This window comes from Hyla sarda, chromosome 8 (assembly GCF_029499605.1).
Source record: "Hyla sarda isolate aHylSar1 chromosome 8, aHylSar1.hap1, whole genome shotgun sequence".
Classification (NCBI taxonomy): Eukaryota; Metazoa; Chordata; class Amphibia; order Anura; family Hylidae; genus Hyla; species Hyla sarda.
In genome coordinates, this window is record NC_079196.1 from 60,405,243 (window position 1) to 60,549,421 (window position 144,179).

At 44.7% G+C, this 144,179-nt stretch overlaps 2 protein-coding genes and 1 long non-coding RNA gene across 5 annotated transcripts; 2 read left to right on the forward strand and 1 right to left on the reverse strand.

Annotated features, from left to right (window-relative positions):
- The first annotated feature begins 16,003 nt into the window (after window positions 1-16,003).
- HNRNPA3 (heterogeneous nuclear ribonucleoprotein A3) lies at window positions 16,004-26,334 on the forward strand. 2 transcript variants are annotated; one of them, XM_056536506.1, is made up of 12 exons: window positions 16,004-16,170; window positions 20,506-20,532; window positions 21,010-21,132; window positions 22,408-22,554; window positions 22,644-22,854; window positions 23,219-23,308; window positions 23,386-23,517; window positions 24,049-24,129; window positions 24,797-24,952; window positions 25,104-25,232; window positions 25,319-25,409; window positions 25,505-26,334. In XM_056536506.1, exons 1-11 carry the CDS (start codon window positions 16,150-16,152, stop codon window positions 25,390-25,392), a joined length of 1,191 nt encoding a protein of 396 aa, XP_056392481.1. In that variant the 5' UTR covers window positions 16,004-16,149; the 3' UTR covers window positions 25,393-25,409; window positions 25,505-26,334. The 2 variants fall into 2 exon arrangements, with proteins under 2 accessions (XP_056392481.1, XP_056392483.1); XM_056536508.1 differs by lacking the exon at window positions 23,386-23,517 and having other exon boundaries at window positions 16,008-16,170; window positions 25,505-26,333.
- Window positions 26,335-27,620: 1,286 nt separating this feature from the next.
- LOC130285189 (uncharacterized) lies at window positions 27,621-42,572 on the forward strand. Its single transcript, XR_008847276.1, has 4 exons — window positions 27,621-37,492; window positions 37,574-37,646; window positions 41,428-41,512; window positions 42,443-42,572. It is a non-coding gene; the product is annotated as an uncharacterized LOC130285189 (long non-coding RNA).
- Window positions 42,573-68,569: 25,997 nt separating this feature from the next.
- Window positions 68,570-100,042, reverse strand: NFE2L2 (NFE2 like bZIP transcription factor 2). 2 transcript variants are annotated; one of them, XM_056535299.1, is made up of 5 exons: window positions 99,792-100,042; window positions 73,815-74,087; window positions 73,655-73,729; window positions 72,363-72,545; window positions 68,570-70,955 (listed from the first exon to the last, which is right to left on the reverse strand). In XM_056535299.1, exons 1-5 carry the CDS (start codon window positions 99,831-99,833, stop codon window positions 69,768-69,770), a joined length of 1,761 nt encoding a protein of 586 aa, XP_056391274.1. In that variant the 5' UTR covers window positions 99,834-100,042; the 3' UTR covers window positions 68,570-69,767. The 2 variants fall into 2 exon arrangements, with proteins under 2 accessions (XP_056391274.1, XP_056391273.1); XM_056535298.1 differs by having other exon boundaries at window positions 68,570-70,958; window positions 99,792-100,040.
- Window positions 100,043-144,179: the final 44,137 nt, after the last annotated feature.

Genomic DNA, 144,179 nt, shown 5'->3' on the forward strand with positions numbered 1-144,179 from the left:
ATTACGATTTTTTAATAGAAGTAATTTACAAATCTGTTTAACTTTCCGGAGCCAGTTGATATATATAAAAAAAGGTTTTGCCTGGAATACCCCTTTAAACCTGCTCCAGCATGGTCTGACATTTCGGCGTACTTTCAGCCGATGCGACTTGTAGCTGAAAAGACGCTTTTGATAAAAACAGAACCAATGCATTTTTCCATCTAAAATAGACTAGAATGCATCATGTTCTAAAAATCCTCTAAAGCAAAAGTGGCAAAAAAGTCGCACATATTTAGACTGCGACTTACTGTGCGACAAATTTAGACAGGAAAAAACAGTCTAAATCCTTTGATAAAATCTCCCCCAATGTCTCTAGCCCTGTAGATATTGTTCTAGGAATACATTTGTGTACACAGATTAATTTCATAGATAGCTGCATAGGTGCCAGTTACAGTGCCTTATTTTTTGATGAAAAACTGCACCACTAAAACGTAAAATTGTTGTGTGTCAACTAAAATTCCAATAGTAACTAAACAAAGTGATCATCTACTAAGTATTTAGCGTGCCTAGTGGGAGAAATAGGAACTATTTATTTAGGCAGATAATTAACTGGTTAATGCTGAAAGGTAAACAGAACCAGGAAGGCAAAAAGCATCTATGCACAGAATTATGACAACTGCCAATCTGATATTTTATCTTTAACACTGGTTAAATATAGGCCTTACTTTATTCATCTTGGCTGAGTATTAAGGTTTGCATTAACTACAGGCTCACTGCATATCAGAGGTAGTAGATGTCGATGGACTAGAGCAGCTGCCATACGTGCCCATGGCGTCTGTGAAAGCAGCATTACACTCAGTTACCCGCAGTGTATGTACCATGGGCAGACCCTGGCACTTTTCAGAAGAAATTATTGGCAAAATTGCAGGTGTGAGGGAATTGGTTGATGCCAATTAGAGATGAGCGAACTTACAGTAAATTCGATTCGTCAGGAACTTCTCGGCTCGGCGGTTGCTGACTTTTCCTGCATAAATTAGTTCAGCTTTCAGGTGCTCCCGTGGGCTGGAAAAGGTGGATACAGTCCTAGGAGACTCTTTCCTAGGAATGTATCCACCTTTTACAGCCCACCGGAGCACCGGAAAGCTGAACTAATTTATGCAGGAAAAGTCAGCAACCGCCGAGCCGAGAAGTTCGTGACGAATCGAATTTACTGTAAGTTCGCTCATCTCTAATGCCAATGAACACCTACTGTAATTTGCTTATAGTTTAATATGTCTTTTTCAGTAAGCGTGTGCAGAAAATATCTCAGGACTAAAGATTTTGGAACACTGTTGTTGGGTGTAATCTGCATTGCATTAAGTAGCTATTGTTACATTATGCCAGTGATCCCCAAACTGTGTCCCTCCAGATGTTGCAAAACTACAATTCCCAGCATGCCTGGACAGCCGTTGGCTGTCCAGGCATGCTGGGAGTTGTAGTTTTGCGACATCTGGAGGGCCACAGTTTGAGGACCACTGCATTATGCGCTCCGGCTGCACACGCTGGCTGTGAGCGCATGGTCCCGTTACCTGCTGCTGCCGCCGACGGGGCTGGGATTCGCATCGCGGGATGCTCCCGCATGCGAATCCCAGTCCATCACTCACTAGGTGCTTCCCCTGCCCCCGCCTCTGCGCTCCAGCGCGTGTGTCCCCATACCCAAGGACCAGTGCGCCCATTAGTGTAGGACACCTGGGGCTCATTGATAAATTCCTCCTCCTCCCACAATTCCTGTCTTCTGAAACGTGAGTGTTACAGCTATTATATGTGCCTTACTATATGGACATATTGTGGTGGCCACAGGAGTAGTAGTGCAGAGCCAACTGGGTTGGGTAGTAGTCCACCTAGCAGAGTTTATGGTATCAGGGTAGCTTTGATGGTCTACCTGGACCGTCTTCATCTTTCTGTGGTTACAGCAAAGGGGGGTCTGTACATGTCAGTAATGTCAGTTTTCCACCCTAGGGTACTCTGACATAGTGTCTGGGTGCTGGTGTGCTCGTAATGTTAGGTGGAAATTACTTGAACCAGAAACAGGTGTAAACTTAAAACAACTTTACTTGAAGAATGCTCTGTGCACCCCAATATACAGGGTGGGCCATTTATATGGATACACCTAAATAAAATGGGAATGGTTGGTGATATTAACTTCCTGTTTGTGGCACATTAGTATATGTGAGGGGGGAAATTTTTCAAGATGGGTGGTGACCATGGTGGCCATTTTGAAGTTGGCCATTTTGAATCCAACTTTTGTTTTTTCAATAGGAAGAGGGTCATGTGACACATCAAACTTATTGGTAATTTCACAAGAAAAACAATGATGTTCTTGGTTTTATTGTAACTTTATTCTTTCATGAGTTATTTACAAGTTTCTGACCACTTATAAAATGTGTTCAATGTGCTGCCCATTGTGTTGGATTGTCAATGCAACCCTCTTCTCCCACTCTTCACACACTGATAGCAACACCGCAGGAGAAATGCTAGCACAGGCTTCCAGTATCCGTAGTTTCAGGCGCTGCAGAATGGGCAAAACAAAAATTGGAACAGGACCCTCAGTTTACACAGAAGATTTTGTTCAGTGATGAGGAAACTTTTATGTGAATGGTGAAGTTAACAAACAAAACCACCGCTATTGGTCTGATACTAACCCACATTGGATAGATCCCTCCAAGACTGTGGGAACACAAAAATTGATGGTATGGTGTGGTATATGGGGTACAAAGATAGTGGGGCCATTCTTCATCAATGGAAACCTCAAGGCCACTGGATATGAGAAATTGCTACATGATGATGTGTTTCCCTCTTTATGCACTGAAGCTGGCACGTTCCCTGAGTTTTTCTGGCAAGATGGTGCACCACCACATTATGGGTGTCAGGTCCGAGCATTCCTAGATGAACAGTTTCCTGGAAAGTGGATTGGTCATCGTGGGCCAGTTGAATGGCCCCCAAGGTCTCCCGACCTGACCCCCTTAGACTTTTATCTTTGGGGTCATGTGAAGGCAATTGTCAATGCTGTGAAGATATGAGATGTGCAGCACCTGAAACTACAGATACTGGAAGCCTGTGCTAGCATTTCTCCTGCGGTGTTGCTATCAGTGTTTGAAGAGTGGGAGAAGAGGGTTGCATTGACAATCCAACACAATGGGCAGCACATTGAACACAAGTGGTCAGAAACTTGTAAATAACTCATGAAAGAATAAAGTTACGTTAAAACCAAGCACATCATTGTTTTTCCTGTGAAATTCCCAAAAAGTTTGATGTGTCACATGACCCTCTTCCTATTGAAAAAACTAAAGTTGGATTCAAAATGGCCGACTTCAAAATGGCCACCATGGTCAACACCCATCTTGAAAAGTTTCCCCCCTCACATATACTAATGTGCCACAAACAGGAAGTTAATATCACCAACCATTCCCATTTTATTAAGGTGTATTCATGTAAATGGCCCACCCTGTAGTATGCATTCTCCTTACAGGTGATGACAAGTTCACATAGTTTTTAGCTGTAATGTATGAGGTATAGGAAATCCCTTTAGTAGCTTTCTTCCTAGATCTAATTATGTAAATCTTTATTATCACTTTAAGCTCCTTAAGTGATGCTTTAAAATACACAGTCTGGGTTATGTCTACTGAGAGAGGACTTTACATCTAGGCTCAATGTGGTGAATATGTAGAAAATGTTACTCATGGTTAGTTGCATTACTGTTACGCCGAGCGCTCCGGGTCCCTGCTCCTCCCCGGAGCGCTCACGGCGTCTCTCTCCCTGCAGCGCCCCGGTCAGACCCGCTGACCGGGAGCGCTGCACTGACATTGCCGGCGGGGATGTGATTCGCACAGCGGGACGCGCCCGCTCGCGAATCGCATCCCAAGTCACTTACCCGTCCCGGTCCCCAGCTGTCCTGTGCTGGCGCGCGCGGCTCCGCTCTCTAGGGCGCGCGTGCGCCAGCTCTCTGAGACTTAAAAGGCCAGTGCACCAATGATTGGTGCCTGGCCCAATTAGCTTGATTAGCTTCCACCTGCTCCCTGGCTATATCACATCACTTCCCCTGCACTCCCTTGCCGGATCTTGTTGCCTTGTGCCAGTGAAAGCGTTTAGTGTTGTCCAAGCCTGTGTTACCTGATCTCCTGCTATCCATATTGACTACGAACCTTGCCGCCTGCCCCGACCTTCTGCTACGTCTGACCTTGCCTCTGCCTAGTCCTTCTGTCCCACGCCTTCTCAGCAGTCAGCGAGGTTGAGCAGTTGCTAGTGGATACGACCTGGTTGCTACTGCCGCAGCAAGACCATCCCGCTTTGCGGCGGGCTCTGGTGAACACCAGTAGCCTCTTAGAACCGGTCCACCAGCACGGTCCACGCCAATCCCTCGCTGACACAGTGGATCCACAACCTGTAAGCCGAATCGTGACAGTAGATCCGGCCATGGATCCCGCTGAGGTGCCGCTGCCAAGTCTCGCTGACCTTACCACGGTGGTCGCTCAGCAATCGCAGCAAATTGCCCAACAATGACAGCAGCTGTCGCAGTTGACCGCCACGTTACAGCAACTTCTGCCTCTGCTACAGCAGCAACCATCTCCTCCGCCAGCTCCTGCACCTCCTCCGCAGCGAGTGGCCGCTCCTAGCCTCCGCTTGTCCCTGCCGGACAAATTTGATGGGGACTCTAGACTCTGCCGTGGATTTTTGTCTCAATGTTCCCTGCATATGGAGATGTTGTCGGACTTGTTTCCTACAGAACGGTCTAAGGTGGCGTTCGTAGTGAGCCTTCTTTCAGGAAAGGCCTTGTCTTGGGCCACACCGCTCTGGGACCGCAATGATCCTGCCACAGCCACAGTCCAGTCCTTCTTCGCTGAAGTCCGTAGTGTCTTCGAGGATCCAGCCCGAGCTTCTTCTGCCGAGACTGCCCTGCTGAACCTGGTCCAGGGTAATTCTTCAGTAGGCGAGTACGCCATCCAATTTCGTACTCTTGCTTCCGAATTATCTTGGAATAACGAGGCTCTCTGCGTGACCTTTAAAAAAGGCCTATCCAGTAGCATCAAGGATGTGCTGGCCACACGAGAGATTCCTGCCAACCTGCAAGAACTTATCCATTTGGCCACCCGCATTGACATGCGTTTTTCTGAGAGACATCAGGAGCTCCGCCAGGAAAAAGACTTAGATCTCTGGGCACCTCTCCCACAGTATCCTTTGCAATCTACGCCTGGGCCTCCCGCCGAGGAGGCCATGCAAGTGGATCGGTCTCGCCTGACCCAGGAAGAGAGGAATCGCCGTAGGGAAGAAAATCTTTGTCTGTACTGTGCCAGTACCGAGCATTTCTTGGTGGATTGCCCTATTTGTCCTCCACGTCTAGGAAACGCACGCACCCAGCTCACGTGGGTGTGGCGTCTCTTGGTTCAAAGTCTGCTTCTCCACGTCTCACGGTGCCCATGCGGATTTCTCCTTCTGCCAACTCCTCCCTCTCAGCTGTGGCCTGCTTGGACTCTGGTGCCTCTGGGAATTTTATTTTGGATTCTTTGGTGAATAAATTCTGCATCCCGGTGACCCGTCTCGTCAAGCCGCTCTACATTTTCACGGTCAACGGAGTTAGATTGGATTGCACCGTGCGTTAACGCACAAAACCTCTCTTAATGTGCATTGGACCCCATCACGAATTGATTGAATTTTTTGTCCTTCCCAACTGCACTTCTGAGGTCCTCCTCGGTCTGCCATGGCTCCAGCTTCATTCTCCCACCCTTGACTGGACCACCGGGGAGATCAAGAACTGGGACTCTGCTTGCCATAAGAAATGCCTCTCCCCCCCTCCCAGTCCCGTCAGGCAAGCCTCAGTGCCTCCTCCTACACCTGGTCTCCCCAAGGCTTATAAGGACTGTACCTTGCCTCCTCATGGCCCCCGTCCTGGTGACACCCTGCCCCGTGCAAAGCTTCACCCTCTGCCCTCCCTCCACATTCCCACTCCTGCTGTACTGCCTGCCTTTGAGGAAACCCTACAGTCACTCCCGGTGTCCTCGTCCCATGTGAAGCAGCTGCCGGACAAAAAAAAGGGGGAGACCTAAGGGGGGGGTACTGTTACGCCGAGCGCTCCGGGTCCCTGCTCCTCCCCGGAGCGCTCACGGCGACCCGCTGACCGGGAGCGCTGCACTGACATTGCCGGCGGGGATGCGATTCGCACAGCGGGACGCGCCCGCTCGCGAATCGCATCCCAAGTCACTTACCCGTCCCGGTCCCCAGCTGTCATGTGCTGGCGCGCGCGGCTCCGCTCTCTAGGGCGCGCGCGCGCCAGCTCTCTGAGACTTAAAGGGCCAGTGCACCAATGATTGGTGCCTGGCCCAATTAGCTTGATTAGCTTCCACCTGCTCCCTGGCTATATCACATCACTTCCCCTGCACTCCCTTGCCGGATCTTGTTGCCTTGTGCCAGTGAAAGCGTTTAGTGTTGTCCAAGCCTGTGTTACCTGATCTCCTGCTATCCATATTGACTACGAACCTTGCCGCCTGCCCCGACCTTCTGCTACGTCTGACCTTGCCTCTGCCTAGTCCTTCTGTCCCACGCCTTCTCAGCAGTCAGCAAGGTTGAGCCGTTGCTAGTGGATACGACCTGGTTGCTACTGCCGCAGCAAGACCATCCCGCTTTGCGGCGGGCTCTGGTGAACACCAGTAGCCTCTTAGAACCGGTCCACCAGCACAGTCCACGCCAATCCCTCGCTGACACAGTGGATCCACAACCTGTAAGCCGAATCGTGACAATTACAATTCCCTAATGCAAGGCATATGAAAAAAAGTAGTTAGACTTATGGCTTTGACTTTGGCCCTAAGCCTACAAAGAGTCCAGTGGTAGCAGAAGAGCCTGTGTACAGCTCACATCTCTTCTGGCTTGGAAAGATTCTCCTTTTTGAAGTAGACATAGAAATGTAGAAGTAGATACCCAGTGTGGACTGGAGAAGGTTCTTAGGTAAAATGCCCTTCTTTTTTACTCAATAAGGTGCCGTGGTACACTGCGATTGACAAAGAGGTGACTTGAGTTAAAAAAAAATATCTTGAACAGAGCTAGCTAGACTTACTAACAGGGAGCAACTCACACCAGCAGCTTCAAACTACAGCTGCACTACAACCTATATAGTTCATCCGTTTGTGATGGGCACTTGGGCCCTGCAATATTATACTGTTTATGGCACTTTTCCCCAATACTAGAAGCAATTTTAGTAGATAATTAAAAGTAAACATTTCTCCCTGTGACCAATTTGAGTGCCAAAACATGTCAGTTAAATAGAAAGTTACTAAGACGAGGTTTAGGATAGATATTTCAGATAAAGATGATTTATTTTAAAAGGCTGACTGTCATTTATACTTTAAGAGTGTTTCTACTTTAAAGATATGTTCACACATGCATATTTTGCTGTATTTTGACTTCAATGGGTAGCAAAATCTGCTGTGGAAAATCTGCAGCAAAATATGCATGTGTGAAGATAACCCTAGAGTACATTCACATGCAAGCAGAATTTCTGTTGTGGAAAATCTGCAAGAGGATCTGCTGCAAACCCTTTGAAGTCAATGGGTAGCAACATAATGGGGGAGATTTATCAAAACCTGTGCAGAGGAAAAGTTGCCCAGTTGCCCATAGCAACCAATCAGATCGCTTCTTTCTGTGCGACATGTAATGAGTTAATTTCAATTACAGTAACACTTTAGATACTTACACAAGACACAGACTCAGCACTAAAATACATTTTACTAAATCAATAAAGACTTGTAACCCTAAACAAGATAGCTGTGTTGTACTTTTGTTCTTGAAACCTGTTGGCCGTCTGGTGTCAGCATTAACATAAGCCTCCTGCAGAGCATTTTTCCTGTAATGTGAGCCATGTTTACATGAAACCAGGAGCATTGTTATAATCTGGATACACCCAGGGCACTGCACAATGGGGCAGTCAGCCAATGCCAGTGCTTTTTTTGGTCTAGCCCTTTCTTTGCCATGTTTCAGAAACTACTGTTCTTAAACATTAATACATCAAACAAAAACATTTTAAAAAGTACTTTTGTAGGTACTGTGAATAGGTGGTCCTAATATACTATATATTTCCATATTACACGTACAAAAAAATGTGCACAATAGTTTTTTTTCTAAATCACTTAGGGGAGATTTGTCATTGCTTTTAGAGCATTTTTTTTTTTGCCTTGTTTTGGCGCAGTTCAGGCACAAGCAGCATATTTTGAGACTTTTATGTGTCTTTTGATACAGATAGTTTTATTCTTTTTGCCTACCCGTAGAACTTTTTCTTTTTGACCATGCAGTGGTCACGTATTTATCATTTGCGTCTTTTGTCAAAAGTCGCTATTTTTTGCGCAAAGGTACCAGTAGGGATGAGAATAATTTCTACCTTCCACAATTCAACCTTTAACCTCTTGTGGACGACAGCGTTCCACTCCCCTTCTATGACACGTGCTCAGGAGCTGAGTGTGGGTCATAGCTGGTGGGTCCTGGTGGCTATCTGCCACCAGGACCCATCTCTAATGCCAGACATCCCCGATCACGGTGATTCATGGCTTTAACCCCTTAGAAACCGCAATCAAATTTGATTGTAGCATCTAAAATGCAAGTAAAAATGTCATGGCAGCTCTGTGAAAGTAATTAAAAACACCTAACCTGCCAAATTCAGGACACAGGAAAGTGTCTACTTCTTTTCCTTACAAGCGTCTAGAAGAAGTGTATGTGGTAGAGCTTTTCCCACCACAGCAGAGCTGCGCAAAATTCATCATCCTGCTGCACTTTCTTGATAAATAAGATGCACGCTAGTCAAACCCACCACCCAAATAGACGTGGGAAAATAGCTCTACCGTAGACAGTTTTTGATAAATCTGGGCCTTAGATTTTTAATTTGGAGCTGAAATAATTTCTTAGCACCCATTCTCCACATCCCCATTAAATATCACTATGCATTATGAGACTTTATTTCTATAGCACCCATCTCCAGCATGAGACCCAGTGTAATGTGATTCTGTGGTTCTGGGTCTTGTCCTGGAGACGGGTGCTATAGAGATGGTGCAGGAACCCTCATTTTATAACGCAACCAGGGAGCTGGGAGAATGGGCACTCAGAAAGCTATTCCGACACCAAATTTAAAACCAAAATGATTTTAAAAGATGACAATTGTGCAAAGTGCTGCGCTATAGTCATTTTTCATAAGCATTGTGCACGTTGTAATAATAATACTGCCATATATAGAGGCATGACTTGAAGATGGCGTCACCAATGCAAATGCTTCATTAATAGTGCAGGTCTCCTCATATAGGAACGAGAGAGCTAATGGCCTAGTGCAGGCATAGGCAACCTTTGGCACAGATGTTTTGGACTACATCTTCCATGATCCGTTGGCAGCATTTTGGCTGAAAGAGCATCATGGAAGATGTAGTCCAAAACATCTGCACTGCCGAAGGTTGCCTATACCTGGCCTAGAGCCTGGGTGTAACCACACCTCCTTTAGTTACGCCATACCGCAAAAAAAATGGTGCTATACAGGGCTCATATAAAAGCATCAAAGTGTATCCATGTCATACTGCATCTGTATGATATGTTTTTACAGCATTTATATAATACTGTCATAATCAATATGTATATGCAATTACAGTAGCCGGCTGTAAACTACTCATGTTTGGGATTTTGTGCTATAAATTTTTCTACATGTAATCATAGAAAGGAATAAGCAAGAAAATGTGTATTTATTTTTAGCATATACACTATATATATAACATCAAATGATAGGAAACTGTATACAGTGACCCCCCCCCCCCCCCCGACCTACGATGGCCCCGACATACGATCATTTCAACATACGATGGCCTCTCAGAGGCCATCCCATGTTGAAGGCAGCATCAACATACAATGCTTTTGTATGTCGGGGCCATCGCATAAACGGCTACCCGGCAGCACAGACTCCTTCACCTGCCACCGGATAGCCGTTTACGATGCCCCGTGAGCTCCGGTGATGGTCACTCACCTGTCCTCGGGGCTCCGGCGCGTCCTCTTTGGGATCCCCTGCATCGTCGGCGCTCTCCATCATCGTCATCACGTCGCTGCGAACGCCGTCCCGTCATCCAATAGGAGCGGCGTGCGTAGAGACGTGATGGTGGCGACGGAGAGCGAGGATGGCGGGGAAGCAGAGGCCTCGCCGGAACGTCGGGGACACCCCGGGGACTTGGCGACAGCGATGGATGGCGACATCCAGAGCAGCGGTGACTGTCCAGAGCAGCGGGAACACGTGAGTACAACTTCCTATACCAGTGATCTTCAACCTGCGGACCTCCAGAAGTTGCAAAACTACAACTCCCAGCATGCCCGGACAGCCGTTGGCTGTCCGGGCATGCTGGGTGTTGTCGTTTTGCAACATCTGGAGGTCTGCCGGTTGTAGACCACTGTCCTATACTTTACATTGCACGGATCCCTCAACATACGATGGTTTCAACAAACGATGGTCCATTTGGAACGGATTACCATCGTATGTTGAGGGACCACTGTATTGTCCAGCCTCCCAGCGATTGCTGCCCAAAGCATCCAAAGCATCATAGTAGATTAGACAGTTCCACCTGAATATATTGTTTTTAGCTTCAATGCTCTCTTCTGTTAAAAGGTACCTGAATTTTGATCAGTCTGTCTAAAAGCCTGTTTACATGGGCCGACCATTGGGTGAATAAGCGTTCTGAGGAGTGCTCGTTCCCGATAATAGGCCCATGTAAAAGAGACTGGACATTTGTTCTTTTGTGCAGCTTTTAAAACTGTTACTGGCTGCACATTGCTTTGTGTAAACAGGGGATGTGCGTCCGACAATGACGAACTTGTACGCATAAACGTACTAGGGATCGTATGCGCAGCCCGCAGCACTATTAGTGGAGCCGTGTCAACACTCAGTAGTGGCTGAGCATCAGATGTATACCTCTGCTGGAAGGCTGCAATTTATACAACATTATTCACACAAGAAAAATTGAGTAAAAATAAAAACTACTTAAAAACTCTTTAATAATAATACAATTTAAATCATGTACTATATAGGAGTCCAAAAAAAACCACAAAGTTTGCTGAGGAACACACCATACTTAAAGGGGTATTCCAGAAAAACTTTTTTTTATATATCAACTGGCTCATGAAAGTTAAACAGATTTGTAAATTACTTCTATTAAAAAAAATCTTAATCCTTTCAGTACTTATGAGCTTCTGAAGCTAAGGTTGTTCTTTTCTGTCTAAGTGCTCTCTGATGACACGTGTCTCGGGAACCACCCAGTTTAGAAGAGGTTTGCTATGAGGATTTGCTTCTAAACTGGGCGGTTCTCGAGACACGTGTCATCAGAGAGCACTTAGACAGAAAAAGAACAACTCAACTTCAGAAGCTCATAAGTACTGAAAGGATTAAGATTTTTTAATAGAAGTCATTTACAAATCTGTTTAACTTTCTGGAGCCAGTTGATATATATATATAAAAAAGTTTTTCCCTGGATAACCCCTTTAACAGGTCCAGTAACAATACGTTTACACCCACTAGATAAACAAAATTTAACATTTTGTATAAAAAAAGAGTATTTTTGGTAAACATATTTTCCATGTTCCCATTTATAGAAAATATGTATATACACAGTCAGGTCATAATAACGTTTCAGAAATCCACCCGTAATACACTAGTGAGAGTCCGTTTTCCTCCACAAAATATAAATGTATTGCCCAGGTATAATGAAGCTTATACAGATAAAATAGAAGAGACTAAGGGCCCATCCACACTAGAGAATATCCACCCCAGGAAAATTAAAATTGGACACTGCGGCTCTGCCTGAATCAGTCGGTGCTAGGACCGCTTGAACATTCACCGTCTCCATTGACAGCAATGCATTTCCTAGAGGATTCTAGCTAAATAGTGCAGATTTAGAATTTCTGCCACAGAAACTCTGCAGCATGCAGGGTGCAGCAGAATCCTATTGAAAACCATAGGAAGCTGCTGCTTCGAAATTTTCGAGCAGGAAATTCTCTAGTGTGCATGGGCCCAAAATCAGGCCGACGTTAACTGAAGAGGCCGAGAAGAACACATAAGACACTAAAATATAATGGCTTAAAGGGGTACTCCGGTGCTTAGACATCTTATCCCCCTATCCAAAGGATAGGGGATAAGATGCTTGATCGCGGGAGTCCCGCTGCTGGGGACCCCCGTGATCTTGCACGCGGCACTCCGTTTGTAATCAGTCCGGGACTGATTACCGGCGACTACAGGGCGGCGTGTGAGGTCACGCCCCCGTGTTATGTCACGCTCCGCCCCTCAATGCAAGCCACCGAGAGGGGGCGTGACAGCTATCACGCCCCCTCCCGTAGGCTTGCATTGAGGGGCAGAGCGTGACATCACACGGGGGTGGGGGCGTGACCTCACACGCCGCCCGCCCTGTAGTCGCCGGTAATCAGTCCCGGAGCGAACACGGGGTTCAGCGTGCAAGATCACGGGGGTCCCCAGTGGCGGGACTCCCGCGAACAGGCATCTTATCCCCTATCCTTTGGATAGGGGATAAGATGTCTAAGCACCGGAGAACCCCTTCAAGAATCAATGCATAATAAACATACCCATGTGGATACAGTAGTCTGTTACCTCACCCCAAAGCACATTTAGGGTATGTTCACACTACGGATATGTAGCTGAATCTCCACTTGCGGAATTCTGCAAGAATTCCGCAGTGTGAACATACCCGTAGCGTACTTTCTCAGGGGGGAGCTGTCTGCGCTCCTGTTCATACTGACCACTCTCGAGTTTAAACAAGGGTGTTTTTGGAATACTTTACAATGGTATTTTATCCTCATAGAACAGTAGGCGGCCATGTGGAACTTTTTGTTATAATCTATGTGAGATGTTTGACAGATGTAAAATTGCATCCATACATAAACTACAAAAAGTTTCTACATGCATTTATGCTAGTTTAAGTTGACGCTGCCATTGTGACACTAAAAAGCGTGGACTCCCACAAAATGAACACATACCTTTGGTAAAGTTCACCAGTTTACTACATTTATCCCATTAAATCAATGGGTCCAATGTCAGTACACTGCGGTATCATTTCTTTATTTACAGGTCTCCGAGGTATATCCGAAAAATATGGGGGGAAACCTAATGTCAACCTATCTTAAAGGGGTACTCCGGCGCTAAGATATCTTATCCCCTATCCAAAGGCTCCGCCCCCATGTGACATCACAATACTCTGGCCCCGTGATCTCCAGTCATCAGACCCGGAGCGAACATGCTCCGGGAGCTGATGGTAACGGGGTGCCGCGTGAAAGATCACGGGGGTCCCCAGCGGCGGGACCCCCGCGATCAGGCATCTTATCCCCTATCCTTTGGATAGGGGATAAGATGTCTTAGCGCCAGAGTACCCCTTTAAGGGTAGGATAATGCTATTATATTGCTCCCGTTAGGCCCCTTTCACACTACAGGTATCATCCTGCTTTTTTACTGCTGTTATTTTACAATAACCGATGAAAAAAAAACGGATGCAATAACTGGTAATAACGGATGTTAACTGATGACCATAATCCGTTATGTTTTTTTTCTTATAAAACCTGGTGTTGTTCATCCGTTATCATCCATTATTACCAGATACCGTTTTTTTTTTTTTAATCGGGTTTTTAACCCTTTTTTTGTAAAGCTGTACTGAGCATGCTCAGTACAAAAAACGGATGTTAAAAAACCTGACAATAACTGATGATAATGGATGTTTTTTTTGAACATCCGGTTCCTCTAGACTTCAATATTAAATTTTAACGTCAAGTTTTTGACCATTTTTTTTACCCCGGACCATAAATTAGTGCATGCACCGTCTTTTGTGCCGGCAAAAGTAACAGACATTAGTAAAAACGGACATGCCTGATGCAAAAGGATGTTCAAAAAATCCCATTGACATGAATGGGATTTTTTGACGGCCGTTTTCAGGACTTTTTGCCGGGAGTAGTAGTAGTAGTTGACAGGATGATACCTGTAGTGTGAAAGGTGCCTTAGTCGTATCTGGCAGCATCCGTACGGCCATAAGAAGCAATGGGGTCTGCTGCTCCCGTTTACAGTATACGTTGGCATCCTGTTTTCAGCGGAATGCTGACAGATCGGACTAACAGGAGCAGTGTGGTAGTACGAACCCACCCTAATGCATGTATTTGCTAAGAATTTCTGCCTTGTAATATACGTATTATTCTACTTCAATTTTACACTGTGTGTAAGGGCTTCCGACGAAAACGTAATGCTGACGTATACTGTAACGAGGGCAACAGGTTCCATTCATTTCAATGGTCCGATGAAGTCAACTTTCAAGCCATATGCGCTATTTTCAGTGTACAGGATAACACAGCAGACCACACTGTTCAATCAGCTGAAAATAGGGCATACAACCCAAACGTTTACATCATTCAGGCCATTGATATAAACGACATCCGTTGCCCTCCATCTATATATACATATATATGTGTATATATATATATATATATATATAAAGAGAAAGCCTGACTCACTGACTCATCAACGCCCAGCCTAAACCCTTGGACCTAGAAAGCTGAATTTTTTCACAGGTGTTCTTTTTAAGATGTAGACAAGGAATAAGAAAGGATTTTTCGCGAATTCAACCCTAAGGGTACGTTCACGCGAGCGGATTTTCGCAGCGGATTTCGCTGTGGATCCGCTGAAGGCCTGCTCTATGCTTTACATGTGTCTGCTCATAGCGGCAATACGCCGCTACGAGCAGACACACTGCGATATGCGAGTCGCAGTATACTCGCACATTCCGGGAGCTCTCAGCCTAGCTCAGAGCAGGGAGAGCAGCCGCAATGTGCGAATACGCCGCGCACATCACTGCAGGGTGTCTGCTCGTCACGGTGTATTGCTGCTACGAGTAGGCACTTGTAAAGACAGCATAGAGCGGGCCTTCACCAGCGGATCCGCAGCGTAAAATCCGCTGTAAATCCGCTCGTGTGAACGTACCCTTAAGGGGGGTGACAAAGGGGGTTGAAAGTTTGTATTTTAGTCCGTCATTTTTGAAGCTTGAAACGTTGTTTTTAGGCTAACAATTAGAGATAAAGAAACACGTGTTTTAAAGTTTTCTAAAATTCCACTCCTGAAGGGGTGAAACAGGGGTTCAAAGTTTGTATGAATTAACCCCTTGCTGCAGAATGCCGGGTATACCAGGCGCTGTGGCACGTGATGGTTATGAAGCGAGCTCAGGAGCTGTGCTTGCATCATACCCGCACGGTCCCGGCTGCTATCTGCAGTCAGGACCTGTGGCTAATGCCGGACATCGCCGTTCCGGCAGATGTCCGGCATTAACTCTTTACAAGTGGTGATCAAAGTTGAAAGAATTCGGGCTGTTTGGATGCCCGTAGACTTTACCCAGAGCGGCCTCATTACTATAGGATCGTAAAAAAAGTAGATCTATGTTACCCCAAATTTAACGCGAGCGAAGCTGCGGGCAAAAGCTACTTACAATATACATTGGCATCCCGTTTTTTGCAACAGCCCTAATACAGTGTGAACATCACCTTAGGTCAGTGTTTCCCAAGCAGGGCGCCTCCAGCTGTTGCAAAACTACAACTCCCAGCATGCCTGGACAGCCTTCGGCTGTCCGGGCATGCTGGGAGTTGTAGTTTTGCAACAGCTGTAGGCACCCTGCTTTGGAAAACACTGCCTCAGGTCAATGTTCCCCACCTGAGGATTTCCAGCTGTTACAAAATTATATTTCCCGCTCTGTACGCGATGGGAGTTGTAGTTTTTCAATAGATGGGACAGCCACAGGGAGACATAATATCCTATGTGTATACGCCCCATACGTGCGGTATTACCATGCTCACATATTATTTCCGAAAATACTGTATATATCATTATTTTTAATATGATTTATTTTTTTTATCATTAACATTAGGTCACGAAACGGGACACATATTCTTTTTTTCCCGCCCTCATGAATACACAAAATGGCGGCGACCGCCTCGAGCGGTCACGAGGCGCCGTGCTGTGAGTGGGCGGAGCTAGCGCGGCAGCGAGGCTGTGGGCGGGGTTGGCGCCTCGTACGCGAGTAACGTCACTGTGCGCATGCTCGTGCTCCCTCTCTTCTTCTGGGCGGCCGTGGGTGCTAGAGCTGCACGCTTGTCAACATGCCTCGACCAGGAATGGAGGTAAGTGGGGATACGGGCGCCGGGTTTGCACTAGCCCAGTCTTGTACGGTTACTATGGGCTGTAGGTAGTTCTCCGCTGCGTCTCTAGAGGTTACATGGCCTAGCGGTGGTTGTTGCTTTCTTTTGCGCGGCGTTGCTCTATTCAGGTCCCGCACTGATAGTATAGGCCTAAGCCCGATAGGATTTGTAGTTCCGTAAAACAACTTAGTATACATAATCGGGCCGTTTGGAACTACAAATCCCATAGTGCCCTGCACCCAGCGGTTCGGTAGCGCCGCAACATCCGTAGCTTTCAGTGTTTTGTATAGTCTCCTCCCGCCTTCATTGCTGCTGCGGCCTGCAAATGGCGGCCGTCTGTACGCGAGCGGATGCTAAAATGGGAGCCGGGCTTCTACGTCAGGCCGAGTCACGTGGGACTGGAGACAAAGCTAGAAGAGGCTGAGGGGGGCGGGGACAGTGCAGGTCACGTGGTGACGGCCGCTGGTTTCGTGTAACGTTCCGACGATATCTCGGTGGTTCTGGATTATGTGGTGACCCCCCACACTGCGCTTATGGCGGGAATGGGAGTACAAGCCTGGTATCTGGTGGTGGTGGTCCCCAGGGAGTGGGTGCACATCTGCTTTAGATCAGGATGCCTCCAGCTATTGTAAAACTACAACTCCCAGCATGCCCGGACAGCCGGAGGCTGTCCGGGCATGCTGGGAGTTGTAGTTTTACAATAGCTGGCGGCAGCCAGGTTGGGAAACACTACAGGGAGGATGTGACCAGACAGAAAAACACTGCTTTGTTTACACTTGCTGTGCAAATAAATCCTTAGGCCCACCAGCCTCTCAGGCCCTGTTCCCACTCACACAGAATTTCCTCATGCATCAGTCTAATTGGAAACGAAACTTTACTGCCTGATGCTGGTCGAACATGTTCAATCTACAATGTAATTCCTTGTTGTTGTCCTAGGCAACAAAATCCCATTTAGATCAATGGTCAGAATTCCTGGCGGCCATTCCTTGCAGATTCCTCCTCTGTAATCCGTATTGTAAACCTTAGATCCGCCATGTAAAAAGTATGTGGACAGAGCGAGCTTCACTGCATACTTGATTCTTAAAGATTCCAACTTTATTGATCATGATAAAAATAAATCCAGATATAGGCACAACCCCCCACCCAGCCATGTGCTTCTCAGAACGAGTTAAAGTAGTAGTCCAGTGGTGACTCAGTGGTGAGCAACTTATCCCCTATCCTAAGGATAGGGGATAAGTTGCAGATTGCGGGGGGTCCGACCGTTGGGGCCCCCCGAGATCTCCTGTATGGAGCCCCAACAGCCGGCGGGAAGGGGGCGTGTCGACCTCCGCACGAGGCGGCGGCCGACACGCCCCCCTCAATACAACTCTATGGCAGAGCCGAAGCGCTGCCTTCGGCAATCTCCGGCTCTGCCATAGAGATGTATTGAGGGGGCGTGTCGGCCGCCGCTTCGTGCGGGGATCGACACCCGCTATCTCGGCGGAGAGCCGGGGCCCCGTACAGAGAGATCGCAGGGGGCCCCAGCGGTCGGACCCCCCGCGATCTCAAACTTATCCCCTATCCTTAGGATAGGGGATAAGTTTTTCACCACTGGACTACCCCTTTAAGGGTAGGGTTACATGTACGGCATGTGCAGCATTTTTTTTGTTGTCGATTTCCCATTAGGACACGTTCAAACGTCGGAATTCAAGAGGAATTTACTCGAGCAATTCCTCTTGAATTCTCAGCTCCAAAAGAATTGCCATCTCCTCTGCCCATTGACTTCAATGTAATTTCCGCTGTCCTGTTCACACAGCGTAAATTCCGACGCCGATTTCCGTTCCGCTTGAAGGAGCATGTTCATTCTTCAAGCGGAATCCGCTAGCAGAATTCAATTGAAGTCAATGGGTAAAAAAAAATTTTACGTCCGAGATCGTTTCCGCGCGGAATTTGCGTGGAAAAATGTAGAAGAGACAGCCCATGGAAAAAAGATGACACCCATTCTCCACCCCACACTCCATCCTTTTTTTTTTTACTGTTTGGCCACATCAACTTGTAATTTGTTTATAAAAAAAATTTGACATTTTGGGGCTTATATAACACTTGCAGCTCTAATTTCTGACTAGCGCAATCATAAAATGGCCGATTTGGCCCTCACACAAATCCTCCCCCCTCGCATTTCCGCGTGAATTTCGATTTTTCAGACGTAATTTTTCTGCTCGAATTCCGACGTGTGAACGCACCCTTAGTCATGGGTAGGATAACCGGCAGAAAACTTACTGCAAATGCCATGTAACCCTACCCTTTGGTGGAAAACCCCTTTAAGTTCACCTCCGGCCTAATGGTTAAGGTTTTTTTTTTTTTTTTTTTAACGTCAGCACAGTGAGGATAAGCAGCTGCCTTACATTTTTCTCTGGCTAGGTTCACACTACCCTAGATCCATGAAACGGACTGGTCTTATCCATCCCACATCCCCCCCCACCACCACCAAGATACTGGACACTCAAACCCCAATCTAATCAAATGGACCTGGAGGGGTCAAAGCACGATGAGTGTTAACCAAGACTAAGACTGGGTTCCCATTACGTTATCCCCTGTATGTAATTCATTTCAATGAGCCGACCGCAGTGAAATGTTCAGTCCGGTCGGCTCACTATTGCCCCCGTATGCGCTTTTACAACCGGACCTAAACCCGTGGGGCAAAAATGAGCCAACCGAACGTTTCACTGCGATCGGCTCACTTAAATTAATTAACATACGGGAGCGCACGTTTTTAGCTTTCCCCTGCCGTTTGCGCTCCCATATGGGGGAAAACTTAATGGGAACCCTTGGTGTCTGCATTTTCGGAGATGTTCTGGTCCCCACTGCTTTTAAAGATAACCAGATACACCGGGTTATAGTGTGGGTTAACAGGAGACTGGTTCAGGGTTTCTGACCTACAGATGTGCCTGAAGTCCGGCACCCAGTCCCTCTTAGGTTTGGCTTCTTCCAGCACTGAATTGTGTGCTGGACCCGCCTGCTGGATTTGAATATTCAATGTCGCTGGTCAAGTGAACACTCAGTAGGCACAAGCACTCACATGACCAGCACCAATGAATATTTTTATAAGCTGACGGGTCCGACTCGGCGCACAATTCAGTGCTGGAAGAAGCTGAGCTTCAGAGAGACTGGGCACCAGACTTCAGGTAGGTAAAAATACAATCAGAAAATAGAATATTAATACAGCGCTTACTGCTTGAGACTCACATTGAGCATCTTGGTTGCATGGAGTGAGCAGTGGTCTGTAACCTAGACTACAAGCTGCCAACACAAAGGAGAGCAAGAATATTGAGGGAGGCAAACTTGCCTTATGAATATTTGAGGAGAAAATGTAATCTGGTGTCCTACAAGTTTATTGAATAGGTTAAAGGAGAACTCCAGAATATGAAAATCATCCATATACCGGCAGTAAGAAATAAAACGGGTACATGCCTTCCTTCGCTTCCCCGGTAACCGGCCTCTGCCGCGATCCTCTTCCTGGTTGGAGAGTCATACTGCACAAAGCCAATCACTGTCTGCAGCGAAGTCCCAACTCGGCCAGTGATAGGCTGAGCGACAGTATGCTGTTTTCGGCCCCGGCAGCAGGTGCCAGGGTAGCGAATTGTGTCTTGAAGCGTTCTCACACTGCCGCTCAGCCTATCGCCAGCTGAGTCGGGACTTTGCTGCGGCCGGTGATTGGCTGAGTGCAGTATGAGTCGTCGGCAACCAGGAAAAGGATCACGGTGGACACCGGAGCTGGTACCGGAGGCATCGGGGGAGCGAAGGAAGGTATGTGTTTTTTTTTTTTTTTTTTTTCCCTGCCAGCAGTATAGACTATGATTTTGCTATTCCAGAGTTCTCCTTTAAGATGGGAATACCCCTCACAGTCCTGTGTAGAGGCTTAAAGGAGTAGTCCGGCGCGCGCTTCTCTTATTTTGCAGGCCAGACGGGATAAAATGAGAAAACAAACTTTCTCTTACCTGCCAACGAGCCCCCGTAGCTCCGGTACAGGTGTTCGGACCCCGGGCTGTTTGCTTCTTACTTCTTGTTAGCCCGGCACGTCACACAGAGCTTCAGCCTATCACCGGCCGCAGCGATGTCCCGCCTCGGCTAGTGATAGGCTGAAGCTCTGTGTGATGTTGGAGAAATTTGGTCATGTTAAATCCATTATTCCTGATCCTTTTTCTGAGATCTGTTTTTGTGGGTGATTCAGGTTTGACTGTTTAATATGCCTTTATTTGGCTTATGGCAAATACTTTGAGGTTTAGTGGATCATGTCTGTCCTAATATAATATAATAAATTTTATTATTTTTTTATAGGAACATTGGGGTTCATCAGATGATGCAGTAAGTATCCACGGTTTTCATAGCATTTGCTTAAAGGAACATTTCTACCATGATCGCTTATGGCATATCCACAAGTGTTTAAGATGTTGTATAAGTAATTTTCCCTCTAAGTGATGGAATATTGCTATGAGATTACCACAGGTCAGGCCCCCATAATCACTTATTACCTATCCTGTGGATCCCCTTTCAGTTCTTTCTTCACTATAAATATTCTGGATTGGTGAAGCATGTGGGCTGCAAGTGCATTGGCTTTTTTATTATTATACTCACAATTTCATAAAATCATTTGCCATTAGTCATTACCTCTGTCAGGTTGTCTCCAGTGGATGCATCTTATGGCCACTTATGTTTATGCACCAAGGCCTTACATTTAGTATAGTTTTGCACTCACGGGGGACTGTTGATCAGTCACCTATATGGTTTGATACATGTTTGTGAAAAGATCAACACACTTAATTTTTATTTTTCTTCAAACAGGGACACGAACCTAAAGAACCTGAACAGTTACGGAAGTTGTTCATTGGAGGCTTAAGCTTTGAGACCACCGATGACAGCCTGAGGGAACACTTTGAACAATGGGGAAAGCTCACAGACTGTGTGGTAAGTTATCTTATGTGTTGAAGGTTTTACCCATTGTGTAGCTGCTCTGTACAGTTAAATAACTGCAGTTCTCTAATGTAAGGGCCCTATTACAGAGTAACTATGGGATACCTGTGTAATGGTGCCAGCAAACACCTGCAAAAATGTAGCAGGGTGACCGTTCATGTGATCCTCAAGCATTGTAATGGTCTTTAATGAACAAGCACCAATCTCAGAAGCTCTTATCGCACTTATTTTAACTTGATCATGATGTAAGCAGCCGTTTAGGACCATTGAATGCTGTATAGTCTTAGTTTGTTGTTTAGACTACAGGTTACCTTTTAATAATGGTCCGACTTCTTTGCTGTTGTCCAAGAGAAAGTACCACATCTCTCAATTTACATGTGGTATTTCAGTACAGTTCCATTGAAGTAAATGGTGCCAAGTTGTAATATCTTAAAGGAAACCAATCATCAGATTTTACCCTATATAACACTTGGCAAAACATTAGAGATGAGCGAACTTCTCGGCTTGGCGGTTTCTTACTTTAGCCTGCATAAATTAGTTCAGCTTTCAGGTGCTCTGGTGGACTGGAAAAGGTGGATAAAGTCTCCTAGGAATGTATCCACCTTTTCCAGCCCACCGTAGCACCTGAAAGCTGAACTAATTTATGCAGGATAAAGTAAGCAATCGCCGAGAAGTTTGTGATGAATTGAATCACTAAGTTCGCTCATCTGTAGTTTATATATGGTAAAATCTTTATCCTCACCATCCCTGGGGGATGTTCCTGTCTGTGGGGATGGGGAGTATATGAACTTATAAACTAGTCACTGAAGCAGTCCCCTGGGCAGGGAGCACTTCAATTTAGTCCCTCGTCTTTGGCCGCGCCCCCCTCGGCTTGATTGACGGGCTGCATCATCACTCTGCTCAGTTCAGTGAGCAGAGTGATAACACGGCCCATCAATCAAGCGGAGGGGGTGTATACCAGCCGAAGACACGGGACTAGGTGAGAGGAGCTCCCCGTCCAGGGGACTACTTACGGGGCCAGCAGGGACTAGTTTAGAAGTTCATATCCTCACCATCCTTGAGGACAGGAGTGTCCCCTGGGGATGGTGAGGATAAAGATTTTACCATATATCTCTTTGCCAAGCGTTTATATAGGGTAAAATCTGATTTGGTTCCCTTTTTAAGATAACTAGATTCTTGAGTCATATGTATCAGAACCAAACTTGTGTTCTTCTCTGAATCTTGATGGCATTATGAATGTTTCTGATAACCTAACTCTGGTTTATTTAGGTTATGAGAGACCCACAGACAAAGCGCTCCAGGGGCTTTGGTTTTGTTACTTACTCATGTGTGGAAGAAGTTGATGCCGCCATGTCAGCTCGGCCTCATAAAGTAGATGGCCGTGTTGTTGAACCCAAAAGGGCAGTTTCCAGAGAAGTATGTATTTTAATTTGGTTTCTCCTTACCATCCTTTGTCATTTCTTTTTGTTCTCATCTGAGTAACATTTCATTATTTTTTTACTTAGGATTCTGTCAGGCCTGGAGCACATCTTACTGTAAAAAAGATATTTGTGGGTGGCATAAAAGAAGACACAGAGGAATACCACTTACGAGACTATTTTGAGACCTATGGCAAGATTGAAACAATTGAAGTTATGGAAGATCGGCAGAGTGGGAAGAAGCGTGGTTTTGCTTTTGTTACATTTGATGACCACGACACAGTTGATAAGATTGTTGGTAAGTAAAGTGGTGGAAAAATGATGAAGTCTTATTCCTTAGATACATACACTAAAGTCAGTATTTTGCATCCCTCCCTAATAGAGATGAGTGAAGTTAATGATTCGATTCGTCACAAACTTCTTGTCTGTTGCTTACTTAAGCCTGCATAAATTAGTTCAGCGCTTCGGTGGGCTACAAAAGGATACGGTCCTAAGAGATCCTCCTAGGACTGTATCCACATTTTACAGTCCACCAGAGCACCTGAAAGCTGAACTAATTTGGTCAGCAACTACAGAGCAGAGAAGTTCGTATTGAATCACTAACTTCGCTCATCTCTTGCATAACATATGGCATTTTATAACTTCAATTTTGTTTTTTCTAGTCCAGAAATATCACACCATCAATGGCCACAACTGTGAAGTGAAAAAGGCTCTATCAAAGCAGGAGATGCAAACAGCCAGTACCCAAAGAGGTAAGTTCTTAGCTTTTTTTTTTATTAGTTTACTTTCTTGAACTCTGTAGAAAGTAGTTCATACTGTTTTGTCGTAGGCCGTGGAGGTGGAGGAGGAAGCAATTTCATGGGTAGAGGTGGTGGTGGTGGTGGTGGAAATTATGGCAGTGGAGGAGGAAACTTTGGAAGAGGAGGCGGCGGTGGTGGCGGCGGCGGCTTTGGAAACAGAGGTACAGTAACTTTTGAAAGTCTTCATACCCTTTTACATTTTATGTTGAGTTCCCGTGCTTAAATAGAATTTCTTTTTCCCATTCTGCATTAAATACACTGAGAATGTGAAAACGGAACAATAAATATTTAAGTGAAAACAAAACTCAAATTCCACATGGACATGACTAGTCCTACTCTGACACTTGAACTTTATCTTTGAGGTCCTCACATTCCTTTATTTTAATATTCAGCAAATGTACAGAAATACCAGACAAGAGGTGCAGCTAAGTTTGCAAACCTGGCACTCAGACAAGAAAATATATATTCTTAATCTCAGTGTAGGACAAACCTCCATGAGGCATCGGGTTAAGTTTTAGGGCATCAGTCTCTTGCAAAGGACTGAAGGCCCTCTCATTCCTCTTGATCATCTTGGAGAGGATTTTACACCTTGATTTGTCCACCTATGGTTAATTAAATTGATGTTAAACCACTGATAAATTCCCTGCTTTCAAGGAAGGCTAGACTAATCTTATTTCCTCTTCTGTTTGCAGGTGGATATGGTGGGGGTGGTAGCGGCGGCAGAGGTGGTTATGGTGGTGGAGGAGATGGATACAATGGATTTGGTGGAGATGGTAAGTGCATGACCTATTTTTCCCATACAGTGAAATCCATATTGTGTTAGCTCATGAGACCTTTGGACTTCTCAAGATCTGAGTTTTGAGAGCAAGTAACTAACTTAATAATCTGGGAAGTATCAGATTTGACAAATTTTGAAACTTTTCCCTATTAGACTAACACACCAGAGACTGTCATACCAGTAATTGCGGCCAGTCTCCCCGGCAGGAATAGAAAGATTTACTGACCACATGCAGATAAACTCTGCATAAACATCTAGTATTAAAATCAGAATGGTGAACAAATTCTATATACACCTGCTCCCACAGTCTTTAACACCAGATTGTGTAGACTGATACTCCACTGCCTTTGTCTTATTTCCCCATATAGTCCCTTAGGAGGCTGCTTTGTTTACTGCTTGATTTCTTTTCTAAGATTTTTTGCCACATAACTCCCCATGTTGTTACATGACAGGAAAGAATGGTACATAATCCTGTTATGTTCTTTATGTAGAATGGTTCTACATTACATAATACTGTTGTCTCCCTTCCCTGTGGCCCCCTTGTTTGGACAGTGAAATGTTCTTTAGATAATTTAAATATACTTCAGGTTATTAGAAAACTAGACACATGCCTTCCAGATAACTTCTTCACGATGAATTTTTTATTCTGCCTTATAAATCAGGTGGCAGCAGTTATGGTGGTGGCGGCCCTGGCTATGGTGGCAGAGGTTACGGTGGTAGCCCAGGTTATGGAACCCAAGGCGGCGGTGGTGGTGGAGGATATGGCGGTGGCAGCGGGGGAGGATACGATAGCTACAATGAAGGCGGAAACTTTGGTGGTAAGTAGACCCTCAATTTTACCTTGCCTTATACATATGTGTATATATTTATATATATATTTACACCTGACTGCAAAACTGTATAAATACTCTGGAATATAAGAAACTTGAAAGCTACATACGTTCATTGGCTTAACACTGTTAATTCCAGGTAACTATAATGACTTTGGAAACTACGGTGGCCAACAACAATCCAGTTATGGTCCCATGAAGGGAGGTGGTGGCGGCGGTGGCAGCTTCAGTGGAAGAAGCTCTGGAAGTGGCAGTGGCCCCTATGGTGGTGTGTAGTCTGAACCAATTGTACCCAGCTATGCTGTCAATGTGTTGTTGTAATGCGTACATAAGCTAACCTTTTTATTTCTTTAGGTGGCTATGGATCTGGCGGTGGTGGTGGTGGAGGAAGTGGTGGAGGAGGAAGCTACGGAAGCAGAAGGTTTTGAGTCTACAACAGAAAAAGGTAACGTGTAATGGCTGTCTTGTCATGTGCTAATGAATCACATTGGCTGAAGAAACATTTGAATAATAATCTTCTTGTCCTATATCATTCAACAGGCTACAGTTCTTAGCAAGAGAGCGAGGAGTTGTCAGGAAAGCTGCAGGTTACTTTCAGACAGTCGTCCATGTGCATTAGAGGAACTTTAAAATCTACTACAGGAGCAGCGATGATCCATAGTCAGAAAAGTTACTGCAGCTTATACAGGAGGCATTTCTTGTTGAGGACTGTAATAGCCTCAGTTTGTAAGCAGTGCAGCTGATGATTAATGCAATGTAGTGTTGATTTAGATGTACATTCCTGAGGTCTTTTTATCTGTTGTAGTTTGTCTCCCGTTATCCCATTACATCAGGTATACTGCCCTGTAAATTGTGCTAGTGATAGCAGGAATAAAGAATTAAGACATTTTTAACTTAAAGAAAATCATGTAGTTCAGTGTTTCCTCGCTTAACAGGGCAAAAAGTATTGCTCAAACGAAATAAACATGCGTTTTTTTTTTATCAAGAGTTAATGTCAGATTATTAACAAATCAGAGTTCTGTACCTGAAAACCCAAAATGGTGCAAGCTTAATACTAAAATCAGTTGCCTATTGATACTGGTACTTGAGGTGTTAAAATGGTAATTTCATCAGCAAGATTTTGTTTTGAGACAAAGACTAAAGGTGGTAGGTCTGTTTTTAACATCAGATACCACTTGTCTACTTATCAGGTTTCTAGGTCTATATATTTTTTGGCACAGTGACCTATAGCCTTATACATTTTTTATTTTATTTTTTTTCCGATAAATCTAATACTTTTAAAAACAATCTGCTGTAAGATAATTTAATGGGGTACTCCTGTGAAAACCTTTTTTCTTTTAAATCAACTGGTGGCAGAAAGTTAAAGATATTTGTAAATTACTTTTATTAAAAAATCTTAATCCTTCCAGTACTTATTAGCTGCTGAATGCTACAGATGAAATTCCTTTCTCTTTGAAACACTGATGACATCATGAGCACAGTGACATCTGCTGACATCTGTCCATTTTAGCAACCATGCATAGCAGATGTATGCTAAGGGCAGCATGGCTGCTTAGTGTTTAGCACTGCTGCCTTGCAGTGCTGGGGACTTGGGTTCAAATCCCACTAAGGACAACAATAAATAAAGCATTATTATAACAGCAGAGAGAACTGTGCTCTTGATGTAATTAGAGAGCATTCCAAAAAGAATTTCTTCTGTAGTATTCAGCAGCTAATAAGTACAGGAAGGATTAAGATTTTTTTAATGGAAGTAATTTACAAATAGGTTTAACTTTCTGCCACCAGTTGATTTAAGAGGGTTTTCACCAGAGTACCCCTTTAAGATACAGCATCAAAATGACTGTTGCTGGGAGCAGCATGAATTGTCACTACAATAGACTTGTGGACAAAAGTATATAATGTGAACTGGGATCAGATAATTTCAGTCTCTCCTTTTTTTTTTGTTTTTGTAACTTGCCAAGGCTATATAAACTTTATAGTATTGGACAGGTAGTTCTATTTGTATAAGCGAGCTCATTTGTGTTGACCTTCTCTACCAGCTTGAGACTTCATGTATGTTTTCTAATAAAACCGGCTTGTATCTGTAAGCTTGCCTTAATTATTTAGCACAGCATTCTTCCATTGAGGACCAGTGTTTTCTCTGGACAACTGAAAGGCTGTTGTGCTTTTTGGAACATTTAATCCCAAAGCTACCAATATGGTTCTAAGCACATGTGCCACCACAAATAACAGCTATTTGAAGTTTGTAGCTCTTAGTTATAACTGGCCTTTTTCCACTATTATGACCTTCTTTTCAGAAGTGTTAGAAGCCCATATTAAGCCACGTTTAGACAATATGCTGCTTGTAAAGGACCCCGCTTAATGTGGTGGTATGAATGACTGCAAATATTCCTTAAAATAAGCATAAACAAAGCTTTGTGGTTTCTCATAGAGATGAGCGAACTTACAGTAAATTCGATTCGTCACGAACTTCTCGGCTCGGCAGTTGATGACTTATCCTGCGTAAATTAGTTCAGCTTTCAGGTGCTCCGGTGGGCTGGAAAAGGTGGATACAGTCCTAGGAAAGATTCTCCTAGGACTGTATCCACATTTTCCAGCCCACCGGAGCACCTGAAAGCTGAACTAATTTACGCAGGATAAGTCAGCAACCGCCGAGCCGAGAAGTTCGTGACGAATCGAATTTACTGAAAGTTCGCTCATCTCTAGTTTCTCATCCAAAGTTTCCACTGAAACTAGACTATGCTGTATCTCCCATATTGTTTAATAAGTACCTGTCACTTACAAAAAAATTGAAATGTCAAGTTTTTAAATCCTGTCTGGGAGTTCTGGTCCCACGATCTATAGGGGGGTGGGGGACTGCACTGCTTCTCCCTGTGAAAGGCCCATAAGCTAGGCATAGCAGTCATCTTAGTCACACGAAGCTGGGAGAGTGTTTTTAGCCAGCACTTCGTGTGACCTCAACACCCAGAACCCAACCAATAAAACTTGACATGTCAATGCTTTTGCAATTGCTAGTGCCAATTTAATACCTATTGGGTCTTATCTTTCAGCATAGTGCTTTCTTGAATTTGCTCTTTCCTGCTAATCGCTATCTCAGTTGCTCTTATTTTTGGTGGTGCTGCTTGCAAGATGCCAAAATGGAAGCCTTAAATTTGCATTTTGTGGAAAGCTTTTAGATGACATTTAGACAGGTGGCCATGTGCAAATAAATTCCAGGACACCTGATTCTCTTCCAGCATACCCTGTGATTTTAACATAGGATGTATGTCCTGGTACTTATGGGACAGGACATACACTTACATCCTCCTATACATGATGCGAGCACCAGAACAGTATTGGCAGCAAGGGACCTGCCGGTAATGGTGGAAGTCGGCTATCATGCTATCTGCCATTAACCCCCTCAGATGCCATGATCAGTAAAGATCACGGCGTCTGATGCAATGCAGGCGCTAAAATGGATGATCGGATCGACCGCTCATGATCGGATCATCCATAATGGCGGGCAGAGGTCCCCTCAACTGCCTCTGTCCTGCTCTGCTGTCAGACCAGAAGACCCCTGGAGACTGCCAATAACACTGATCAGTGCTATGCCCTATGAATAGCACTGAACAGTAAGGGCAATCAAATGATTGCTATAAATAGTCCCCTGTGGGGAAATAGTGAAGAGAAAAATTTTATGTGAAAAAACCCTCCCTTAATAAAGTAAATCACTTCACATTTTGCCCCCAAAAAGCGTAAAAATAAACATCAAAATGATCCCGTATGGTGAACAGCGTAAACGTAAAATAAAGTGCTGTCTTTTGTCAAATTTAAAAGAGAAACTTATCACATATGCAAACGTGGTACAGATAAAAACTACAGATCATGGCGCAAAAAGCCCTCACCGTATATGAAAAGTAATGGGTGGTCAAAATAGGGCAAATGTAAACATACTTTTTTAACCCCTTTAACGACCAAGGACGGATATTTACGTCCTTGGCCAGCTCCCGCGATATAACGTGGGGTCATGCAGTGACCCCGTGTCATATGGGTTCGGTCCCGTCATGTATCTGAAGCCGGGGCTAATAACGCGCAGTAGCTATCACGGTACTGCACGCTATAAACACCTTTAGACGTGGCGTTCAAAGGTGAACGCTGCGTCTAAAACGAAAGTGAAACCTTCCTGGTTGATCGGAGTGCAGTGGAAATGCGGTGTCCCGATCAGCTGGGACGCGAGCGGATGTCCTCTTGCCTTCCTCCGGCGATTGATTGCTCCAAGTCTGAGATGCAGGCTTGAGCAATCGACTGCCGATAACACTGATCAATGCAAAGCTATTGCTTTGCGGTGAACAGTGTATAAGATTAGTGTGCAGTGTTAGCCCCCTATGGGAGCTATAATACCGCAAAAAAAAGCAAATAAATGCCATTTAACCCTTTACCTAAAGTCTAAATCACCGCCTTTTCCCATTAAAAAAAACATGTAAATAAAAATATAAACATGTGGTATCACCGTGTGCATAAATGTCTGAACGATAAAATATATAATTAAACTGCACGGTCAATGGCGTATTGCTAAAGAAGTCCAAATCAATACAAAAATGGTACCACTAGAGACCAGACCACAGCGCAAAAAGATGAGCCCTCATAACTCTCCGTACGCGGTAAAATAAAGTTATAGGGGTCGGAAAATGACAATTTTAAACATAAATTTTCCTGCATGTGTGTTTTTATTTTTATTCCTCCCCCCCCCCCCGGAAGTATGACAAAATCAAACCTATATAAGTAGGGTATTTTAATCGTATGGACCTACAGAATAAACATAAGGTGTCAATTTTTACTGAAATGTACTGCTTAGAAACGGAATCCCCCAAAAGTTACAAAATGGCGGGGGTTTTTTTCCTTCAATTTCGTCACACAATTTTTTTTTTTTTTTATTTCGCTGTAGATTTTTGGGTAAAAAAACTGATGTCACTACAAAGTAGAATTGGTGGTGCAAAAAATAAGCCATAATATGGAATTTTAGGTGCAAAATTGGAAGGGTTATGATTTTAAAGTGAGGAAAAACAAGTGGGAAAAACCCTTGGTCATTAAGGGGTTACGTTTTTAAAAGCAGTACAATAGTGTGTAATCATGGGTATCATTTTAATGGTATAGACCCAGAGTTAAGAAAACGTCATTTTTAGCCAGCAGTGTACAGTGTAAAAACAAAACCCTCCAATGACGGGATGTAAATGTAGGTCTTCATTTATAATTTTCTCCCACAAATATTTGTTTGCACAAATTTTATGGTAAAACTAAAAGGGTCATTACAAAGTACAGGAAAAGGTCATGCAAAAAATAAGCCCTCATGGGTCTGTGGATGGAAATAAGTTATGATTTTTAGAATGCAAGGAGGAAACAAAAATGCAAAAAAAAATTCCTGTCCTTAACCCCTTAGGGAAACAGCCCATTTTGGACCTAAAGCAGGAGTCACACATGGCAGTTTTGAATATCTGCTCAAGTAGCTGGCTCTTATCAGTCTATTTTTGGAATGTATACTAGCCCAATGTGCACAGGATAAGTAGCTGATCGTGGAGTTCTGACCGCTGCCCCATCCCACCCCCAAATTGTTTGAATGGGATCCTGTCCTGCTCAGTCAGGAGTGCGTGTCATTTAACTCTTGACAGCACGTGCCCCATTGAAATGGATTGCGTTCCGTCTCTAGAGGTAGATGACATGTGCTTCTGACTGAGTCCAGTTTAGGAGATTGCGGGGGACCCCCTGTTATCAGCTACTTGTCCTATCCTGTGGATAGGGGTAAGTTAATTCTAGCTGCAGTAACCTTTTAGACAGCTGTCCATTCAAATGAATGGGGTTGTGACCTCCTTTTACAGGGATGCTGAACTGTGAGTTATTCCTATTCTCATCTATATACTGGTGTCTAGAGAGGAGTAAAGTTAGTGATTCGATTCGTCACAAACTTCTCGGCTCGGCGGTTGATGACTTTAGCCTGCATAAATTAGTTCAGCTTTCAGGTGCTCTGGTGAGTTGGAAAAGGTGGATACAGTCTTAGGAGACTCTCTCATAGGACCTTTTCCAGCCCACCTGAACGCTGAACTAATTTATGCAGACTAAAGTAAGCAACGGCCGAGAAGTTGGTATTGAATCACTGTAATGTCGCTCATCTCTACTGTTGTCTCCTTAGTGATGTATACGAATACTATACAGATCACTTTCCAGCAGACTGAACAGTCTCAGCTTAGTTTTAGACTTGGTAAGAATGAATACTGCAAGGTTTCAGTTATTTATAATATAGATTGTTAAATGGAAAATTATTTAAAAAAAACAGGTAATTTTTTTTGACTCTGCACAGGCTAGAGAGCCACTGAATGGATGTGCCATATAAACAAGTGCTGTATTAATACCCTGTTTTTCTGTTTTCAGGAGCAAAGTATACCTTAATGCTGACTATCTTAACTTGTACAGAATGCAATCGGTGCTGTCTTGTGTAAAGATTGGCCCTGATTTACTATTGTAAACCTGGCATGTCTGCGCTAGAATTGAGAACCTAATTCTCCATTTTATGGAGAACCCAAAAAAGGGGTGTGTCCCTGACACTTTCACAAAAACCCAACATATTTACTAAGGTTTCCCACAGCAAATGTGGTGGATTTGAGCTGAGGCAAACCTGACAGATCAGAACATGTGTAAAAATAAAAAAAAACCTTAGTAAATTCTATGACTGACAAAAATGACACTTCAGTGTAAAGTAGCTAAACAAAAAAATTCACAAAAATTCCCTTTATTATAAACCACATAGAAACCCTATTACACAAATGTCCAAAAATATAAAATCTACAGGTGGTGACATCCTACTGAATAAACATTATTCTCTTCATAGACACCCTTTAAGTCCTAATGTGTTTCCCCGTGTATCTGATACATGGGTTCATCAGGGGGATCACAGAATAACAGTAGTGGGAAATCCACATACAGAAAGGCATACATGTAATCAATGCATACGAATAGAGATGAGCGAACTTACAGTAAATTCGATTCGTCACGAACTTCTCGGCAGTTGATGACTTATCCTGCATAAACTAGTTCAGCCTTCAGGTGCTCCGGTGGGCTGGAAAAGGTGGATACAGTTCATATCGTGCAGGGAAAAATTTCGGTATGACCCGGTATACCTCCCAGCCCTAAGTTCATTTCTTAGGTGGAGGGGAACTTCACACCACCATCATGCCTTCATTCAAAATCTGAAATCGAATGCAGTATCCATCTTGTTGGACAATGTAAAGCTGTTCTCCACTGACTTCAAATGGGTACCATCGTGCTGTCCATTGTTTTGAAGGAAGACTAGTATTGCATACTATGCTCTTTCTTACCATCAAATCTGACAACTACCGATCGCGTTACTTTCAATACCCTGTTAGTGCATTCTTCTTAATAGTTGAGAGGGCAAAGTCTTTCCAGAAGAGTTGCCTTATTCATTTTGTCTTGTCCATTGACAATCATATAATGCATCACTTCCCTATGGTGGTCTGCAGAGCATTGAACACTGAAATGTCCAGCACAACAGACATCCTAGGATCACTTGAATCCAGCATGCTGATGTCAAGTAAGCAAACTATGGATATTTCAGCCCTGTTTTAACCCCTTCTAAAAACAACTTTCAATTTTTCCACCTGCAGACCAATGTCTGTTTTTTGTGCCACCAATCTCCCTTTGTAATGACATCCATCATTTCACCACTAAATCTATGGCAAAACCAGGGGATAAAAAAACTGTTAGGGCAAATTTGAAAAGAGAAGCCATTTTGTAACTTTTTAGGGCTTTCAATTCCACACAGTTCACTTTTTAAGACACTTTATTCTGTAGGTCCATATAATTAAATGTTACCTAACTTATAACTTTTTGTATGAAAAATAGCATGTTTAAATGTCCTTTCCCTTTAAAACTTTTTTTTATTTTTCTGTATACAGGGATGTATGAGGGCCCATTCTTTTTTTGCGCCGTGTTTTCCTATTTTTCCCCCCCAGGAAAATTGTTTTGATGGGACTTTTTTTTATTTTATTTATTTTATAAAATATATATTATAAATTAAACAAAGTGACCCAAAATATGCAATTCTGGACTTTGGTATTGACCGTACAGTTAAAGTAATTTTACATCTTTATAGTTCAGACATTTAGTGGCGATACCACATGCGTTTTTTTTTTTTTTTCCTTCTAATACATGCCACAGCATAGAATTGATCAGTGTTATCAGTGCTTTGCTGCTCCAGCCTGCCACTGACTGGAGTTTGGGATTATTGATCTGACAGCGAGGAGGCAGGTAAGGGCCCTCCCGCCGTCCTCCCAGCTGATCAGGATATGGTGGTTTTACTGCGGTTGTCCCAATCAGCACCACTAAGTAGCTGGGAAGTCCATTTTTAACATTTTAGATCAAAGTTGATGTCCGGCATTAGACGCGGCACTATGATCAGTTCCGGAGAGTGCGTCCTAGAAGGGGAGCAGGACAAGGGTGTACAGGAATGCTTTTAGTCCTCAAGAGGTTAATCAATAGATTGCTCTAAAAATGCTTGTTAGTTTGGACAGGACAAGCGGGGCTCTGCAGGATTCTGACTTGTCATTCATCCTCATGTGTGAGCTGGGGGCACTTCAGAGCCTTACTGTACATAGCCCTGCTTGTCCTCAGTGCGCAGAGCCCTGCTTGTCCACCCTCCCTTCCTGTACTTGGACTCCTCATAGAGACACACAGGCAATAGCTGCAGGGACAAAAATACACACATTTATACCAATGTATATTACAAATATACATATGGTATTATCTACGTTATAACTTTTTTTGTTAATGACAGGTACACTTTAGGAGTACCCTACTCCATAGACACAGCTTGAGATAATAGGTTGGTGTGAGTATTTGGATAGATAAAATACCCTTTTATAGCTCTTCCCCATGTGTTGGCAGTAGTCATCCCTTAGAGCAATTGCCTTAAATCATGACTAGGGATTATCATCCAAACCAGAATCTCCTGCAGACCAACTCCGCGCAGGGTGTTTGTCATCTAGAAGAGAGGCCTCTGACTTGATCTGACTGATCTGCTTGCCAGTCCCCATCCACCTCCCCCACCTTTGACCAATAGTGAGAAGATGCATTTATTTAACCCCCACAAGCAAGAATTTTTTTTCAAAGTAGACTAAATTTTTATGCAGTAACTTTTCTTATCCCTATTACAGAATATGAAGAAGCAGCTGTATCAGAACAGTGTAGCTTATAGATGAACGCCTTTAAATAGTAATGTGAATTGTGATACATAGAATAACGCTGAATTGTAAATAACTTGTTAATTTTTTTACAGTTCTGCCTGAGCCCTCATATGAAAGGGAATCTGCCAGCTGTATTTGCTAAGGGTTGTAGACTGTAACTTTTACGGCATAAACTTAAACTGTACCTTTCCTGGAGCTGATGGTGGTTGCTAGACTCCTTTTTATATCTTATCAGAGTGTCAAAGAGGTGGTGCCAAGTTGCTGCTTTGCCACGGCCTGGCACAGCACTTTGCTTCTCTTCATCACTTAATCCTACTTTGATTGTAATTCCAGCCCTGCACATCAGTCACAGGTTAGGAGGTGCCAGGCTGTAGCACTTTAGCACCTTGGCTCCACCTCTTTGACACTTGACTGAAAAAAAAGGCGACTTTATAAGTTTGGCAACTCCAGGAACGATTGTTGTGGTTTAACAACTTGCCAAAGCGGACTACAAGTACTGCTGACCGATTCCCTTTTAAGCTCTAAAGAAAAAAGATTGATACCTTTTTTTTATGTTTAGTATGCAGAAAAACTTCTCAACAATCCTCATATATTTCCCTTTAAAGGGTCCACTAACTTTGCAGCCAAGTATTTAGATTGATGTTTCAGTGTTCTTTGTGCGGGACGTCTGAGTACAAAAAATGATCGTGAAGTGCAACAAATCTGAACTGTATAAGATGGTAGTAATGGTAGCTTATCATGCAGAGCCTCGATTTACAAAAGTGCAGGGTTTTATATAAATTGAGGAAATCCGGAATAGCAGATTACAACATTGCTAAACATAAGAAATAGAGAACTGAAGTGAGTTCTTTGACTTGGTTTAGATTAGTTAATTTGAGTTTTTATTACACATGTAATAAAACAGATTGCACTTTAGTAAATCTAGGTTGGACAGTCCAGATGCCACAGCCTTAAAGGGGTACTCCGGTGGAAAACTTTAATATTTATAAATAAATAAAAATTTTAAATCAACTGGTGCCAGAAAGTTAAACAGATTTTGTAAATTACTTCTATTAAAAAATCTGAATCCTTCCTGTACTCATTAGCTGCTGAACACTACAGAGGAAATTCTTTTCCTTTTGGAACACAGAGCTCTCTGCTGAATCACGAGCACAGTGCTCTCTGGACAGTTCCTAAAAAGGACAGATGTCAGCAGAGTAGGAGAAAATCCCTATAGCAAACATGCTGTCCTAAAATGGACCAAGATGTCAGCAGAGAGCTCTGTGTTCCAAAAAGAAAAGAATTTCCTCTAGTATTCAGCAGCGAAGTACGAAGATTTTTTTTTTTTTTTTTTTTTAATAGAAGTAATTTACAAATCTGTTTAACTTTCTGGCACCAGTTGATTTAAAAAATAAAAATTCCACCGGAGTACCCCTTTAAAGGGGTACTCCGCTGCTCAGCGTTTGGAAAAAATGTGCCCGAACGCTGGAGCTGGCGTCGGGAGATCGTGACGTCATTGCCCAGCCCCCCTCATGATGTCACGCACCACCCCCTCAATGAAAGTCTATGGGAGGGGCGTGACGCCCCTCCCATAGACTTGCATTGAGGGGGCGTGTCTATGACGTCACGATCTCCCGGCTCCAGCGTTCGGATTAGTTTGTTCCAAAAGCTGAGCAGGGGAGTACCCCTTTTAACTTTTAGGGTTTTTCTGTACTAAGATTGATGGCCCGTCCTTAGGCTTGGCCATTGCTCTTTCATCTGTGGTGGTCTGACACTCGCCATTTTAGCCCTATGAGGGGACTTTGGTATGTTTATGATAGCAAAGTCCTCTATAAAGTACTGCGATTCCTCTGTTGCCTTCTGCTCCTTAGTCCTGTGACTAGTACTAAGCTGCAGTACCAGACACTACCACTGGTGAGCCCACTGTCAGGAAACCATTGATGAACTATACTAAGGATAGGCCAAGTTCTGGAAAACCCTATTGTTGTATTCCAATATACTTCAAAGTGTACCTTCGATTGGTCAGTTTTCAGCAGTAAACATGCTGCACTGTGCACAATAGTATTTTTCTCTAAATGACATTGTCCCTGATTTCATCAAAATGTGAGGAAAAAACTAGAGCTTATTCAAATCTCAACCAATCATAGCTCAGCTTTCAGTTCTTAACCCATTCTGATAAAGTGAAAGCTGAGCTGTGATAGGTTGCTGTGGATTTTTCTCAGATTTTAAATTAGGCACCCAAATGTCTGACCATGGTGCTATTCTCCCTGTATATAAATATGCAATAGGAAATTAAGCTTACTGTTCAGTCTCTGCAGTATCCGTCTCCAGCGTGAGACCCCGCGTGCTGTAGAATCATAACATTTGTGTTGCAGACGGAGCAGAAAACTTAATTTCCTGTTCCATAATGACACATGACAGGGAGAATGGTGCCCCGTTTTGACAAGAGAATTTTATGGAATTTAGGAAAACTGCTGTAGTGCACAAGAGAAGGAAAGCATCGGGGGTACCATTTAAAGGAGTTATCCAAGAAAAACTTTTTTTTATATATATCAACTGGCTCCAGAAAGTTAGATTTGTAAATAACTTCTATTAAAAAATCTTAATCCTTTCAACAATTATCAGCTGCTGAAGTTGAGTTGTTGTCGTTTTCTGTCTAGCAACAGTGCTCTCTGCTGACATCTCTGCTTGTCTCTGGAACAGCACAGAGTAGAAGAGGTTTGCTATGGGGATTTGCTTCTAAACTGGGCGGTACCCGAGACACGTGTCATCAGAGAGCACTTAGACAGAAAAGAACAACTCAACTTCAGCAGCTCATAAGTACTGAAAGGATTAAGATTTTTTTAATAGAAGTAATTTACAAATCTGTTTAACTTTCTGGAGCCAGTTGAGATAGAAAACAAAATTTCCTGGATAACCCCTTTAAAGAGGCCACAATATATATTAGTGTACTGTTTGGAGTTAAGCGTTATCTTCTTTACTAGACAATGCTAAGCTGTCCTGCCTTATAGACCAGTGGATTACATGAGACCTTTCTAGCACAGCACCTCTATCGCCATTACGGTATGGACTCAGTCAGCATTATTAAAGGAGTTACAGCAGGAACAAGAACTGCAAGTTTCCAAGAAGTGAATGCAGGATTTACTATGCTGATAGTGAGGAGCTGCCCCAAGACTAGTTACAGCTGAAATACGAAGACAGTCTAGGAAGAGTTCAACATCATTTGGAGCCTACTAGAATGATAGCTACTGTACTACAGGTGTGACAGAAAGCCAATAGGTCTAGCAGTGAGACCTGAAAGCAAGGGCCATAAGAATAGGTAAGGTGTGCTTTTATTCTCTTCCCTATAGACCGCAGCTCAGATTTCTAAGTTGTAGTAACATCCTCTTTTACTTCACAGGAGGCATGGAATAGATTGGTGAATCATGGACACCAGGAAAAGTCCTGGCTTCTCTGGGCTCCATCCATTAGGAGTAAGTTGTGTGTGTGTTTTTGTGTAAACCTGCGTTTGCTGAAAGCTATGCTTATGGGGCAGTAAGAAAAATACTCAGTGCGTTTATATACTAGAACTCTGCAGGCAAAACTCATTTTGAAGGGAAAGGGTGAGACACAAGGATTCTGTTCAGTGTTTGTTGCTACATTCAAAGTACATAATATTGTCAAGTTTGTCTGAAGTGTTCCTTTTTTGTGGGGGGTGGTTGTTCCACCAGAGCTGTCCTCAGAATAGACCAGTGGTCAGCTGTGAACCCCTGTTCCACTTATTGTGTACGGGAGTCCCATAGAAAATGAATGGAATTGGTACAAATGTGACCATTGCTCTGATCGAAGTTTGAGGTCCTTGTTGATCATAGAGCTGGGCGGTATGACCAAATATGTGTATCACGGTATTTTTGTAACTTATGGCGGTTCCACGGTATATAACGGTATTTCTTTCACACACACACCCCAATCATGTTACCCGCCAGCGCTGTTCTGCTCCAACCAATTATCAGCCCAGCGGGGTACTACACACATGTCACCCGCAAGCCCTTCCCCCCCCCCCCCCCCCCCCCCTCCTCTTTGTTGCGGGCCGCCAGCGCTGGAACTCTATACTGTACACCAGAGCCGGGCATACTGGGTGTTTTGCAACAGCTGGAGGTCCGCAGGTTTGAGACCACTGCTGTACGCTGTATCCCTATGACCGGGCTGCAAAAGATAAACAAAATAAACTAAGGAAGTTATGGTGGGACAACCCCTGTAGATTCTGCCTCTTCAGTGGCTAGAATTTTGGTTTCTGAAAACTCCAATGGGAGTTGATTTCCTGACCACATACTCTTCTACTGAATAGGAATGATTGAGAAGTCCAGCACAAGTTAAAACATAAATGAGATTTATCATCTTCGAAAAAAGATTACTTCTATGTTGACTATGAAGCGCTGCTGTGGCTTGAAGCACGTTGTTTATGGGAACCACCACATGGTGAGGTGTTAATGAATTAAGAGAAACCTAGAAACGTTATCTGGTGCTGGACCCTCATCTACTCCTCTATTTATTTGTCATCCAAAGTGACAACAGCACCTGCCTTTCCACACTGTATTACCGAGCAATGTTGGGAGTTGTAGTTTTGCAACATCTGAAGGTCCACATTTTGGAGACCACTTCACATTTTACTCAGTGTATGTGTCAGATTGAGGCTGTGCTGAGCATAATCTAGCGCAGACATACTCCATTTTAAAGGGGTGGTCTGGTGTTATGTTGCAGAAATATTGCCAGTCTATGAAAAAAAATATTCTAGTTTTAACTCCCCTTCCTCTGCTCCCTTAGCTTTTTACAAATCTGTTTATCCTTCCAGTACTTAATAGTGGCTCTATATTAGAGTTCCTTCCCCCCCCCCCCTCTCTCTCTCTCTCTCTCTTCTGACCACAGTGCTCTCTGCTAACACCTCTGTCCGTATCAGGAACTGTCAAGCAGGAGCAAATCTTCATAGCAAACCTATGCTGCTCTGGACAGAGGTGTCAGCAGAGAGCACTGTGGATAAAAAAAATTCCAAAAAGAACTGTCTCTGTAACATACAGACACTAATGAGTACTGGAAGGATAAATATTTTGTAATAGAAGTAATTTACAAATCTGTTTTTACTTTCTGGCACCAGATGATAAAAAAAATAGTTTTCCACCGGAGTACCCCCTTAACGACGCAAATGTACGTCCTGGTGCAGTGGTACTTAACGCACCAGGACATACATTTACATCCTATACATGACTGCGAGCATCGGAGCGATCCTGTGGTCATGCGCGGCAGGTCCCAGCTGCTGAGCAGCCAGGGACCAGCCGGTAATAGCAGACATGCGTGATCGCGCAGATGTCCGCCATTAACACCTCAGATGTCATCAATACAGATCACTGCATCTACACTTAAATGGATGATCGGATCGCCCACAGCACTGCCACGGAGATCAGATCTTCCAGAACGGCAGACAAAGGTCCCCTCACCTGCCTCTGCTGTCTTCCATGGGTCCTCTGCTCTGGTCTGAGATCGAAACGCCCTATGCATAGCACTGAACAGTATTAGCAATCAAATGATTGCTATAAATAGTCCTATTAAAGTGTCTAAAAGGAAAAAAAAAAGTGAAAAATCCCCTCCCCCCAATAAAAATGTAAATTGCCCCATTTTCCCCATTTCACCAAAAAAAAAAGTGTAAAAAATAAATAAATTAAATAAAAATGTAATAAACATATTTGGTATTGATGCCTGCGTAAATATCTGAACTATTAAAATATAATGTTAATGATACCATACGGTGAACGTAAAAGTCCAAAATTGCTGCTTTTTAGAACATTTATTCCCCCAAAAATTGATAAATGTATTTAAGTTTTAAATAGGCAAATATGGTATCAATAAAAAGTACAGATCACAGCGCAAAAAATGAGCCCTCATACTGCCGCTTATATGGAAAAATGAAAGTTATAGGTCTTCAAAATAGGGGGATTTTAAACGTACTAATTTATATAAAAAGTTAGTGATTTTTTTTTTTTTTTTAAGCGCAACAGTAATAGAAAAGTGTGTTATCATGGGTATCCTTTTAATCATATTCACCCAAAGAATAAAGAACACATGTAATTTTTACCCTAAATTGTACGACGTGAAACCGAAACCTTCCAAAATTTGCTAAATTGTGGTCGTCTTCTTAATTTCCCCACACACATACTATTTTTTTGCTTGCGCCATACATTTAATGGTAGAGTAATTATATTACAACGGACAACTGGTCGCGCAAAAAAAAACCAATTCCTCATACTAGTCTGTGGATGAAAATATAAGACTAGGAGGAAAAAACGAACGTAAAAATAAAATTGAGTCCTTAAAATGGGCTGAGTCCTTAAGGGGTTAAAGGAATACTGTCAGCCCATTCACCCACACTAAACCCAATACACTGGGTTATAGTGTGAATGAACAGTGTTGCTGACGAGTTTTCGTCCCGTAATTCACCCCCTTTAGATGCGCTCATCAGGCGTGTGTCCCATGCCGGCAGTCATACTTGGGGTCCCAGAGGAAGGTGCCTAAGCCCTCCCCCATAGTCTCATATGCATTTTTCTTCAACTCCATGTACTAGTGATGTGGCGTCGAATGCCCCCTGAGCGCTGCACTCTATGCACTTGAGTGCAGGCACTGAAGATTTTATGCAGCGGTCACGTCCTGATGACGTGAGAGCTGTGCGTCCCTGGAGAGCGCTCTGTGCAGTGTAACTGCGCATGCGCAGGGCCTTTGCTACTCCCAACTTCTCTAGCAAGGGCTCGGCGCATGTGCAATTACATTGCGCAGAGCACTCTCTGGGAACGCACAGCTCTCACGTCATCAGGATGTGACCACTGCATAAAATGTTCAGCACCTGCGCTCTGCATAGAGCGCAGCACTCGGGGGCGTGTGACTCCACGGAGAGTTGAAGGAAATGCATATGCGATTAAGGGGGGGAGGGCTTAGGCACCTTTCTCTGGGACCCAAAGTATGACTGCCGGCGGGGGGACACGCCAGTGGCAACCTAACAAAAAATGTAAGTGACCCCTGTATGGACTCCTGTTCACCATACTATAGCCCAGTGTATTGGATTTAGTGTGGGTGAACTTGCTGACAGCTTTCCTTTAATCACTCTGGGTAACTGATACAGGTGGAAATGATACTCTGTTCATATCTATCATTACTAAATTATGTAAAATACCTGTGGTGCTGGTAATTTTTAGACTAGTTTGCAACTACAGCAATTGTTTTCTGTTCTAGAAATTCTAAGGATACTGTATACTTAGAAATGTCCCCCGAGAAGATCTGTGAAAGAGCGCTTGGATGTCTTCAGATTAATACTGTGGTGAGTGTAAAAGATCAATCACAGCAGCTGACAATAGGTAACCAGATCCAGTACAGTATGTACATGCATCGGTCGGTGTCCATGATCACATTACAGAAATCCCATCTTGTCCCGCTGCCTTTTGATCTAAATGTAATCTTGCTGTTCTGCCCTGTCACCAAATGCCAAACCTAGATTCTGTGCATAGTTAGTATCTTAAAAGCAGTTTTACCTTAAGGTGACTGTCCAGTAAAAAGATCAAACCTCTGCACCCACTACAAGTGGAATCATTTCCAGTGACTGTAATGTAAGTCTGTGCCTTCTGCTTGCCTTGCCTGCAGCTTCTCAGTCTGCTGCTTTGAACAGTGATCTGTGGCTACATTAAAGGTGTTTTACAGTATTAATAAGCTTATCACGAGGGGGGGGGGGGGGGAGAGACTGCTGGGACCCCAACCAAAACTCCAAGCTGGCTATGCACTTCAAATATTATTTGCGATTACCTTGTTCAGCTTGTCTCCCTTTAATACAAATACAACACACTTAATGCTCGTCCGACGTCAGTCATCTTTTCCCTCCGTTACTTGCTAAAAAGTACCAGAGGGAAACTGATGCTAGAACTGATCGCATTCATTTGAATGGGACAGTTAACGTTCATCCGGCATTCATAAACGATGGATGTTGAATGCTACGCAACTGATGCATGTGGTTGTCGGTTATGGCATTAGTTGCATAGAAATTTAGGATGAGTTCACCTATGCCAGACATGTGAAGCCAGCCTAATTCTTAGAAAATGTATTTCATAACTGTTTAAAGCCTTAATATTCAGATGTATTGTTTAAATTGTACATTGGACCTCAGATGGACAGATGTCTGCACCTCACACTGCATGTCTTAGAGGAAAATTGTTCTTTTGATTTGTATATTGCTAAATATGCTGCATTTTACCTATAGGTCTAAGAAGCTGGACTTGACTTAAAAGAACAGGAAGAAAGAAGAAACCTAATTTGTTGCTGTATTTGGAAATCAGTTTTTTTTTTTTCTCTGCCATTTTTAAATCAGAAATAAATTTTGATATAAAGTATTACTGTGTCTTTTTCTCTTTTTAATGTTTATCTATTATGTACCCTTGTACAAGCATACTTTCTGTGAGAATAGTAATGTACAAAATGTGCACAATTACTTCTCTGTAAGCTCCCCACATTTTTAGTCTGTTTTCTGCGGGTGAACTACAATGCTCAGAAGAGAAGGAGCGCCATTGAGCTATTAGAGAGAACATTTGTCTGGAATTGAAGGCCATGTGTGTTTACAAAACCCCCATAGTGCCAGAACAGTAGACTCCCCACATTTGACCCCATTTTGGAAACTACAGCCCTCACGGAATGTAATAAGGGGTGCAGTGAGCATTTACGCCCTACAGGTGTCTGACAGATCTTTGGAGCAGTGGGCTGTGCAAATGAAAAATTACATTTTTCATTTTCACGGACCACTATTCCAAAAATCTGTCAGACTCCATTGGGGTGTAAATACTCACTGCACCCCTTATTAAAGGGGTACTCCGGTGGAAAACTTTTTTTTTTTTTTTTAAATAAACTGGTGCCAGAAAGTTGAACAGATTTATATAACTGCAAAATGAATCACATCGTATACTGTATGTTTTGTGACACTGGTCGCTACTACATTGGTAACGCCACGAGGTCACTAAACATCAGATTCAGAGAACACCTTTACTCGGTTTGTTCAGGAAAAGGGTGTCCACGAGTACTCGAACATCTGAAGGTTGCCCATAACAACGATCCTTCTGCCCTCAGATTTTTTGGGATAAAAAGAATGCCAAAAGAGGGTATTGATAAAAAAAAATTATTGTTACGTGCAGAGGCAGAGCTTCTCTTGCTCACGGATGCCCAGGGCAACCTCTGTCTCAATGACAAGTTGGATTTTAGTGTTTTTCTATAAAAAAAAAAAAGTACTTGTTTGTCTAAAGGAATCATTAAGAGTGCAAAGATGTGGTGTTTTTAACATTCCTATGGTTTTTAAGTTGCGTACCTGTATGTGTACGCCCTTCTGCTGACGTGAACGCAGGTGTGGATATAACCTGTGACGCGACATCAGAGGGCGGAGTCTGACGAAGCGGGCTGAGTTCCCGTGAAACAGCTGTAACTACACCTTGTGTTCCTTGGCATACCTGCCGACTGTCTGTCTTGTGTTCTCCGTTGATGTTCCACGGAATAAAGATACTAGTGCACGATGTACGGGTGAGTGCGGTTCTTTCTACATTGTTAGATTTATAAATGACTTCTATTAAAAAAATCTTAATCCTTCCCAAAAGGAAATTTCCTCTGTAGTATTCAGCAGCTAATACTGGAACACAGTGCTCTCTGCTGACATCACTGTCCATTTTAGGAACTGTCCAGAGCAGCATATCTTTGCTGTGGGGATTTTCTCCTACTCTGGACAGTTCTTAAAATGGACAGATGTCATCAGAGAGCTCTGTGTTCCAAAAATAAAAGAATTTCTTATGTAGTATTCAGCAGCTAATAAGTATTGGAAGGATTAAGATTTTTTAATAAAGTCATTTACAAATCTTTTTAACTTTCTGGCACCAGTTGATAAAAAATTTTTTTTCCACCGGAGTACCCTTTTTAAATTCTGTGAGGGGTGTAGTTTCCAAAGTGGGGTCACATGTGGGGGGGTCCACTGTTCTGGCTTCAAGGTGGGCTTTGGAAGGGAAGTCAGGGGCCATGAGCATTTACAAACAAATTCTCTCTCCAAAAGCCCAATGGCACAATAGCGCTCCTTCTCTTCTGAGCATTGTAGTGCAGCAGCAGTGCACTTGACATCCACACATGGGGTACTTCCATACTCAGAAGAAATGGGGTTACGAATTTTGTGGGGCAGTTTTTCCTATTACCCCTTGTAAAAATAAAAATTTTAGGGAAAAAGTCGACAAACACCTGTGGAGTGTTAAGGCTCACTGTACTCCTTGTTACATTCCTCGAGAGGTGTAGCTTCCAAAATAGTATGCCATAGGGGCTTCCTAAATGCAACATGCCCCCCAAAAAGCATTTCAGCAAAATTTGCTTTCCAAAAGCCAAATGTGACATTTTGTAAAATTGAGAAATTTGGGGGGAGATTTTTTTTTCATTTACACATCAGACTTTAACGAAAAGTCATCAAGCACCTGTGGGGTGTTAAGGCTCACTGGACCTTCTTACATTTCTTGAGGGGTGTAGTTTCCAAAATAGTATGCCGTGTTTTTTTGTTTTTGCTGTTTCGGCACCATAGGGGCTTCCTAAATGCGACATGCCCCCCAAAAACCATTTCAGCAAAACTCACTTGCCAAAATCCTATTGTCGCTCCCTTCCTTCTGAGCCCTCTAGTGCACCAACAGAGCGCTTTACATCCACATATGAGGTATTTCCTTACTCGAGAGAAATGGGGTTACAAATTTTGGGAGATTTCTCTTTTACCTCTTGTAAAAATTCTAAAAATGGCTCTGCAAGAACATGCAAGTGTAAAAAAAAAAAATACAATTTAGAATTTTCTTCATATAGCTGCTATTCCTGTGAAACACCTAAAGGGTTAACAAACTTACTGAATGTCATTTTAAATACTTTGAGGGGTGCAGTTTGTATAATGGGTTAATTTATGGGGTATTTCTAACATGAAGGCCCACAAATCCACTTCCAAACTGAACTGGTCCCTGAAAAAGTAAAATTTTGACATTTTCGTGAAAATTGTTGCTGAATTTTGAAGCCCTCTGATGTCTTCCAGAAGTAAAAACATGTCAACTTTATGATGCCAACATAATATATTGTATATGTGAATCAATATATAATTTATTTGGAATATCCATTTTCCTTACAAGCAGAAATTTCAAAGTTTGAAAAATGCTAAATTTTCATGAAATTTGGGGATTTTTCACCAAGAAAGAATGCAAGTAATGACAAAAATTTACCACTATGTTAATGTAGAATGTCTCGAAAAAAACAATATCTGAATCAGAATAATCGGTAAAAGCATCCCAGAGTTATTAATGCATAAAGTGACAGTGGTCAGAATTGCAAAAAAGGGTTCAGTCCTTAACCCCTTAACGACGCAGGACGTATATTTACGTCCTGCGCCGGCTCCCGCGATATGAAGCGGGATCGCGCCGCGATCCTGCATCATATCGCTTCGGTCCCAGCGCTCATCAACGGCCGGGACCCGCAGCTAATACCACACATCGCCGATCGCGGCGATGTGCGGTATTAACCCTTTAGAAGCGGTGGTCAAAGCTGACCGCCGCTTCTAAATTGAAACTGAAAGTGACCCGGCTGCTCAGTCGGGCTGTTCGGGACCGCCGCGGTGAAATCGCGGCGTCCCGAACAGCTGATCGGACACCGGGAGGGCCCTTACCTGCCTCCCCGGTGTCCGATCGACGAATGACTGCTCCGTGCCTGAGATCCAGGCAGGAGCAGTCAAGCGCCGATAATGCTGATCACAGGCGTGTTAATACACGCCAGTGATCAGCATAGGAGATCAGTGTGTGCAGTGTTATAGGTGTTATAGGTCATTTTAACCCCGTCCCTAATAAAAGTTTGAATCACCCCCCTTTTCCCATAAAAAAAAATAAAACTGTGTAAAAAAATAAATAAACATATGTGGTATCGTCGCGTGCGTAAATGTCCGAACTATAAAAATATATCATTAATTAAACCGCACGGTCAATGGCGTACACGCAAAAAAATTCCAAAGTCCAAAAAAGCGTATTTTGGTCACTTTTTACACCATTAAAAAAATGAATAAAAAGTGATCAAAAAGTCCGATCAAAACAAAAATCATACCGATAAAAACTTCAGATCACGGCGCAAAAAATTAGTCCTCATACCGCCCTGTACATGGAAAAATAAAAGTTATAGGGATCAGAAGATGACATTTTTAAACGTATAAATTTTCCTGCATGTAGTTATGATTTTTTCCAGAAGTACCACAAAATCAAACCTATATAAGTAGGGTATCATTTTAACTGTATGGACCTACAGAATAATAAGGTGTAATTTTTACCGAAATATGCACTGCGTAGAAACGGAAGCCCCCAAAATTTACAAAATGGCTTTTTTTTTTTCAAATTTTGTCGCACAATGATTTTTTTTCCGTTTCGCCGTGCATTTTTGGGTAAAATGACTAATGTCACTGCAAAGTAGAATTGGCGACGCAAAAAATAAGCCATGATATGGATTTTTAGGTGGAAAATTGAAAGGGTTATGATTTTTAAAAGGTAAGGAGGAAAAAACGAAAGTGCAAAAACGGAAAAACCCTGAGTCCTTAAGGGGTTAAATCCTGTGCATCAAATATTTAGCAGGATACTGTACATGTGAATACACCCTTAAAGGGGTACTCCGGGAAACAACCCATAGCCCATCCTTTCCCTCTCACCAACCTATGTATTTGTCTAAATATCATTCATTAGCTTTATAGAGCAGTTTGCCTCTTTTAGATGTCACTTACATGCAGCAAATAAGAGACAAATGTCATTTTCAGATCCACTTTGTCTCCTCATAAAATAATTTAGGAGGCATCAGGGGCCAAAGAAGTTGCAAAAAACACATGGATAACTACAGAGGACACAGAGTAGGTTTTTTATGTTTCCTAACATCCCTGGAGTACCCTTTTTAAGGTTTATCGGTTGTAGGCCAAGTTCACACAGCAGTCTGACTACTACATTCAGCGCAGAGTCTTACAAGGGGTTGTCAGTTTAAAAAAAATGTATTTATTTCCTCTATACTCTTGGGTGGTTCTAGGGCAGTGATGGCGAACCTTTTTGAGCATGCATGCCAACTTTTTTGCCCTCAAAGTGCCAGCATAGCAATTAAATCAGAATACACATTAGGGTTGGCAGTATAGTCCCCCCCCACATTAGGGTTGGCAGTATAGTTCCCCACATGGGGTTGGCAGTATAGTTCCCCACATTAGGTTGGCACTGTTCCCCCACATTAGGTAGGCAGTATAGTTCCCCCACAGACATACAGCCTCCAGCCATATACAGTGTATGGCTGGAGGCTGTATGTCTGGGTACTGCCCCACTTCAGTGTCCTGACCACCGCTCCTCCGGTCTTGCCATAGAAGTAGGTCCCGAGAGCGGGGGAGCGGTGGTCGGAAAACCAAAGATGATGTCCCGCTGGTCACTAACCATGCGCGCGTCATCCTTGGTGGTCCTCCTTCTCCTCGATGCTCTGCTTTGCTTTAGGGCGTATGCACGATCATTATATGTGAGGGGCACATAATGGGGGGCATTATATATGTGAGGGGCACATGACGGGGGGCATTATAAGTCAGGAGCACATGTCAGGGGGGAGCATTATATGTGGGGGGCACATGTCAGGGGGGCATTATATGTGGTGGGCACATGAGGGCAACTGTCATGTGCTCCTCACATATAATGCCCCCCTAACATAGGCTCCTAACTTATATTGTGCTGCTAACTTAAAATCCCCCTCGTTATTTGCCCTTTTCTGTGCATTCCCACCCGAGCAGCTCTCTCTGTTTTTACCTTTATCACAGGCAGCTCTATTCTTGCAGAGTGTGCGCCGCGGGGACGAGATCTCCGGGTGCCGGCCTTCCGTGGATGGCGTCCCAGCGGCGCACACTCTGCAAGAATAGAGCACCTACTCACCGCTGCTGGTAAGACCTGACCCCGGGCACATTGTGCGGGTGGCTCCCCCGCTCCTTTCGCCCCGAGTTCGGGAGGAGCATAACGGAAGTTCACGGAAGTCTAGCGCGGCGGAGCGCATCAAATGGCAACCATGGCCGCGTGCCCACAGAGGAGGCTTGGCGTGCCACAGGTTTGCCATCACTGTTCTAGGGTAACAATGTCCTCTCTGCAGGCTTCTCTTGGCTACAATGAAGTACAGTTGCAAACAGTGTCCTGTTCTGGAGAACCTGCCATTGCTTTGGGTGGGCAGATATAACTACTGCAGCTATTAAGACAGAGTGCTGGGGGTTATAGCACGGGGGTTTAGTTTACTCTCAAGGGACTTTTTTTTGTTGTAAAAACTTGCGATTAAACATTTTTTTTGTCCTAGAAGAAATCCTGCAGTGTTTCCACATGATTTGTCAGGTCTGATCCCATTTATTGGTTGGGTACTGTAGTCCTTACCGATCCTTGTAATGAACAGGTGCCAAACTACAACAAATGCTGCCAGATAAAAAAAAAAAAACTGAACTCTCCCCAATTCACATAATTGCAGTTGAGATGCAATATGTAACCTGTAGAAAGGTGTGGTGGATTTTTGGCAGAAAGGTCTCTCAAATGTAAATAACGTGATTGTATAAAATTGTCAACAATGGTCAAACAGTGCCGCAGATTTGAAGCTGTGCTAAGTCATTTAGTTTACATTGATATCTGCAGGAGAAAATCCTACGCATCAAATCTGCGTACGTGTGAACCTACCCTAAAGGGTTATCTGGTTAAAATTATCTCCCCAATCCACAGGAGTTATCACTAAGACATATCAAAAGTTTTGATCAATCAGGGTCCCAGGGCTGAGACCCCCACTGATTAGTAGTAAGAGAGAAGCATGCGCTTAAAGGGGTATTCCAGCTAAAAGGGTTTTCCTTAAATATGCTGATACTAAAAAAATATGTACACCTGGTCTTTGCCATACTCCATTTCTTTGTGCTAGCCACAGTGGATTCCTGCCCCAGTAAGTGTAGTTATTTTCAGTATGACCAGTGCTCTCTGCTGACACCTCTGTCCATGTCAGGAACTGTCCAGAGCAGGAACAAATCCCCATAGTAAACCTTTCCTGCTCCGGACAGTTCCTGACATGGACAGAGGTGTCAGGAGAGAGCACTGTGGTCAGACTGGAAAGAACTGCACAACTTCCTCTGGAGCATACAGCAGCTAAAAAGTACTGGAAGGGTCAAGATATTTTTATAATTTACATATCTGTTAAACTTTGTGGCACCAGTTGACTAGGAAAAAAAAAATGTTTTCCACCGTAGTAGTCCTTTAAAGGGTACCTCTCATCAAAAAAAACTTTTGATATATTATAGATAAATGTATGCAGAATAACTTTGCAATTGCATGTTATTAAAAAATATGCTTCTTTCTATGTAATTTTCCACTTTGAAGAAATGACCACTAGGGGTCTCCCTACCAGTGCAGCAAGCATTTCAGACTCATGCTGGAGTCCTAAACACTACGAGCTGCCAGTCTGCTTTGTTCACAAAGGAGAACACTCAGAGCTGCCAGCCTGCTTTGTTCACAGCCTGTTTGGCTGTGAACAAAGCAGGCTGGCAGCTCTGAGTGTTTAGGACTCCAGCATGAGTCAGAAATGCTTGCTGACAGGACTGATCGGGAAAAATACAATAGAAAGAAGCATATTTTTCATTAACATGCTATTGGAAAGTTATTCAACATTCATTAATCTAAAATATATCAAAAGTTTATTTGATGAGAGGTACCCTTTAAACACTGTTCTACAGGCTGTGCACTCACTACACTGTAGTAGTGTGTCACAGTGTTGTCACATACAAAAATGTGTGGAGTGGGCTAATTTACGAGGTACTGTGTGTGTGTATGTGTATATATATATATATATATATATATATATATATACACATACACTATATATATTTTTTAATAAACCTTTTGCCGGAGTATCCCTTTAAATGGGCTCTGTCAGATTCAAAAGCTTACGTTGTACATCTTGGTTAATCATTAAACTTTCTAATATACTTCATAAGGAAATTTTATTTCCTGTTTATAAAAATCATGGCTTACAAATAAATAAACTCTCCACACCATCCAGAACACAATCCTGTCTGGCTGCTGCATCATCTTAGTCCATGCCTGGGCTTCAGCTGGGACAAAGTCCAGTAGGTGAGGGTGGGATTAGGACTCCTTTGTGCTCACTCCTGTCCTATGAGACTGCAGCATGCAAAAAAGGGAGAAAGGGGTTACAGAGCAGCCTGCAGTGATTGGACAAAGAGACCCAGTACTTCGGGAGGAAGATGTAATTCAGAGTGGGGATACGCTCCCTCCAGAGCACAGTATGACCAAACTAAAGTTTGAACACAACTGTGCAAAATAGGTGAGCCTTAAAGGGGTACTCCGCTGCTCAGCGTTTGGAACAAACTTCCGAATTCAGGAGCTGGGGATGTCATAGCCCTGCCCCAAATTTTAAGTATATGGGAGGGGTGTCACGCCCCTTCCCATAGACTTGCATAGAGGGGGCGGGGCTATGATGTCACAAGCTCCCGGCTCCAGCATTTGAAACAGTTTGTTCCAAATGCTGAGCAACGGAGTACCCCTTTAGTAGTGCTACGTAGTGATACCATAACCATTAAAATAAAAAAGGACTGTCCATTGGGACCACACACAGGCGCATTGGTGCTGTTGTACTATTTTCCAAACAGGCAATGACTGGTACTGTGTCACCATTAACAGTACCAAATAACATGCATTATTTACATACTCCAGCAAAATAACTTAAAGGAGTGAAGTGTGCGGGGAGCGGGTGTACTGTCCCGCTCTCATACTCAGTATACCCGCTCCCTGTACAAGCAGGTAACCGCTCTGTCAGACCCAGCGTTGTAACCAGCGGCACATGCTATAACCATCAGCGAGATCTGACGGGACCTGGATATACCGCACGCCCGGGGAGAAGGGGTCACTACTCCTTTCCCTAATGTACATATTTATTTATTTCCACTGGAATCTGGAATTAATATGCTGATTTAGTTAAACGTGTACTTTTTAAACACCCATTGTGTTAGTTGATAAGAGGTTCTATACTGCATCCTAAACCTCTCGTCTACTATATACACCTAGCATTCACTTTACAATCACCACCCTGATGACCTCACCCTTGTAAAGGGGTGACAGAAATGCGTCGGAAGTGAAATTTGAGGTGTCTTTTCTGAATCTGATATTCAGCAAGTAATTTTTCTGGAGTGATGTAAATAATGTATATTATTTGGTACTGTTGATGGTAACAGGTGACACAGTACCAGTCATTGCCTGTTTGGAAAATAGTACAACAGTGCCAATGCGCTTGTGTGTGGTCCCAATGGACAGTCCTTTTTGATTTTAATGGTTATGGTACCACTATGTAGCACTACTTTTGGGAACATTCCTGTTTTTAGTGCAAGTAAATATGTTATGTATTAAGGCTCACCTATTTTGCACGGTTGTGTTCAAATTTTAGTTCTGTAATAATGCCTCAGGTTAATGTGCGGTAGCAAGGGCTACATGTGGCCTATATATCGTGCTCATGTAAATCTTTTGTTGTTCACAGTATGACAAAGCAATGAAGCAACAGATAGAAGGTATTTGTGAGAGAGATATAGATGCTGACGGGTATGCTTTAAGTACTTCACTCCTTGACTTGCAGCAATCTTTGTCCAGCTTCTCTGGACTGCATCATGTCTATGGGGCCATCTAAAGAACCTGGACAGAGATTGCTGTGAGCCAAGGAGTGAAGAGCGTAAGGATAGGTTCACTTCACAATTCGTGCCTTTGAGGCACAGTGTAAATTACATGCCGATGTACCTGTGCTCAGACGAGCAGGGGTCCTATTTGTTTCAATGGCCCGAACATAGTGAGTGACTAAGTTTGAGTAAGTTTTGTCTTGGACTAAGAATTGCTGCAAGCCGTGTTTCTCAGTCTGAGCCAAAACTTGTACAGTAGCGGACACTCCGCTATTGAGAGATGTCCTCTATTGGGGAAAAAAAAGGCTCAAAAATCTTTCTAAATGACCAAATACTGTCCTGTACTCACAGCAGAGTGTAATCTATATATATAATAGCCCTGATTTACTAAGAATGGAGTGTTTATCTTGGAGTGGTTTCAGGTTTACTCCTTGATTTACTAATCTGTCGCCCATCTCTATTTTTTTTTCTGTTGCAGGGAAGTTATCTGTCACCCTTATCACCGAGTTATTAAGCAGGGGAGCGGCCGGCCTTCTCCTCCCCAGCTATATACAGTGTACTTTTACTTTTATTTTTTTTCAAATAGAAGAGCTGTGGTGGGGAAAGATATATAGAATCGCTGGGGGTTTTGTATATGTCTGGCTCCCCACAGCTTCTATATATCTTGCCCCCTGCTGCGCTATATGTCTTGTCCCCTGCCGCAGTGCATATATATATATATATATATATATAAAAATATGCCCCCCGCATAGCGCAATCATATGCCCCCAGCAGCGCATGTTTGTACAATGGCACCCTCTTTAGCTGTGCACCCCTCCCCCTTTCTCACAGGTGGTGTTTTAAATTGTTTATGGATCCAGCATGTCACCAAGTCAGAGGCTATATGCCCAGCAGAGGTGAGTGGATATTTGAGTGTTAGGCTCAAAATTTGTGCTAGGGTCCCATCCTAAAGAGGCCACCTCCCCGTGGTGGATGGGGGACACGTTTTGATCAAAAGGTGTGCTAAGAGCCTACATTTTTTGACCAATGTGTGCTGCTGCAATCCTCTTTTTTGTATACTGTGTATATATATATATATATATATATATATATATATATATATGCCCCCCGCACAGCGCAATCATATGCCCCCAGCAGCGCATGTATATATATATATTTTTTTATATATATATATGCCCCCCGCAGAGCGCAGTCATAAGCTCCCGGTAGCGCTATCATTGACAAGCATTCTATTAGTAGAGCATCTGGCCAGGAAGCCGGCTACCCGATGCTCTGCTAATGCTCTGCTTGTCAATGATAGCACTTCAGAGGCATATGTGTATAGATGCGCTCTGGGGACCAGATAACGCTATATGTCTGGTCCCCACTTCGCTTCTATACACATATGCCTCAAGCGCTATCAATGTATTCTTTTAGCAGTGCATTGGGTAGCCGGCTTCCCGGCCAGATGCTCTGCTAATGCTCTGCTTGTCATTGATAGCGCTTGAGGCATATGTGTATAGAAGCGAAGTGGGGACCAGACATATAGCGTTATCTGGTCCCCAGAGCGCATCTATACACATATGCCTCTGAAGCGCTATCATTGACAAGCAGAGCATTAGCAGAGCATTGGGTAGCCGGCTTCCTGGCCAGATACTCTGCTAATAGAATGCTTGTCAATGATAGCGCTACAGGGAGCTTATAACTGCGCTGTGCAGGGGGCATATATACATATATCTACATGCACTGCCGGGAGCTTATGATTGCGCTGTGCGGGGGGCATATATACATATATCTACATGCACTGCCGGGAGCTTATGCTTGCGCTGTGCGGGGGGCATATATACATATATCTACATCCGCTGCCAGGAGCTTATGCTTGCGCTGTGCAGGGGGCATATATACATATATCTACATCCGCTGCCAGGAGCTTATGATTGCGCTGTGCAGGGGGCATATATACATATATCTACATGCACTGCTGGGAGCTTATGATTGCGCTGTGCAGGGGGCATATATACATATATCTACATGCACTGCCGGGAGCTTATGATTGCGCTGTGCAGGGGGCATATATACATATATCTACATGCACTGCCGGGAGCTTATGCTTGCGCTGTGCAGGGGGCATATATACATATATCTACATCCGCTGCCAGGAGCTTATGATTGCGCTGTGCGGGGGGCATATATACATATATCTACATCCGCTGCCAGGAACTTATGATTGCGCTGTGCGGGGGGCATATATACATATATCTACATGCACTGCTGGGAGCTTATGATTGCGCTGTGGGGGGGGCATATATATATATATATATATATATATATATATATATACACACATATACATGCGCTGCGGGGGGGGGGGGGGGGGAAAGATATATAGAAGCTGTGGGAGCCAGACATATACAAAACCCCCAGCGATTCTATATATCTTTCCCCACCGCAGCTCGCAGGGATCCCTGAATGACTCCTCAGTACGGGCCATTCAGGGATCCTGGCCGGGAATTTGAAAATGAAAGTAAAACACATGATACATTGCTGGGGAGCGGACCATGCCGCCCGCTCCCCTGCTTAATAACTTTTGATCGGATCGGGTCTCAGAAGTGAGACCCGATGCGATCAATCCCCTGTACTACTCCTACCCACAACATGGAACAGACCCTGTTCCATGATGGGGGTAGGATTCACTCGGTTTTCAGTAATTTCCCGACAGCTCAGAGCTGTCGGGTTTTGTTCACAAGCAAAAATGCTAGAAAAGCTTTCACAGGTTTTCCTGTGAGTTTTTCATCATACTCCGAGTGTTTTTTCTTTTTTGTCAGGAACACACCCCTTTTTGGGATAACCACGCCCATTTTGACGGGTTTAAAAAACACTCGGAGTGCTGATATCTTTTGTCGGGTTGTGCGACCAAATTTGTGTCACATGGGCTATGCGACACAAATTTGATTGCACAACCCGACAAAAAGAGTCGGGTTGAAATTAGTAAATCAGGGCTAATGTGTGTGTGTGTATATTTGTGTGTGTATGTTCCAGCATCATGTCCAAACAGCTAAAGATATTAACATGAAACTTGGCCACATGTTACTTATATGTCAACAACAAACATAGGATAGGTGATTTAACCCTTACTCACCCCATTTGCCAGGGGCGGGGTTTTTGTTTAAAGTCCCATACAAGTCTATAGGAAATATATGTTACTGTATAACTTCCAAACAGCTGGAGATATTTTGATAATACTTGGTCACATGTTACTTATATGTCCACTTAAAATATAGGATAGTTAATTTAACCCTTAACTACCCCCATTTGTGAGGGTCTGGGTTTTTGTTTAAAGTCCCATGCAAATCAATGGGAAATGTACTGTATGTTCTCACATAACTTCCGTACGGCTGGAGATATTTCAATACCTGGTACATATATTACAGGTTGGGATAGGAGGTCGAGATAGGAGGTTGAGTTAGGAGGTCGAGATAGGAGGACGAGATAGGAGGACAGCATAGGAGGTCGAGATAGGAGGATGGGATAGGAAGACGGGATATGAAGTCAAAAGCTTCCTCCTTTGTTGATTTTCCTCCCCAACAATGATAAAGAAGGAAAAACCGGGCAACGCCGGGTACTCAGCTAGTTACCTATAAAACATGATAAAAAGCAATACTACAGTAGAATCTCCCAGTTACGTTTAATTCCCCCTCTTGATCCCTCCAATGCCACTTCATCCCCCCCCCCTTTAAGCCTTCTCTGCCATTTCATCCCCCCTTTATACCCTGTGCCACTATATTTCCCCTGTGCCAAATCATCCCTTACCCCCCCTGTACCACATAATTTCCCCTTGATCCCCCCCTGTGCCATATCAATCCCCCTTTATTACCCTCTGTGCAAATTAATCACTCCCTCTTTACCACCCCCTGTGTCATTTCTTCTCCCTTTGTGCCATTTCATTCCCCCCTTTATCCCCCAGTGCCACTTTATTCCCCATGTGCCCTGTGCCAAATCATCCCCCTCTTACCCATGCCACGTCACTTTTCCCCATCCCTCCTCCCCCTGTTGTTGTTGTTCTTACCTGGCCAGCAGGGGCTTTCAGCGGATTTGACGTTCTTGTGACGTCCTCTGCACTGCAACATCAGTGGCTGCGGAAACTGACGTGTGATGTCAGGAGCGTCACTCGTCAGTGCCCGTAACCGCCACTGCTCACAGCCTCTCAGGGAGTGCAGGGCAGAGGACATCAGGAGAACTTCATACCCACCTAGAGCCCCTGCACCTGAGCCTGCTGGCTGAGTAAGAAGAACAATAGGGGGAGGAGAGAAGGAGAAGTGATTTGGCACAAGGGGTGGGGGGGTGATTTGGCACAGGGGGAATAAAGTGGCAGATGGGGGATAAAGGGGGATGAAATGGCACATGTGGGATAAAGGGGGAAAAGAAATGACACGGGTGGTAAAGAGGGGGTGATGAATTTACACAAAAGGGGAATGAAATAGCATAGGGGGGGATCAAGGGGTAATTATGTGGCACAAATATAAAGGGGGGGATGATGTGGCTGATGGACATAGAGAAGCAGGAGACCACTGTTAAAACAGCGGTCTTCTGTGCTGGGGAGCCTGGGGCCCTTACTGAGTTATTGGCTGTACCCCCCTGACGGCAGCCCTGTGTACAAGGTATGGCCAGCACATAAGCCTGGTGTCCTCCTATTAGGAGTGTTTTGTCCCCTGTTGGGTATTTTGTCCTCTATTAGGTGTGTCCTCGTCCACTATTTGAAATGTCCCCTATTATTTTTTTTTATTTTTTTTTGTAAGAATGTGACAAAAGAAGCAATTTTGGACTCTTTACGTTTACGCTGTTCACTGTACAGGATCTTTTACATTATATTTTGATAGTTCAGACATTTACGCACACGGAGATGCCCTTTTATGTAAAAAAAATTCTCACGCCTTTTTGGGATAAAATTGAAAAAAGGGGCAATTAAAATTTTTATTGGGGGAGGGGCTTTTTCACTTTTTTTTAATTTTATTTTTACATTTTCATAGTCCCCATAAGAAACTATTTATAGCAATCTTTAGATTGCATATACTGGACTGTGCTATACATAGCGGATAATACTGATCAGGGCTATACCTATCTTCTTCTCTGGTCTGCTTGATGTCAGACCAGAGGAGAAGACCCCCAGAGAGCGTCCATTTTGCATGATTGGATCCCTGCAGACGACCTGATCATTTAAATGCCTGCATTGCCGCAGATGCTGTGATCTGTATTGATCACGGCATCTGAGGGATTAATGAAAGACATCAGTGCGATCGCTGATGTCTACCATTACCGGTGGGTCCCTGGCTGCTGATAGAAGCCAGGACCTGCCGTGCAAGATGCGAGCACAGGTCCAGTGCTGGCGTCCTGTACATGACGTAAATGTACGTCCTGGTGCGTTAAGTACCAACGCATCAGGACGTACATTTATGTCCATTGTCCTTTAGGGGTTAACAGACATGCATGTGACAGCATGAGGCAAAATGTGTACATGCCCTACTGAAGCTTCCAGAGAGTTGCATAGTACTTCCACAAAGGCAATTATTTTTTTCTTTTATTTTTTTTAAACAAAAACCAGGAGTGAAACAAACGCCAAGTAAACTCATTCTCCAAAAAAAAAAAAAAAAATGCCCAGATTGAGATGTCCGATTACTGAAAAACTCGGCATGCAGATGTGTAAATGATTACAGGTGTCTGATTAGACCGGCATCAGAATCGGATGTATTTGTTCTATTTAAAAAAAAAAAAAAAAAGCTCTTGAATGTTACTTTTGTGTAGTGTACATTTTGGTGAGAGATCGTAGACTGCTAGACGTGCCTGTATGATACAGTCCAAGACATTTTGCCCAGTTGACACACATACAAGGGGCATATCTTTGGACTGGGAAAAGCAGTTTGATTTTGCTGCCACCTAGGCTGAGATAACAAAGCTGTGAGGTAGTCTTGGGAGCAGTGGTTACATGAGGGCACACAGCAAATAGGCTCTATACACACCAGTGAAGATGTATATTTGATCCGCCAACAAGTATGAGCAGTTTCCACTTTCTTATTCCACCGTCCAATGCACATTATTCCAGGTTGTGTGCAATCGGGCAATGGTCATGTTGGATTATGGAGGCCTTGTGTTGAGCCCTTTAACCCGGCCTTTGCTGTGGAGCAACACACTGCCCTCTGGTGAGATGATCTGGGGAGCCATCAAATACAACAGGCAGTCACCCCTTGTAGTAATATGAGGGACCTACACCTTAGTGATATGGGCAGGACATCCTGGGGCCACATGTGTTGCCTATCATGGCTTTTGGCATTTTTCAGCACAATAAAGCTCACCTACCCACTGCAAGGGTTTTCCTGGAATGTTTCCAGATTGCAAAATTTCCTTGGCCTGCTGGGTTGCCAGATTTATCACCAATTGAGCATTTACAGTGAGTCCGCTTTGACAACCCAAGTGTGCAGGATCCACATGCCTAGCTAAATCATCTGTGGACAAAATGTGCCCCAGGATGCTATAAGTAAATATAATAAACAAAAAAGGAACCACACAAGGCGCCCCTAGTGTGTTACCCCAAACATATAATGATTAAAACATTGTATTATGCTCACCCAGAGTGCAATACATATGCACATATCATCCAAACTCAGTGGGTACAAAGGTATGGTGAAAGTCCGGGAGTGTTGCGATGCCGTAGGGATGTGAAGACAGACCCAGGTCTGTCCACGAGATATAACAGCAAAGAAACAAGAGGATCCCTCTGTAGTCGCTACTTCTCCAAAACAGAATCACACTTGCGATCGAATGATGTAAAATAGATTTTTTATTTACCAATGACGTGTTTCAGGTAGAAAAGACTGGCCGCTGAAGAAGGGTTTCTACCCGAAACGCATCATTGGTAAATAAGAAATCTACTTTACATCATTCCATCGCAATTGTGATTCTGTTTTGGAGAAGTAGCACCTACAGAGGGATCCTCATGTTTCTTTGCTCCAGGATGCTATAAGGCAGCTCCATACCCAACCAAATCTCAACTTGTATGGAGCCTAGAGTTGTCCAACAGGGCACTAGAGCCTCCATTTAGTTGTACGGTTATCCTTAACAGACTTATCCTTTCATTCTAATATTGTAATCCATATGATCACCTTCACATAGTCATTTAATTCCAACAAGATCATCTTAGTGCGTTATTTTATTTTAGTGAGTGTACATGTGAACCCAGCCTTTGCCTTTCAATTTTGAAAAGTTGCCTATACTGATATGTAAAGGTTGAATATAGCTCATGTGATGTGTGTACTCCACAAATCGTGCTCAAGTTGAGGAGTAGACGTTCTACACCACATTTTATGAGTTCTAGAGATCAGCGGAGGTCCAAGATCAGTGATTCTTCTGATGTATTCTACTATTTATAGTGTTTAAATATCATATACAGCATTAGTGTCCAAAGTGTTTATTCAATGCAATAATGTATCATACACCTTATCTTTCACTGCCCAATGCAAAGGCACCTCTGTAAAACAGAAAGCACAAAAACATCGTACCGTAGCAGCAAACCCACCGACCTGGTAATTCACATATACCTTGGGGCACATGCCCATATGGGAATTCCATAGGCAGTGCAGGAGTGCTAAAGTTTCTCTGCCCTATTCTGGTAGGTCTCCCCACAGATCTGCATGGTTTGGCTTACAAAGGATGTTAAAACACAAGAGCTATGCAAAGCAGCCCTCCTCCAGGAGGAAAAGTGCTTGTTCTTTGGTGCCAGCTATAGGAGGTGCTTGTCAGGGCATGGCTACTATAAAAGAGTCTTAAAGGGGTACTCAGGCCCTGAGACATGAGATTGCGGGGGTCCCCAACGGTGGGACCCCGTGATCAGACATCTTATTTCCTATCCTTTGGACAGGGGTTAAGATGTCTTAGGGCCGGAGTACCCCTTTAAAACACATCTAGGAATTGTTAGCCAAACTAGTTTCTGCTTCAAACATATTTGCCCACATGCAGACAATGCTGACACAGTTTTTGTCCCTCATTAGTTGGGACAAGGGACAAACCCCCAAAACAGCTGCCTACTGATAGGGGTAGCTTTCTTTTGGTAGAGAATGTATCTTGCCTAAAAATCTCCAGACACATTTTAACTCCTTAAGGACCAGGCCATTTTACACCTTAGGACCGGAGCGTTTTTTTTAAATCTGACCACTGTCACTTTAAACATTAATAACTCTGGAATGCTTTAACCTATCATTCTGATTCCCATATTGTTTTTTCGTGACATATTCTACTTTATGTTATTGGTAAAATTTTGTCGATACTTGCATCGTTTCTTAGTGAAAAATTCCCAAATTTGCTGAAAATTTGCTGAAAATTTAGCATTTTTCTAACTTTGAAGCTCTCTGCTTGTAAGGAAAATGGATATTCCAAATAAAAAAAAATTTATTCACAAATACAATATGTCTACTTTATGTTTGCATCATAAAATTGACGTGTTTTTACTTTTGGAAGACACCAGAGGGCTTCAAAGTTCAGCAGCAATTTTCCAATTTTTCTCAAAATTTTCAAACTCACTATTTTTCAGGGACCAGTTCCGGTTTGAAGTGGATTTGAAGGGTCTTCATATTAGAAATACCCCACAAATGACCCCATTATAAAAACTGCACCCCCAAAAGTATTCAAAATGACATTCAGTCAGCATTTTAACCCTTTAGGTGTTTCACAGGAATAGCAGCAAAGTGAAGGAGAAAATTCACCATCTTCATTTTTTACACTCGCATGTTCTTGTAGACCCAATTTTTGAATTTTTACAAGGGGTAAAAGGAGAAAATTTATACTTATATTTGTAGCCAAATTTCTCTCGAGTAAGGACATACCTCATATGTGTATGTCAAGTGTTCGGCGGGTGCAGTAGAGGGCTCAGAAGCGAAGGAGCGACAAGGGGATTTTGGAGAGTACGTTTTTCTGAAATGGTTTTTGGGGGGCATGTTGCATTTAGGAAGCCCCTATGGTACCAGAACAGCAAAAAATCCCCACATGGCATACCATTTTGGAAACTAGACCCCTTGGGGAACGTAACAAGGGGTAAAGTGAACCTTAATACCCCACAGGTGTTTCACGACTTTTGCATATGTAAAAAAAAAAAAAAAAATGTTTTCACTAAAATGTGTTTCCCCCCAAATTTCACATTTTTGCAAGGGTTAATAGCAGAAAATCCCCACCAAAATTTGTAACCCCATCTCTTCTGAGTATGAAGGTACCCCATAAGTGGACCTGAAGTGCACTACGGGCGAACTACAATGCTCAGAAGAGAAGGAGTCATATTTGGCTTTTGGAGAGCAAATTTTGGTCGGGGGGCATGTCGCATTTAGGAAGCCCCTATGGTGCCACAACAGCAAAAAAAAAACTCACATGGCATACCATTTTGGAAACTAGACCCCTTGAGGAACGTAACAAGGAATAAAGTGAGCCTTAATACCCCACAGGGGTTTCACAACTTTTGCATATGTAAAAAAAATATACCGTATATACTCGAGTATAAGCCGACCCGAGTATAAGCCGAGACCCCTAATTTCAACCCAAAATCCCAGGAAAAGTTATTGACTCGAGTATAAGCCTAGGGTGGGAAATACATCATCCCCCCCTGTCATCATCCAGACCCGTCATTAACATCCTCATCATCACCGCCTGTCATCATCCAGACCCTCATCATCATCACCTGTCATCATCCCCTTGTCATCATCCCCACCCCCCTTCATCATCCCCTTGTCATCAACCCCACCCCCTTCATAATCCCCTTGTCATCATCCCCACCCCCCTTCATCATCCCCTTGTCATCATCCCACACCCCCCCTTCATCATCCCCTTGTCATCATCCCCACCCCTCTTCATCATCCCACACCCCCCTTCATCATCCTCTTGTCATCATCCCACACCCCCCCCTTCATCATCCTCTTCTCATCATCCGCCCTCAGTGGTCTTCAACCTGCTGACCTCCAGAGGTTTCAAAACTACAACTCCCAGCAAGCCCGGGCAGCCATCGGCTGTCCGGGCTTGCTGGGAGTTGTAGTTTTGAAACCTCCAGAGGTCCGCAGGTTGAAGACCACTGCGGCCTTCGACATCATCCAGGCCCCTCTCACCCCCCTTTAGTTCTGTACAGTACTCACCTCCGCTCAGCGCTGGTCCGCTGCTGCAGGGCTGTCCGGTGAGGAGGTCGTCCGGTGGGATAGTGGTTCCGGGCTGCTATCTTCACCAGGGGCGCCTCTTCTCCACGCTTCCGGCCCGGAATAGAGGCGTTGCCTTGACAATGACGCAGAAGTACGTTGGCAATGAACGTACCTCTGCATCGTTGTCAAGGCAACGTGACTATTCTGGGGCCGGGCCCGAAGCGCTTAGAAGAGGCCTCCCCGGTGAAGATAGCAGCCCGGAACCACTATCCCACCGGACCACCTCCTCTCCGGACAGTCCTGCAGCACCGGACCAGCGCCGAGCGGAGGTGAGTACTGTACAGAACTAAAGGGGGGTGAGAGGGGGCTGGATGATGTCGAAGGCCGCAGTGGTCTTCAACCTGCGGACCTCCGGAGGTTTCAAAACTACAACTCCCAGCAAGCCCGGACAGCCGATGGCTGCCCGGGCTTGGTGGGAGTTGTAGTTTTGAAACCTCTGGAGGTCCGCAGGTTGAAGACCACTGCGGGTGGAGAGTTCACTCGAGTATAAGCCGAGGGGGGTGTTTTCAGCACGAAAAATCGTGCTGAAAAACTCGGCTTATACTCGAGTATATACGGTATATATTTTTTCACTAAAATGTGTGTTTCCCCCCAAATTTCACATTTTTGCAAGGGTTAATAGCAGAAAATACCCCCCAAAATTTTTAACCCCATCTCTTCTGAGTATGAAGGTATGCCATAAGTGGACCTGAAGTGCACTACGGGCGAACTACAATGCTCAGAAGAGAAGGAGTCATATTTGGCTTTTGGAGAGCAAATTTTGCTCGGGGGGCATGTTGCATTTAGGAAGCCCCTATGGTGCCAGGACAGCAAAATAACCCCAACATGGCATACCATTTTGGAAACTAGACCCCTTGAGGAACGTAACAAGGGGTACAGTGAGCATTTATCCCCCACTGGTGTCTGTCAGATCTTTGGAACAGTGGGCTGTACAAAATTTTTAATTTGCACAGCCCACTGTTCCAAAGATCTGTCAGACACCAGTGGGGTGTAAATTCTCACTGCACCCCTCATTACATTCCATGAGGGGTGTAGTTTCCGAAATGGGGTCACATGTAGTTTTTTTTTTGCGTTTGTCAAAACCGCTGTAACGATCAGCCACCCCTGTGCAAATCACCTCAAATGTACATGGTGCACTCTCCCTTCTGGGCCTTGTTGTGCGCCCCCAGAGCACTTTGCGCCCACTTATGGGGTATCTCCGTTGTCGGGAGAAATTGCATTACAAATTTTGGGGGGCGTTTTTCCCTTTTACCTCTTGTCAAAATGAACAGTATAGGGCAACACCAGCATGTTAGTGTAAAAAATTTATTTTTTTACACTAACATGCTGTTGTAGACCCCAACTTCACCTTTTCATAAGGGATTAAAGGAGAAAGACCCCCAAAATTTGTAACACAATTTCTTCCGAGTACGGCGATGCCCCATATGTGACCCTAAACTGTTGCCTTGAAATACGACAGGGCTCCAAAGTAAGAGCGCCATGCGCATTTGAGGCCTGAATTAGGGATTTGCATAGGGGTGAACATAGGGGTATTCTACGCCAGTGATTCCCAAACAGGGTGCCTCCAGCTGTTGCAAAACTCCCAGCATGCTTGGACAGTCAATGGCTGTCCGGCAATACTGGGAGTTGTTGTTTTGCAACAGCTGGAGGCTCCATTTTGGAAACAGTGGCGTATCGGACGTTTTTCATTTTTATTGGGAGGGGAGGAGGGCTGTGTAGGGGTATGTGTATAAGTAGTGTTTTTTACTTTTTATTTTATTTTGTGTTAGTGTAGTGTAGTGTTTTTAGGGTACAGTCACACGGGCGGGGGATTACAGCGAGTTTCCCGCTGCGAGTTTGAGCTGCCGCGCAAAATTTGCTGCATCGCAAACTTGCAGCCTGATACTCAGTGTAAGCCCCCTGCCCATGTGAATGTACCCTGTACATTCACAGGGGGGGGGGGGACCTCCAGCTGTTACAAAACTACAACTCCCAGCATGCAGTTTATCAGTGCATGCTGGTAGTTATAGTTTTGCAACAGCTGGAGGCACACGGTTGGGAAACACTGAGTTAGGAAACAATGTTTCCCAACCAGTGTGCCTCCAGTTGTTGCAAAACCACAACTCCCAGCATTCTCAGGCATGCTGGGAGTAGTAGTTCGGCAACATCTTTAGAGCCAGATGTTGCCGAACTACAACTCCCAGCATGCTGGGAGTTGTAGTTTTGCAAAATCTGGAGGACTACAGTTTGCAGACCACTAATACAGTGGTTCCCAATCTGTGCCCTTCCAGATGTTGCAAAACTACAACTCCCAGTATGCCAAAACTGTCCAGGCATGCTGGGAGTTGTAGTTCTGCAACATTTGAAGGGCCAGATGTTACAGAACTACAACTCCCAGCATGCCCAGACGCCAAGGGCTGTCTGGGCATGCTGGGAGTTGTAGTTTACAGGGTCCCATTACAGCAATGCATGTCGCTTTACGGTGACGTGCATTACTGTAAAGGGCCCGACCGCGGCTGAAGATCTACTCACCTGTCGCCACCGCCGCCATCTTCCTCGCCGGTATCCGGGTCTTCAGGGACCGGGGCCGGGCCCCAGCACTCCCCCGTCCCCCGCCGCGTCATCCGGTCTTCCTCCCGTCCTCTCCGGACTTCAAGGGGCGGGAGGAAGTAACCGCCCCCCCCATGCGATTGGTCGGTTAGTTAACAGACGGATCGCAGGGGATCGGAGGAGGTGGCAGGCTTGCCACCTCGCTCCTAGTCTTCAGCATGGTCCTGGCTGTCTGTCCCAGAGACCCGATCAGCCCGGTATCGCCGCAGATCGCAAGGGCGATTTCCCTTGCGATTTGCGGCGATCGCCGACATGAGGGGCCTACATGGTCCCACTCGGTGTTTGCCCTGGATGCCTGCTGAAGGATTTCAGCAGGCATCCAGTTCTGATCTCTGCCCAGCGAGCGGCAGAGACCGGAAATACAACAGGACGTTCTCTAACGTCCTTGGGCATTAAAGCCCAGGTAGTGAGGACGTTAGAGAACGTCCTATGTCCTTAATCTATTAAATGGGCACTGTCAGATACAAAAACTGTTGATATGTTGTAAAGCATGTATAACCAATAGGTTTTGCAATTGCTTTCATTAGAAAAGTTTTCAGTATTACATACTGAAAAAGCCAAAACAACTGCCCCCCATGCATCATCACCTATGTCATGGACATACTTCTTGATTGACAGCTGTGAGCGCAGGGCTCAGAGCTGGAGGAAAAATCCTCCCACTGTCAGCTCGTGTCCCGCTACTGTCAGTGAGGACAAGTTGGGAGTTGTAGTTTTGCTAATGCTAAGGGAGTTGTGAGCAGACAGCATACTGAGGGAGGGGGCGGAGACCTGCATAGTGAGGCCACGCCCCTCCCCGAGAGGAATTCAGAATAGTGAGCTAAATTAAAAGTGTAATAAAAAAAATAAAGATGCTAGACACATAAAAATTAGATGCACATGGTCAGGATTAGGTACTGAGTGATCTATTTAAAAAAAAAAAAAAAAAAATTGTTGGATCGGGTATGCTTTAACCCCTTAAGGACTCAGCCCATTTGGACCTTAAGGACTCAGACAATTTTATTTTTACATTTTCGTTTTTTCCTCCTCCCCTTCAAAAAATCATAACTTTTATATTTTCATCCACAGACTAGTTTGAGGGCTTGTTTTTTGCGCGACCAGTTGTCCGTTGTAATGACATCACTATTATAAAATGTATGGCGCAACCAAAAAAAATACTATTTGTGTGGTGAAATTAAAAAGAAAAACGCAATTTTGCAAATTTTGGAAGGTTTTGTTTTCACGCCGTACAATTTACGGTAAAAATGACATGTGTTTTTTATTCTCTGGGTCAATATGATTAAAATGATACCCATGATTATACACTTATCTATTACTGTTGCGCTTAAAAAAAAATCGCAAACTTTTTAACCAAATTAGTACGTTTAAAATCCCCCTATTTTGAAGACCTATAACTTTTAAATTTTTCCGTATAAGCGGCGGTATGAGGGCTCATTTTTTGCGCCGTGATCTGTACTGTTTATTAATACCATATTTGCTTATACAAAACTTTTATTAAATTTTTAATAAATTTTTTTTGGAATAAAATGTTATAAAAAAGCAGATATTTTGGACTTTTTTTTTTATACTTTCACGCCGTTCACCGTACGGGATCACTTACATTTTATTTTAATAGTTCGGATATTTACGCACGCGGTGATACCAAATATGTATATAAAATAATTTTTTATTTATTTTTTTTACACTTTTTGGGGGTAAAATAGTTAAAATGGGACAATTTACGTTTTTATTGGGGGAGGGGGTTTTTCACATTTTTTTTACTTTTACTTTTATTTTTACACTTTAATAGTCCCCATAGGAGACTATTTAAAGCAATCACTCGATTGCTAATCCTGTTCAGTGCTATGTATAGGACATAGCACTGATCAGGGTTATCGGTGATCTTCTGCTCTGGTCTGCGGGAAGGCAGATCAGAGCAGAAGACTCCCGGAAGAAAGCGGAGGCAGGTGAGGGGACCTCCGTCTGCCGTGCCGGATGATCGGATCGCCGCCTCGGCGCTGCGGGTGATCCGATCATCCTGTTAAGTGACCGCGATGCTGCAGATGCTGTGATCGGTATTGATCACGGAATCTGAGGGGTTAAAGGCGGACATCCGCGGGATCACGGGTGTCCACCATTATCGGTGGGTCCCTGGCTGCGATCCACAGCCGGGACCTGCCGCGCATGATGCCGGCATCGCTCCGATGCCCGCGGTTATGCTCAGGACGTAAATGTACGTCCTGGTGCGTTAAGTACCACGTCACCAGGACTTACATTTACGTCCTGCGTCGTTAAGGGGGTTAAAGAGGCCAAGCATTGATTTGAAGGGACACTGCCTCCAACATGAGGCACCAGAACGCAAGCTCACTTTTTTATGGAGCTACTTTACTTATGTATTTCCCCGTGAAGTGTCCCATGGCCTATAAGACTCCAGAAGCCTTTTGGCACTCACCTCAAAGAGAAACGTTACCTCTTCAGTTTAATACACAAGCTGGAATTCTCTATCTCTATTAGTTCTGCAGACACTTTAAAGTGTAGCAGTCTCATGTCATAACGATATTTCAGGTCAGTGTGCCGACACCCCTACAATCCCTAAAATGAACATGCAGCAGCTGTCAGCTGAGTGCTGTGCCTTTCTTACCGTCATCGCTCAGCACTGCAAGCAAATGTATAGATTGACAGAAATCCCATAGAATCTCTATGGGCTTTGTATCAATCCATTTACTGCTTTGGCTTGTTCCCTCAGTCTGACTCAGGCTGTTTGGTACCAGCCAATTTAATCAGCATGCAAAAAGTACAGCTCACCTCCGTATCTCTGCGCGCCCGGACAGGTGTGGACAACACCATAGGATAAGTAGAAAGGAAAAGATGGATGTCCAGCGCAGCTCCCATAAAATGCAGCTTTATTACGAATTCAGCAACAGGTACATGGACAACGTAGACAAGTGACGCGTTTCGGTTCATCAAAGAACCTTAGTCATACGGTATGACAGGTTCTTTGACGAACCGAAATGCGTCACTTGTCTACGTTGTCCATGTACCTGTTGCTGAATTCGTAATAAAGCTGCGTTTTATGGGAGCTGCGCTGGACATCCATCTTTTCCTTTCAGCCAATTTAATCATACATTCCTTGTACAAGTAACATATAACATCAATTTATGCCAAAATTTGCACCATTTTTAAACTTTGTCCAAAAGTTTTAGGCAATGTCCTCTTCCTTAGACCACACCAACTTAATGGGGTACTCCAGTGATAAACACATTTTTTTTTAAATCAACTGGTGCCACAAAGTTAAACAGATTTGTAAATTAAAAATCTTAATCCTTCCAGTACTTATCAGCTGCTGTAAGAGGAAGATATATTTCTTTCTTGAGTTCTTTTCAGTCTGACCACAGTGCTCTCTGCTGACACCTCTGTCCATATCAGGAACTGTCCAGAGCAGGAGAGGTTTGCTATAGGAATTTGCTTGTACTCCGGACAGTTCCTGACATGGACAGAGGTGTCAGGACTGAAAATAATTCCTCTGGAGCATACAGCAGCTGATAAGGATTAGGATTTTTAAATAGAAGTAATTTACAAATCGGTTTAACTTTCTGGAATGTGTTGATTTAAAAAAATAAAAATTCCACCGGAGTACCCCTTTAACTTTCGGTGAGCACTTCCAAATTTTTTTTTTTTGCCCAAATTTGCTCAGTCAATATGTCATATACAGTATATACAAAATGTCATTAACCACAGACAAAAGTCATCAGTTCATATGTTTTATTAATGGTTGTTGGACTTAATAAAGAAAATATAAAAAAAAAAATCCTTGCAAATTAAACTTGTCCAAGTTAAAGAAAAGTTCCTTCTATAAAATAAGACACCTGCAGCTACAAAATGTGGCTTGAAACGAATGATGCTTTGTGCAGTAGGTTTATTTTTTTTGGTATATCTGTTAACAAATAAAATAGGAAATTTTTTATATTTATATAAATAGGATGCGTTCTGATATTTACAGTTATCCAGAAGACAAGAAATAAATGCGGGCGCATTCTCTCAGGTAAACATTGATACAAATGAAGAAAAACCTTGTAACTAATACAAAAGGTTTGTTGACAATAAGGTTAGGGCCCCACTATGTCCTGATCACCCGCGGTTTGCAGTAAAACTGCAAATCGATTTCAAAGGGGTACTCCGCTGCTCATCGTTTTGAACGGAGTTTGGAGCTTGTGATGTCATAGCCACGCACCTAATGAAGTCACACCCCACCCCCTCAATGCAAGTCTATGGGAGGGGGCGTGACAAACGTCATTTTCTCCCATAGACTTGCATTGAGGGGCGAGGTGTGGCGTGGCGGCATGAGGTGCGGGGCTATGACGTCCCAAGCTCCCGGGCCGGCTCCAGCGTTTGGAACAGTTTGTTTCAAACGCTGAGCAGCAGAGTACCCCATTAACATAGGTGGTACACTGCAGTCATTGTAATTCCATTAATTTTACCGTCACATGCAGGTGACAACAAGCCACCCTAACCTATATCCAGTTGCTTCAATGAGTGTTGAAAGGCCCGCCTTTCTACAGTAAGCTGTTGCCTTATAGCCAAAAAAAAAAAAAAGCAGAGATGTTGCCACCAATCACTGACTTTTATAAATGCTACCCATTATATATGATAGTAAAGCTAGAGACCTAAAAAATCTTCTACAATCAGGTATTTCAGATTACAGGAACATAGTCAAACTTACGGTGGGGAGCACACACAAATAGATGAAAAGGTAAAACAATGTGATGACATACAGAATGCCCATCTTCGTTTACACTGAAGAAGCAATCTGCTTGTCTGGTAAAACTTTACATTTTCACTCCTAAATCTTCTGCTTATAGCACAGCTTGTTTTACATGTGCTAGTTCGTACATTTCTGAATCCTGAAGACTATTTTATCGCAGGTAGTTGTATTTTTTTTTTTTTTTTTTTTACAACAGTATCCCACTGGGTTTTTTTTTTGTTACACATAAGTGCTTCATAGCATAAATGTTAGTTCTAATAGTGCTACTCTATAGTACAACCCGCTCTTCCACTCTAAAAAAACCTAGAATTTTTAAGGGGGGGGGGGGATCTAGATTCTAGATCTGTTCGCTCTTAATCTCAATCTTCTTGGCTTTTGGGACAAGGAAGACATTGCCGTCTTTTGTCTGCTGAAGGGAGTACTCCTTAGGAGAGTAGGGATTGCCATCCTCGTCACGTAGGTTGCTGAAGACGTCCATGTACAAGGTTCCGAGTTGCTTTTTCAGAAGCCGGAGGCTGCTGTCATATTCCCCCTTCTCGGCAAGCAACTTCTCTTTCTCGTTCTTCAGCTTGTCTAGATCAGTTTCCAACTCTACAATGTTCTCCATTTTTCTCTTCCGGCAGTTCTGAGCCGCTACTTTATTCTTCCCCCGTCTGCGTATATCTCGAATAAGAGCAAGCTGTGCCTCGTTGAATTGATGCTTGGACATTAAGACATTAAAGTCATCCACAGGAAGATTAACAATTTTATCCACAGAGAACGGTACGTTGAGAGCTTTAGCCCTTTGCTCGTCTCTAGTAAAACGAGCTTCCAGGCGGCTCTGTGTTTTGTCTTTTGTAAAAGGGGTCTTACTTTGGCCAGGTTTAACAGGTAGCTCTTTTTCTGGTGGATTTTGCACTTCTATGTCAAAGCATGTGTCTAATGGTATGATGGGAGAGAGTGCATACAATGGGTCATCAATAAAGGGCACCAGGAATTTCTCTGCTGGATTCTGTTGTACACTTTCAGTTGTGCTATCCATATCTTCCATTTCAGAGTCGCTGTATCCATATTGTGCATCTCCATAAATGGAGGAACCCATGGACTGCACAGGGGATGTAGAACAGGGGCTTGTGTTTATGGAGATCCCTGAATCAGAATCATTAAATTCTGTTGGACTGGTCCCATTAAAAGCTTTACACAATGATAAGTCTGTGATATCGACAGGTTCATTTAGAAGTTCACTGAATGACTGGCCTGAATTGTCTGTTAAAGGCACATTGGTCACTTTGGGATCAATAAGGGTAAATATATCATCGCAAAATGATTCAACATTGAATGTTGGATTTGTGTTTACTATTGGTACATTAGGGGCAAAAGAACCTACAAAGTCATTAGAGAAAAGTGGAGCGGAGTCTTCTGCTGGTTTTTCACTGTTCAGCAATGGGTTGTGGAACACGTAGTTGTTGTTAGGTGTTTCTATCACAGCATCTGTATTTGAATACAAGCTCAGGTCCACAAAGCTCTCGATTTGATTGCCGAGACACTGCTGAAAGAAAGGGAAAAGAATGTTAAACATGATAATGGATTGTATTCACATCTGTTCAACATAAATATTTTAAGGCCAGACACAAATATATATATATATATATATATATATATATATATATATATATATAAGCATGCTTTTAAAGAATAGACCTTATGTAAGGTTTAATTTAGAGGTTACTTTGAATATGATAAAAGAAAACCCTTAGGAGTACTGCATGGCGCCACAGGGGACATGGTGTGCCTCCATAAAGACCCCTGCATACATCTCTAACTTGTGATCTCACATGAGCATTTTCTAGGAATACTTGGTGACAAAAATGGAGACAATTCCACTGCCATCTATAAGATATAGACAAGGAGAAGTGCTTCTAGTGTGATAACGTAATATATAAAAAAGGAGATGAGAAAAGCAATAATGCTCACCAAGTACAGTTGTACTACAGCAGTAAGTACAACTATGGTGTAAACATGGAATAACTCTCAACGGGCGAAAATCGGCAGCCGCTCCTGGCAACACAGGTGAAGCACTCAGACGGATCCCTCCAAGGAACAGCACAGGATAAAAGCGGCGCACAAGACTTCAAAGGTAAAATGATTTATTTACCCGGCATGCAACGCGTTTCGCTGGACAACCAGCTTCATCAGGCATGCCTGATGAAGCTGGTTGTCCAGCAAAACGCGTTGCATGCCGGGTAAATAAATAATTTTACCTTTGAAGTTTTGTGCGCCACTTTTATCCTGTGCTGTTCCTTGTAGGGATCCGTCTGAGTGCTTCATCTATAAGATATGACCCCTACAGTCAATATGCAGCAATCATTGCATATTATAGTGATTCTCTATGGGTGCTGCATCATCGATGCTTTGACTTGGATCTACTATGTGGCACAGTGCATTCTTACAGGAAGCTATTGTGATTTTCGGCATAAGGTTCTTATAAAGCAGGCTGTCTGATCCAGTAGCATCCAATGGGTTGCCCTCATGAGCCTAATGTGTGGGCCTGGGGGAAGGTAGATTCATATGGTACAACAAACACCAGGAAAATTCCCTGAATAACTCCTTTGGTGGAGTCAAGGAGAACAAACATGAGGTTCCCAAAATGGCCCATGATGGTACATGGTATAGTAGCCATGTTATCACTCCACAATGTCCACGAACAAGATCATGTATACAAATTTGGCCATTCCCATGACCTCAAGTTCCTCAGAACCAAATTTCAAGCATTAATGCATTTAAAAAAGTCAGACAGACAATACAGTAGTTCATTAATTGAATATTAAATATTCTCAGAAAACAACGCTACGTTTGCAAATTACATTTATATAGGGAGCTACAAACATGGGATTAAAAATAAAGTCCCTTGCAGCTTATGTCTGGTTTATAGACGCAAAGATCAAGAGCCAACCTGCAGCTCGGGGATAGACAACAATTCTTCCCACGCTTTCTCCATTTCTTGCATGTTTTCTGTATTGGGTCTTGTGTTCTGCAAAGTGTCTGGATCAGGGTTCTGTTCTGTGGTGAGAAAGCTCTGGCTGTTATCCATCTGAGCATTTGGTACCATTGCTGTTTGGAAGGTCATTGCAGGTGCCTGAGAAGTGAACAATAAAGACTATAAGATAGAAAACTATTTAGTACATTCTAAGATCTCAGGGACTGCCTTATATTCCGTGTCCCACCATGCAACCTCTGATAAGAGGCACTCCATTTTAAAGATCAATGGGGGGCTGGGGGGGGGGGGTCACAAGTTTGAATGGTGTAGAATGGAGAATGGTTGCAAATCCTAGATATATACTTTTCTTATGTGGGTACTAAAGCTTTGAGACTTAAGAGAGCCTGTTTATGGCCTACTCATAGTGGTTTTCCATGAAGGCCACATATCACTTTTTCACATGCTAAGTGTGTTAAGTGTCTGATCCGTGGGAGTCCTGTGTCCCCGTTAATGAAGCAGCAGTTGGACATGCACAGCGCCACTCCATTCAACTATATGTGTCTGACAAAGATAGTCGATCACTGTACTCAGCTATCTTTATCTGGCCCGATTTGAATGGAACAGTAGCATGCATGTCTGACTGGACCTCCATTCATAGGGAGTAGGGGTAATGGGACCCCAATTTGCGCAATTGTGGGGTCTGATTCTTTTAGCAGGTAATAAGTGTCCTTCTGTCCTGAGACTGTTCATATAATGAATTTTATGGCAAATATTCTATAAGGGAAAGTTCACATTATGACTGTGCCTTCCAAGGCATGTATATATCAGCAAAATATTAAAATAAAAAGCTGACATACACGTGCACAGACAGGCATGCGTCCCATTGATTTCAACATCCCAGTCAGCTAGTGATTTTCAGATAATTTATTGAATGTGTTGATGTTTGGGGTCTGGACCCAAACTTTTGGGTCCAGCCAAACACACATACACATCCAGAAAATGGCATGAACCTGGTCACTAGCTGACTACGTTCAGGGCAATGAAGTCAAAGAGGTCTCTGTCTGTTTTTTCACGTGTACATCAGCTATTTATTTTGACATTAGGATGATGTATACATGCCTAGGAAGGCACAATAGTCATGTGAACAAGACCGTTTTTATAATTTTTTTTTTTTTTTTTTTAAATAAATGAAACTGGATATTCAGAATTTCATAGATGGTAAAAGATTAAATTAAGTTCTGGAAAGAGACCACCATCCAAATATTTACCTCATATGGGAATGTATCAGCTAAAATCTTCAAGCATTCATCAAAGGAGAGTCCTTGCCCCAGCTCAGATTTACTCTAGAAAGACAAACCATATGGCCATTGTTAAGCCGTCCCTTGTGAGGAGTCTTGTGACATGTTCCTTAATAATCTGCCTAATTACCTGCAGGGAAGCGGAGACTGACTGTGTGGCTACTGTGGCCAACATGGGCGCTGGCTGCTGAACTGGAATGAATTCCCCAGTCTCCTCATCTAACTGCAGATGGGCGTATAATGCTTTTTCCTGTTCCTTGAGTAGTTGTTCTTGATGCTCCTTTTCAAGCTTTTTCTGTTTTTCCAGTTCATATTCCTTCTGTCTTTGGCTGTAGTCAAAAACTTCTCGGCCAACACCTAGATCAATGTCTTGTTTCCACAGGATGTCAATGAGATCCATATCCTATGAAGAACGAAAAAAAATTCATGAAATCTATCATCCCAGGGCCAACACTCTCCACACCCTATAGTCATCTGTCATAGATCGTATGGCCATCTACAATAGATTTTCAGGGTCATTGTACATAAAGATTAAATGAGTATTCCGGCTTTATACATCTTATCCTTTGGATAGGGGATAAGATGTATGATCGCAGGGGTCCTGCTGCTGGAGACCCCCGCGATGGCCACGTCCCCACCATTCATGTCTATGGGAGGGGGCGTGATGGCAGAATGCGGGGGGCTGCACCGAGATCTTATAAGATGTAAAAAGCCGGAATACCCCTTTAATCACAATATACAATTCTACCACAAACTCCAGTCTCACATTAAGCATTAGTAATCTTCTTGTCCTGTAAGGCAAGCTGATACATAGAGCTCGCTCTACAGCCCCACTGTGACTTCCATCGGCACATCCACAGCATGAAATACACTGCAGATGTGCCCCGTGTTACCCTGCCCTAAAGCTATATTATGAATATGTTTATCATTTAGTAAAACTAAAAGCTACAAAATAATGTGATGTAGTGATGTGATAACACTCTATCCTGTTTTGTAATTTGTCACCAAGTATTCCTAGGAAACGCTCAGGTAAGATCACAAGTTTGAGCTGTTTGCAGGAGTCTGTATGGCGGCACAAGTCCCCTGTGACTCTGCAGGAGGCCTTAGATGTTGCTTTTACTATGTTAGAAGAAAACCCTAAGATAAAACATAGAGAATGTATTCTATACTAAATTAATAAAATAAAAACTCAAATTTGGTTTCTTTTTGCAACCATGTCTAAAGGAGAGCTCCGGAATATAAAAATTGTCGCCCATACTGCCGGCAGTAAAAAAATAAAGATGTACATACCTTCCTACATTCTTCACTACACCAGCATCTGCTGCCGGGGCCGAAAACGTCACACTGCCGCTCAGCCTATCGCCGTCCGAGTCGGACTTCTCTTTGGTTGGTGATTGGCTGAGCGCAGTATGATTCTCCGACCACCGGCAACCAGGAAGTGGATCGCGGCGGAGACCGGAGCCGGTTACCGGAGGATCGGAGGAAGGTATGTACATCCTTATTTTTTTTTACTGCCGGCAGTATGGGGGACAATTTGTATGGTATGGAGTTCTCCTTTAATGAAGCCTACAATGGGGAACTCAAGTTTTACCAAGTGACAAAATGTAGCTATCATACACTGTCACTGACTCACTGGTAAATCGGTGGGTAACTCATTCTCTCATCCCAGTGCTGTGGAGAGTAAAAAAATAAAAAAAAAAAACACCTCTCCTGGATGAGAGTGTGGGTTAGAGTAGGGTTGACAGCAGTGAAGTGAAGAAGAAGCTATGACCCCTGCCATCTCGGTGACCCCGGCATTCTGTGCTGTGCGCTGCCCCGAGATGGGGAAATAACTTCACGGCCACGCCCCCTAGTGTCATTGCGCCACTTTGCGCGTGACGGCAGTAATTATAGACGATAAGTATAAAGCCTTTGGATAGGGGATGAGATGTATAAAGCCGGAATACCCCTTTACACCTACACCTTATTCCATGTCTAACATATGAATGTTTGCCGCTTCCCCATTATTTACGTCACAAGTTTTCTCGCCCTCGGAGAATATAAAAAAGGTCTCATTCTGCTTTATCTTTTGTAATCACATGCAATGTCACATGAGAAACGGCCAACAATAAGGAGCTGTCGGAGGAACTGCGCTAATTTCATTTCCTGTCAAAATAATATTCTATGGCACACAATGGGCTGAATCTGAGCCACGGAGAAACAAGTCGACTATTAACAAACTGCTCACATATCAAGTTCCAAGTCTAAGGGCAGCAAAACAAACAAACAATCTGGATATATAGTATCTCCTGTAAATGAATAACTATATATTTGGATAAGATAACATTGTTGCATTTTACTGTTATACTGTATAGTGAAAATCTGAAGCAAATCTACACTGAAAGGTGGTGAAATCAGCCACAGAAAATGACGCGTTGTATATTATAAGTAAACTTCCAAGTCTGCAGCATGTGAATGACATTCGTAATATTTCACCCAATTGCTTGTTAGGGCTCGTTAATGGCAGTTTAGCAAAGTATAAAAAATAAATAAATAAATAAATAAAAAAAAGTACGTGCACTATATATTTTTTTTCCTTCTTATAAAATACCAGATTCCCAGCGGTTCCAATTCAAGTCAATGGGATCTGTCGGGACTCAGTGGTGTCAGCTGTGCTCAAAACTTTTTTGCACCGTTTGGTGCAAAAGGAAAAATAAAAGGGAAAAGACTTAACAGACCCAGAATGGGACAGAGCACAACGGCAGAGTGAACCTAGCTTTATTGTAAAATGTGGCCGTACAGTTTCAATAGCTGTTGGCAGAACATGTTTCCAACTTCTCCATAGACAAACGTCATAGAGCGTTTTCCAAACAACTGGCTCTAGAAAGTTAAACAGATTTGTAAATAATAATCTTAATCCTTCCAGTAATTATCAGATGCTGAAGGTGAGTTGTTCTTTCCTGTCTGACCACAGTTCTCTCTGTTGACACCTCTGCTTGTCTCAGTAACTGTCCAGAGTAGGAGCAAATCCCCATAGCAAACCTCTAATGGTTTTGACAGTTCCTGAGACAAGCAGAGATGTCAGCAGAGAGCACTGTTGCCAGAAAGAAAAGAAAAAAAAACAACCAACCTCAGCAGCTGATAACTACTGGAAGGATTAAGATTTTTTTCAATAGAAGTAATTTACAAATCTGTTTAACTTCTGGAGCCAGTTGATAAAAAATAAAATAAAAAAAATTAAATTTCTGGAATACCCCTTTAAGATAGACCAATCCCTCCAAAGATAGTGGGTTTGGTCAACTTTTGTCTAAAGTGTGTGGGCACCGTAAGCTATATAATCTATAACCACTTTCATGAACTGTCCAGCCAACGGTCATCTTTCTCAACCTCCCCATACACGTTCAAACGTTTACATTTCCAATATTTGTACAAGAGGGGTAAGCTGCAGCCAGACAGCACTTGCATTGGCTTATTTTTCCTAGAACAACAGGGCCAGACAGTGAATATCCTACACAGATGAATAGTAAAAAGTCAGGGGGCCGCTTTACACCTTAGCCAAAAGCAGTGTATTCAGCCAACTTTATTCTAAGGTGTATGGACACATTGAGTTCCTTTTTTTTCCCCGCATTCTGGACAACTTCTTTAACATAAAATGACACCATGTTTCCCTAGGCTCATAGCAACCATGTCTGCACATAAGCTCCTTACTGTGCACCCGCTAAAACTCATTATAAACAAGAACAGGTCTCAATGGGCTGGGCTCCATTCAGCCGAACAAGACCGTGTGCATTCCCTACTAGATTCCACAGGCGCGCAGGTGACTTCTACACCACTTTTGCAGGCATTCGTAGTAAAGGTTAAGAGAAAAATATTAAAAATAAATAAATAAACCTTTTGCATAAAATCCTAATACCGCAGATAACAGCAAGGTAAAGCATCTTCAGGAGTCCGATCTGCGCAATAACCTAAAACTGGATTACGTATAAAAAAAAATCTAAACATTGGAGTGAGACGGAAAGACCCCCCTGAAATTCCCTACTATAAAGTGTATATAGTTTTTTACCTTCTGATGCATTTTTCACAGAAAATAGGAAGTGGGACTGTGGGCATTTATAGTAAACAAATGGCATAAGATGCCGACATTTCACCACCAACATCATGAGGAGGAACATTAAAAATCCACATTGAAAATACAGAAGTAGGTGATGTGCGCAAGTGACTATAGAAAGCAGGGGGACATCTCCGCTTGGTTTTCTGAACATAGTAACATAGTTTGTAAGGTTGAAAAAAAAAAAAAAAAAAACGACAAGAATCCATCGGGTTCAACCTAATCCTTCGATTTCAACCTAACCAGTGGATGACAACTATCTGAGCAGAAAAGCTCAAAACCAACGTTACTTTTGTTGGGAGCTAGAGATGAGCGAACTTACAGTAAATTCGATTCGTCACGAACTTCTCGGCTCGGCAGTTGATGACTTTTCCTGCATAAATGAGTTCAGCTTTCAGGTGCTCCCGTGGGCTGGAAAAGGTGGATACAGTCCTAGGAGACTCTTTCCTAGGACTGTATTCACCTTTTCCAGCCCACTGGAGCACCTGAAAGCTGAACTCATTTATGCAGGAAAAGTTAGCAACCGCCGAGCCGAGAAGTTCGTGACGAATCGAATTTACTGTAAGTTCGCTCATCTCTAGAGCAGACATATGGCATTGAGAATATATACAGTGACCCCCCGACCTACGATGGCCCCGACATACGATCATTTCAACATACGATGGCCTCTCAGAGGCCATCGCATGTTGAAGGCAGCATCAACATACGATGCTTTTGTATGTCGGGGCCATCGCATAAACGCCTATCCGGCAGCGCAGACTGCTTCAGCTGCCACCAGATAGCCGTTTACGGGGCCCCGTGTGGTCCGCTGACGATCACTTACCTGTCCTCGGGGCTCCGGGGCGTCCTCTTCGGGATCCCCTGCATCGTCAGTGCTCTCCATCGTCGTCATCACGTCGGTGCGCGTGCCGTCCAGTCATCCAATAGGAGCAGCGTGCATAGCGACGTGATGGCGGCGACGGAGAGCGAGGATGCTGGGGAAGCAGAGGCCTTGCTGGAGCATCGGGGACGCGGTGACAGCGATGGAAGGCGACATCCAGGGCAGCGGTGACGAGCAGTGATGGTCCGGAGCGGCGGGGACACATGAGTATAACCTCCAATACCAGTTGTCTTCAACCTACGGACCTCCAGATGTTGTAAAACTACAACTCCCAGCATGCCCGGACAGCCGTTGGGTGTTGTAGTTTTGCAACATCTGGAAGTCCGCAGGTTGTAGACCACTGTCCTATACTTTACATTGCACGGATCCCTCAACATACGATGGTTTCAACAAACGATGGTCCATTTGGAACGGATTACCATCGGATGTTGAGGGACCACTGTATATGCATGCACCTACACAAACAGAACCAGATGGACCTCATTATAAGTCAATGGGATCTGTGTATATCATTGGGATATATAGTATTGAATTCTGCCCTATTCTTCCCTTCAAAAAAAAAATGGACCCTGGACAGAGGCTCCTTTCCTATGCAGATGTAAATGCAGCCATCTGAATGAAGTGCTACCTACAAGCTAAAGCGGTCACATACATAGGTAAACCTTCAGAGACTTGTGACATAATGACAACACAGTCACTGGAGTAATGAGCTCTTGGCTCTGGCTCATAAATAAAGCATGGAAAGACACCACCACACCACTACCAAGAGTGCTTAAAGGGTACCTCTCATCAAATAAACTTTTGATATATTTTAGATTAATGAATGTTGAATAACTTTCCAATAGCATGATAATGAAAAATATGCTTCTTTCTATTGTATTTTTCCCGATCAGTCCTGTCAGCAAGCATTTCGGACTCATGCTGGAGTCCTAAACACTCAGAGCTGCCAGCCTGCTTTGTTCACAGCCAAACAGGCTGTGAACAAAGCAGGCTGGCAGCTCTGAGTGTTCTCCTTTGTGAGCAAAGCAGACTGGCAGCTCGTAGTGTTTAGGACTCCAGCATGAGTCTGAAATGCTTGCTGCCAGGACTGGTAGGGAGACCCCTAGTGGTAATTTCTTCAAAGTGGAAAATTAAATAGAAAGAAGCATATTTTTTAATAACATGCAATTGTAAAGTTATTCTGCATACATTAATCTATAATATATCAAAAGTTTTTTTGATGAGAGGTACCCTTTAATAAAACAGTCCTTCTCATAGATAGATGTAAAGAATGAAGGTTAGCACCTTCCATGAAACTAATGGGACAAAGTTCACACAAGAATCTGGACCAGGCAGGAATGTTTTTGCAGCAAAAGAGGATGACTTTAGCAGTGAAAATGTAGTAAACAAAATTAAAAAAATAAGATAATGCGATTTGCACCACAAAGACAAGCATCGGGATCTTATATAGTGTGGTGCGTTATCCATTGCCATTTTTTTTCATTTCAATGTTAAAATAATTATTCCAGCCCGATCCAGATTCTTCTGTGAATATAGTTCACGATTAACATCAGTGCCACCAAAAAGGTGGTTTCTAAACCCCATTTTTCGTATTTATACCCACTAGATCCAGAACTCTCCGGAAAGGGACAACGGCCGCAGATACTTGATACCGAAGGCTAGAATGAGAGCAATGTCTTAAAAAGGCACCAGAACCAGGTGAGCAGATACAATGGGGGAAATTTATCAAAACTGGTGTAGAGGAAAAGTTAACCAGTTGCCCATAGCAGCCAATCAGATCGCTTTTTTACATTGTTGAAAAAGCCTCTATAAAATTAAAGAAACGATCTGATTGGTTGCTATAGGCAACTGGTTAACTTTTCCTCCGCACAGGTTACGTGTCAAAAGTTTTTCCAAATGACAGTGGACATTTAAGAATTTTATGTGATTAGAGCATAACATAACTCGAAATACCAATAGAGTCTGACCAACCATAAGTGAAAAGAGCTTTATTGATCGTTCCGTCAGTACAAGTCATACAATAAATTACAATCACACAAAGCATGATAGTACAATACACAGCAAAGGTTCCCATAAGCTATACATCGCACAGCATGCTACTCCAACACTCCGCTCAATTCTGAAAGAGAAAAGCACAAAAAAACAAACAAACAATACAATCTGTGATTGGGGGAGGGGTGTGGGGCTATGGGGCGAGGAGCATGGGAGACTATGGGGGTAGGTAGGGGGCGGATCACACGGCCAAACTACTGGGCGATAACTTCAGGGGGACATGTGGAATGAGAGGGGTCATCACTCCTCTTCTTCATTGACGTCGGGCTGTCCAAGATGGCATAGTGTCTCAGCAGGCTGCGGATGAACCTCCGGCAGTCCTGAACGGACCTGTTCTCCCTGTTGATGAGGAGGTGGCTCCTGGCAAGCCAAACAGCATCCTTAAAACAGTTCATAAAGGCGCCAGGCCTCCTGGATGGCCTCCACATCGTGGGTCCCAGGGAACAGATCATAAAGCAATGAATGGTACGATAGGCAGTTCCTGGGTATGGAGTCTCTGAGTTCGGGTTCCAGGGCATCCAACAGACCCTGTGCAAAGGGGTACTGCCAAAAGACCAACCATAAGTGGCCCCATCTGCTGGCCCTCCATTCAGTTGACCTTAGTGAGAAGTGCATACTAGGCTTGGAGAGGCCCGAATAATGTTCCTCCTCAGGATTACTGAGAGGAAGTCCCAAAAATCCCCACCCTGGGAGAACTTCTTCATCTCGCATATGTCAAGTTCCCAGAACTTCTAAACACATTTAGTGGGGAACTTGGAGATGATATCAGCTACTGGTTTTCTAAGATGTAGGCGTTTCGTTCATTAGATTTAGTCCTACCTTAAAGGAGTACTCCACTGCCCCAGCGTTCGGAACATTTTGTTCCGAACGCTGGGGCAGTGGAGTACCCCTTTAAATGTCTCCATGCAGGAGACGGGCCAAACGTTGTCGATCTGATCACACTGTTCGTGCAGGTCAGAACAACATTTGAAGGGGTTGTCAAGGATAACAAAAATATGGCGGCTCTTCCAAAAACAACTTTCACCTGTTCTTAGGTTATGTTTGGTATTGTATGCAAATTGGGCCATTCTGCTTGCTGAGAGTTGTAGATTTGCAACTGCTGGAGGCACACTGGTTAGGAAACACTGATCTACACTATGTGATCTGACTGCAGCTTATATGGTCAAAAAAGGCTTCTTTCATACTGCTGTTAGTACACAACAGGGCGGTTACCGTCGGGACACGTGTCTCGGGAACCGCTCAGTTTAGAAGAGGTTTGCTATGGGGATTTGCTTCTAAACTGGGCGGTTCCCGAGACACGTGTCATCAGAGAGCCCTTAGACAGAAAAGAACAACCTTAACTTCAGAAGCTCATAAGTACTGAAAGGATTAAGATTTTTTAATAGAAGTAATTTACAAATCTGGTTAACTTTCTGGAGCCAGTTTATATTATATATATATATTAAGTTTTTTCATGGATAACCCCTTTAACAATATACACGCAGTTTATTACAGACTTAATGGAGGGATATTGATCATTAGCACAGATTTTGGCACAATGCAAAACCTGTTGTGTGACTCTGGTTGTCCCAGTTGTTGCACAAAATGTATTATTCACTTCTTAAATTTGCGCTAATGCCAGGAAGCCCCTGGATAGTGCAAAAAAAAAAACTGAAAAACTCACATATTCCTACGCCAGTGCACCAACCACGCACAATAAGAAACATGAGGAAGCCAGTGCAAACAACGTAAAAGTAGCGCAAAATTTGATAATTTTGGTGCAAATCAATGCGCAAAATGAAAACACTGTGCATGCAATTTTGTTGGGGCACACCGGATGATAGCAATCGCCCAAACTATTTCAATATAGAGGAGTGAAATACTTAGTATTCCTTGTGAATTTTGCAACAGCTTACTAACGCCTCTCACAAGGTAACACGCGCCTCTGTCCGCCTATAGACTATGTATGTCAGATAACAGCTGATCACTTCTTTGGTATGTAGGGTAAACAACGCCATTAAAGAACATTGACATGAATACTATAACCAACTTCAAAGCCATTAGTTCATACGTAACAGATGTTTTACATCCCAATGCACGCCAACAGAAGGCCAAGGCATTAGAAGCGGATCCAAACATGTGGACATCGCTGCCTAGTAACCTCCATATACAGTGTCAGCTTGTCATGGAGATATAAACACTACATTAGCACTTCGGAGCCATATGCTCCACAAAATGACTGCCGTCCGCAGGCATGCAAGTAGAGGCAAAAAAAAAAAAACATACAGGTCTACTGCAAAAACTGCAGAGGTCAATTAGTTAACTACAGCGCTGAACATGGCGTTGGCAGCTCTGCCCTTTGTACTGGTTACGTAACATGTAAGACAAGGTATTATTAAACTACAAACATAATACACCAGAGTAAAATGATTTCTAGGACCATAAAAGTCAGGTTTCCAACATAACAAGACCGAGGTGTGACCAGATGTGATGACAGACTCCAAACTATGATTTAACTGCTGTATAAAAGATATAGATATATATTAAAAGGGGTACTCCTTCCCTAGATATCTTATCCCTTATCCAAAGGAGGACCCCCACGATCTCCCTGCTGCACCTGGCATTCGTTTGGAGCATCGGGTGCAGCGCTGGAGGCTCATGATGTCACGATCACGCCCCCTCAATGCAAGTCTATGGGAGGGGGCGTGGCGACCGTCACGCCCCCTCCCATAGACTTGCATTGAGGGGGCATGGCCGTGAGGTCATAAGCCTCCGCCCCGCATCGCTAGTGAGTAATTCGAGAGAGAGAAGTTCGCTCCATGCACTGGATGTCTGGGGGCCGCAGCTGAATTCACGGAGGTCCCCAGTGATCAGACATCTTATCGCCTATCCTTTGGATAGGGGAAGAGTATTCCTTTAAAGGGGAAAGGGATAATCCACCTACCAGGGCTGGTTCACACTACCACCCCTAACACCACTGGCCTATAGATACCAATAGCTGGTGGTTCTGTCATCTTCCCAACCTAGGTGGGTTGGCATGACCCTCAAGTATATGACTTCTCTGTTACAGTATCTTTTTGCAAAAGTGAACCCTCCCTGCACAACTTCACAAGGCCAATGACATAAGGGGCCATCCTGACCTTGACAGACTACTACTCCAGTATATATGGCCTTAGTTATATCGAATTTCATCTTGACTTTGCTTGTGCTGCACCACATTTCTAGAATGTGATCATCCGGAGAACACTACTAAGGGCCCTAGTACAGAGGGCCATTATCTGCTGAACAGGCCAATATTGCTCATTCATTGGCTGATTGCTCTGTTCTTTCTTGCTAAAGAAGAAAAATCCTTGTTCGTCATCTGCCCATCTTCCTGTGTAACAGGGGGATCATGGCTGCAAAGGGCCACACAAAAAATCCAGGTCATGCGGCCCTCCCGTACAGTGGTCAAGCCTTGTAATAGGCTCGTTAAACAAGGCCAATCTGGTAGATCAGTGCTCATATAAAGTGCATGTAGGATCATGTAATAGGACTTTACTTCTCATCAGCCACAGTTTTAAGCCTGCCTTTACTATTTAGGGAGTCCTATCACATGCCCTACCTGTTTTCTCATCCTTTTATCATCCACCCTCTATTCAGCAGATGAGTGTGGGTGCCCAGGGAGCACAGTCACCACATAAGTTACCTCTTACCACATCTTAAAGGGGCACTCTTGTGGAAAACTTTTTTTTTTTTTATTCAACTGGTGCCAGAAAGTTAAACAGATTTGTAAATTACTTCTATTAAAAAAATCTTAATCCTTCCAGTACTTATTAGCTGCTGAATACTACAGCGGAAATTATTTTCTTTTTGAAACACAGAACTGTCTGCTGACATCATGAGCACAGTGCTCTCTGTTGACATCTCTGTCCATTTTATGAACTGTCCAGAACAGCATATGTTTGCTATGGGGATTTCCTTTTATCCTGGACAGTTCCTAAAATGGACAGAGATGTCAGCAGAGAGCACTGTGCTTATGATGTCAGCAGACAGCTCTGTGTTTCAAACGGAAAAGAATTTCCACTGTAGTATTCAGCAGCTAATAAGTACAGGAAGGATTAAGATTTTTTAATAGAGGTAATTTACAAAATCTGTTTAACTTTCTGGCACCAGTTGATTTAAAAAAAAAAAAAGGTTTTCACCGCAGTACCCCTTTAAGGTACTGAGAAGATAACTTCACAGATCGCCCGGTTACAAGGAATCATCATTATCATTATCATTATCATGCAGTAGAACACAAGCCTTTCTATTTCCCCTTTTACGTATTTCACAATTGTTACCAAAAAAGTAAATAATAAATTAATTAATATAATTCTGTATATTACATGAATTCATTAATATAGTTTAACAAGAGATTTATCACATTATATCCTTTACTGGAAACAAGGCATGTCTGGCATTTGTCACACGTGCCTAATAGTATTAGTAGACGAGACCGGAACGGATCAGAATGTTCCAGCCTGCAGGGTCTGCAATACAGCAGCCGCCTCAATCTATAAGGCTAGGTTCACACTACGGGAATCGGCATACTGCGCCAAGTGAACCGGTCAGCGGTAGGACCGTGCGGACACTGTTGTCTCCATGACCAAGATCATTCTTTCGGCAGCGGAATTTTAGCGGTGGAAACTCTGCCGCTGAAATTGCGTAGTGTGGACTGTGCAGCCAAATTCCATAGACAGCAATCTAAGCGGAATTACGCGTTGAAATTCCGTACCGTGAACCCAGCCCAAGTGTCAAAGTACCAACACTGTTCTAGTAATATGTTGTTATCTTTATGTTCCTTACAAGGCCAGCAAGAAAGCTTCTTATCACATATACAGAGAGTTTACTCCATGTTCCAAAAGCTTCTGAAAGGGAATGTGTAAGCAAAAAATGTACTATTGTTTCATGCAAGATTTTATGTTAACCATATTTTATTGAAATCATTTTTGGTGTTTATTTTTTTTTTTGTCAGATTTTTTATTTTACCATCTATATTTTATAATAATCTGGAAATGTTGCAATTTCCTTAGGCTTCTTTAACACTACCGTTTTTGCCCGGTAGGTGACGTCCGTTAGGAAGATAGCGGGAGAAAAATTTGTACATGACACGTCTTTTCCTACCGCTATCTACGGCAGCAATGATGGGAGTTATAACAGAAGTTAGAGGAATCCCATTCAAGTAAATGGGATAATCTTTGCCCGTTTTAACTCCCGTTAAGCTCCGTTACAATAACGGACATTAAGGGCGGTCAAAAAAAAAAAAAAAAAGCCCTTAATGTCCATTTGTAACAGAGCAACTTTCACAGTGTGTAAGAAGCCTTATTGGCTACTAGGTCTTAAACTAAGCTAAGACTTCCTGTTCTGTACAGATCTTTTCCCAGAATGCCTTCCTTCTTAGCACAGATCGGGATACAATGAAAGGTGACACCAATGTATAGATAACAGAGGTATACACAATAGCTGTTTATTTAGAGCTCAGCCTTCCCCTCCCTGTAGGATGACCTATAGAAGGTCACAGAGAATGCCCAGTGCTGTCTCCAATACAACTGTTGGGGATGATTACAATGATTCTGATTGCTGATGAATATATATATATAAAAAAATAATAATTGATTGAGATATATTATCTCAATCAATACTTATATGCTGCAGAAAACCCTTTTTCTTTTCAGATATATCAGCTTAGCTGTTTGCTTGTAACCAAGAGTTGAAGCTGCTCTCTGGATATTATTCAAGAAGCAAGAAAGAAGATTTATGGTGTTCCAAAGAGGAAGATGTAACAATGAAACAAGTATTGAGTCCAAATGAAATCATTCTGAGAAAAATGCAATTGATGCAAAATAGCGGATACATCTGTAATCTTCAAAATAAAACTGGAACTCTGCCCTATAATCTCAAATGACTTTGATTGAATAAATGCTTAAAAATAAATGCTTACGCTTATATAGGTATATGGACTTGGATAACCAATGAAGACGTGACAAGATGATTTTTTATGTGATTGACAACCGCCCCTTTTGATAATCATATGTAACAATGTACTTCCTTAATAAACACAGAACTTTCTTGGCTGAGAAAGGAGATTATACCAAACGCTTGTGTGGTATTCTTTCCTTACGTCGACACTCACCACACAAATTGAACAGCAGCAGTCACTCACATTTGAGGCCTAACCAGAGACACTCCTCGACACATCTGAGGGGGACAGGTCCTGTCAATTGTTATCTAGGGTCGTGCGGTAAAACATTTCTCTAAATGCTGTTAAAAACTGCTTAAATACAGAAAATAGAAACAGATTAGGAAAAAAAGAACATGTTTCAGGATCTGGCTCTAATCCAGAAAAAAATCTAGGTACTACATTCTCTTTAAATCTGAGACAACAGTCATTTTGTATGCTGATAAATATAAACATTTGGGTGAAAATCACAGAAGAATTGTGAGAAAACCGTCACACAGAGGCAGACACTATATTGTGAACTACACTAACTTTACAGCCCCTGTAGCATAGTCAAATAACAAAAAATAAATAAATTCTGGAATACCCCTTTAAGCTCTATTCACTTCAATGAAACTGAGCAGCAATACCACACGCAACCTGAGGACAAGAGTGGTGCGGTTTCTGGAACAAAACAGCTCTGTTTTTCTTATCCTGAAAACCTCCTTTAACATCTTGCGTCATTCTTATTCTATTAGATTGTAAGCAGGGATCTCTTTTGTCCCATTGTTTGTTTATAAATTGAATCTACTTTGTTACCTCCCCAATTAAAGTGCTGTGTAATACACTGGCGCCCCCCATCCCCTTAGTGAAACAGCGCCACTTTTGTTTATGGGATGTGTTGTTACTGCAGCTCAGCCTCAATCTAGCAGCAAGCAGAGACCTCTGCCAATGACACTTTAGATGGGTTTCTATTAAAGGAGTAGTCCAGTGGTGATTCAGTGGTGAACAACTTATCCCCTATCCTAAGGATAGGTGATAAGTTTGAGATCGCGGGGGGGTCCGACCGCTGGGGCCCCCCCGAGATCTCCTGTATGGAGCCCCGACAGCCTGCGGGAAGGGGGCGTGTCGACCTCCGCACGAAGCGGCGGCCGACACGCCCCATCAATACAACTCTATGGCATAGCCGAAGCGCTGCCTTCGGCAATCTCCGGCTCTGCCATAGAGATGTATTGAGGGGGCGTGTCGGCCGCCGCTTCGTGCGGAGGTCGACACCCGCTATCTGGCCGGAGAGCCGGGGCCCCGTACAGACAGATCGCAGGGGGCCCCAGCGGTCGGACCCCCCGCGATCTCAAACTTATCCCCTATCCTCAGGATAGGGGATAAGTTTTTCACCACTGGAATACCCCTTTAAGCTGGGTTCACACATAGGGAGAGATTTATCAAAAGCTGTGTAGAGGAAAAGTTGACCAGTTGCCCATAGCAACCAATCAGATGGCTTCTTTCATTTTTAAAATAGCCTCTCAAAAATGAACAAAGCGATCTGATTGGTTGCTATGGGCAACCTCCCTCTACAGAGGTTTTGAGGAATCTCCCCCATTGTATTTTGTTATAATTTTGGCTGTATACTCAGCCAGAAGTGAAAAAGAAAACCACACAAAAAACTATTATAGTAGGATCATATGGGAATTGAGTTCCTGTACTTTTTCCACTGCAAGAACACCGCTGAGTGAAAATCTTGGGTAAGTTCCCAAACTTTTTCCCTCTAGACTTAACCCGTGTGTGTATATTATATATATACACACACATACACACGCACACACACACACAGTACAGACCAAAAGTTTGGACACACCTTCTCATTCAGAGTTTTCTTTATTTTCATGACTATGAAAATTGTAGATTCACATTGAAGGCATCAAAACTATGAATTAACACGTGTAGAATTATATACATAACAAAAAAGTCTGAAACAACTGAAAATATGTCATATTCTAGATTCTTCAAAGTAGCCACCTTTTGCTTTGATTACTGCTATGCACTCTTGGCATTCTCTTGTTGAGATTCAAGAGGTAGTCACCTGAAATGGTTTTCACTTCACAGGTGTGTTGGTGTAGAGGAGGAGGTGTGATGGTGTGGGGTGCTTTGCTGGTGACACTGTTGGGGATTTATTCAAAATTGTAGGCATGCTGAACCAGCATGGCTTCCACAGTATCTTGTAGCGGCATGCTATTACATTCGTGTCAGGCCCAAGGCCTGATTATTAAAATCCTATATGTGTATTATAATTATAACTGTGTGTGATGGATCATCCAAGACATGGGCGAGAGGTCATTCAGACTGTGGGTTTTGTGTATTGCATTTTATTGGGGGGTCTGGCTGTTTGTTTACATCTCCTTTGAAGTCAAAGGCTTTTTTGAAGTCATGTACTCTGGTCCCATCATATAATCAAACAGATAAGGGGCCAGGAAGAGAGAAGACCCCCCTGGTGGGGATCAGAGGGGAGGGGGGAATGGAGTCTCCCTCCCAAGAAAGCAGATATGATATTTAAAACAATGCTAGACTCAAAAGTTGGTTGTTAAAAGCCGGGCCACAAGCTGACAAGACCATCCTAAGAATAGCTCTCTCATGGACTGCTATATCATCATGCTGTAAGAACTTCATCTTTTGTTTTCTTAACTTGCCTTGCTAAACTCTTTTATATATTTTTGTAACTGTATGTCATTTGTTTCTGTATTTTTATATAGTCAGCACTGTGATACCTTTTATCAGATTAAATGTTTCATTAATCAGCTCTGGTCTTTGATCTCTAAATATATGAGCTCACCTTTCTGAAGGCAGCTCTGGTAAAACACGTTTATCTAAGGGTTAATTTGGTGACTTGCTGGGACTTGTAGTGGATACCCAGAGGTCTGGCGGCTTTAACCTTTGCACCATCACAACACTCTCTCTAGCGTCTTAGCTGGACCGATAGGGTGTGATCGTGACAATCCGGTTTGCGTTTAGTTGGACCATCATTTATATTTCAACAGGACAATGACCCCAAACACACCTCCAGGCTGTGTAAGGGCTATTTGACCAAGAAGGAGAGTGATGGGGTGCTGTGCCAGATGACCTGGCCTCCACAGTCACCAGACCTGAACCCAATCGAGATAATTTGGGGTGAGCTGGACCGCAGAGTGAAGGCAAAAAGGGCCAACAAGTGCTAAGCATCTCCGGGAATTCTTTCAAGACTGTTGGAAGACCATTTCAGGTGACTGGCTCTTAAAGCTCATCAAGAGAATGCCAAGAGTGTGCAAAGCAGTAATCAAAGCAAAAGGTGGCTAGAACCTAGAATATGACATATTTTCACACTTTTTTGTTATGTATATAATTCCACGTGTTAATTCATAGTTTTGATGCCTTCAGGGTGAATCTACAATTTTCATAGTCATGAAAATAAAGAAAACTCTGAATGAGAAGGTGTGTCCAAACTTTTGGTCTGTATTGTGTGTATATATATATATATATATATATATATATATACTGTATATACTCGAGTATAAGCCGACCCGAATATAAGCCGAGCCCCCTAATTTCACCCCAAAAACCCAGGAAAAGTTATGGACTCGACGATAAGCCTAGGGTGGGAAATACATCATCCCCCCATGTCATCATCAACCCCCCCGTCATCATCACCGCCTGTCAATCCCTTCTCAGTGGTCTTCAACCTGCGGACCTCCAGATGTTGCAAAACTACAACTCCGAGCATGTCCGGACAGCCATCGGCTGTCCGGGCATGCTGGGAGTTGTAGTTTTGCAACATCTGGAGGTCCGCGGGTTGAAGACCACTGAGAAGGGATTGACAGGCGGAGATGGACGGCCGGGACCATCCCCTCACAGCTAAAGCCAGAAACGTTTTTTTTTTGTTCACTCCAGTATAAGCCGGGGAGGGTGTTTTCAGCACGAAAAATCCTGCTGAAAAACTAGGCTTATACTCGAATATATATATTATATATATATATATATATATATATATATATATATATATATATATATATATATATATAAAATATGTATGTGTGTGCTTGAGAAAGGCTCTATTGATGGGCCGAAACGTCGCGTGTATTGCAGATGTGTGAATAAATACACCCACACTGGGTTTTCACTGAATGCTGGAGTGCCGCTCTCTTCCATTTTTTTGCTATATATATATGTATTGTTCATTTGAGGATAACCAATAGTGTACACAGGTCAGTCCATGAGGAGTTCTGATAAGTCTGTTTGTTTTGGCAGATTCCCCCTTTCCATACAAGTCACTTATATAGGTCACTGTGGTCAGATCCACAACCCTCAGGAAAAAAAAGAAAGAAAAAAAAAACAAAAAAACTATATAAATCATAAAACGTGTGGACGTTTTATGAAGCCCCCTTATATACAGTGTGTGAATTGTTTCCATATATATTTTTTTATTTTTTATTTATTTATTTATTTTTTTTTTTTTACACATATACAACTGTAGATCAGTGGTCTTCAAACTGCTGCAAAACTACAACTGCCAGCATGCCCAGAAGGCCAAAGGCTGTACAACATTGGTCTTCAAACTGCGTCCCTCCAGCTGTTGCAAAACTACAATTCCCAGCACGACCGGACAGCCGGAGGCTGTCCGGGCATGCTGGGAGTTTCGTTTCGCAACAGCTGGAGGAACACAGTTTGGAGACCACCAATGTAGATGACAGATAAAGTTCACTTCTTCCTCCAGGATATCTGCGCACTTACAAAGTGTCTCCAATCCGTCAACTAAAAACATGCAGAATTGCGCAATATGACTAAAATTATGAGGCCTCGCTACTGAATCCAGATGTAGTCGGAAAAGAAAATAAAAGGCTGCCCTTGGCAGAGGGAGCGGAGGGGAAGTGTACGGGTTGCGCAAGAGTCTCAGCAGTCCCAACAACTCCCTGCTGTGCAGAGTGCGGAGGAGCTCACACGCACAGGAACAGGGATCCTTCAGGGGGACTGCGGAGAGCCAACGAGTGCGGACACAAGATCCTCACTAACAGAGGAATACTCAATCTCATAATGTTTACCAACAAATAAAGAGTAACAAAATAATACACAGAGCTAAAAAATGCAAATATTCACATATTGTGTTACATTGTTACATTTTGACAATCAATGTACAAAATGATAAAGTATCTTCTTTAGTCACAATCACCGTCTCCCCAGCGGACTGCCAAAAATAATACGTATGGGAAAAGCCTAATGCGTTTTGGTGAGCAATGACTTTCCTGATTTTATGTAAATTGAACTAAGATGCAACTTTCTAATGCTGCTTTGCCTATGGACTGCTTGCAAGTTAATGAATACGAACTATCGGGCATTTGCATCGGGTAAATTTAAAGAGTATGCATTGGAAAAGTGCTAAACTTTTCCTTACACAATAAAGGGGTGTTCACACGGCGGAATTCCGCAAGAATATTCTGCACGGAAATTCCGCTGCAGCAGAGTCCCATTGATTTCAATTGGATTCTGCGTCACTGGGCATATGGTAGAAATCCTCATGTTGACATGTTTATTCTTTCTGCGGATTACGCACGGAAATGCATTGACGCCTATGAGAAGGCGCAATTCCCAAGTGGTCCTCAAACCCGCCAAAACTTTCAAATGTGTGGAATGTCTGCTCTGGGTGGACATTCTGCACTTGTTAACATACCCTCAAGGTCCTTGAAAAAAAAAAAAAAAATCTCACGAGGTATCTCACTTTCCTGCTAACTTCTGTCCATTGTCTGTTAGGCTCAGACCATATTAACCAACAGGATAAAACACAGAGGGATGAGGTTGTGGCTAAGGCTTCTATCACACTGCTGTCGTCCCCGACCATAAACGGCCGTTAGGCTTTTTTCCCCCCTCCTTTTCTTTGCCTTTAACAGTCGTTATCGGGATAGGGCACAATGGACAACAACGGGTCCCGAGGGATCCCATTGGCTATAATGGGGTCAGTCGTGCGCCATTGGTTTTTTTTAGCGGGAGAACAATAAGGCGCATGCAGTAATTTTTCTCCCCGCTATTCTCCCCTCATTTCATAATGGCCGCTGCACTGACGGGTCACAATGGTAGAGTGAAAGGGGCCTTAGCTATGTGCAGGACAGGGGGAGAAAGAGAGAGAGTCTGGGCTGTGTTCCAGCAATCTGTAAGTCTGTCTGAACTCCAGAATATCCTCACTGTCCTTCGAGGCATCCCTCTCAGCAGCAGTTCAGTGCTTACCTTTTCCTTTCTGCTCACATGGTACCTTGCAAAGAATGTGCACCAGTAACCCCTTCTCTCCCACACATGCTATCTATAGTAGTTTGCACTGCATAAATCACCCCCCAGTACAGTGCCAGCCTGTTCTGCTCACTGTATTTTTCACCAGCACTATGTGGGGCCAGTAAGGGAAAGTAAGTGCCTGTGTGTGTGCTACTGGTAAAAAGAGCTGCATGCTGTCTGTCTGGGAGAGAGGCCTTTCATGCAGCTCTTGGGGGGGGGGGGGGGTACTGGTTCTCCTTGTAGAGATCCAGCTGGTGCATGGAGTCTCTGGTTTGGCAAATATCCCTAGTCATGTTTAAAGGCTTTTCAATGGGTTGAACATTGACTTACAGGTAGCTACCTATGGATTGTTCTCTTCTTTATAAAAAACAGTTAATTTGCATATTTTTACCACCGAGAATTGCATGTAAGACTCCATACACCAAATGGATCGCCAAATAGGCTTTAGAGTAGCGGTCTGCATCCTGTGGCTCTGCAACTTTTCTAAAACTACAATTTTAAGTTTCCAAAGCAAATGTTCGGCAGCTGACGGTCCATTTAAAATTTTTTCCTTTATCTGTGCAACAGTACAGATAATACCTCACAGTCTTACGTGTTTCGGCTGAAGAGCCTTAATCATAGACAATAACTCAAAGTACAGTGACCCTCCGACCTACGATGTCCCTGACATACGATCATTTCAACATACAATGGCGTCTCAGAGGCCATCGCATGTTGAAGGCAGCATCAACACACGATGCATTTGTATGTCGGGGCCATCGCATAAACGGCTATCCGGCAGCGCAGACTGCTTCAGCTGCCACCGGATAGCCGTTTACGGTGCCCCGTGTGGTCCGCTGATGATCACTTACCTGTCCTCGGGGCTCCGGCGCGTCCTCTTCGGGATCCCCTGCAACGTCGGCGCTCACTATCGTCGTCATCACGTCACTAGGCATGCCGTCCCGTCATCCAATAGGAGCGGCGTGCGTAGAGACGTCATGGCGGCGACGGAGAGCGAGGATGCCGGGGAAGCAGAGGCCTTGCCGGAGCTTCGGGGACACCCTGGGGACGCGGCGATAGCGATGGAAGGCGACATCCAGGGCAGTGGTGACGAGCGGTGACGGTCCGGAGCGGCGGGGACACGTGAGTATAACCTCCAATACCAGTGGTCTTTAACCTGCGGACCTCCACATGTTGCAAAACTACAACTCCCAGCATGCCCGGACAGCCGTTGGCTGTCCGGGCATGCTGGGTGTTGTAGTTTTGCAACATCTGGAGGTCTGCAGGTTGGAGACCACTGTCCTATACTTTACATTGCACGGATCCCTCAACATACGATGGTCCATTTGGAACGGATTACCATCGGATGTTGAGGGACCACTGTATGCCCAAACAGTAGCAAGCTGGGAGTTGTACTCTCACAAGATCTGCAGAGCCACAGGTTGCATACAACAGCTTGAGACTATATTATTGTGAACCTGCCAGCAGATCAGGGTAGCCAGGATGTCCCTCCCATAGCGCTGAGATGTTGCGTGACAGCAGTAACAACAGGTGCAGGCTGAGGTTTCCACTGTGTGTGTTCAGGGCTCATTGTAGAAGGACAATAATCCCGACTGATTTTATTCTATTTTTGCTTCTCATCTTTAAAGTTGCTATAAAATTGCATTTATATCCTGATATCCTGCCTTCTCCATAGTCGGCCACTTACGATGGCTGCGAAGGGCTCTAAATGGCTTCCTTGGGCCATGAATCTGCTTTTCCAGTCCACAGTAAATCCTGTATTGTCTATTTTTGCACTGTGTACAATAATAACATGAAGTCTCTGTTTTACCTATTTATTTATATTTATCTAAGTCATTTCTTAGAATCCAAGTTCAGCCAGTTCATAGAAGCATAGAGGCGGCATGGAAGTGGGGTAGGGTAGATTGACAACAAACAATTCCGTATATGTGGCTCTGCCGATGTCTGGGAGGGTTGGACCCCTGCTGTGAAGGCCCGTTGGGATCTGAGAAGGTCTCGCTCACCATAGCAGTTGACCAATCTCATAGAATTCATAGACATTAGATTTTATGTGGCAAATCCTGAATATATCTATCTTACATTGGAGGAAGCAAGAATCTGTCAGATTTAACTGCCTGATGCCACTTATCTCCATCTCTACTACATAAACCTGCATCTGGCAAGGTGGGTAGCAACCCTTTGCTCTCTAATGTCTAAGGCCAGATTAAAGGAGCCATCCCATGATCTTGTGGACTCTTTGGCTATGAGATAGGGGTCCTACATATGATTAAACAGTAGCTTTCCCACAAGTGGTATGTAATGATTTTTATGCATTACAGTGGTCCCTCAACATATGATATTAATTGGTTCCAGGAGAACCATCATATGTTGAAACCATCATATGTCGAGTACATAGGTCTATGTAAAAATGGTAATTGGTTCTGTGATGACCATTGTATGTGGAGTGTATGGGGAGTGTTTAACAAACCAGGGTGCCTCCAGCTGTTGCACAACTACAACTCCCAGCATGCATGTACAACCATTGACTGTATGGGCATGCTGGGAGTTATAGTTTTGCAACAGCTGGAGGCACACTGATAGCGAAACATTGATGTATGGGGTGTATTGTGTGTATATGTATTGTATGTGATGTGTGACATCGCATACAGTACTGTACAGTTCTTTAAATACCTTCAGGGGGGGACAGAATGTCCTCCATTACGATCCTGCCGACTACAGCTCTATAGGAAAGGAAGGGGAGGGCAGCCAGCAGCTCACTGGATGCCTGCAGCAAGATGCTGCAGGCTATTGGCTATGGCTGCACTGGGGGGTGGGGCTTACACGGAGCTCACAGTGGAAGCCTGCGTGAGTTAGCAGGACAGCATGTGAGTAACAGGAGGCAGAACGGGGCACACGGGGACATTAAACAACTATCTGTCAGTTGCTGAAGTTGTCAGCGCTGTCAGATAGCTGTTTGTATGATGGCCCCGACACACAGCAGCATCATATGTCGATGCTGCCTTCAACATACGATGGGCTCTGAGAGGCCAACATATGTTGAAATGATCATATGTCGGGGCCATCATAAGTCAGGGGGGTCACTGTACTACTTAATTGCAGAAAACCTGTAAATTCCAGCAACTTGCACTTGTTATAGTAGCTGGACCACCAACTCCAGATCACGGTCTACAAGAAAATGGGTTGTTCTGATTGGACAGCCCCATTAAAGGGGTATTGCAAGATTTGTTTTATTTGACTATGCTACAGGGGCTGTAAAGTTAGTGTAGTTCATAATATAGTGTCTGTACCTGTGTGTGACGGTTTTCTCACAATTCTTCTGTGATTTTCACCCCAATAGTTATTTTTAACAGCATACAAAATGACTGTCTCGGATTTTTCCCAGGTTGCAATGCGGCTGAGACCTGACTCACTAGTCAGCTGATGACAGGGAGCCTGTCTGCTTCAATGGGTGGAGCGATCGCTTGGTGGGAGAGAGATCAATCTGCAACTAATGCAACAGCTGTAGGCACCCTGATTGAAAACCACAGGTCTTTTGAATGGATGCAGCTCATTTATGTTTCAATGGGTGGGGTGGCTGATGTGTGGGAGGGAGGAAAATGGAATTATGGGATTTGTGGGCAAACAAGAAAACTCAAACAGGAAATACCAGTTCACAAAAAGCTAGCCACAGTGTTATGGTAATCTCATGACATAGCCATTTAGCCACAAGACAAGCACAGATCCTCCAGCGCATGTCCATTACTGTCTGCCAGGTACGTACTAAAATCACCTTTGGTGGATAACCCCTTTAAGGCTTTTAATGGCTGACTCAATTATACTTTTTCTCTGGTTCATAGTAGGCATAAAAAATACAACAGTAAATAGTTCTAACCACGTGTGACACCACGCCTATCCTTCAAATAACCTTCAGATTGGTGCCTGCCATATCCAGGGCATCACGTGACAAGTCCATGGTAATCTCTTAGATAAAATGAGGACCCATCCTACCTTACTGCATTTTTAACCACTTCACACATTGTCGATTTTTTCCTGCATTTGTGTGCGTAAGATCAGCAACAGATTGTTGTGCAGAACCTCAGTTACATACTACAAATTTTGGGTGTATGGAAACTGGCCCACAAGTAGATTGTAAAACCCATGGCAGATTTCACTCTTCTAGTATATGAACATGTTCACATGACAGGTATTTACTGGTGGATCCACGGGCAGGCAGATTCCTGACATGCATGTGCAGTTTGGAGTCTGCACAAGATTTAGCCTCATTGTCAGTCAATGGCGCCAATCTTCAATTTTACACGATCCGCACAAAAAAGAAATAAATAAAATACATTGCCATTGTGCATCCCGTTTTGGGTCCATGCATTTTTTTTTTGCGCCGAACGGCTCCCCAAAATGGTTCGGAGCACAACTGACACCACCGGGTCCCAATGATTCCCACTGACTTCAAAAGGAGTCCATCGGGGATCTTAGTAGCGCGTTTTTTTTTTTCTCCGCTAAACTCTTGTCATTAGGACAAACATGTAGACGGAGCTCCATATAGCGGAGCCTGACGGCAATGTGAACTTAGCCTGAGTAGATTTTATTTCTGTGGGTGCAGCTAATAAATCGGCATGACTAAGAACCAACTGGTTTGAAACGTGTCGGAGTATCTGTATCGCTTTTAGCACTCATTTGCTATGATTTACATAAAATTTTAACATGATTTACATACATTTTGAACTTTATACTTTTGGGGGCTGGACACTTTGTTATCATTTCTGTAGCTAATAATCTGCCTAATTTTTTTTTCTTCATGAGAACAGGGTTACAAGTACGCCATTCCCATGCATTGGTTTGCTGATTTCAGCAGAGAAACAAACATTTAGAATTGTAAACAAGGCCTATAGGGGGTCAAATCTGCATGTAACACATTAGGGCAGGGTTTCCCAACCAGGGTGCCTCCAGCTGTTGCAAGACTACAACTCCCAGCATGCCAGGAGTTGTGGTCTTGCAACAGCTGGAGGCACCCTGGTTGGGAAACACTACATAAGGGTTGTGCAGCGGGTCTGAGGTGGCAAAGTTTGCACACATCTTTCTAGACTCCTGAATGGCATGCATACTATATAGTTGTATAGGACACATCTACTTTTCTTATATTAGTAAATAACAACATACATTTTTTGGACAGAACTAAGTAAAAACTCATGCAAAAAGAGTTATGTGAGTGCTTCAGTGCGTCCCGCCCCGCCCCCCCCCCAAAAAAAAATAAAATAAATAAAATTATATATATCTATAAGCTGTACAGAACTTTTTCCAACTTAACAAAAGTTTAATTTTCTACAGTTTGTTTACTTTAAAATTAAGGCACTTTACTAAATAAAACAAGAAAAGGCAAATAAAAAGGAAGCGACCCAGTTAGAGTCTATACAGTCATGTTATCCGAAACTTCAGAAGTTACTCCAGGATGGTCGCCTTGAACCCCCTAAAGAGCCCCCTGGTGACTCTGCACATTCAGTTGTCTAGGAGAGAACATGCAAACTACCATAGAGCACTAGTATGGGGCCTGGAGGGATCACAGTGAACCTTCCTCTTCTGAGAAGACCCTCGGACCCAAAAAAAAAAAAAAAAAAAAAAAAAAAAAAACACAACCTTAACCACATCCATGTTTAACCACATGAAGCAACTGCTCGGGGGCCCCTTGGAGCCCATAAGAAAACTTCAACAAGCGACAATTTGACTGCTCAGGACTTACTGTAAACCCTTTTAAATTCCACAAATATTTACACTTTGTATCACTCTATTAGTAAATATTTATGTGACAAGCTGCTGGATTCTAACTTATGGGAAAAAAAAGTTCCTTAGAAGCAGGTCCTTGTATTTCTAAGACAGTGATCCCCCAAATTGTTGCAAAACTACAACTCCCATCATGCCCGGACAGCCGGAGGCTGTCCGGGCATGATGGGAGTTGTAGTTATGCAACCGCTGTAGAGTCAAAGCTGTGAAGAATCCAAGATAAGGATCAAAGCACCTTGTAAAACCCTCGAATCTGAACATTGGTGATAATGACAAGAGGTTCTGCAGCATCTGAGGTCACCACCGGACGTGAAACAGGGAACAACTTAGTGTATTTACCCCCCACCCCCATCAGTCTTCTTATAGTTCCAATGTTTTTTTTATTTTTTTATTATTCCTTTAGCGGAAGTAGAGACGTCATTCCCTGTGATCAACTCTTTAACACCAGGATGATGAAAGTATGTGCCCCCCTCCCCCTCCCCCCCCTCCTTCTTTATGTAAGTCAGTGATCCCCCAACCCGAAGAAGGCTGTCTGGGCATGCTGGGAATTGTAGTTTTGTGACGGCTAGAGAGCACAAAGTAGGGGATCACTGGTGTAAGTGATCAGTAGATCCTCTAATCACATGACCAGAGTGCCAGCTCTAAATGGGTCATCGGGTCAATGGTCGTAAATGTCGCAATTTGTTGATTTTTTTTTTAAATTATTATTATTAATAAAGAATATTGAATATATTTTTTTTTAAATTAAATTATTCTTTTCTGTGAGTAAATAACAGTAACAAATAAAAACATTATTTCCCATAAGTTCCAGTCAATGCACAATTACAATCATCAATAGTCAACTTTTGTTTACAATACATTGATACATTGTTGCCAATAGATTGATACAAAGTATTTAAAAAATAACGGTAAACAACAGTTTAAAGTCCTTTGGGAACCCCAGATACGATCACAACCTGATTACATGGTATGGTGCCGATTACATCGGGCGATGATCGCCCACCAGCTGTATCAGGGTCCCCTCCCCCCCCCCCCCCCCAGTCCCCTGCCAGACACCAAGGTGACACCCCGGCGCCGCCCCCAGGTGTCTCCTCACCTGCTGTGACTGCTTAGCGGGGGGTAACTCTAATTCCATCATGGTGGCCTCTGGCCCCGGCCCGGTATATCCTCCGTGAAGTTGTCGCAGTATGTCTGGTGTGTCGGTGTGCCGCGCCCCCCTGTTACTCTTCCCGGACCGGTGACTCGTTCTCAGGACCGTCCTAAGAGATCTGACGGGAAAGTCCTGGGCAACACGGCCAAAGTCGACTGTCAAGCCCTCTCCGCCAATGAGAGCGCAGAATTCCTGTGACCCCGCCCACCGAGGATGACGCAAGGCATCACGATGCAGCAGGCGGTGTCACCCGTCGCCCACCACCCTCCGACCACGCCCTCTTTATTAACCCTTATGCTGCCTGCTGGTTTTGGAACGTAGAAAGGTTTTCTGTCGTCCTCAGCTAGGACAAGGCAGAGTCTCACGTTTCTGTCAATGTAATAGTGTGAATGTGCTCCAATACTGGTGTTAGTGTGGTCACCTATAGGTATTTAACCCCATAATTACTAAATCAGTTTTTGTGGTGTGTTTTTTATTTTTTTATTTCTACTCTTCCCTTTCTAGGAGCCAAGGGTGGAAATTTATCATTGGCTTAAAGGGGTACTCCAGTGGAAAACTTATTTTTTTTTTAAATCAACTGGTGCCAGAAAGTTAAACAGATTTGTAAATTACTTCTATTAAAAAATCTTTATTTTCTTTTTGGAACACAGAGCTGTCTGCTGACATCATGAACACAGTGCTCTTTGCTGACACCTCTGTCCATTTTAAGAACTGTCCAGAGTAGGAGAAAATCCCCATAGAAAACATATGCTGCTCTGGACAGTTCCTAAAAACGACAGAGATGTCAGCAGAGAGCACTGTGTTCCAACAAGAAAAGCATTTCCTCTGCAGTATTCAGCAGCTAATAAGTACTGGATGGATTAAGATTTTTAATAAAAGTAATTTACAATCTGTTTAACTTTCCGGCACCAGTTTATTAAATGGGTACTCCACCCCTAAACATCTTATCCCCTATGCAAAGGATAGGGGATAAGATGTCAGATCGCGGGGTCCAGCTGTTGGGGACCCCCGGGATCGCACTGCGCTATCATTACTGCGCAGAGCGAGTTCTCTCTGCGAGTAATGACGGGCAATACAGGGGCCAGAGCATCGTTACGTCACGGCTCCGCCCCTCGTGACGTCGTGGCCCGCCCCCTCTATACAAGTCTATGGGACATGGGCGGAGCCATGACATCACGTTGCTCTGTCCCCTGTATCGCCCGTCATTACACACAGAGCAAACTCGCTCTATGCTGTAATGATAGCGTGGTGCCGCATAGGCGATCCCGGGGGTCCCCAGCAGCTGGACCCCGGCGATCTGACATCTTATACCCTATCCTTTGGAAAGAGGATAAGATGTCTAGGGGCGGCGTACCCCTGTAAATAAAAAAAAGTTTTCCACCAGAGTACCCCCTTTAACACCACTTTAATGTTCTAAAAGTCCCTGCAAATTTTGCGCAATTGTGTTTATTGCACATTTTTTGGCAAAAAATCTTTCAAAGGTGTCTACTGTTTATTGCACCTTACACCATTTTTTGCAGGGGAGTTGTATTTATTATTTGTGCAAAAAAAAACAATTTTTTATTTTTTTTGCGCAAATCCTATATTTTTTATGCAAACATACACCACCTAAAAGGACACATAGGAAAGTGTCCTACCGAGACAGCCAGGGGATGCTAAACTACAACTAATCCCATCATGGGACAGAGTCTGTCCCATGATGGGAGTAGTTGTAGTACCGCAGCACTTAGGGACGGCGCTTGCACATCCCCAGGCTGCGGGACTATTTTGGGACTTTTAGGACTACTACTCCCATCATGGACAGACTCTGTCCATGATGAGAGTTATAGTCCAGGGGTTGAGGGGCAGATTGCAGCGGATCATTCTCCAGACACTCGCTGTGATCCACATTTATTTACTTTACAAGCCGTCAGTACATGCGGCTCCACTGCACTCCCCTGTACTCTATATGCTGTCACAATTCATAATCCCCTCCGCCAGGAGACGGGAGCTCTGATTGGTGAAAAGTTATTCACCAATCAGAGCTATATACCAATCAATGTGTCTGGCTGATACTGAAAATAGGGGGAACCCTATGAGTTTTCATGTATATATATATATATATATATATATATATATAATTAAAAAACGTGTGTGACAGTCACAGCCTGACATCACCAGGGTGGGCGAAGACCATGATTACTGGCCCTCCCCCCAGCCTAAATAATGCCAGACTATTAAACATACTTAACGCTCCGGGCCTGTTGGTATCGGCTCTTCCTGGCACCCCTGGGGGCGGTGGGTACTGGGGTAATAATTGGGGGGGGTAGCGCTAGCTGTTTTTTGGGGCTAACGTTAAGCCCCGGCTTAGTAATAGATTCTGTCTACAAATAATTTTTGTATTTAAAAAAACACTCCTCCACAGCCCTTGTTAACCCTTTTATTGAAATTAAAAATACACTGGTCATTGTTGTAGTCCACCGAATCTGATGTAGTCCTCCGCATTCATGTATCTGAAATGAGAAGAAAAGAAAAAACAAAAAACACAAAAAAAGGTTAGTAAATTTTTGGCACTCTCCCCTGGGGAGTGCGCCCATACTGCAATGTGTACCTAAATAGGGAGCCTCCAATTATTGATGTCTGCCTACTTTATCCTGTATATACAGTCAAATATACACAGCTTAACCCAGAACTGCTCAGCAGCAGCATGGGCTAACTCTTTCCTTGCTGGGCTCCTGTATAGTATACATGGGTACACTATGCACCCCTGTATACTATATAGCTGGCGGAGGTAAGTAGTGATTCTCTGCACCGTGTACCTATATGCTATACATCACTCCTTACCTTCTTACACTCCGTGGGCCGGGCGCTCCGCATCCGACCCATGGAGTGGTACCCAGAAGGCAGTGAAAAATTGCCACAGGATACAAAAATTATTGTTTCCACACACCAGCAAAAACACAAGAAAAACTGCCAAAACGCAGGAAAAAGCTGTGAAAGCTTTTCTAGCATTTTTGCTTGTGGACAAAAAAACCTCAACGAATCCTGACCTCAAAGCAATTAAACAAAATCCTTGTGTCCAAATAGAACTGTATGGAAATTTAGAACTTAGCACAAAATATCGTGCTTTGCATAAGTATGGTAAATTTGGTGAAAATGCACCAAATTTAAACCAACCAAAACGCTCTACAAAAAACATCTACCTACACCAACATTGATGAATGTCCCCATGTGAGGACTTGTTTTTTGCACAACCAATTCTATGTTGTAATGTCAACCCTTGATTTTACGATAAAAAGTACTCTGAAACAAAAAAAAGTTTTTTTGGTGCGAAATTAAAAACAAAAGCGCAATTTAGGTAGTTTCGTTCATGTTAGGGATATCTCCATGCCATACTTGTACTCGTGCAAAGGTCCCCGATACCCAGGGCCAGATTAAGAGCCTTATGGGCCTGGTGCTGAGGATTTTGATGGGCCTAAAAGTGGCCGTGACCCATCAGCAGCGTTGCGGCCATTTGTGGGTCGCAGTGCGACTCCATTTACTTTCATTATGTGCGACACAGCATGATACATACAGTGTGACATAGGTAGGTAGCTAGATACAGTGGGGCAAAAAAGTAGTCAGCTACCAATTGTGCAAGTTCTTCCAATTAAAAAGATGAGAGAGACCTGTAATTTTCATCATAGGTAAACCTCAACTATGAGAGACATGATGAGAAAAAAATCCATAAAATCACATTGTCTGATTTTTAAAGAATTTATTTGCCAATTATGGTGGAAAAAAAGTATTTGGTCAATAACAAAAGTTCATCTCAATACTTTGTTATATACCCTTTGTTAGCAATGACAGAGGTCAAACGTTTTCTGTAAGTGTTCACAAGGTTTTCACACACTGTTGCTGGTATTTTGGCCCATTCCTCCATGCAGATCTCCTCTAGAGCAGTGATGATTTGGGGCTATTGCCGGACTTTAAACTCCCTCCAAAGGTTTTCTATGGGGTTGAGATCTGGAAACTGGCTAGGCCACTCCAGGACCTCGAAATGCTTCTTACAAAGGCCCTCCTTCATTTCCCGGGCAGTGTGTTTGGGACCCAGCCACGTTTCATCTTCAATGCCCTTGCTGATGGAAGGAGGTTTTCACTCAAAATGGCCCCATTCATTCTTTCCTTTACACGGATCAGTCAGCCTGGTCCCTTTGCAGAAAAACAGCCCCAAAGCATGATGTTTCTACCCCCATGCTTCACTGTAGGTATGGTGTTCTTTGGATGCAACTCAGCATTCTTTCTCCTCCAAACACGACGAGTTGAGTTTTACAAAAAAGTTCTTGTCACGTTCCCTCTCCGGCTGCATGCACCGGCCGTGAGCGCATTGTTCCTATGTCCCCGGCTGCCGGTGGGGCTGGGGTTCGAATCGCGGGACACGCCCGCATGCGAATCCTAGCCTGTCACTCACCACGCTCCCCGTCCCTTAAGATGCTCATGCGCCGGAGCTCTAAAATTTTAAGGGCCAGTACACCTATAATCATGTCATGCACCTGTCCCCACTTTATAAGTTCCTGCACCTCCCCCTCTTCCCTGCCTGATCTTCAGTGCCCCTAGCCTAAGATTAAGCGTTCCATATTGCCTGTTTGCCTTACCCGGGTATCCAGACCTTCCCGCTATGTTATTTGACTTCGCACCTTTGCCGCCTGCCTAGACCTTCTGGTACGTTTGACTACGCTATGCCTTATCCTTCAGTACCTCGCCTTGCCCAGCTACCTGTGTGGTCGAGCCGTGTCGGGGGTAGCGACTTGGGTGTTGCTTGCTGCAGCAAGCCCATCCTGCCTTGCAGCAGGCTCTGGTGAAGACCAGCGGCACCTTAGACTCCGTTCCCCGATACAGTCCGAGTCATCAGCCACACAGGTTAGAGGATGCCCATCCAGCTAAGTAACAGTTCTAATTTGGTTTCATCTCACCAATTACTTTTTCCCAATTCTCTTCTGGATCATTCAAATGCTCTCTAGCAAACTTCAGACAGACCCGGACATGTACTGGCTTAAGCAGGGGGACATGTCTGGCACTGCATTATTTGAGTCCTTGACGGCAAAGTGTGTTACTAATGGTAGCCTTTGTTACTTTGGTCCCAGCTCTCTGCAGGTCATTCATTAGGCCCCCTGTGTGGTTCTGGTATTTTTGCTCACAGTTCTTGTGATCATTTTGACACCATGGGGTGAGATCTTGCGTGGAGCCCCAGATCAAGGGAGATTATCAGTGGTCTTGTATGTCTTCCATTTTCGAATAATTGCTCCCACAGTTGATTTCTTCACACCAAGCTGCTTGCCTATTGCAGATTCAGTCTTTCCAGCCTGGACCAAGTCTACAATTTTGTTTCTGGTGTCTTTCGACAGCTCTTTGGTCTTGGCCATAGTGGAGTTTGGAGTGTGACTGTTTGAGGTTGTGGACAAGTGTCTTTTATACTGATAACAAATTCAAACAGGTGCCATTAATACAGGTAATGAGTGGAGGACAGAGGAGACTCTTAAAGAAGAAGTTACAGGTCTGTGAGAGCCAGAAATCTTGCTTGTTTGTAGGTGACCAAATACTTATTTTACCAAGGAATTTACCAATTAATTCATTAATGTATTTCCCCCAGTCTGTCTCTCATAGTTGAAGTGTATCTTTGATAAAAAATTACAGGAATCTCTCATCTTGGTGAACTTGCACAATTGGTGGCTGATTAAATACTTTTTTTGTCCCACAATATGTAGATAGATAGGTAGCCAGGTAGATATGTAGCAAGCTATGAAATACACCAACCAAAATGTCCCCATAGCCATTATTTTAAATCATTAAGTAGACTAGCAACATTCGGGGCCCCCATAGGGCATAGCACTGATCAGTTTTTATCGGCGATCTTCTGCTCTGGTCTCCTGGAAGGCTGGGTCTGCTGGGTACATTCACACACGGGTATTAGGTAGGTAATTTCATCTCCCCCTCCCAAGTGGGTAAATATGAAGGTAGGTAACCCAGTAGGTAGGTTGTTAGGCTGATAGCTTCTTAGGTAGGTAGATAGACAGCCAGGTAGTTAGCTATCTGGGCAGTTGTTAGCTAGCCAGGTAGATAGCCAGGTAGCTATCAAGGTAGGTTATAAGGTAGTCAGGTAGGAAGACAACCAGGAAGCTTGGTAGTTAGACAGGTAGGTAGGTATGTATCTAGGTAGGGCACCAGATAGGTAGCTAGGGAGATAGCTAGGTAGATAATTAGCTAGTTGGGGCCAAAAATGGAAAGTGTAAATAACTTTCCCTGCCCATTTAAAAAGAAAAGATTAGAAAATATTTAACAGAGATGTATAAACAGTACACATCTGCCCTCATTTACTTCGAAAATCGCGTTGTAAGTCTATCTTGCTTTCTTACCCGATTGCTTTTTTCCCCTGGTATTTATTATTAAGTCGCATCCTGTTTGTCGCATGTGGGTTTTGTTGGTTTTGGTTTCCAACTCCTCTGAGTTGTCGGGAAAAAATCCACAACAATTCAACAAATTCGGGTTGGAAACCTTTATAAATACCTGGGAAAGCTCAGAAATGTCGGGTTACGCCCCTTTTTCGGGTTTGAGAGAATCCACATCGGGTCCGTCGGGAAAAAATGTTGCATCGTGTCGCAGACTGGCGCACCATGTCTGCGACATGTCGCAGACAAAGATGCGCCAAAAAAACCCGACAAAAGAAGTCGGGTTTACAATAATAAATGAGGGCCATCATATAAGAAGAAACAGAAAAAACAGAAGCAAGTTGTCAGAATTCACTTCAACAATGCCATGTTTAATGTACGTATACATATTTACCTCTCATTTCTTCAGCATATTTATGTAGACAACTCAGATAAAATAATAAGAAAAAAAACAACAGAATAAAGAATGTGACTTGCATTTGAATAATTTCAATAATTTTAATAAAGAGCAGTTCGCTTAACTGCTCTCAATAGCAACTTTATGTATGTTGTTAGTATACATAACAATGGTTATGTTTTATTATGTTCTCTAACTATACCAGTTAGTAACGTTAAAGAAGAAATGCAGTGCAAAACTTTTAACTTCCCCTGTGCCCGGGCTGCAAAAAAAACAACTTTAAATCACCATCCTACGTTCCCCCTTTGTGCCGTTATTGGCGTCCCGGTGCTGGTCTTCTTTCTGCTTCCTGAGGACAGTGACTCATACTCCGCTCAGTGTATTGCCGGCCGCAGCGATGTCCTGCCTCGGCCGGTGATAGGCTGAGCGCACTGTCATGTAAGGAGCCTGGGCCCCGCCTTCTTCCTGCTGCCCGAGCTCCTTACATGCAGTGCGCTCAGCCTATCACTGACTGAGGCGGGATATGGCTGAGGCCGGCGATACGCTGACTGCAGTGTGACGATCCGAGCCCAAGAAGCAGGGAGCCGAGCAGCGCCAGAGGAACATAAGAAGGTGAGTTAAAGTTTGTTATTCTAGTTTTTGCAGTCCGGGCACAGGGGAAGTTAAAAGTTTTGTGTCGCATTTTCTCCTTTAACTGCTAATAAGGTGACTATAGTAACATGTTAAACAATAGTCTTTCTCAGCCTCAAAAAAGTAACCTCTAGTAATACTTTGTGTGGGTTTTACTTGTTTTATTCCTGGGTCAATTTGGTCCTCTCCCCTCTGTCCACCCATCCCCTCTGTTTCAGAACCATCATATATTTCTAAACTTGTATATATAGGTACTTGTGATTATCTATTTTTTGGTCATCCTCCTAGAATGCATGCTTATATTTTTTTTATGAGAAGTGTGCTAGCCAGCTTTTCCACCATGGTGAACTCTTGTTTTTCTGTTTCTTTTATGATGTGTACTGTTCACACATCTCTGTTAATTACTTTAAAAATGTAATAAAAATCATTTCCAATAACTAAATGGAAAAAAAAAATGTAGTACTAGTTTTTGGTCAGCCTCAAAGCCTTAGGCTGTGTCAGGGTGTGCTGGGAGTTACATTTAGTTATTGACTACATCTCCCAGCATGCCCTGATATAGCCTATGGCATTGCAGCTGACCCAAACCCTAACTACAACTCCCAGCATGTTGCATTATATAGTAGTATAGTATAAGTTATAGTGCAACATGCTGGGAGTTCTAGTTTTGGTTGTAGACGCTGCAGAGCCATAGGCTGTATCAGGGCATTCTGGGAGTTGTAGTTAATGACTAACTGCAACTCCTTGCATACCCTGACACAGCCTATGGCTTTACAGAAACCCAAAGCAAAACCAAAACTACAACTCCCAGCATGTTGCACTATTTAGTAATATAGTATAGGTTATAATGCAACATCCTGGGAGATGTAGTTTTGGGTCAGCTGCAGAGCCGAAGGCTGTGTAGGAGCATGCTGAAAGTTGCAGTCAGTTACAAACTACAACTCCCAGCATGCTCTGATACATACTACTATGGCTCTGCAGCTGACCCCAAACAACAAAATGTTAAACTTCAACTTGACTAACCTCAACATAGTGTTCAGCAATACAGAAAACTCCAGAAGCCATGCCCCCTTCCATGTAGCCCCCCCCCCCCATCTCGGAAACCACACCCTATATTTTGGCCCCCTATATTTTGGCAGAGCGACATAGTTTCCCCCAATAGGTCTCTCAATAAAAAAAAATATCCCTCTCATCTTCCCTTTGCTCCTGCACTGAGGCCCCTTTATAGTTTGCTCTGTTATCCGAAGTGGAGCAGGGCCTGCCACACGATGACGTCATTTCATCACACTGCAGGTCCTGCACCACCCTGGCTTGCAGGAGAAGGTCCTGTACAGGGGTCAAGTCCTGGGGAAAAAAAATAGTGGGAACTCACCCAAGACTTCCACTCAAGGGCTGGTCCCGCAAGGCTTCTTGCATTGGGAATGGTGTTATTGCTGTGGAACTTCCTACATGTTCCTGCAGGACTTGAGCCCTGGTCCTGTACCAATAAGCAATTAGCGAAGGATGTAGAGGCCTCCGCATGGGAGAGGAGGGAACGTGAGCAGGATTTTTTTTTATTTCTTATAGGTTTTATAGGGGACTACTTAATAGCAGGGTTTCTACCTACATGGCTACCTAACTATTGTGGGCTTGTACCTAAAAGGGGAGAATCCCTTACCTAACTACTGGGGGCTTCTTCCTTATAGGAGGTTACCCACCTATTTAAATACCTAACTATTGGGGGCTTCTATCTTAAAGGGGAGGATTAGCTACCTACCTTCTGGACAGTAAATGTATAAATAAACAAAAGAATAAGAGGGCAGCGCCTCATATAATTCCGTGGGGGATATTGGTTAGATTAAGTAGTCTTGGTCTCTCACCTGGAGTGAAACTTGGGTTCATGCATATCACCCCAAAATGATCCTGGGTTGCAGGCCAGCAGTGTAGCACCTGGTATCCAAAAGCCTGTGGAGCCAAGAGTAAATGAAGTAAATCTAGGAAAAAAATGTGCACTGCTCCGGCGCTACCAATATGGATCAGACATCAGATTGAGGATATCATCAATGTATTTTTATTGACACATCTATAAAAACAATAAAAGCAAGGGCAAGACGCGTTTCAATAGTATATTCTCACTTTATCAATTGCAAGAGGTAGATCTACCTCTTGCAATTGATAAAGGGAGATTATAATCCTGAAACAGTAGTGCACCTAAATTTCTGTATTGTTGGATTCCCTACTTACCTACTGAGAACTTCTACATAATACAGTAGGTGGATTCCCTAGCTACTTACTAGGGGATCCTACATAATAGGTGGATTCCCTACCTACCTACTAAAGGCTTCCACATAATTGGTGGATTCCCTACCTACTGTTACGCCGAGCGCTCCGGGTCCCCGTTCCTCCCCGGAGCGCTCGCCTCATCCTCGTTGCTGCAGCGCCCCGGTCAGATCCACTGACCGGGTGCGCTGCGGTCCCGCCTCCAGCCGGGATGCGATTCGCGATGCGGGTGGCGCCCGCTCGCGATGCGCACCCCGGTCCCCGTACCTGACTCGCTCTCCGTCGGTCCTGTCCCGGCGCGCGCGGCCCCGCTCCCTAGGGCGCGCGCGCGCCGGGTCTCTGCAATTTAAAGGGCCAGTGCACCAATGTTGGTGCCTGGCCCAATCTTCCCAATTACCAATTAGTGTGATCACCTGTGTACTTCCCTATATTACCTCACTTCCCCTGCACTCCCTGGCCGGATCTTGTTGCCTTAGTGCCTAGTGAAAGCGTTCCCTTGTCTGTTCCTAGCCCGTGTTCCTGACCTCCTGCCGTTGCCCCTGACTACGATCCTTGCCGCCTGCCCCCGACCTTCTGCTACGTCCGACTTTGCTTCTGCCTACTCCCTTGTACCTCGCCTATCTTCAGCAGTCAGAGAGGTTGAGCCGTTGCTAGTGGATACGACCTGGTCACTACCGCCGCAGCAAGACCATCCCGCTTTGCGGCGGGCTCTGGTGAAAACCAGTAGTGACTTAGAACCGGTCCACTAGCACGGTCCACGCCAATCCCTCTCTGCCACAGAGGATCCACCTCCTACCAGCCGGGATCGTGACAGTAGATCCGGCCGTTCCTAACCCCTGCTTGTCCCTGCCGGACAAATTTGGCGTAAAGATTGCCCAACGAGATCAACAGCTGGCATACTTGATCTCCGAGACACAACGTCTTCAGTCACAGTTACAGCAGCTGCTGCCGCAGATACAGCAACTTCAGTCACAGCAGCTGCTGCCGCAGATACAGCAACTTCAGTCACAGCTACAGCTGCAACAACCATCTCCTCCGCCGGCTCCTGCAACTCCTCCGCAGCAACCGGCCGTTCTTAACCCCTGCTTGTCCCTGCCGGACAAGTTTGATGGGGACCGCAATGATTCTGCCACAGCCACAGTCCAGTCCTTCTTCGCTGAGGTCCGTGGTGTCTTCGAGGAGCCTGCCCGAGCTTCTTCTGCCGAGATTGCCCTGCTGAACCTGGAACAGGGTGTTTCTTCCGTTGGCGAGTACGCCATTCAGTTCCGTGCTCTTGCTTACGAGTTGTCCTGGAATAGTGAGGTTCTCTGCGCGACCTTTAAAAAAGGCCTATCCAGCAACATTAAAGATGTTCTGGCCGCACGAGAGACTCCTGCTGACCTACATGAACTCATTCATCTTGCCACTCGCATTGACATGCGTTCTTCCGGATGGCCTCTGGAGCTCCGCCTGGATATGGACTTTGTTCGCACGAAGCGTTTTTTCTCCCCGGCTCCTCTCTCCTCTGGTCCTCTGCAATCCGTTCCTGTGCTTCCCGCCACGGAGGCTATGCAAGTTGACCGGTCTCGCTTGACACCTCAAGAGAGGACACGACGCCGCATGGAGAATCTTTGCCTGTACTATGCCGGTACCGAACACTTCCTGAAGGATTGCCCTATCCGTCCTCCCCGCCTGGAAAGACGTACGCTGACTCCGCACAAAAGTGACACAGTTCTTGATGTCAACTCTGCTTCTCCACGCCTTACTGTGCCTGTGCGGATATCTGCCTCTACCTTCTCCTTCTCTACTATGGTCTTCTTGGATTCCGGATCTGCAGGAAAAATTTTTTTGGCCTCTCTCATCAACAGGTTCTACGTCCCCGTGACCAGTCTCGCCAGACCCCTCTACATCTATTGTATTAACAATGAAAGATTGGACTGTCTCATGCGTTTCCGCACAGAACCCCTCCTAATGTGCATCGGACCTCATCACGGAAAAATTGACTTTTTTTTCCCCAGGTTCTTTGGCCCCAAGAAGAGGGGGAGACCCAAGGGGGGGGGGTACTGTTACGCCGAGCGCTCCGGGTCCCCGTTCCTCCCCGGAGCGCTCGCCTCATCCTCGTTGCTGCAGCGCCCCGGTCAGATCCACTGACCGGGTGCGCTGCGGTCCCGCCTCCAGCCGGGATGCGATTCGCGATGCGGGTGGCGCCCGCTCGCGATGCGCACCCCGGTCCCCGTACCTGACTCGCTCTCCGTCGGTCCTGTCCCGGCGCGCGCGGCCCCGCTCCCTAGGGCGCGCGCGCGCCGGGTCTCTGCAATTTAAAGGGCCAGTGCACCAATGTTGGTGCCTGGCCCAATCTTCCCAATTACCAATTAGTGTGATCACCTGTGTACTTCCCTATATTACCTCACTTCCCCTGCACTCCCTGGCCGGATCTTGTTGCCTTAGTGCCTAGTGAAAGCGTTCCCTTGTCTGTTCCTAGCCCGTGTTCCTGACCTCCTGCCGTTGCCCCTGACTACGATCCTTGCCGCCTGCCCCCGACCTTCTGCTACGTCCGACTTTGCTTCTGCCTACTCCCTTGTACCTCGCCTATCTTCAGCAGTCAGAGAGGTTGAGCCGTTGCTAGTGGATACGACCTGGTCACTACCGCCGCAGCAAGACCATCCCGCTTTGCGGCGGGCTCTGGTGAAAACCAGTAGTGACTTAGAACCGGTCCACTAGCACGGTCCACGCCAATCCCTCTCTGCCACAGAGGATCCACCTCCTACCAGCCGGGATCGTGACACCTACCTACTAGAGGCTTCTACATAATTTGTGGTTTCCCTACCTACCTTCTAGAGGCTTCTACATAATTGGTGGATTCCCTACCTACCTACCTACCTACCTAATGGGGTGGGATTCCCAGTACTCATACTCAGTCTAAAAAAAAATGGCATCCCTAGATTTTACAAGGTTTGCAGGGCGATAAAAAATGTTTATTCTTATATTAATATAGTTTTTTTTATGTTTACTACTTTGAAAATTACTTTTTTGTTGGTGCAGTGATCTGTAGTTTTTGTCGGGAACATGTTTAGTTACAATTGATTTTCTGATCGCTTTTTATTACATTTTGGGATGTGGCTGGTAATTTTTTAAATTTTAAGCTCAGGACCAATAACATTACGATAGTTCGGACATTTCTGCATGTAGCTATATTAAATGTATTTTTCTTTATTTTGCTAGCTAGACTTTTCTATTTGGAAAAATGTTGCCATTTTTAGTTTCCCTAAAGAACTTGTATAAGCAATCTTTTAAATACTTATACCAGTGTTTCCCAATGAGGAGGCACCCTGGTTGGGAAACACTGACTTATACAGTATGCTACAATACTGTAGTATTGAGGTTTACTGTTAGATCAGTAATCTACTAGTACAGCCTGGCAGGCGGTATTAGTAGATCTGCCTTGGTGGGGGCTCTTAGAAGCCTCTGGCTGCCATGGCAACTGATCAGCACTCTCAATTGCATTGCAGGAGTGTCCAATTGAAGCTCTGAAAAGAGGGGCACCTGTCAGATAATTATCTAGTTACTAAGACCCATGGGATCTAAAGGATTAACTAAAGAAATGGGACTGAAATATTCCCGACTGCACTAATCATGTACATCAGTGATCTCTTAACTGTGGACTTCCAGCTCGAACACTGGCTGTCTGAGCATATTGGGAGTTGTAGTTTTGAAAAATCTGGCAGTCCACAGTTTTGAGACCATTGATGAACATGTACTGAATTTTGCAGGAAGGGGTTAAAGTGATTTATAAACTTATTGTACATATAGTACTGGGCTTTTTACATCAGAGTGATGATTGCCTGAACGATCATGTATATGATTATTCATCCTCTATCATTGCCCGGTGTGAATACAAATTATAGTATGTTTGCAGCAGATTGTCCTGTGTAAACTAGGGATGTGCTGCCAATGATCATATAAAGTGGTAGGTATAATGATCGCGTGAAAATGAAAGGGCGCCATTCTAACTTATCGAAAAACTATTTCTCAGCAGCTTGTCCTTTTCCATCTAAGGGGATGCTCACCAATCTACAGCTATACAGCGGTTGCAAAACTACAATCCCCATCATTCTGGCAGTTGTAGTTTGGCTAAATAAAACACTGGTGCTCTAAGTAAGGGCCCTTTTACATGGGCGGACAGTAGAAAGGCAGCGAGCGTCAATTCTGCTGATAGGCTCTTGTTTGCTGAGCATTGACAAGGCTCAATTTCAAGCGAATGATTGCTGAATCATAAGTGCGGTCTATTGAATTCATCACCACTTGGTTAATGAATCCAATAGGCCATTGTTACGCCGAGCGCTCCGGGTCCCTGCTCCTCCCCGGAGCGCTCGCGGCGTTCACCTCCGTGCAGCGCCCCGGTCAGACCCGCTGACCGGGAGCGCTGCACTACTGTCTCCGGCAGGGATGCGACCCGCGTAGCGGGACGCACCCGCCCGCGGCTCGCATCCCAGTCTCTTCACCTGCCCCGTCCTCCGTCCGCTCAGTCCCGGCGCGCGCGGCCCCCCTCTCTAGGGCGCGCGCGCGACAGCTCTCTGTGATTTAGAGGGCCAGTGCGCCATTGATTGGCGCCTGGCCCAATCAGCACCTGTGTCACGATGCCGGCTGGCAGGAGGTGGATCCTCTGTGCCAGAGAGGGATTGGCGTGGACCGTGCTAGTGGACCGGTTCTAAGTCACTACTGGTGTTCACCAGAGCCCGCCGCAAAGCGGGATGGACTTGCTGCGGCGGTAGTGACCAGGTCGTATCCACTAGCAACGGCTCAACCTCTCTGACTGCTGAAGATAGGCGCGGTACAAGGGAGTAGACAGAAGCAAGGTCGGATGTAGCAGAAGGTCGGGGCAGGCAGCAAGGATCGTAGTCAGGGGCAACGGCAGGAGGTCTGGAACACAGGCTAGGAACACACAAGGGAACGCTTTCACTGGCACAATGGCAACAAGATCCGGCGAGGGAGTGCAGGGGAAGTGAGGTATACATAGGGAGTGCACAGGTGAACACACTAATTAGAACCACTTGCGCCAATCAGCGGCGCAGTGGCCCTTTAAATCGCAGAGACCCGGCGCGCGCGCGCCCTAGGGAGCGGGGCCGCGCGCGCCGGGACAGGACCGACGGAGAGCGAGTCAGGTACGGGAGCCAGGGTGCGCATCGCGAGCGGGCGCCACCCGCATCGCGAATCGCATCCCGGCTGGAGGCAGTATCGCAGCGCACCCGGTCAGTGGATCTGACCGGGGCGCTGCGGGAGCGAGAGTGTAGCGAGCGCTCTGGGGAGGAGCGGGGACCCGGAGCGCTCGGCGTAACAGTACCCCCCCTTGGGTCTCCCCCTCTTCTTGGAGCCTGAGAACCTGAGGACCAGATTTTTATCTAGGATATTGTCCTCAGGTTCCCAGGATCTCTCTTCAGGACCACAGCCCTCCCAGTCAACCAAAAAGAAGGTTTTTCCTCTGACCTTTTTGGAGGCCAGTATCTCCTTTACAGGAAAGATGTCAGAAGAACCGGAGACAGGAGTGGGAGAGATAAGTTTAGGAGAGAAACGGTTGATGATGAGTGGTTTAAGAAGAGAAACGTGAAAGGCATTAGGAATACGAAGAGAAGGAGGGAGAAGAAGTTTATAAGAGACAGGATTGATCTGGCACAAAATTTTGAAAGGACCAAGATAGCGTGGTCCCAATTTGTAGCTGGGAACACGGAAGCGGACATATTTAGCGGAGAGCCATACCTTGTCTCCGGGAGAAAAAATGGGGGGAGCTCTTCTTTTCTTATCAGCAAACTTCTTCGTGCGTGATGAAGCCTGTAAGAGAGAATTTTGGGTCTCTTTCCATATGGTGGAAAGATCACGAGTTATTTCATCCACAGCGGGCAAACCAGAGGGCAAGGGAGTAGGGAGGGGGGGAAGAGGGTGACGGCCGTACACCACGAAAAATGGGGATTTGGAAGAAGATTCAGAAACTCTGAAGTTATACGAGAATTCGGCCCATGGTAGAAGATCTGCCCAGTCATCCTGGCGGGAGGAAACAAAATGCCGTAAATAATCACCCAGGACCTGGTTAATTCTTTCTACTTGCCCATTGGATTGAGGATGATAAGCAGAAGAAAAGTTTAATTTAATCTTGAGTTGTTTACAGAGAGCCCTCCAGAATTTTGACACGAATTGGACGCCTCTATCCGAGACGATCTGCGTGGGCAACCCGTGAAGACGAAAAATGTGTACAAAAAATTGTTTTGCCAACTGAGGCGCAGAAGGAAGACCAGGAAGAGGGATGAAATGTGCCATCTTGGAGAATCGATCAACGACCACCCAAACAACAGTGTTGCCACGGGATGAGGGTAAGTCTGTAATAAAGTCCATACCAATCAGAGACCAAGGCTGTTCGGGAACAGGCAGAGGATGAAGAAGACCAGCGGGCTTCTGGCGAGGAGTCTTATCCCGGGCACAGACAGTGCAGGCCCGCACAAAATCAACAACATCCGTCTCCAGAGTCGGCCACCAATAGAAACGAGAGATGAGTTGCACGGATTTCTTGATGCCCGCATGGCCTGCGAGATGGGAGGAGTGACCCCATTTGAGGATTCCGAGGCGTTGGCGTGGAGTGACGAAGGTCTTCCCTGGAGGAGTTTGCCTGATGGAGGCTGGAGAAGTGGAGATCAGGCAGTCAGGAGGAATGATGTGTTGCGGAGAGAGCTCTACTTCCGAGGCATCCGAGGAACGAGAGAGAGCATCGGCCCTGATGTTCTTATCGGCAGGCCGAAAGTGAATTTCAAAATTAAATCGGGCAAAGAACAGAGACCACCTGGCCTGGCGAGGATTCAGCCGTTGGGCAGACTGGAGATAGGAGAGATTTTTGTGATCGGTGTAAATAATAACTGGAAATCTTGATCCCTCCAGCAGATGCCTCCATTCCTCAAGTGCTAATTTAATGGCTAGTAGCTCTCGATCCCCGATGGAGTAGTTCCTCTCCGCCGGAGAGAAGGTCCTAGAAAAAAAACCACAAGTAACAGCATGCCCGGAGGAATTTTTTTGTAGAAGGACCGCTCCCGCTCCTACTGAGGAGGCATCTACCTCCAATAGGAAGGGTTTAGATGGGTCAGGTCTGGAGAGTACGGGAGCAGAAGAAAAGGCAGACTTGAGCTGTTTAAAGGCGTCTTCCGCTTGAGGAGGCCATGACTTAGGATTGGCATTCTTTTTGGTTAAAGCCACGATAGGAGCCACAATGGTGGAAAAATGTGGAATAAATTGTCTGTAATAATTGGCGAACCCCAAAAAACGTTGGATAGCACGGAGTCCGGAGGGGCGTGGCCAATCTAAGACGGCAGAGAGTTTGTCTGGATCCATTTGTAGTCCCTGGCTAGAGACCAAGTATCCTAGGAAAGGAAGAGATTGACATTCAAACAGACATTTCTCCATTTTGGCATAAAGTTGATTGTCACGAAGTCTCTGAAGAACCATGCGGACATGCTGGCGGTGTTCTTCTAGGTTGGCAGAAAAAATCAGGATATCGTCCAGATACACAACAACACAGGAATATAAGAGATCACGAAAAATTTCATTAACAAAGTCTTGGAAGACGGCAGGGGCGTTGCACAGGCCAAAGGGCATGACCAGATACTCAAAGTGTCCATCTCTAGTGTTAAATGCCGTTTTCCATTCATCCCCCTCTCTGATGCGGATGAGATTATAAGCACCTCTTAAGTCCAGTTTGGTAAAGATGTGGGCACCTTGGAGGCGATCAAAGAGTTCAGAGATAAGAGGTAGAGGGTAGCGGTTCTTTACCGTGATTTTGTTAAGACCGCGGTAGTCAATGCAAGGGCGTAGGGAGCCATCTTTTTTGGACACAAAGAAAAATCCAGCTCCGGCAGGAGAGGAGGATTTGCGGATAAAGCCCTTTTTTAAATTTTCCTGGATGTACTCAGACATAGCAAGAGTCTCTGGGGCGGACAGAGGATAAATTCTGCCCCGGGGTGGAGTAGTGCCCGGGAGGAGGTCAATAGGACAGTCATAAGGCCTGTGAGGAGGAAGAGTCTCAGCTTGTTTTTTGCAAAACACATCAGCAAAGTCCATATAGGCCTTAGGGAGACCGGTTACAGGGGGAACCACAGGGTCACGGCAGGGAGTACTGGTAACCGGTTTAAGGCAGTCCTTGAAACAAGAGGTACCCCAACTCTTGATCTCCCCTGTGGACCAATCCAGGGTTGGGGAATGGTGTTGAAGCCAGGGTAGTCCAAGGAGAATTTCGGAAGTGCAATTGGAGAGGACCAAAAACTCAATTTTTTCGTGATGAGGTCCAATGCACATTAGGAGGGGTTCCGTGCGGTAACGCACGGCACAGTCCAATCTTTCATTGTTAACGCAATTGATGTAGAGAGGTCTGGCGAGACTGGTCACTGGGATGTTGAACCTGTTGATGAGAGAGGCCAAAATAAAGTTTCCTGCAGATCCGGAATCCAAGAAGGCCTTAGTGGAGAAGGAGAAGGTAGAGGCAGATATCCGCACAGGCACAGTAAGACGTGGAGAAGCAGAGTTGACATCAAGGACTGTTTCACCTTTGTGCGGAGTCAGCGTACGTCTTTCCAGGCGGGGAGGACGGATAGGACAATCCTTCAGGAAGTGTTCGGTACCGGCACAGTACAGGCAGAGATTCTCCATGCGGCGTCGTGTCCTCTCTTGAGGTGTCAGGCGAGACCGGTCAACTTGCATAGCCTCCACGGCGGGAGGCACAGGAACGGATTGCAGAGGACCAGAGGAGAGAGGAGCCGGGGAGAAAAAACACCTCGTGCGAACAAAGTCCATATCCTGGCGGAGCTCCTGACGCCTTTCGGAAAAACGCATGTCAATGCGAGTGGCTAGATGAATGAGTTCATGTAGGTTAGCAGGAATTTCTCGTGCGGCCAGAACATCTTTAATGTTGCTGGATAGGCCTTTTTTAAAGGTCGCGCAGAGGGCCTCATTATTCCAGGAAAGTTCTGAAGCAAGAGTACGGAATTGCACGGCGTACTCGCCAACGGAAGAATTACCCTGGACCAGGTTCAGCAGGGCAGTCTCAGCAGAAGAGGCTCGGGCAGGTTCCTCAAAGACACTTCGAATTTCCGAGAAGAAGGAGTGTACAGAGGCAGTGACGGGGTCATTGCGGTCCCAGAGCGGTGTGGCCCATGACAGAGCTTTTCCAGACAGAAGGCTGACTACGAAAGCCACCTTAGACCTTTCAGTAGGAAATTGGTCCGACATCATCTCCAAGTGCAGGGAACATTGTGAAAGAAAGCCACGGCAAAACTTAGAGTCCCCATCAAATTTATCCGGCAAGGATAGTCGTAGGCCTGAGGTGGCCACTCGCTGCGGAGGAGGTGCAGGAGCTGGCGGAGGAGATGATTGCTGAAGCTGAGGTAGTAGCTGCTGTAGCATCACGGTCAGTTGAGACAGCTGGTGGCCTTGTTGCGCTATCTGTTGTGACTGCTGGGCGACCACCGTGGTGAGGTCGGCGACAACTGGCAGAGGAACTTCAGCGGGATCCATGGCCGGATCTACTGTCACGATGCCGGCTGGCAGGAGGTGGATCCTCTGTGCCAGAGAGGGATTGGCGTGGACCGTGCTAGTGGACCGGTTCTAAGTCACTACTGGTGTTCACCAGAGCCCGCCGCAAAGCGGGATGGACTTGCTGCGGCGGTAGTGACCAGGTCGTATCCACTAGCAACGGCTCAACCTCTCTGACTGCTGAAGATAGGCGCGGTACAAGGGAGTAGACAGAAGCAAGGTCGGACGTAGCAGAAGGTCGGGGCAGGCAGCAAGGATCGTAGTCAGGGGCAACAGCAGGAGGTCTGGAACACAGGCTAGGAACACACAAGGGAACGCTTTCACTGGCACAATGGCAACAAGATCCGGCGAGGGAGTGCAGGGGAAGTGAGGTATACATAGGGAGTGCACAGGTGAACACACTAATTAGAACCACTTGCGCCAATCAGCGGCTCAGTGGCCCTTTAAATCGCAGAGACCCGGCGCGCGCGCGCCCTAGGGAGCGGGGCCGCGCGCGCCGGGACAGGACCGACGGAGAGCGAGTCAGGTACGGGAGCCGGGGTGCGCATCGCGAGCGGGCGCCACCCGCATCGCGGCTGGAGGCAGTATCGCAGCGCACCCGGTCAGTGTATCTGACCGGGGCGCTGCGGGAGCGAGAGTGTAGCGAGCGCTCCGGGGAGGAGCGGGGACCCGGAGCGCTCGGCGTAACAACCTGCACCTGTGTCCAGGCTTATTTAAACCCACTTCCCCTTCCTGTCCTGACCGGATCTTGTTGCCTTGTGCCAGTGAAAGCGTTTTGTGTATGTTCCTAGCCTGTGTTCCGGACCTTCTGCTGTGGCCCCTGACTACGACCCTTGCTGCCTGCCCTGACCTTCTGCTACGTCCGACCTTGCTCTTGCCTTGTCCTTCTGTACCACGCCAGTCTCAGCAGTCAGTGAGGTTGAGCCGCTATCGGTGGATACGACCTGGTTTCTACCGCCGCAGCAAGACCATCCCGCTTTGCGGCGGGCTCTGGCGAATACCAGTAGCAACTTAGAACCGGTCCACCGGTACGGTCCACGCCAATCCCTCGCTGACACAGAGGATCCACCACCAGCCTGCCGAATCCTGACAGCCACATGTATGATTCAGCTGAGGTTGACATTGCTGAGGCCGTTGGGTGACTGAGCGGGCCGTCACTGCCAAGGCCAGTTCATCTCCTGCGGATAGGGGATAAGTTGTTTTACACTCCTTTAAATTACAGTAACTCTTTAAAGGGGTACTCTGCTGCTCAGTGTTTGGAACAAACTGTTCCGAACACTGTAGCCGGCATCGGGAGCTTGTGACGTCATAGTCCCGCTCCTCATGATGTCACGCCCCACCCCTTCAATGCAAGTCTATGGGAGGGGGCGTGCCAGCCATCACGCCCCCTCCCATAGACTTGCATTGAGGGGGCGGGGTGTGACATCATGAGGGGGCAGTGTATAATTTTTATATCATCCTATCAGCTATTTGCCCATGTCTGCAGCTCTGAACATGATATTCCGCTGACAGATTCCCTTTATGGTGTCAGACTGAATGGTATTTCTTGAAACTGCAGTTTATCAAACAGCAATGCCCCCAACCCCCGAAATTTACTTTAAGGTGGGGGTTCACATACTGTAACCCCAGGACTGGTTAGGACTGATTCAACGTCTGAATATTAACAATAAATGCTCCCATTTACAGACAGCAAGCAAATAAATGGTAAGAAATGGATGCCAAAAGTGTACTGAAAAATTGTATACAATTGTATAATGCAGTGAATGGACTTCAGTTCCTAAATCCAAAATACCTTTGGGGTATATTCACATACATCAGATTTATAGCAGAGATTTCTGCCACTGCGCTTGGGCTTCTGGAAATTGATGGATGCGGTAGAGAAATAACCTCAAATGTAGAACTGATTTTTAGTTGCAAAAATCCCTGCAATAAATCTGCCACATATGGAAACAAAAACCATCCCACTATCATAAGACTGTGATACTTAAAGGTATAAAATACCCAGAAATAGTTTGGACCAACAGATGAAAGAACGGTGGTTCAGGGGTGCTGTACACTATTTCCATACTGCTCCTGGAAAGGACACGGGGGCAGCTTTTTCTATTAATTAAATGGAAAATAGAAGTGAAAAAACAACAGTGAGACAAATGTCAGAACTTACACATTTATTTTCATAAACAATTGAACTATATTTACAATTAAATAAATATAATATGATCCATGCCAACTTTCAGGTTCAAGTTGAAGAAGATTTACGCCTCATGAAGAAGTCATTTGAAACCTTCTTTTACCTGTATAGTCTGCCATGCCTTTTATGTAATGGACACGGTTCTATCCTGTTGTTCAAACAATGAAAAGTGGGGAGAGCCAAACCAAAATATCAGAGATTCCACAAAGTGTAATCCAGTCATTTTGTGTAACTCTGAACCCTAAGGCTAGGTTCACACTACGGAATTTCTGCCTGCAATTCCGCTTTGAACTCCATGAACATTTCTCTGCTACTATTAGGCTTCTTCAGGGCCTATGCCCATACTTGGCTCTTATCCTATTACCAACATGTCGGCACCACTGCACATCGCAGTTTGCCATCATGTACCACCTTTAATAATACAAAACAAGTGCAGTATAACAGTATACACATTTATATAAATGTATATATGTATAAATACCCTATTAGAAATTAAAACCACCCAAAAGGGACCATATATTAAAATAGTTGTACTTTATTTCATAGATAAACAATCCAAACACATTCAAATGCAAAAGGCATAGCCATTTTTATGTAGCCACTTTTCGGTTTGACTTCTGTGGTTCGTGGCGGCCATTTTTGTGTGGTCTTTTACTATATCCTCTGTATGTGCATGTGTGGTGTGCCACTAGGGTGAGTGGCAGGGCCACGTGTGTTGCAGTGATGAGTGTGGCAGGGATCAGATGCTATTAACCCCGGGGGTCTGATGGTTATAACCCCTATGTGTTCGTGACGCCAGTGTGGTTTTTGGGTTCCGGAACACCACATGCCCACATTCTCCGCTATCCCACAGGCTATTAGTGAATAGTCCACAACCAGTTGAGGGTAAACAGAAGCTTTACTGAATAGAAGACTCTCTGGGAATTCTGGCCATCTTCACAGCTATGGCCAGAATTCCCAGAGAGGTGACCAGGACCCAGAGGACCTCGCAGCTTGCTGGACCAATACTTGTAAATAAACTTGACTTTGACTTGTAATTTAGACTTGACTGGTACTATGTGCAGGACATGACTAACTTCAGTGACACCAGACATAGACTTGTAGACTTACTGGAGAGTTGTAGCGTTGTGGTACTCCAGATGCTTAACACTTGTCTCTAAGGCCTCTGGTAGCTGCTTCAGCAAAGACTTAGATGTTATTGCTATGAGCACTTAACTCAAAGAGAGCGAATTAAGATGGCCACCCCTTTATATAGTGGGGGGCTGGACTAAAGCCCATTGGTCAAGCTGTGGGTCATAGGTTAAAGCTGGTGCTCTCTGGGAGTACATGTTGCAACAAATCATAAAACTGCATAACATAACATGTGACAGGATTACTCACACAGGTCCTTGAGTCCTCCATAGGCCCTGTATACTATCTAGACATTAGGATCCTGTCTATGCTCTTAAAGGGGTTATCCCCTCCCATAGACTTGCATTTCATGGTCGTGACGTGACGTCACACGGGGGCGGAGTCGTGACGTCACGATCTTCCGTCCCCGTGGTCGGGAGCCAGACCCTCCAGCGCTTCTGGAGCAGTAACAGGTGGGTGCTGCGTGCTATTTTGCAGGGGTCCCCAGCAGCGGGACCCCCGCGATCAGAAATCTTATCCCCTATCCTTTGGATAGGGGATAAGGTGTCTAGGGGTGGAGTACCCCTTTAATTAGTTAGTGCTTGGTACCACTGGACCTCTTTATTTGTCTATTGAATTTGTATGTATCCCCCTTTTCTGTGGTGACTTAGGTATATTTTGTCTGTATATATGTATAAAGTCAAAACACACAAAGATATTCATTGAAAAGTATGATAAGTGCAAAGTGGCATATTAAGGCAACAGGCAACTATTTATAGAAGGATGTATAACTGCAGAAGAGAATAATCACGGGTGGACTCAAGATACCTCTAGTTACAATTAAGATACCTGAAGTTACAATTAAAACTACATGACTTTTTCCACATATTCTTTTATTCTGGGGAAAAAAAAAAAAAAGAAAGATTAGTTTAATTGATGCTTCATTTTAAGGGAGAATTGTAATTGTGTATTCTCAACTGCAAGTTTTACAACTTCAAATCTGCATTGAATCCAGTGTGTGAATTCACCCATAGCTTTCCTCTGAGTCAATTTTACTTTTGGCTTTGGTAAAAATTCTGACCAAAATGAGTCTTAAAAAAAACAAACAAAAAAACCCTCAATGGGAACACGGCGTAACAGTTATCATTTCTAGCTATTCATTGATATTTAAAGAGCACAGTGCACTTTACCTAGAAGTCTGCTGTACATGACTGTCTGCTTTCTGGTGATAAGCCGGGTACTTTGAGCTTTTGCTTGGCAAAGCCTGAAAACGTGAGAAGCCACTAACAGGGCTGGTGCAAGGAATTTTGCCGCCCCTTGACCTCGCCCATTGGCCGAGGCCTTTGACAGGCCCCACTTTACTACTGGGGTGACACATGTAATCTCCTCCTCATGTAATCTCCTTACTACTGGGGTGACACACTGTAACAAACCTCCTCCTCATGTAATCTCCTTACTACTGGGTCGACACACTGTAACAAACCTCATCCTCATGTAATCTCCTTACTACTGGGTCGACACACTGTAACAAACCTCATCCTCATGTAATCTCCTTACTACTGGGTCGACACATTGTAACAAACCTCATCCTCATGTAATCTCCTTACTACTGGGGTGACACACTATAACAAACCTCCTCCTCATGTAATCACCTTACTACTGGGGTGACACACTGTAACAAACCCCCTCCTCATGTAATCACCTTACTACTGGGGTGACACACTGTAACAAACCTCCTACTCATGTAATCTCCTTACTACTGGGGTGACACACTGTAACAAACCTCCTCATGTAATCTCCTTACTACTGGGGTGACACACTGTAACAACACCCTCTCATGTAATCTTCTTACTTCTGGGGTGACACACTGTAACAAACATCCTCCTCATGTAATCTCCTTACTACTGGGGTGACACACTGTAACAAACCTCATCCTCATGTAATCACCTTACTACTGGGGTGACACACTGTAACAAACCTGCTCCTCATGTAATCTCCTTACTACTGGGGTGACACACTGTAACAAACCTCCTCCACATGTAATCACCTTACTACTGGGGTGACACACTGTAACAAACCCCCTCCTCATGTAATCACCTTACTACTGGGGTTGCACACTGTAACAAACCCTTGTAACAATTAACCCTTGTAACACTGTAACAATTAACCCTTGATGACAACATTAAATTAACCCTAACATCCAAGGTGAGGAGGTGGCCCCCATGTGGTCTTTGCATCTGGGACTCCAGGCTCGATATCATTATTGTCGGCCTCACATCCCCCGTTTACATAGGGCAGTATTCGGACCATAATGATGATTTTGTTGACTGTACAAAAGATGCGATCAGCTGACAAATGTGTTTTTTCCCCTTTGTCATCTAATCACTGACCCTTATTCAAGTATACATGTATTCCTATAAAAGCTGATTTGCCTGACAATCGGCCAGTGTAAAGGGGTCTTTAAGGAGAACTCCGGCAAAAATTTACTTATCCCCTTATCCCCTATCCATTAGCGAGGCGGCACTCACTCCATTAATTTCTATTGATCTATGGAGCACCCTAAAAACACCCAAATGCAGCACTCGGTCATCATCCACGCTCTCATAGAAAGGAATGGAGCATGTGCCCTTTACCAGTGAACGACAGACATTCCTCACTTAGAGAGCCGGGGTCCCATCCCAGAGATTGTGGGGGGTCCCAGCAGTCACCAGCTACTTGTTCTCTATCCTGCGTATAGGGGGATAAGTTAACATTTTGCCAAATTTCTCCTTTAAGGAAAAACTACTATGCTAAATGGAGACTTAATGGGGGAGATTTATCAAAACCTGTCCAGAGGAAAAGTTGACCAGTTGCCCATATAGTTGACCAGTTGGCATATCAAGCCCTATTTAAATGATGGCAAAACTCATAAGCTATCAAGCCTCATAAGGCTGTATGCAACTTGATCTAAATAGGTATGTGGCCACTTACCTGAGAGCATTATTAGCCACAAAGACAAAGGAAACAATTTACACATCTCTGTTTGCTATCCTAAAGTAAAGATGAACCCATGCATACATGGGATAGGCATAAGGCTATCCTTCCAAGAAGACAAGGCCAGGGACTATTCATAGTATTGAGAATATTGGACAGACTAGATGGGCCACATGGTTCTTATCTGCAGACATATTCTTTGTTTCTATGAACCCTCTTTTTGGAATGCCTTGCTTTGGCTGTTAACAAATAACAGAATTTTTTTCTTCTTATTTTACATGCTAGGATCTCTTATTTTTTCTCTTTATAAGTGGGTCCATTGGGCTTGAAAGGCCTATGGCATTTTGGGACAACATAATCTACACTTGTCAAGCCAAGGCTGTGTTATACAAGTAGGCCGAATTTACCTGTGGAGGGGAATACAAACTGTTCTGATGTTAGAATACAAAGAAGAAACAGGCCTATGTATTACAAAAGGTTTTATTAGCTTCTCCTAAGGAACTTTCTCCCAAACAAAACAGAAAAAACTTTACTGACCTCACTTTACTGACCTCACTTGACTAACCTGCTTGTTTAGTCTCTTCAGCAGATACACCGACATTAACTTTAACCTACTCGTAAAAAAGTGTGCCAAAGTGTTCAGCACTCACAGGTCACCGGAGTTTCCTTGAGGTATAAAATGCAGTGTATCCTTTCAATGTTCCAGTGAAGTGTGAGAAATGAGGTGGCTCGGTGCAGGATTCATTTCCACAGAACTGAATGCTTTACAGAACACGGTTGAAGTGTAAAGATAAAGTAATCTATAAAACTGTCGGCTGACAAAACTATAATCACAGAACTACAGAATTGCTACAATTACTAGAGTCCTGTCAAGCGTATGCATATACAGTGATCCCTCAACTTACAATGGCTTCAACATACAATAGTTTCAACATACAATGGTCTTTTCTGGACCATCGTAAGTTGAAACCAGACTCAACATACAATGTACAGACAGTCCAGATCTGTGAAACATGTCAATGGCTGGAAGAACCGACCAATCAAAATGGGCATTCATTGGTAAAACACCTGTATTACTGAAGCGTATGCACTGACTGGTGTCTGGTAGCGCCCCCCTACAGTACAGGGAGGTATTACATGTTCTGTACCCTTTACCTGTGCCAGGGTTAGCTGCTCCTTTGGACACCAGGTGAGGGAGACTTCATTACTTTTTTAGGACATTGTGTGTACTGTACAGGACCCCGAAGAAGCTCCTGTCCTCTACATAGACCAGTGTTTCCCAAGCAGGGTGCCCCCAGCTATTGCAAAACTACAACTCCCAGCATGCCCGGACAGCCAAAGGCTGTCCGGGTATGCTGGGAGTTGTAGTTTTGCAACAGCTGGAGGCTCCCTGCTTGGGAAACACTGACATAGACAGTGATTACAGCTCCGAGCAGATCTTTCCTACTTTTATATGTAAGGATTTGCTTTATCTGTATTAGTTATCTACGTATTTTTCTTTAATTCTCACGTTTTCCTATTTTTGGATGACATTTTGGTGCCTTTAGAACCAATTACCAGGTTTCCATAGAGTTCTGGTCTCAACATACAATGGTCTCAACATACAATGGTCGTCCCAGAACCAATTAATATTGTAACTTGAGGGACCACTGTACAGTACATATGGATATGTTTATCACTCACTGCCGTACGGCTGACTGCACTTTTCAGTACATTTGGAGCTGCAGGATCCCAGCATATCCCAGCCAAATGTTGGTGCATACTTCCCAATTAACCCATTTCAACATTTAATGCACAAGATGTCAGGAGCAGACTATTGAGTGAGCTCAGGAGCTGAGCCTACTCCTTATTTAGACAGTGACAGCTGTTTAAGCCCCTAAATGCCTTGGTCAATAGTGACGCTGGCATCTAGGTGGTTGGAAAATGGGTGGCAGCTCCTTCGGTTATTTAATCGGGGAGTACTGCATGGCAGTCAAGGCATAGTGAAGTCACTAACATCAAATATTGATATGTGTCACGATGCCGGCTGGCAGGAGGTGGATCCTCTGTGCCAGAGAGGGATGGCGAGGACCGCGCTAGTGGACCGGTTCTAAGTCACTACAGGTTTTCACCAGAGCCCGCCGCAAAGCGGGATGGTCTTGCTGCGGCGGTAGTGACCAGGTCGTATCCACTAGCAACGGCTCACCTCTCTGGCTGCTGAAGATGCTGAAGATAGGCGCGGTACAATGGAGTAGGCAGAAGCAAGGTCGGACGTAGCAGAAGGTCGGGGGCAGGCGGCAAGGATCGTAGTCAGGGGCAACGGCAGGAGGTCAGGAACACGGACTAGGAACAGACAAGGAATGCTTTCACTAGGCACAAGTGCAACAAGATCCGGCAAGGGAGTGCAGGGGAAGTGAGGTAATATAGGGAAGTGCACAGGTGATTACCAATTAAGCTAATTGGGAAGATTGGGCCAGGCACCATCATTGGTGCACTGGCCCTTTAAATCGCAGAGACCCGGCGCGCGCGCGCCCTAGGGAGCGGGGCCGCGCGCGCCGGGACAGGACCGAGGGAGAGCGAGTCAGGTACGGGGACCGGGGTGCGCATCGCGAGCGGGCGCTACCCGCATCGCGAATCGCACCCCGGCTGAAGGCGGGACCGCAGCGCACCCGGTCAGTGGATCTGACCGGGGCGCTGCAACAACGAAGATGAGGCGAGCGCTCCGGGGAGGAACGGGGACCCGGAGCGCTCGGCGTAACAGTACCCCCCCCCTTGGGTCTCCCCCTCTTCTTGGGGCCAAAGAACCTGAAAAAAAAACTCAATTTTTCCGTGAAGAGGTCCGATGCAAATTAGGAGGGGTTCAGTGTGGAAACGTACAAGACAGTCCAATCTTTTATTGTAAAAACAATAGATGTAGAGGGGTCTGGCGAGACTGGTCACAGGAACGTAGAACCTGTTGATGAGAGAGGCCAAAAAAAATTTTCCTGCAGATCCGGAATCCAAGAAGAGCATAGTAGAGAAGGAGAAGGTAGAGGCAGATATCCGCACAGGCACAGTAAGGCGTGGAGAAGCAGAGTTGACATCAAGAACTGTGTCACCTTCGTGCGGAGTCAGCGTGCGTCTTTCCAGGCGGGGAGGACGGATAGGACAATCCTTCAGGAAGTGTTCGGTACCGGCATAGTACAGGCAAAGATTCTCCATGCGGCGTCGTGTCCTCTCTTGAGGTGTCAAGCAAGACCGGTCAACATGCATAGCCTCCGCGGCGGGAAGCACAGGAACAGATTGCAGAGGACCAGAGGAGAGAGGAGCCGGAGAGAAAAAACGCTTCGTGCGAACAAAGTCCATATCCAGGCGGAGCTCCAGACGCCATCCGGAAGAACGCATGTCAATGCGAGTGGCTAGATGAATGAGTTCATGTAGGTCAGCAGGAGTCTCTCGTGCGGCCAGAACATCTTTAATGTTGCTGGATAGGCCTTTTTTAAAGGTCGCGCAGAGAGTCTCACTATTCCAGGACAACTCGTAAGCAAGAGCACGGAACTGAATGGCGTACTCGCCAACGGAAGAAACACCCTGGGCCAGGTTCAGCAGGGCAATCTCGGCTGAAGAAGCTCGGGCAGGTTCCTCAAAGACACTTCGAATTTCCGAGAAGAAGGAGTGTACAGAGGCAGTGACGGGGTCATTGCGGTCCCAGAGCGGTGCGGCCCATGACAGGGCTTTTCCAGACAGAAGGCAGAACACGAAAGCCACCTTAGACCTTTCAGTAGGAAACTGGTCCGACATCATCTCCAAGTGCTGGGAACATTGCGAAAGAAAGCCATGGCAATACTTAGAGTCCCCATTAAATTTGTCCGGCAAGGACAGGCGGAGGCTAGGAGTGGCCACTCGCTGCGGAAGGGGTGCAGGAGCTGGCGGAGGAGATGATTGCTGAAGAAGTTGCGAATGTTGGCGCACTTCCGACAGCTGGTGGGTTAGAAGGGCGACCTGTCGGGCGATATCAGAGGCAACTGGCAGGGGATGTTGGTGCAAAATGGTGGACACTTCCGACAGCTGGTGGGTTAGATGGGCGATCTGTCGGGCGATATCAGAGACAACTGGCAGGGGAACCTCAGCGGGATCCATGGCCGGATCTACTGTCACGATGCCGGCTGGCAGGAGGTGGATCCTCTGTGCCAGAGAGGGATGGCGAGGACCGCGCTAGTGGACCGGTTCTAAGTCACTACAGGTTTTCACCAGAGCCCGCCGCAAAGCGGGATGGTCTTGCTGCGGCGGTAGTGACCAGGTCGTATCCACTAGCAACGGCTCACCTCTCTGGCTGCTGAAGATGCTGAAGATAGGCGCGGTACAATGGAGTAGGCAGAAGCAAGGTCGGACGTAGCAGAAGGTCGGGGGCAGGCGGCAAGGATCGTAGTCAGGGGCAACGGCAGGAGGTCAGGAACACGGACTAGGAACAGACAAGGAATGCTTTCACTAGGCACAAGTGCAACAAGATCCGGCAAGGGAGTGCAGGGGAAGTGAGGTAATATAGGGAAGTGCACAGGTGATTACCAATTAAGCTAATTGGGAAGATTGGGCCAGGCACCATCATTGGTGCACTGGCCCTTTAAATCGCAGAGACCCGGCGCGCGCGCGCCCTAGGGAGCGGGGCCGCGCGCGCCGGGACAGGACCGAGGGAGAGCGAGTCAGGTACGGGGACCGGGGTGCGCATCGCGAGCGGGCGCTACCCGCATCGCGAATCGCACCCCGGCTGAAGGCGGGACCGCAGCGCACCCGGTCAGTGGATCTGACCGGGGCGCTGCAACAACGAAGATGAGGCGAGCGCTCCGGGGAGGAACGGGGACCCGGAGCGCTCGGCGTAACAATATGTTGCAGATATACAGTAGTAATTCTAAGACTATCTCATATCTATATATCTTATAAAAATATTGTGATTTTACCTTATATTGGCCATTATAATTCCAGCCATTAGATATTCCCATACATGCTAACTTGATATTCAGTTCCTGCCCAAGTCATCTCTGTACTCACAGCTGGTCCTCTGGATCCCTACACCCCCTGCTAGGAAGAGGAATATAGGATCTTGAGTAGCACAACATGGCTGGTATCTGGCCAGAACTAGAATCACCTCAGATAAAAGTGACAGTGACTTATACTAAATACATCCTTGAGTAACATCCTGAGTCTGAACTGTGTCCAAAGTAAATCGCATGCAGTTGCGAAAAAGTTTGCAGCAATAGATTGTTCGGGACTTTGTCATTGTAATGTGTTACTGCCTTGGTGCTGTTAAAGTAGAGGAGGAGGTGAAGAAAACTGTGTTGTTTATTGTGGAAAAGTCTGTGAAAGTTAAATTGACAATGTGCAAGATCAGAACGGAGGCCATGTTGCACGCCAAAATGTCTGCTGTACCTGCAGGGTTAACCTGATGGTCGAAAAGCATGCAAAAGGTTCCGGCCTGAGTCAGCTGGCCCCGCTGATGACGTCTTTCTGGCTGGCGGCCATCTTGTTGGAGATTAGCATAAGAAGCGACGTGGATCCTGACCTCTTCAGTTCACTGGAAGCGCTGGCGAGGATCAAGAAGATGGTGGAGTCGCAGCAATCCACGTGTGCTGAGAGTCCCAAGATGGAACTGGAGGATCAGCTGATTGCCGTGGCAAAGGTGTTCCAGGAGTTATCGGATTGCCTGTACAAGACGCCCACCTGAAGGTGCCCTTGCCGGAGGACGATGGAGAGTGGGCCGCAACCCCGTCTGGAGGTGACGAGAGCTGTCACGGTTGTCACTCCATCACCGTACTTACGTTATAAATATTGGGGGACTTTTTCTCCTTTTACCCCTTATGAAAAGGAAAAGTTAGGGGCTACACCAGCATGTTAGTGTAAAAAATAATTTTTTTTACACTAGCTTGCTGGTGTTGCCCCATACTTTTCATTTTCACAAGAGGTAAAAGGAAAAAAAAGACCCCCAATATTTGTAACACAATTACGGAAATGACCCATATGTGGACGTAAATTGCTCTGCGAACGCACAACAAGGCTAAGGAGTGAGAGAGCGCCATGTACATTTGAGGCCTAAATTGGTGATTTGCACAGAGGTGGCTGATAGTTACAGCAGTTTTGACATGAATGCAAAAAAATTAAAAAACACTTACATGTGACCCCATTTTGGAAACTACCCCCCTCAAGGAATGTAGAAAGGGGTATAGTGAGCTTTAATGCCCCACAGGTGTCTGACAGATGTTTTTGAACAGTCATCTGTATGATATCTTGGATTCTTCCTGACTTCTTCCTATGCTTCCCTCTACACTGCTAACTTCCCTTTGCTTCTGGAACTTCGTAGCCTTTTGGAGAAATGGTGGCCCCAATATATTTAGTTTTTTGGACGTATAGCTGCTGTTAAGATGACGATCCTCTCTAAATTGCTGTATTTTTTCGAGACGCTTCCTTTATGGGTCCCCCTTGCTGCTCTGCGTTACTTTCAGTCTGCTATCTTTCATTTTATTTGGGATACTAAGAGACATCGCCTCCCAATGTCAGTTATGATGGCTGCCCGCTCCTGTGGAGGTCTGGCCATCCCAGATATAATTAAGTATTATTGGGCCACCCATTTGCGCCATCTGGCGGCATGGTCCTCAGATCACGCTTACAGCAGATGGACGGAGCTGGAGAAGCTTTGGTTTGCCCCTATTCATCCTAACTCTCTCCTTTGGACCCTCCCTCTTTCCTCACCTTCTCTAGGCCCTCTTCTAGGCCCTATAGCCTTTTCTCGGAATCTTTGGAATTACTGTTAGGTCACATTTAAATTGGTCTCCTTGGCTTCTCCTATGAGGTAATTTCTATACCATCCTAGTTTCCCGACGGGCTTAACGTCTGTCATGGTGCGGGAATGGGGTTCTAGAGGGCTTTTTTGTTGGGCTGATGTAGTGCACTTCCATTCACGTACCCTCCTGCCGTTTGACCAGCTGATGTCTCGCAATGGTGTTCTCTTCTCTGAGCGATTTCATTACCTCCAACTTAGTCATTACATGTCCTCTTCCTTGAGCTCTCCGGCAGTCTCCTTGCCCATGAGTGTCACGATTCGGCTTACGGGTAGTGGATCCGCTGTGTCAGCGAGGGATTGGCGTGGACCGTGCTAGTGGACCGGTTCTAAGAGGCTACTGGTTTTCACCAGAGCCCGCCGCAAAGCGGGATGGTCTTGCTGCGGCAGTAGCAACCAGGTCGTATCCACTAGCAACGGCTCAACCTCGCTGACTGCTGAGAAGGCGTGGGACAGAAGGACTAGGTAGAGGCAAGGTCAGACGTAGCAGAAGGTCGGGGGCAGGCGGCAAGGTTCGTAGTCAGGATGGATAGCAGAAGTTCAGGTAACACAGGCTTTGGACACACTAAACGCTTTCACTGGCACAAGGCAACAAGATCCGGCAAGGGAGTGCAAGGGAGGAGATCAGATATAGCCAGGGAGCAGGTGGAAGCCAATTAAGCTAATTGGGCCAGGCACCAATCATTGGTGCACTGGCCCTTTAAGTCTCAGAGAGCTGGCGCGCGCGCGCCCTAGAGAGCGGAGCCGCGCGCGCCAGCACATGACAGCAGGGGACCGGGACGGGTAAGTGACCTGGGATGCGATTCGCGAGCGGGCGCGTCCCGCTGTGCGAATCGCATCCCCGACGGCCATGACAGTGCAGCGCTCCCGGTCAGCGGGACTGACCGGGGCGCTGCAGGGAGAAAGACGCCGTGAGCGCTCCGGGGAGGAGAGGGGACCCGGAGCGCTAGGCGTAACAGTACCCCCCCCCTTAGGTCTCCCCTTTTTTTTGTCCGGTGGCTGCCTCCCCTGGGATGAGGACACCGGGAAAGAATGGAGGGTTTCCTCAACGGCAGGCAGTACAGCAGGAGTTGGAATGGGGAGGGAGGGCAGAGGGTGAAGCTTGGCACGGGGCAGGGAGACACAAGGACGGGAGCCATGAGGAGGCACAGAGGCTTGCCTGACGGGACTGGGAGGGGGGGAGAGGCACTTCCTGTGGCAGGCAGAGTCCCAGTTCCTGATCTCCCCGGTAGTCCAATCAAGGGTGGGAGAATGAAGCCGGAGCCATGGCAGACCGAGGAGGACCTCAGAGGTACAATTGGGGAGAACGAAGAGCTCAATCCTTTCGTGGTGGGGTCCAATAGACATCAGGAGGGGTTCTGTGCGGAAACGCACGGTGCAATCCAATCTGACTCCCTTGACCGCGGAGATGTAGAGCGGCTTGACGAGACGGGTCACCGGGATGCTGAATTTATTCACAAAGGACTCCAAAATAAAATTCCCAGAGGCACCAGAGTCCAAGCAGGCCACGGCTGAAAGGGAGGAGTTGGCTGAAGGAGAAATCCGCACGGGCACCGTGAGACGTGAAGAAGCAGACTTAGAACCAAGAGACGCCACACCCACGTGAGCTGGGTGCGTGCGTGCGTTTCCCAGGCGTGGAGGACGGATAGGGCAATCCACCAAGAAATGCTCGGTACTGGCACAGTACAGACAGAGATTTTCTTCTCTACGGCGATTCCTCTCTTCCTGGGTCAGGCGAGACCGATCCACTTGCATGGCCTCCTCGGCGGGAGGCCCAGGCGTAGACTGCAAAGGATGCTGTGGGAGAGGTGCCCAGAGATCTAAGTCTTTTTCCTGGCGGAGCTCTTGGTGTCGCTCAGAAAAACGCATGTCAATGCGGGTAGCCAAATGGATGAGTTCTTGGAGGTTGGCAGGAATCTCTCGTGCGGCCAGCACATCCTTGATGCGACTGGATAGGCCTTTTTTAAAGGTCGCGCAGAGAGCCTCGTTATTCCATGATAACTCGGAAGCAAGAGTACGAAATTGGATGGCGTACTCGCCCACTGAAGAATTACCCTGGACCAGGTTCAGCAGGGCAGTCTCGGCAGAAGAAGCTCGGGCTGGCTCCTCGAAGACACTCCGGACTTCAGCGAAGAAGGACTGGACTGTGGCTGTGGCAGGATCATTGCGGTCCCAGAGCGGTGTGGCCCAAGACAAGGCCTTTCCTGAAAGAAGGCTTACTACGAACGCCACCTTAGACCGTTCTGTAGGAAACAAGTCCGACAACATCTCCATATGCAGGGAACACTGAGACAAAAATCCACGGCAGAGTCTGGAGTCCCCATCAAATTTGTCCGGCAGGGACAAGCGGAGGCTAGGAGCGGCCACTCGCTGCGGAGGAGGTGCAGGAGCTGGCGGAGGAGATGGTTGTTGCTGTAGCAGAGGCAGAAGTTGCTGTAACGTGGCGGTCAACTGCGACAGCTGCTGTCCTTGTTGGGCAATTTGCTGCGATTGCTGAGCGACCACCGTGGTAAGGTCAGCGAGACTTGGCAGCGGCACCTCAGCGGGATCCATGGCCGGATCTACTGTCACGATTCGGCTTACGGGTAGTGGATCCGCTGTGTCAGCGAGGGATTGGCGTGGACCGTGCTAGTGGACCGGTTCTAAGAGGCTACTGGTTTTCACCAGAGCCCGCCGCAAAGCGGGATGGTCTTGCTGCGGCAGTAGCAACCAGGTCGTATCCACTAGCAACGGCTCAACCTCGCTGACTGCTGAGAAGGCGTGGGACAGAAGGACTAGGCAGAGGCAAGGTCAGACATAGCAGAAGGTCGGGGGCAGGCGGCAAGGTTCGTAGTCAGGATGGATAGCAGAAGTTCAGGTAACACAGGCTTTGGACACACTAAACGCTTTCACTGGCACAAGGCAACAAGATCCGGCAAGGGAGTGCAAGGGAGGAGATCAGATATAGCCAGGGAGCAGGTGGAAGCCAATTAAGCTAATTGGGCCAGGCACCAATCATTGGTGCACTGGCCCTTTAAGTCTCAGAGAGCTGGCGCGCGCGCGCCCTAGAGAGCGGAGCCGCGCGCGCCAGCACATGACAGCAGGGGACCGGGACGGGTAAGTGACCTGGGATGCGATTCGCGAGCGGGCGCGTCCCGCTGTGCGAATCGCATCCCCGACGGCCATGACAGTGCAGCGCTCCCGGTCAGCGGGACTGACCGGGGCGCTGCAGGGAGAAAGACGCCGTGAGCGCTCCGGGGAGGAGAGGGGACCCGGAGCGCTAGGCGTAACAATGAGCTTTGAATAGTTGTGCCATCGGGGATCGCAAGAGAAGGGCCTTCTTTCGGCTATCTACTCTATTCTCAACTCTCCCCTGGTAGGGTTTGCACCCAATCATCGCTATATGAACCGCTGGCAGGAGGTTTTGAATACCTGTATTACTGTTCCTCAATGGAGGGTGATTTGGGAAAGGGCCTCTAAGGCCTCGATTTGTACAGCTTATAAGGAAACCAAATTCACGATGCTTATGGGTTGGTATAACACTCCTGAACTCCTCAACAGGTTAAATCCCTCCATCCCTCCACAGTGCTGGCGTTGTGGGGTGGGTGTTGGTTCGTCGTTCCATATCTTCTGGTCCTGTCCGCTCATAGGGGGATTTTGGAGGGTGGTGGCCAGGTTAAGTAGCTCAAGTTTTGGAAATTTCTGTCCCCCTTGATCCCCTAGTGTATCTCCTGCATCTGTCTCATAATGCCCTGTCCAGGAGACCGTTGAAATTGTTCATGGATATTGTTTTGGCTGCCAAAACGTTAATTGCTAAATATTGGAAACGCACCCTTCCCTCATGGGAGAGCGATTTAATAGCCCGGAAACTAGAGATCCGATCCCTGGAGTCGTTGATTGCTTCACTTAATAATACTGTACCATTCTTCCTGTCTGTTTGGGATCCATGGGATCGCTTTACTGACCTTGAGCCTCCTTGAAAGGTTCTCCTTGTTCCCCTTGTTTTTGTGTCTCCCTTCCCCTTCATTCATCTTTTTGTTGTTTAATGTGGGTATGTTGTGTTGTTCTTTTCTTTGTCATGAGTTTCTTGTATAGGCCTATCTACGCTTTCTAGTCATTGCTCTCCCTTATTATTTACCTCTGCTTTGCAAGGGTTATTATTTCTCCATTGTTTGAGCTCTGGATATTTGTACTTAGTGTTCACTTGCATTTATGTTATTTTACTTTCGTTGCATGACCAAAAACGTAAAACCTCCTTAATAAAAATTACAGTTTAAAAAAAAAAAAACCATTCATAAAGTTATATCTGCACCAAATAAAAACGACAGCTCATCCTGCAAACCCTGGATGTCATTAAAACTTACTTGTCCCGCAAAAAAATAAGCCCTCATACTGTTCTTTCTATTGTAATAAAAAAATGATGGCTCTTAGAAAAAAGGTGAGGAGAAAAAAAAAAATAAAACTAACAAAAAGGCCTAATCAAAAATTTCTGCTGCTCTGATTTTATGTTCAATGTGACAAGTTCCTTTTATTATTTACATTGTAAGGGTAGGGTCACATGTAACGGATCTGCAGCGTATTTTACGCTGCAGATCCGCCAGTGATCCGACCCATTTTGTACCTCCAGCTGTTGCCACCCCCACTCCCTCACCTTGCTCTGACCCTGGCCTGCTCGCAGCGGCAATCTGCGAGCAGCCACACAGGGGGCCGGCGAGTGCACTCTGACATCACGGAGCAACCGCAATATCTGAGTTCACTGCGCATGTGGAGTGTACTCAGACATCGCGGCTGCTCCGCGATGTCTGAGTGGACTCGGCAACGGGGCGTGGCAACAGCTGGAGGCAAAAAATGAGTATGGTAACCGGCAGATACACGCATAAAATACGCTGCAGATCCGTTACATGTGACCTTACTCTAAAACTGTAAGATACTTACTTCTCAGTGCTTCCATAATGCACATTTTCTCCACCATTCGCACCGTAATTGGTGCTAAGGGCCATGTCCTCTCCTCTCCATGGCCACCAGCCTACCTGCTGGGAACGCTGGTCATCCAATCAGCACTGGTGGACAGCCCGCCTCTAACAGCTTCCAATCCTGTTAGGAGTCAGGCTATTTAAAACAACCACCTCCCTTTGGCAGGTGCCTGTGATTTTTATATCTTATAGCTCTGTACTCTGTGTTCTTCTATGATATATTAGATCTTCTTGTATATGGTCTTTGCATTATGAACCAAGTAACCACATCTTGTTTGCTGATTCTGCATTTATGTGACCTCCTGGTTTGACTCTTGGACTGTTGCCCGTAACCTCTGCTTGATGACTCTGTATAGACAATAACCTCCTGGTTGCTGTTTGCTGTTTATCCTCTCGCCTGTTCATTTTGTCCCTATGAGCCGTCCTTGAACTAACCTGGCTAGACGACCACATTAACCCCTCCCAGAACTCCTGTGATGGTTTGCAACCTGCTGACTATTGCCATTGCTCCATCTCCGTGCTCTGCAGACACAATATGGGTTGCTGGCAGTCAAATCTGTCAATCTCTGAGGACACCGAAGAGACCTCTGATATTAAGGTAGGATAGGCATACCGACTCTATTCACCCTAAAATAAAAAATAAAAATAAGCTTCCAAAGTTAATATTTCCTAATATTCCTTTCAGTTTTATCTTGGAATCAGAATGGAAAACAACCGGTCAACAATGCAGTGAGTTTTATTTTCAAAGGGATTATCCACCATAAGGTGATTTTAGTATGTACCTACCTGCCAGACAGTAATGGATATGCTTAGGAAGAATCTGTGCTTGTGAGATTACCATAACGCTGTGGCTATCTTTTTGTGAACTGGATATTTCCTGTTAGAGTTTGGTCTGTTAAACTACACATCCCATAGTTCCATGTTTGTAAGCATGAGGTCACATTCCTCCCTCTTACACAAAAGCAACCCTACCCATTGAAACACAAATGAGCTGCATCCATTCAAAAGACCAGTGTTTTCTAACAGGGTGCCTCCAGCTGTTGCAAAATGATCTCCCATTCAAAGGTTGCTCCCCCCATTGAAGCAGGACTGGCTCCCTTTGCACACCTGACTAGTGATGTCACATCTTGACGCACCTGGGGTTATTCGAGACCTCAGTCATTTTGTATGCTGTTAAAAATAAATATTGGGGCGAAAATCACAGAAGAATTGTGAGAAAAATATCACACACAGGTACAGACTCTATACTATGAGCTACGGTTCATTCATAGCATGAATAATGAGTAGAATAAGACACGTCTAGCACTACAGTACGTTGTCTGGACCTTGTGCTGCAAACTGAATAGGTGTGCAGGTGTCCCCCGGTGAATTTAGGGGCCTATACAAGGGTGGAAGTGCTAGATCCCATAGTGCACAAAATGCTGCATACTTACCTGGAGAGTGCTATCCTTCTCTATACATAAACCATATTATAAACTACACTAATTTTAGACCCCTGTAGCATAGTCAAATTAAAAAAAATCAGGGAATACCCCTTTAAAAACAATGCACATTTCTGTTCACAGTCCCTACCATTTTCAATTAGATCCTCAATCTGTTTATTACCTTTTATTGGGGGATGGGTTGCTTGGTAGCTCATATCAATCTGTGGTGCAACTACACATGTATGATATACCAGAATACTAACAATGTGTCAATGATTAGTTATAAATAAGGTGTAGAAATATAGACATTATGGACATTATAAATTTATGAGAAGACATATGTTATTTATGGCAGGAATCTTCCTGCTATTTCTCCTGTGTACTAGGCACAGTCTCTTAGTCTGATTACAGAGTAATGGATCAGGTATCTTTATTGTTCAGGTCTGTATGTTTGGGTATAGTTCCTTTTGTTAACCTTTAGAATGATTCAGGGCCTGGAATCCTGTGCAGGCTACATTTTAGGCTAGACATGTCTAAAGGTTGTTTCCTGATTTAATCCATGTTCTTATCTTGAGTTTCTTGTCTTTTTCTCGTTTCCTATTCATATGATCCTGTTTTTGGTATTTTGAAGTCAGTGATTTGTCTGCATAATGATTTCATGCATCTTAGTGCCTTTTGCTTGTTTTTTTTTAAAATGTTATTATTATTATTTTTTGCATAGTTTAGTCTAGGGCTGGTGTAGGGATATTACAAGGGCAGCTAGTTTATTTTTTTAAATTTTAGGTTAAGGGAAGATAGAAGCAAATGTAGGGAGACCTAGGAGCTTTCATTGATGTCTTTGTTTGTAATCTTCTATTCCATTTCTGGCTTATATTTATCCATTAGTATCATCATTCAAACCATCCTCTCCAATTCCAGCCATCTAATCGTGAGTTACCCTTTAGTTCGTGTTACTTTCTGATATTTAGAATGTGAGTTTATCATTTTCTTTGCAACTGTCTGCTGGTCATCTTATTCTGCCCTACTATAAGTCCTAGGGGTATCTGAGTACTTGAAGCCACTATAAGAACCCATGAAAGAAGATTGCTATAGATAAGGGCAAGTTCTACAGTCTAGCAAGAAGCTACAGTCATTACAGGATATAGTGGCCACAGACAGACGTGCAGAGAACAGGGAGGCACTGAAATGTAAAACAGGAGGAAAAGGGAAAAGCCCTTATTATATAGCTGGATTCTATCTGTATACGGTGATTAAATCAATTTTTACAAGCTACCATTACAAAACCACCTGGGTCTGTGCAAAGTGCACCTCAAAGTGGTTTATAGGACAAAGGGCCTGATAAACTTTATCCCATTTGCTAAAACAAAGTATCAATAGCAATTCTGCCTTACATTAGGAAATTTCAGAAAATATTGCTTTATAGCTTAATTTTTTGTGTCACTATAAACTTCCTGTGTCTTCAAACTATACGTGTTGTAACAGTCCATGTGTAATGTTACACAATAGAAAACAAGCTCTATTAAAAACCGGCCTGTCTAGTTTAGCTTAGTATTGTATATTTTACCTATATTCTACATTAAAGCATTAAACCATAACTCCTCTAAAGGTTTACAAAAAAAATCCCAATCTTTCTTTCCAAGTTTTACTTGATACCTTGCAGTCTATGGAGGGAACTGTTGGTGGGACCAATTGTCCAGCATTAATGGCTTAGTCTGTAGATATATCAAAGGTGTGAATAATAATAATTTTTATTTATATAGCACCACGTATTCTGGAGACATATTCTGGGGGAATTTACAATTCTTCAAATGCCAGTTTTTTTGGCATAAAAAAAGTTGCTAATTTTTGAATGATGTAATTTGTGGAAAAATGTGATACTTTCTGTAGGTTTGCGCTTTGGAAAAAATGGATGGAGCTTTGTGTAAAAATTGACAGGGCCTCTTCAGCCGGGTATCTTACTATAGTTAAGGCCATTGACTTCCATGAACTATAGCAGAAATCGACACTAGTTTCCAGATAATGTAGATTTCTATGTACAGGGCTCGGGCAGCAGCTGATGTGCCATCTGTTAAAGAATCTGCTAAATCCAACTGTGGTAGCCCTTGGGGGGTGTATGGTAGTGAATGGTATCGGTATATGAGGGGTTAATATTAACCCTGTCACTCGTGACGCCAGGGTGAGGGCTGGTATTACTGAGTTATAGCTTCGGCCTATCGCCGCCCTTCCCAGAAACGACAGGCGTATGCAGGTAATGACTGAAGGTCCACACTGGAGTTAAACTTGAACTGAAGTAAGCTTTACTCTTGAACTTGCAGTACATTCAGAATACAGTTACAGTCTCTGCAATACACTTCTATAGACTTCAATGACTGACAGTTGTGCGGACCTTGCGTCTTTTGAAGGTTAATAGAATCAAGGTATTTGGTGTGTGGATCTGTCCGGTTTTAGGGGTAGATTAGGTCCGGTGGTCCTGCAGAGTGTTTGGGGATTGATACACTCTATATTTGCACAGAATCGGCCGTTGCTGCGAGGCTTGGGCCTAACTCACGGTTTTTAGCAGCGCAGGTTCTATAGAGAGATGTTGCTCGCTTGGCAACCCAGGAACAAAGAGAGCTAAAATGGCCACCGCGTCCCTTATATGGACAGGGGGCGGAGCCTAATTTGATAGGTCCAAGGTCAGCTGTCACTCACCGTCACACAGGTTTCTGGGTGATCAATTGACTTCCTATACAGGTCCTATACACATAATAAAACCAAAACAAGGCTAGAAATACCAAAGTGAGGCCTGGAACGCATCCAGAGTGAGGCTTGGAACGCACCACATGACCCGAAGGCCCTGCAACGCCATGGAAACAAGTAATTAACCATTTATTTACATATACTATCCTATTCACATTAACCTATGCATAAATTAGAGATTCATACACTAGAATAGAGGCGACTAGGGGTAGACTTGCTAACAGGGATCCCTAAGTCCTAGGGACTCTGGCTATGGGGACCCATAAATAAACAAGTACCGTATAGAATGCGGTACTGGGACACCACACAACAGCAACTGGATTTTACTTCGCAGTGAATCTGTCAGCTACTATTCATGTTCCAAATTGCTAACACTGTTAAATAGCGGTTGGGACATGGGACACATGGTACCTTTCATATATCTTTCAGTGCTTCCATAATGTAAAAAAAAAAACACTTTTATTCTCTAGTACCAAGCGTCAAAGAACTTTTCCCAAGCCCCTTAAAGGGGTACTCCGCCCCTAGACATCTTATCCCCTATCTAAAGGATAGGGGATAAGATGTCAGATCGCCGCGGTGCTGCAGCGGGGATCATGGGGGGTCCCCAGCAGCAGGACTGCGGCGATCTGACATCTTATCCCCTATCCTTTGGATAGGGGATAAGATGTCTAGGGGCGGAGTATCCCTTTAAGGGGCTTGGGAAAAGTTCTTTGATGCTTAAAGAGAATAAAAGTGTTTTTTTTTTACATTATGGAAGCACTGAAAGATATATGAAAGGTACCATGTGTCCCATGTCCCAACAGCTATTTAACAGTGTTAGCAGTTTGGAACATGAATAGTAGCTGACAGATTCACTGCGAAGTAAAATCCAGTTGCTGTTGTGTGGTATCCCAGTACCGCATTCTATACGGTACTTGATTATTTATGGGTCCCCATAGCCAGAGTCCCTAGGGATTAGGGATCCCTGTTAGCCAGTCTACAGTTCGCTCTGTGCATAATGACGGGCGATACAGGGGACGGAGCAGCGTGACGTCATGGCTCCGCCCCTCGTGACATCACGGCCCGTCCCCTTAATGCATGTCTATGGCAGGGGGCATGACAACCGCCACGCCCCCTCCCATAGACTTGTATTGAAAGGGGCGGGCCGTGACGTCACGAGGGGCGGAGCCGTGTCGTAACGATGCTCCGACCCCTGTATTGCCCGTCATTACGTACAGAGCGAACTCGCTCTGTGCTGTAATGATAGTGCGGTGCCGCAGCGGGGATCCCGGGACCGCGGCGATCTGACATCTTATCCCCTATCCTTTGGATAGGGGATAAGATGTCTAGGGGCTGAGTACCCCTTTAAGTTCTAAAGGCCGATATGTCATCTCACTCCCTCTCCCATCCCATCCCTGTCCCTGCTTGATTGACAGTCAGTTGGAAGCCAACCCTTGTTTCTGCGCCATCTATATAAATAGTGCACAGATGTGCGATATAGAAACAGGGCTTGGCTTCCAGCTAATTGTCAATGAAGCAGAGACAGGGATGGAAGGGGGTGCAAGGAGGCGCTTTAGCACCCAGTGCAGCAGGGGCTTGGAACACCTCTTTGACCCTTGGCATCAGAAAATAAAAGCATTTTTCTATGTTATGTTAGCACAGCTATCTATCACTGCTTTGTCATTGGGCAATGATGAAACAGTGCTAAGCTGTGAAAGTGCTGTCTCCTGAAGCTCTGTACCATATGCTGCAATTTTTGAATGCGTTTTGATCTGTGGTCAATGCCACAAGCTTTCTTTGCTCTTCATGTTTGTTGGCATTTTTTCTACGACATCTTTACTATCAATGTAAATATATAATATATATATATATAACAAAAACAAGGACTACTGACACCAAACTATTATATGGACCTGGCGTACAGGTGCACGCTGCTAGGCTAAATATACAGCAACAGAAGAATACAGCAGCACACTGCTAGCACAATGATACAGATGAAACATGAACTGCTATACAGCTATAGTGAACTATAGCTGTATAGCAGTTCATGTTTTATCTGTATCATTGTGCTAGCAGTGTGCTGCTGTATTCTTCTGTTGCTGTATATTTAGCCTAGCAGCGTGCACCTGTACGCCAGGTCCATATAATAGTTTGGTGTCAGTAGTGCTGGCTAACTTATCCTTGTTTGTGTTATACATACGGGGGAGTGGCTACCTCCATGTTGGCTCTTGCACCCCACCCACCTCTAGTAGGTGTATATAAGGTGCTTTGACGTCTCAGACCTTGCAATGCCTGTTGAACTGATTACACAGAGGCATATTCACAGTGTAGGGTCCGTCCCAATGAGGTCACCTTACCGTGGTGGGATGGTCCAAACTATTTGCCCGCCAAATTGTGAGCTAAGTACCTCACTTTTTAATTTTTTTCACTATAGCTGTATAGCAGTTCATGTTTTATCTGTATCATTGTGCTAGCAGTGTGCTGCTGTATTCTTCTGTTGCTATATATCTAAGCACTCCAATATTCATGAGCAAAATCAATGTAATATTTAATGCTCAGCACTTCTTAGGCACAATGACATGGTTTAAACTGGTGCCAGAAAGTTAAGCAGATTTATAAGTTACGTCTATTTAAAAATCTTAACTCTTCCAGTACTCATCAGCTGCTGTATGCTCCACAGGAAGTTTTTTTACTTTTTAAATTTCTTTTCTGTCTGACCACAGTGCTCTCTACTGACACTTCTGTCTCAGGAACTGTCAAGAGTAGGTTTGCAATGGAGATTTGCTCTTGACATTTTCTGAGACAGACAGAGGTGTCAGCAGAGAGCATTGTGGTCAGACAGAAAAGAAATGAAAAAAAAAAAAAGAACTTCCTGTGAAAAATACTGCAGCTGATAAGTACTGTAAGGGTTAAGATTTTTAAATAGAAGTAGTTTACAAATCTGTTTAATGCTCT

Bases quoted from the DNA above. Each gene is read 5' to 3' on its own strand.
- HNRNPA3 (XM_056536506.1), top strand. From the start codon at position 16,150: ATGCCTCGACCAGGAATGGAG. The intron at 16,171-20,505 runs GTAAGTGGGGAT...ATTTTTTTATAG, and splicing joins TGCCTCGACCAGGAATGGAG to GAACATTGGGGTTCATCAGA. The intron at 24,953-25,103 runs GTAAGTAGACCC...TGTTAATTCCAG, and splicing joins TGAAGGCGGAAACTTTGGTG to GTAACTATAATGACTTTGGA.
- NFE2L2 (XM_056535298.1), bottom strand. From the start codon at position 99,833: ATGATGGAATTAGAGTTACCCCCCGCTAAGCAGTCACAGCAG. The intron at 74,088-99,791 runs GTGAGGAGACAC...CGTTCTTCATAG, and splicing joins CCGCTAAGCAGTCACAGCAG to GATATGGATCTCATTGACAT. The intron at 70,959-72,362 runs GTTGGCTCTTGA...CCTTTCTTTCAG, and splicing joins TGTCTATCCCCGAGCTGCAG to CAGTGTCTCGGCAATCAAAT.